The sequence below is a fragment of the Sabethes cyaneus genome, chromosome 1, assembly GCF_943734655.1.
Source record: "Sabethes cyaneus chromosome 1, idSabCyanKW18_F2, whole genome shotgun sequence".
In the NCBI taxonomy this organism is placed as follows: Eukaryota; Metazoa; Arthropoda; class Insecta; order Diptera; family Culicidae; genus Sabethes; species Sabethes cyaneus.
Window position 1 is genome coordinate 14,055,940 of NC_071353.1, and position 144,179 is coordinate 14,200,118.

General features: G+C 41.2%; 6 protein-coding genes across 11 annotated transcripts; 4 read left to right on the forward strand and 2 right to left on the reverse strand.

The window, feature by feature from the left end:
- Positions 1–7,185: 7,185 nt before the first annotated feature.
- LOC128737044 (atlastin) lies at positions 7,186–49,034 on the reverse strand. Of its 4 annotated transcripts, none has more exons than XM_053831595.1 (8): positions 48,906–49,034; positions 18,700–19,091; positions 18,486–18,635; positions 11,507–11,662; positions 10,822–11,451; positions 10,474–10,754; positions 10,341–10,407; positions 7,186–8,974 (listed from the first exon to the last, which is right to left on the reverse strand). In XM_053831595.1, exons 2-8 carry the CDS (start codon positions 18,892–18,894, stop codon positions 8,804–8,806), a joined length of 1,650 nt encoding a protein of 549 aa, XP_053687570.1. In that variant the 5' UTR covers positions 18,895–19,091; positions 48,906–49,034; the 3' UTR covers positions 7,186–8,803. The 4 variants fall into 4 exon arrangements, with proteins under 4 accessions (XP_053687570.1, XP_053687593.1, XP_053687586.1 ...); XM_053831618.1 differs by lacking the exon at positions 48,906–49,034 and adding an exon at positions 48,340–48,799; XM_053831611.1 differs by lacking the exon at positions 48,906–49,034 and adding an exon at positions 48,260–48,799.
- Positions 49,035–53,332: 4,298 nt separating this feature from the next.
- On the forward strand, positions 53,333–67,731 carry LOC128737373 (uncharacterized). 2 transcript variants are annotated; one of them, XM_053832001.1, is made up of 15 exons: positions 53,333–53,425; positions 53,481–53,861; positions 53,931–54,116; positions 54,183–54,548; positions 54,612–54,788; positions 54,851–54,889; positions 54,946–54,972; positions 55,033–55,284; positions 59,488–59,811; positions 59,877–60,197; positions 65,444–65,722; positions 65,784–65,972; positions 66,038–66,238; positions 66,308–66,760; positions 66,820–67,731. In XM_053832001.1, the coding sequence occupies exons 1-15, from the start codon at positions 53,416–53,418 to the stop codon at positions 67,599–67,601; spliced, it is 3,987 nt and encodes a 1,328-aa protein (XP_053687976.1). In that variant the 5' UTR covers positions 53,333–53,415; the 3' UTR covers positions 67,602–67,731. The 2 variants fall into 2 exon arrangements, with proteins under 2 accessions (XP_053687976.1, XP_053687984.1); XM_053832009.1 differs by having other exon boundaries at positions 53,340–53,425; positions 53,484–53,861.
- A 6,869-nt stretch (positions 67,732–74,600) lies between these two features.
- Positions 74,601–98,871, reverse strand: LOC128743793 (uncharacterized). Of its 2 annotated transcripts, XM_053840470.1 has the most exons (8): positions 98,422–98,871; positions 97,014–98,360; positions 77,162–77,431; positions 76,935–77,102; positions 75,344–76,873; positions 75,008–75,271; positions 74,721–74,946; positions 74,601–74,651 (listed from the first exon to the last, which is right to left on the reverse strand). In XM_053840470.1, exons 1-7 carry the CDS (start codon positions 98,717–98,719, stop codon positions 74,753–74,755), a joined length of 4,071 nt encoding a protein of 1,356 aa, XP_053696445.1. In that variant the 5' UTR covers positions 98,720–98,871; the 3' UTR covers positions 74,601–74,651; positions 74,721–74,752. The 2 variants fall into 2 exon arrangements, with proteins under 2 accessions (XP_053696445.1, XP_053696438.1); XM_053840463.1 differs by lacking the exon at positions 74,601–74,651 and having other exon boundaries at positions 74,682–74,946.
- A 10,935-nt stretch (positions 98,872–109,806) lies between these two features.
- On the forward strand, positions 109,807–140,210 carry LOC128733114 (N-acylneuraminate-9-phosphatase-like). Its single transcript, XM_053826731.1, has 3 exons — positions 109,807–110,182; positions 138,338–138,820; positions 139,455–140,210. The coding sequence occupies exons 1-3, from the start codon at positions 109,940–109,942 to the stop codon at positions 139,809–139,811; spliced, it is 1,083 nt and encodes a 360-aa protein (XP_053682706.1). The 5' UTR covers positions 109,807–109,939; the 3' UTR covers positions 139,812–140,210.
- On the forward strand, positions 122,326–123,600 carry LOC128733113 (innexin inx2-like). Its single transcript, XM_053826728.1, has 3 exons — positions 122,326–122,575; positions 122,628–122,819; positions 122,882–123,600. The coding sequence occupies exons 1-3, from the start codon at positions 122,326–122,328 to the stop codon at positions 123,598–123,600; spliced, it is 1,161 nt and encodes a 386-aa protein (XP_053682703.1).
- LOC128733112 (neurochondrin homolog) lies at positions 124,967–127,761 on the forward strand. The gene is made up of 2 exons (XM_053826727.1): positions 124,967–125,085; positions 125,155–127,761. The coding sequence occupies exon 2, from the start codon at positions 125,448–125,450 to the stop codon at positions 127,629–127,631; it is 2,184 nt and encodes a 727-aa protein (XP_053682702.1). The 5' UTR covers positions 124,967–125,085; positions 125,155–125,447; the 3' UTR covers positions 127,632–127,761.
- Positions 140,211–144,179: the final 3,969 nt, after the last annotated feature.

The window sequence follows — 144,179 nt, forward strand, 5'->3', positions numbered from 1 at the left end:
TCTTCACAAATCACTTAACCATACATTTGATTCACACAAACACAATTTACTGGGTTTCCGACAAGAAATATGATGAATTAAAAATTGTTGTCCAAAAACGTACATTTTTCAGCTGCTCTTCAGCAATCGCCACCTCGCTACTAACGAATTCATCAAATTTTCAGCACTGATTACAACCACTCTGAAAGTCAAGCACTCAATTGTCACATACCATATTATTCAGTCTCTTTTTTTCTATTATCTAAGGCTTTGTCACTAGCCAAAAGTTTTATTATTTTCTAACAAAACTGAAAACAAATTCTGAATTTACGGAACCTGTTCACCAGTAGCAGCAGCTGCAGCACAACTGATGAAATATCGTGTTGCCAAGACACTGTTTCGGTTCTGGAAATAAGAATTTTAAGTTTGAAATTAACTGAAACCTCCTATGGTGAAAACGTGGTTCAATACTTTCAAGAGAAATGTATGTTCATAATTAATTTTTCTTTATTAAAAACAACACAAAAGACAGCTTTTTCAATGATTTTCGAAGATTTTCTCAGTGATTTAATAAAGCAACGATGTGTTTCAATGTTATTTGCTTTGACAACACTGTTCGTCGGATCGTTTGTACTGCTATATATGTTTACCTCTTTTGTTCTCCCACCATCCTTATGAACAGCGAGTGAGACGTCAAACTCGCAGTTTCCCATAAGAACACCAGAGAATAAAAGAGACGACGAATACCGTTTGCCGAACGGTGCGGTGAGTGTATGCCCCGATAAACAATTTAGACAGATGGCATTTTACGCATCTATGCCGATACGCTATGCCGATTACGCATCAGATGCCGATTAGTAGGTCGCGGATAGGAACGCGAACTTACTGAATAGGGGGAAAAGTTCGAGGGATTTTTTAACGGGACGTAAAAAAATTCAGATTTCAGGATTGCTTAAAATAGCACCTTACGGGTGAAAATGGGTTCGGTGTGTTCAAAATTAGTTCCGCCGCTCCAACTTTTAAAGCGAAAAATCAAAAGTTTAGCTCAACAATAGTGTCTTCCAATGGTAATAGCTTGAAGAATTAAAGATAGCAAGAAGATTGGCATGCTGATATCCCCCACTTAGTCAACCCATCGCTTGTAATAAGGTAAAACAATCAGTGACCCGCTTAGACTGCTTAAAACTAGTTCTTTACCCTACTCACCATAACATGCGAATCGATATTCCAAGTCACAGTTACAGTACAAGAGTTCGAGCTAATCTAGTCCTCAGAATGCCGAACACGGAGCTGATGTAAGTCTTTCTCTTACTTCGCAATATCACGATACAACACATTGCCTGTCTCAATAAAAAATGAACAAATTCAATGAAAATTCAAAAGAGATGTTAAAACTCACTTGCGGAAAGATTTACGTTACTACATACCATAAACAGCGATCAAAACTCGTGTAACTCAGCATGCATCTCTGGAGAATGGATATGAATCTACCAACCCAGTTCCAACGGATAGAAGTGGCAGTTCAACCGGAACGCAGGCAACGAAGCACTATGAGAGCCCCTGTCCACTCTGACCCAGTCATGACCTTCAGCGGAAATTTGCCCATTCGTGACGATTATAAAGAACCACTACAGCCATATTGCTTGCTGCCAACAACGACGTCCCGGTCCTGAGGTCGGGGTTGAAACAGGAGTCTCTCAGCCTACATTTTTAGGCAAGTATGCGTGATTTTAAGATCTTTCCCTCCCTGAAGTTTTTCAACTTCTACACACTTAAAAAACTCAGCAAAATTTGCCGAGATTTGGACAGCCGAGCGTTCGGCAAAAATTTCAGTTTTGCAATTCGACGTTTACGGATCTTTACTAACGTTTGGCATCATAAAAAATTTTACCGAACGCTCGGCTGTCCAAATCTCGGCAAAATTTTGCTGACTTCGGCACTTTTTTTTAAGTGTGTAGCACTACGTCGAGCTCATCAACCTACTTCGCATCACTGGTGTTTCTCCTTCGTTAAAAAACCTATTGGCTATTGTTTCATTCTCAGGGGCTTTCGTTCTCCTATAATAATAATAAATAATACGTATTGCGACATTTGCCCCTATTTAGACTACCCCGATTTACACGCTTGTCACAGTCGAATCTCGCACACGATTCCGCTCAGGAAAAATGAAGTAAAAAAGAGGGCAAGAAAGAAAAAGAAGTCAAACTCATAAGTTGATTAAACTAAACACCACTCTAGTGTCAGATAAACAGTGTAAAATGCGGTATGTTTCATTAAATGATTATCACAGTGATCTAAATAGTCATAAAAGGGGCATTAAATAATCGCCTCTATTCTACATACCGATCGGACCCGAATCTGATCAAAAATTTCGCTTCGATCAGAGTACAGCGTATGCTTAACACACGTCGATCGGGATGTTTCTGATCGGAACAAGCCCGATCGGAATGTAGAATCGGAGCGAATCGGTAAATTCGCCAGCCAGCAGACGATAACCATCGTTCACGTCAAGGACCCACTGGTAAACCTTGGCAAGGCGAATCGACTCTATTCCTCCCGTTCCGATCAGAAACGTCCCGAACAACGTGTGTTACAGCATAAAGGGTGTCCCACATTGCATCACGGAAGAAACGCTGTAGAAAATTACCTACTGGGTATTTTCTCTTGAAAATTTGGGTAGAAGTAGTTTAGAGTGTATTGTTTACGCTGTATTTTTTATCGCGGTCAGTTTTTCGCAAATTGGACAAAATGGCGTCACCTGAAAAGCAACGTCGCGAATTTATTTTGCGCAGGCACCTGGAAAATTCTCAAATCTTTCAACATGGATAATGAGACTTTGTGGCCTCCCAGCTCCCCGAATCTTAATCCCCTGAACTTTTATGTATGGTCGTACATGCTAGCCAAGCAGAGCGAACATAAAGTGAGCATTATGGACCAATTTAAGAAGCTCATTTCCAAGATCTGGGACGAGATGCTCATGAATCAGGTGCGTGCCGCGTGTGATTCTTTTGAGAAACGTCTCAAGCTCGTCATAAAGCACAAAGGGGGGGGGGGGGGGGGGGTGCTTCCACCAAATCTGTCGTAAAGGTTCTCAATAAACACTGCTTCAATAAAAATTGACTCAGAAAAGAATACCATATATTTTCATTTTTAAAACACATTTTTGAAGTGTATTCGAACTTATTGAACACCCTGTACTTCACCCCCCAGCACAAGTTTGATGTTCTAGAGGCAGTAAGGATGCAGAAACTTTTAATGTTTGCCAAGAAATACATAATTTGGCAAGCGATCTACTCATGCAGCAAACAGAGTGCCACTTCTAGCTTCGTGTCACTATCCAAAGGATGCCCTGGAGTGGCAAAAAAAGGTAAACCATAACACCGTTCAAGTTGATTCTGGCCAACACCACTACAATCATTGCGGGTATTTAAACGACTTTTGCTTAGTCGGCTGGGCCAAGACTGGCTATACGGTGACTGGATATCGATATCCAGGCAAGGATCAATCCCTTATCAAGCAGAACAGTGAAGCATCGCGGTGCACTGAATCGGAGAAAATCAGTAAGGCGGTCGTAACAGATCGGCGGTGACGGAGCAGAGCTCGTTCACCTGAAATTTTGTAGCTGTCATCTGGATTGCGTTGGGGATGATACCTAGAGTAAGAAGAGCAGCAGTAGTTCTTAAGCCAAATAGACGTAAGAAAATTCATACGTTCCGTCTCCTTGTTTTAACAATCGGTATTCTACCATTAAAGTAAATGTCTCCTCATATACCTGCGCGTTTTGTAATCAGTGATAAACTAGTGAAAGAACACTACAGGTGATTTCTCGATACGTAGAGTGGCGTGACATTCGACATACGGGGTTGTCTATGCGCTTCATTTTGGTTAATCGAAACACATGGTAGCCCTCCGGGTGTTGGACCTGCTGAGGATAATAGATGGAAATACTTTTGAAGTGATCGACGAATTTGTTTGCCTTGGTTGACAACAGAGTCTTCTACGGATTACGTAGCCAGCTGAGGTCCCGTAGCCGTATAAAACTTGTGCTCTATAAGACGCTAATTCTTCCGGTGCTATTCTACGGTCACGAAGCGTGGACGTTGAAAAAGAGCAACCGGCGAGCTCTTGATGTTTTTAAACGTAAGATCCTGTGATCAATTCTTGGTGGCATATTAAAAAAAGAAGCGATGCGCAAGCGCTTGAATTATGAGACATACCAAATATACAAAGATGCGGATATTGTGAAGCGACTAAAACACGGCAGGCTACTATGGGCTGATCCCGTAGCATGAATACCGGATGAGAGACCAGCAAAAACAATAGTCAGCAGAGAACCCGACAGCGGCCGACGGCCTCAGATTTTTCCACAGATCCTGGCCCTGCAAGACAAAAAGGGAAGACTGCTTTTGAAAATTTTTCGACCGTGTGATATTTTAAAGAAGCTAAAACCACTCGGAATAAACGAAAGATTCATCTTTCGTGTCATCAAGCTATACGAGGACGCCGGAAGTCATCAAACGAGTAAGAGACCGAATTCGATGGAAACCAGATCAGTCTGGACGTAAAATGGCCAAGGAACTGGGAATTTCGCGGGCAACCATGAAGAATATTTTGAAAAATGAACTTCGCTTGATTTCATACAAAAAATAACGGGTGCATGATTTGACCGAAAACCAAAAGGTTGCAAGAGTCGAAGGATGTCGACAGTGATTGTGGTTTACGTACGATCAACAAAATGACCGGATATATGCAGCACATCTTTCTGATATTCCTCGCGACCAGGATTCTGCCGTGCTATGCAAAAAATCTCAATTCTCGGTGTTTTCCTGGCAAAGCGCAGAAGACGAATCGATTTGCTCTCTCTTATATGTCGGACCTTCTCCGACGCGACGAGTTTTGTTTTGCTTTTGCAGTGCTTTGCTCTGCCGGCAAGTGAGCATCATAAAACCGATGCTCATCTTTCTCTTTCTGCCCGAGCGCTACCGAATGCATGCTCTCAAGGTCACGGAGCAAATCGTTCCAATCCATACAATTGCCTCTCGCATATTCTCTTTGGGAGTTGGGACACGTAGCGAATAGTCTCGTGTCTCTAGGGTGCGCAGAAAATGTTAGTTCTGCTTGTCGTTATGTTTCTTTTGCGCAAGATGAGAGGTCGTAAGAGAAAACAGTATTCAAGTATCGTTCAGGAGGGAGAGGAAACGGTTGAACAGAAAACGAAAGCACTTGATCGTTGTGAGAATCAGATTGCTCTGCCTCTGTATGCAAGAGATGAGCAAAATGAAGCCTGCTCGGGACAAACTGATTGTTTAAAGGTTCCGGAATGTTTCCAGCGTTATGGTATGGGGATGTATCTCCCGAAATTTGAAGGTTCTTTGGTAATATTATAAAGAACCATTTGCTTTCATCAAAAAACACTACAAGAAGGCACCATACTGCTTCCAACTAGATTCTGTACCGTCTCACCAGGCGAAAGCAATCATAGGCTTGACGTGAGGACCACTTTCCTGATTTTATTTCTTTAAAAGAGTGGCTTGCCTCTTCGTCTGATTTGAATCCTCTCGACTTCTATGCAATAGGTTACATGCTAGGCAAACTAGGGAGCACCAAAGGATGGACTGTGGGTACTTTCAAGCAACGCTTAGAGAATATGTATTTGGGATGAAATGCTTCAGGACATCGTGCCTGCCAACTGTAACGCTTTTTAACAACGATTTTGACTGGTAATTAAAGCAAAGGAACAAAGATTTGAATTGGACTAATTGAAGACAAATGTCTTATTTTTGTGACCATTTACCTACCCCGTAACAAAGTGACAGTTATTAACAGTTTCCCATAACACCCGCCAGTGTCAAAAATGTCGCGACGATCGTTTTTACATGCCGTTCAAAATTGACGCACCTTCGATTTCCAAAGGAAATGTTAATTTTTGTTACGTTAAATGTGAACGCAAAAAGCTGTCTGGACAACGATTTGAAAAGTGCGTATTGATTATTTCAGCATTGTTTCATGTTTTCGATAACACTGTTTGAATTCTTGGTGGGTTGTTTGATTGATTTGTTTACAAGATAAAAAGCGGTATTTAGGCCATTGCAAATCAATTTAAAAGTTTTTGTCACCCCCCCTTGAAAATTGGCTTGAAAAATCGGGGGGCAAAAAAATAATTTGTAGGATATGAGTTAAATTTTTTTTTATAAAATCAATTGTCTGTGGGCTCTACAGCCTGAAAAATTTGAAAAATGAGTGTACGAGTTGAGTTAACACTTCTAGCATGAAATAGAAATGGAAATTCAAACAGCGGAATTTCCGAAAATCGGCCAAAAAAATTTTCTTTCGTTTTTGTCTTTTTTTCGTAGATTTTTGCATGGAAATTAACAACGTATATATTAAAAGCAAGAATAGATTTGGTTTTCACGTTTAAACTAAAAATAAAAATGCCTAAAATCCATATTTTTTTGCTTGATTAAAAAATTCACCTTGTTTTTTTTCGCCCCCCCCCCTTCAGTGGTCCAACACCGGAAGGACAAAAACTTTTTAAAATATTTGTAATGGCCTTATTACAAGATTGTCACTCTTGTGTACGAGTTGTCTGCTGTAAAGTATTTAAATATTGCGTGTTTCATTGAAAGTTATCCGCTGCGCAATTCAAAATGAAATGCTCTTTCATGATTGCTGGATCGATTTTGTCGTTAACAGAACAAGTTAAGCAAAATTCAAGAGTAAATCCAAGCAATAGAGAGTTGTACAAAATACACTCTGTTACATTACAGAACCAAATAGAGCATGTTATTATGACAGAAGAACCAGTTATGCTGCTATTGTCATTACCACGGAAACGTTTTGATACTTGACATAATGTTGTCAGTTCGTAAAATACTCTATTGAAATAATAAACCAATTCAGATCTTATATGCACAAGGGATTTTTTGCCAAAACAAATGATAATAAACTCTTTCTTCGATATTTACGCCGCTTTCAAACATCTGTCGTGAACCATGAACCAGCAGTTTTAGGTACGTTTGATTAGTATGGGAGCTGTCACATTGTTACCGGGTTGCCATTTACTTTACTGGCAGTTATTACCTACTCACCCTGTATTACTCAATATCGAAACTGCGAGCAATAATTAATAATATGGTACCGGTGATGTTCCATTGGAAAGTCATCATACCAACCCAAAGATGAACGCAAAAACCATGCAGGTAGCTTTTTGTGTAACTTTAATATAAAAATAATTCACATCTTAACCGTTGTCATATTACACCCCCCGCCCGCCACCCGGCGGTTGAATGCAGTTCAATGTTTTTTTTTCGTCTACCACGTGATCGCCCCCAATCCGTTATCATTATCATATGTATTCCCTCTGGCTGATGACAGGCGATTTGTTCTTTTTTTTCAGTTTGTAAGGTGCGAACGCAGACTTTTTTTCTGCTGCTTTTTCGTCAAATATTATTTGCTATCTTATCGAATCGTTTTGCGTTATCTATAAATTTTAACCTGCTTGCTTGTACACGCATGAGAAGCGACGTAACGATAGAAAGTAGAACACAACGCGGACACAAATAAGGTACGAAAACACATCTATTGAGCACAATACGGAAACATTTTTGCGTCACATTTTTGTATGTTTTTTGTTTTGATGGATGTTCTAAAAGGATTACTAGTACTGGTCGGCTGGGGACCGGTTTTTGTTCGAGAATGAAAGTAAAAACTATCGAAGGTCTGCCTTAGACCGGATAAAGTATTTAACAATGGCCTCTTACTACGATTAATGATTTTTACGAAGAACTCATCTTGTTTTTAGTTACACTAAATCCGCTAATAAATATATTGCATTATAATCTTCTCATCCCTACAAAAAAAAAACATTCCTGTCGCTTGTCTTTCTTTTCTGAAGCATGCTTTTTTTCTCTAGAAATTCGAGTTCGGCTCACAAACAAAAAGGGAAAATTACTCTAGATATCATGTCTGTAATTGTTGTCATTAGCCGCGCAAATTTCACCTTATTTAGTACATATTTACAGTGTTCTTCACATTCTACTTGTGGAGTTTTGCGTTTATTGCTACGGATTTGGGGAAAAAATATCTGAAATCATTCATAACGTTGAACAAAACGAGAATCAAACTGGTACTGTCAGCAAATTTGTCTGTTGTCTGTTGGCAAGAAAAAGCATCGATTAAGCGGGGTTTCCGATTTGGCACATTTTAGAATTGATTCAAGCTAATCGTCAATTTTTTCTCGTACCTTTTAATTTTTACGGCCAAAAAGTACCTATATTTTGATAAAACGCGTGAGTCCGCTTAAATTGTATTTGCTGAAATTCGTAACAACAGCGTTCGGAGCAAGATCTAGTATAGTATATTTTTTTATAAAACAACAAGATTGGTAAACAAGAAAAAATAAACCAAAAATGCAACATAAATGGTTCTGGTTTTATTGCTAGGGTACCTGCCGTCAGTTGTTTGTTGGCAAGCCGTTCTTCAATGCATGCTTTTAAATTTTGTTCGTCGTTCTGCGACTTGCTTTGCCGACTTTCTCAGTGTTGGCGCTAGCGCTAACCTGTATCACACAGCTTGTTCTGCTGTTGTTTTTGTCGGTGTTGTTATTTCGCTTAGTTTTGTTGTTAATAGTATTACTATCTCTAAAACTATCGCTAACGGTACTAAACCTACTGTTGCTGCCATTGCTGTGAGCGTGGTTGGCTGATGATGTCCACCAGCCGGTTCGACTGGCGGACGAGGTTGACGCTGGTTGAGCGCCGAACGACCGCGACCACCATCCTCCACCCGCCGACTGAGCGTTTGCAGTGCCACTAGTGGCGTACTCTCAAGAATATTTTACCTTGCCATTCAGCTGACGCATTCCGCCGGCCGACCGGGACGACGAAAAGCCTGCTGCCGTTCCGCCGGCCGCACCGCCGATGGCGTATTCGGTCGCGTGGCTTGCCACATGCTGGATACCCTTCTCCATGCAGGATTGATAAATCGGTTTCATGATCTAGGAAGAAAAGTGAAGCAAACGAACACCTCATAATAGCGAGCAAAACGAAGGGGCGACGGCGATAGCAGCACCGCGGACTCGTAGATGTCTACTGGGGCCGAGGCCCGGTTAGTAAGAAACATAAAGTGGACACAAACAACACAGGCAGTTATTATGATAATTATTTTAATCACTCTATCATTCTATCACTAGGTAGTTGTTCCTGAAATTTGAAACTCGAAGCTGTCACTCAGTCATTCCGCGTTTTATAAGTCGAGTGTATCTGATTTCACCCAGTTGTTCATTCGAACTGATAAACTTTAACTTTTTCAGTGGGACAGCTCTCGAAATGTCCATCGAGGCAGTAAGAACTGATAGCAAAGCATCTCATTGCCACCACCATTTTAAAACAATCCACTCCACCAAAATAAAACAAATTCATTCGACATTTGCTGGCAGTCTCTAGCTTTCGAGGAGCTGACTCATTCTCAGACTTCAATTTCACTGTTTTTTTTTAGATGTTTGAAATCGGACCAATTGTTCTACAAACGATGCCTTACTGCTGATATTTCAACTGACGAACTGTAGGTACATTGCCAGAATGTAAGTGGACTGCAACTAAGAAGTGAGATCATTTTATGTCTACATACATTCATTCCGGGTAGATGTTTGATAACCCATTTATTATCTATCGATGCATTCAAAGTAACATTAATAGCTATTTCTAGTTGTATTCACCATGCGGCAGTTTATATTACTTTTTATACGGACACTTGTTAGTGCGTTACCAACTGCTTCATCATCAAAATTAATAAAATTCTTACCGGAGGATCTCCCGTTAATAATTTTATATGATTATAGCGCAGACCTCAACTGTTTTCATCTGTTTTTCCGCATTGTGGCACTCGTTCTTACATGGATTTACCACATTGGCAACACAAATAGTTCATTCTTGAAGGCTAAATCCAAATTGGTCACCACTTTTTACATTTCCAGAGACAAATAATATTTATACTTACCTGTTTATTTATCAACAAAAATCGCTAATTGAAATGTTCACTAATGCCTGTGCTACGCTTTTTTTCTTTGTGAATCACGACAAAGTTACATCTTTTTCAGAACAGGACACTGCGTGCCAAATAAAACAAAAACCATAAATAAATCCAAAACCAAAACAAAAACAAACAAACTAAGCAATGAATCACACACAGCACGGTTGTTGGTTTTTCGAAAAAATGTTCGATTCATTATTTAACTATCTTTGTATCAGTGTACGGATTTACAGTAAATTCAACAGCTTAAGATAAAACACGAGCTCGTCCTGGTGCAGGTAGAGTACTATCCCGATACCGGACAAACAGAACAAATAAACAAAGTAACTTACATTTTCCCACAGCAGATTCGCGATGTCATCTAACCGCACGCCGAAATCGCTCAGCTCGCCGCTGTACCTGAAACGGGCATTGCAATCGTAACCAATCAAAAAAGCATTTGTTTTAGCTATCCGTCAATCCTACCTGATGTATGCCCACGTAGCGAGCGTCAGCAGGGCGATACCCATGATGAGGTTGGCGAAGTTGGCGAACGTGTACAAACCGACCAGTCCGAAGATGCCACTGAAAATGTACATTACTACGGCAATCGCGAAGTAGACGGCCGGTGTCCGCGCTGCTTTGAAAATGTTCTTGCTTTCGTTGTGCGCTTTGAAGGTCACATACGATTCATCCAGATCCTGCTCCAGTTTCTCACGGTATTTTTCCGAAAACTCCTCGCCACCCATCTTGCGTTTAGAAGAGAACTGAAACAAATAAATTCAAACGTTAATAATGTGTTTGTTGACTGTATAGAAAAAAAAGCAGACTTACTTGATGCAATGCTTTCTCCTTTATTCGATTGTGCTCGGAGTCCAGATGGGCTGTGCTCAGATATGGCTTGGCTCCGCCGCAGACGTCCTCCATCAATTGCGAATATATGTCTTTAGCCGCCGCTACCGCGGTCAGGTTGTTAGCTTCGGCGGTTGCCACCAGCATGCTTTTCGGTTCCGGTAGTTCATTACCTTTGTAAATTGTCATGTACGATTTGAAGTACTGTACCAGATCGCGCGCCCTGACCTTTTGTCCGTTGATTTCCTTTGCGATTATGTTCTGAGGTGCGAGCAACATCGGCACCAGCTCCTTGAGACTGTTCTTAAACTCGGTGGTGATGTCCGCCAACCGACCGTCGAACGTTTGATTCGTCGCTACAGTGAGACCGGGATGTGGCATCAGGAAGCACGCGATCTCGGTGAAGCACGACGTGATGTGCCTCCGCAGCGATTGCAGCTCCGGGTGTTGCTTGTCCTGAACCTCCAGCCGCCGCTTTAGAATCACCTCTCCTCCCAAGGCACCGTACTCCGCTTCGTATGGGAAGCTCCAGTCGCGCACCAGAAACTGCAACCGCTGGAAGGGCTTTTTACCACTGTCGGCCAGCGCCAACCGACCGTACTCTGTGAATAGCTGTCAACAGAACGGCATGAGATATGGTTGTTTAATTTTAGTTTCTTTCAGTCACCTGTAAATGCTGGAGGTCATCTTCCTGGATGTTCTGGGAAAGATTGTAAATCTGTACGGACGAAAGCATTGTACTGAGCGCGAACACTGTGGCGCAATCCCGAACGGTACTCTGACTGTCGAAGGCACCCTGGGTGTCCATCAGAAGAATTGCCAGCTGCAAAAATTAGAAAACAGAAGAACCGTTGAAGATTATCTCGTAACACGTTAGACAAATTCGCCTAATTTAATTTTATTATTGAATCAAAATATATACGAATTTATTTTTGATTAATTATTAATTATTATTTATTTTTTAATTATCAGGCTCAATTTAGGCCCGACGATTGTCAAGTTCACATATAAATAGTCAAGTGGCGGTGGCAGATAGAAGTCGAATAACTACTACACTTGATTAAAAACCCCCTACAGACCGCCGATAGCACGTTCATGCTGTAATAAGTGCAACCAGGTGGTAATCTCAGTATTGCATTGTTCCGCAGCGATCGTGGTTGAACATTTATGTTAATCTGTCCCAATAGCGCGGAACAGTCAATTCTGCCCTGTAGGTTATCCGCAATAAACAGTACTCTCTAGCAATGCATTTTAAGATCATCATCTGCATGCGAGAGTCGTTGGCCCTTAATGACCAAATTTACGTCGTTGAAATTAAGCAGAAAAATAAGAGCGCCTAGCTGGGTTCCTTAAGATGTCTCATAAGGGTGGATGGCTATCGGACCGATAATCTCCAACGGCAACCACCAACTGTCGATCGGTACCGCTCGGTTACCGCTAACATCCAGTCTTTGTGGTTTGGCAACTGTGATGGCGTGACTGGTGTTTTAGCCTTAGTTTAATCATAATATTCAGCTGTCAAACCGTCAACTGTCATCTGACCTAGAGCTCGGAACGCACACTCACGTCGAGCCTTTACAGTGGTCCCAGTTCCAATTTTACTGTGAACTTCTATGACTCGTCCTCTAGTCACCCGTCCGAGTGTCGTCTACCACCACTACCGAATCTCCAGGCTCTAACGGCTTCACTGGATGGAATACTTCGTACGTATAGTGATCGTAAGAATATACTCCTTTATCCATCTTTCCCAAAACCAATCTATCAGGTATTGCGCCAATTTTCAGCAATCTCGAAGGGTACCCCCTTCATACTCCAAGTGACTTATTAGTTGCTTGATTCCTTGTGATCCGTATAGAAGGAAGTGATTTGGTGTTAGAGCCTCTTGTTGTTCCGTATCCAGGGGAATATAAGTTAGAGGTCTGCTATTGACGATCGATTCCGCTTCCAACGCTACCGTCTCCAAAATTTCGTCACTAGGATGATGCGAATGATCTGCCATTGCCTTCATCGCTGTCTTTACGGATCGCACTAGGCGCTCCCACGAACCTCCCATGTGCGGTGCAGACGGTGGGTTGAAATGCCAAAAAGTTTGAGCATTAGCAAATGTCACCGCACATTCTTCGCCGATTTTCTTCAACTGTGCTTTTAAAATGTTGCTCGCCCCTGCGAAGTTAGTCCTGTTGTCGGACATGAATGACTGAGGAGCAACCCCTTTGGCGAGCAACGAATCTCCTGATAGCAAGGATACAAGAGTGTGTCGACAAACTATAGGCAACTTCCAAATGCACCGCACGTATTGTCAGGCATGTAAATAAGACTATCCAGCGTTTCATCAGGCTGCGCCCTGGTTTGATCAGTATTGGTCCGAAATAGTCAATCCCTGTGTGTGAAAACGGTTTAATGAAGGGCGTAAGCCTTTCTGCAACGGTGCCATCATCGGATACTTAGGCACAGCCTTGTAGACGTGACAGTACTGATAGTTCTGGGAAACTTATTTTATGACGCGCCGCAATGACGAAATTTGGTATTTCTGCCTTATTTCGTTGCACACGGTTCCATTATTGCCATGAAGAAAGTGACGGTGATAGCTGCCGACAAGCAATAACGTACCATAGAGTGGTTTTTCGGTAGTATGATGGGATGGGCAACTCGTAAATGCTTACTTGCTGCAGCTACAACTCTGCTATTCATTTTTATCACCCCATACTCGTCCAAAAAAGGCGACAACTTATACATTGAATTCGATTTCGCCAACTGCAGCGAATTTTCGACTCTGTTTTCCTTATTATGTTTTAATATCCGTAGTTCTTCGTAATATACCTTTACCTGCACTATTTTCCACAATCGATTCACGGCCTGGAAAAGCTCTTCGCTGGGAAGTGGTCCAAACACTGCTTCTTTTCGAAACCGCTTAACTGATCTCAGCAAAAATGCTACAGTACGCAGGAGTCTCTCCCATTTGGAGAACCGATTTAATTGTAAGAGCGGCTGACTGACGACAGAACCAAGCACGTAGAGATGTGTAGGTCGTAGCTCCTCGTCCGTATAGACATTTTGCTTTTGTACGGGCCATTGGCTCTCAGGAAGGAACAAGAATCTTGGTCCTGTGAACCATCAGCTTGTGGGGTCGAAACTAGGGCCACTTCCCCGTTTGGTCGCACCATCGGCAACATTTAGCTTTGAGGGCACGTACCTCCATTCGTCAACGTTTGTCAGAGTCAATATCTCCCCTATTCTACAGGATACATACTGGTGATATCGGCGACTGTCTGACCGAAGCCACGAAAGTACCGTGGAAGAGTCGGACCACAGGTAATGCTGCCGTATAGGCAAGTCATAGCAGAGCGTACCCTTTCTGCTCAGACAACGTGTGACCTGTTCTTGAACCCTTTTATACAACTCTGGATTCTTGCTAAGCTTTCTTTCCAGAGAAACCAATCTTAGAAGTGCCATCGAATAACTATCAGGCACAACGGGATCCTCCTGCCTCCAGAGTAATCCCGTCTCGTACCGGCCGCCAACGTGCTTAGTGGTCGCTTCAAGTACTTTGCGTGCTTTCAATTCGCTTTCCGGCGTAAGATTCCTTGTCACAACGGCTTCTTCAACTAAAAAGAATTGTCGCATCCGCTCATGAAGCTCCCGATTGTTAAGGTCGTCGTGAAATTCTAGTCTTACCGAACACGCACCAACCTAGTCATGTCATCGCTCCAATCAGATCGTGGTCTTTTCCTTCTCGTACCTTCAGCGTCGTTAAAAGACGGGCATGCTCCACACCAATTATCATGGATGGAATCGCGTTTGAATAACTGCGGATGGGGAGGCCTTTCAAGTGCGCATACATATTTGTAAGTACCTCGTACTGTAATGTTTGCGGTGGCAGCTTCAATGCGCTTACTGTGCGTGCGTTATTAAGGGTATACTGTTTCAGCCCCAGCGGTCCCGAAACCGATACACTGATTCGCTTGGAATTTATCTCTTCGCGCGTTACGTCGCCAGTCCAGCTGAGAAGATGTGTGTCGATTGGACCTGTGATTCCTAATTCTGCCACGATGTTATCTTCAATAAGTGTAGCTGAGGAACCACCGTCTAAAAAAGCGAAGATATTAATTTTCCGGTTATTTGCGTGGATGGTAACCGGAAGATATCGATAAGATACGCGATAAGTGTACGAGAGGAAACGCAAAGAGAATCTCTCATTTGCACATTGGACGTTTTGAAATGTTGCTCGTCAAATATGCAAATTTCCAACACGATAGGAATATCCCACTGGAGATGGGCATTCGAAATAAACGGAACAACGGTGTCTCCTCAAAAATATGGAATGTACTTCATCGGGTCCAGGATTGAAGGACGACTCGAGCATTGAGAGGTCACGGCCTTCGAAATCATCTTGATATTGATATCAATGGACCCAGCATGTGACCATATATTGGGACATTGCTGACTGCTGGGGCAAAACGGTCCACGCTCAATACCTCATTGGTGAGAAAATATTTTATAATGCCATTTTAAAAAAATTATTTACATATTGCCATTAGTTTCTATTATAATATGCAAATTGTATTAGATTTATTTAGTTTTATTGTTCCCTGATTTAAATTTTTGAAAGTAATGTGACTGACACTCATCATTAGTGATAGATTACGTCTGTTTGTTCTTATATGCTAGAAGGTTGGTTTCATAATCTCTGCGAATTCAATTCTTCGCCATCCGTTGAAGAATGAAGCACTTCTTTGGCAAGGCTGCTGCAACGCGTGGGCATTCACTATATTTAGTTCAAAAATCTCAAATATCGACCCACAGTGTAGACAGTTATTGTTATCTGCTCTACCGATGATGTGCATTAAGTATCTGTATTCAGTTTTTCTGTTGATTAGCAGATATAGGCCGCTACGGATAACAGAATTAATCCTTTTCGACAAGATACTACTGCATATCGTTGACCACTATGCTGCAAGATCATTTCGCTCTACTTTGGCGATTTCTGTTTCACAAAGAAACGGTGAATTTAATCAGCTGTTGGGTTTTGCTAGTTTTCAAAAGGCAAACGACTGTAACTTTGGATAACTACTTTAGCGCATGGACAGTCAGCAGATGGATTCAACCTTCTGGCCTCGTAGAAAGATTGGTAAAACGGAGTGCTATCAATTTCTTGGGGGTGTCTTTTTTACACAGTGATTTGCGCGCCAATGGCTGCATCGGTACACGAGCTGATAGTAAACCCCTCCAAAGGAAAGTGCCCATCGTTTCTGTTCGTTTACCTTCATGTACGGTGTAAGAGGATAGCATTGCAGACACATAACAGATTTTTTAAGTGATGAACGTGGTTAGCAGCGTCACTTTCTGATGCAGCGTCAATGCGCGCATAGAGTGGAGAAAAACTTGTTGTGCGAACTTGCTCACTAGCGAATCCCAATTTAGGATTGTCAAGAGCCGAAGAGAATTGGTGTATAAAACATTTTAAAGAATTTATTTGATTTTTTTGTCATAAACCAAGGGCATTTCCTCGATGTATTCAACATCAATGGCAACATCAGTTTTTCACATGTTTAATTTCACATCTGACTCTCCTTCAAAGTTCATAAAGATTAGTCGCAATGAACTTGTACATTCGCCTATTTAGTAGCGGATGAGGATTGGGTCCCCCTGTCTAATCGAACATTGGATCGGAAAGCAGGATGCGAGATGTCCATTCACAAGAAGGCAAGATGAAGAGCGACTAGCAATATAGCCGGGCAGTTCAACGAAACGGTCGTTGAAGCTGAGCGAGCATATACGGTGCAAGAAGTCCACTCGCGTTCTATCGAAGGCATGATCCAAATCAAAGAAGATCAACTTCCCCTTTCGTTTTCCGGCAATTCTATCCTCAAGAGAGAGAGTGTAGCCTGGAAGATGTTTTGTTCGGCATTAGAGCATTTTTGATTACTGCTCAAGTGTTAAGTATCTGATGAGTAGTCTTGACTTTCTCTAATCTTGCTTATAGAATTCACGAAAAGATTTTGTATGACGTTTGACTCTCTGCGAATGATGTCGAAAGCCGATTATAGGAATACCACCCGATCCCAGGGATTTTCTCCCACTATTATTGATAACGACAAATATTTTTGTTGTATTTATGTTCTCCATGGAAGCATTGTTGGTTGGGTCATTTTGAGGTATTATCCGGATTGGAACTCTTCGGTTTCCACACTGCGCGATTCTGCTTCTGTATAGAGATTTGAGAAGTATCGGAGCATATGCTCTTTGATCTCTTCAGTGCTGCTAGCGATTATTTCACCTGCTTGATTCTATAACTGCGATATTGTAGTTCATCTTCTTCTTGTTTCGCCCAGTTGAAACATAGAAAGTGCTTCTCTGGCAATGTATGACTCAGTTATTTGAACGAAGATTAGCGAGAAGCGTCTTTGAAGTGCCAACATTTCTCCTTTAATACGATTTACAGTAGGAAGTATTGTGGCGTTACGGTATTATTCGTCATACGGTGCTCTACGGTGCAACGGTGCGTATCCTGAGCAACTTTCCCGTTGTATTCCATTGATGACAGGAGCCCGAACTCTTTGTGTTGCTCTTTCACATAGTTCTAGAAAGACTTCTGGTGATGCATCGTTGAATATTGCTTTATACCGCGAAATATATTGGTAACTGAATCGCCTGTACAAATTATTCATCTTCGCACAATGAAGTTTTAGTAGAGGCATGCGATACTTCGTGAATCGCCTTAAAGCTGATCTTGTGTATGACCTTAGCAGCTGGAAGTTCATTGAAATCCCAGAGGAGATTATCTTCAATATAGACGATCAAAGGAACTCTCTTGGTTGACGGACATGGAGCCGCTGAGCTGAATTGGGCCTTGTCCGGCGAAGTCACGAAACAGAAGGTCTAAGGAACGGTTGTTCTTGTTAATGATAGATATCAGGATCTCATCAAGTGGTGAAGCGGCCCTAATAACTGAGTAAACTGACTGGCAGTGAGCGTCAATTAAATCTCTGTCACGAACACGATCAGGTGCTATGTATAACGCACATAGAACAAGTAAGTGACCACTCAACTTAATGGTCGTCAAAACCTGCTATACGCAGTTCTATGAGTTATGCCTCTCGCTTCCAATCCACGACGCAACTGCTATCACCAGAACACCACCGCCGGTAGTTTTGCGGGTGTTGTTAGGGTTTCGATCACAACGGAAAACGTCGTAATCGGGTTCAAAACCTATAGGTTTGGAAATCGTCCGGTAGTTGAACCACGTTTCGCATAGGATAATGACATCATAGCAGCGGTTCAATACAACTAGTCGGTAGAAAAGTAGACAGATGGAGGCGCATGAATATTTAATGCATTCCATGAGCCCGTTTAAAAATGTTGTAAAAAGAACTACTTAGAAATAATCGACCCGTTAAGAAGGTATATTATGTGGTATGAAAATATTTTTACGGTAGAAAATAAAACAAAATTATGACAAATCATCTCAAACTTAAGATAAACACTTGAATACCGCAATTTTAATTCTTGAGACCAGAAAACGCAACGATACCAAAAGATTTCGGTGTTCATAAATCGTCATTATTCAACAATGCTACGCAGGTTCGAGATCTGTAGCAGTGCATCGTCGCATCGTCACTATAGTCGCATTCCAGCAGCAAACTTACCTTTTCGCCGTTAGCTGTATCATGCAGAAAGATGTCCGACCACATCAGAATACCGGTTGTGTCGCGTTCGCTGCCGCCCCGCCACGAAAAACCGGTCAGCGGTTCGTTTTCGTCTCCCAGCCACTCGGAGGCGTTCTGATGGTGAACGTACTGTAAAAAGATAAATAACAACATTGATTCCATTCCCCCTTGCTGTGCAATGCCAAACACCCACCTTCGAATACATGTAGCGGAGGAAAAAATCCAACAGGAAACTTTTGCCCTTCCGGAACGCGCCGGCAACCGACACGACGCACACGGTTCGATCCCGTACATTCTCCTGCAGCAGAATCTCGTTCAGGGCATCCTCGTTCAGCACGAAGGTGTGGTCCTCTAGGGTTTCGATCACCTGCACCGGTTTGGCCTCCATATTACCACGAGCGTGCCAATCGTGCCACCGGTTCGAATCGTTCGCTGTCACTGTCGCCTTCTATCGGCGTAAGTCCGCAGTCCGAATGTTTCGGGCACGCCGTGCCTCTCTCTCTCGTGTGTAAACGAATTGATGCCTATCACTGCGTATTGTTGTACGGTTTATTTTTCTACCTGTTGCTTTTGACACGCTGCAATCTGTCGAATAGTCCAAAACAAAGAAGAGTAAACGTTAAAATATTTCAAACGAAAATGAAAATTCCTTATTATGATCAGATTGGTATAAAGGTGCGTTGCGGTTTTTGTTTTCTTTGTTTCTCTTTGCTGATTACCCGCCTAATAGCCGACAACATTACGTTATACACCGTATGATGATCGCAAACATTTCTTCACTTTTCCGGCTCAAAAGATGCACACCACACGCTGCTAGCGAGGAAGAGGTGAAGTAGTCCGCTTTATTGCGCCGGCGGGCAGCGGCTGGAAAATGGTTTATCAAGGTCGTTTTGCTTATTGTTTAACTCGACACCATGTGTAAATCATGTGCTTTTTTTCGGGGCCCATCGTCAGTAAACGGACTGTGCGAACCGAACACGGCCGTCGTAGTGGTTCAGTGAATCGAGCAGAAGGTCTCGTGAAAAATTCATCTGCTCCGCTAGCATAAAATAATTCAAACGGTTGCAGGGACTGAATGATCTACTTATGTATGATGTATGAGTTATGTTGTAGTCACATTTTAGCAAGTAGGTATGAGTAAACTTTGCAACGATCATCACAACGGTCTGTATCTTTGATTTATGGTGAGGTATTATATCGACATACTATCCATCTGAATCTACTTAATAAAATTTACTGGCGATCCTTGTAAGAACAAAGTAGAGGTTTCACTGCTTGATCAACGAGAGTTAAAGTGATATAGTTCTAAATGTTATAAATATCTGTTATGGCCCTAAGAAAGGTTAACTTCATTGATTAATAAAATCTAGCAGGTTTTTTATTCCCATTCTGCACATCAACATGTTTTATAATAAAACAGAAAATTAGAACAATTAAATATTAACTATTGATAAATGTATCAACATCAAGTATTGTCACAACTGATGAGTCAACCAATCTCGTGCCAGAATTATTTGATTTTTCATTCGTTTCTATTTCTGAAAAACAGTAGTCGGGTTTCCTCGTCCCAACAGGTCACGAACTACATTCTCTCCCGTCAACCTAAACGAATTTGATATCCTGAAGGTAAAATGTGTTTGTAAAATGTTCAGCCACTTCCTACGTTCGACAATTTTGATCGATATTTTATTAGAATCTAATCAAAATCAATGTCTCGTGCAAAAAAGAAGATAACGAAATATAACATTTCGAGCCTTGAACTGCACTAATCAGTTAAAAATTTATTTACTAAAACACTATTTTAAAAGAAAATTGTGAATAATCTAACTAAACTCTAACACTTCGTTCCTAGTTGATGACTGTACGGGAACTGATTAAAGGTTGTCACTATTGCTGCTGCTGCTGCTGCTGCTGAAGCTAGTTGTTGACACTTTCTGGAATGTGTAATGATGCTTACGTTGGAACACGTACAGATTAATTTGTGAGAGCACAACTGGCGGTCTGAAATGTATGATTGTTTTTGTTTAGGGTACTTGAACTGTCGGTTATGGTGAAGGTCCTCTAACTAATCTTAATAGTTCATCGCGACACAGTTAGTAAGGAATTACATACAAGTTCTAGTAACGGGCTGGTACCGAATGGCCGAATCAGGAATGGCCGAATTCCAACAACAGTCACAGAAGGCCGAATCACGAAAGGCCGAATCGCGAAAGACCGAATCACCAAACACGAATTTTCCCGCAATGCCCAAATAACTATTCAAAAAAACATGAAATGGCAAACAGTTTAATCAAATAACTTTAATCAAACTATAAACAAAATAAGCAACACAACTATCTATACCAATAAAAATGGATTTCTGTCTGTCTGTTTGTCGGGATGTTCCTTATAGAATCGAAAACTACTGAACCAATCGGCGTTAAAATTTGCATGTACTGGTTTTCGGGGCCAGGGAAGGTTCTTATGATGGTTAGAGACCCCTCCCCCCACTAAGAGGGGGGGCTCCCACACAAATGAAGCACAAATTTCTGCATAACTCGAGAACTTATCAAAATGGAGCAAAATTTAGCATGTAGGGGTTTTTGGAGACAAGAATTTTTAGCATGTAGGGGTTTTTGGAGACAAGAATTTTTCTATGGTGAATTGAGACCCCTATTACTTTCCTTCAGTTGAGTCACCCCTGTGAAATGATGCTTTCCACGAAAAGATTTTCCGCGAAATGATACATACCGCGTAAGGTTTTTCGCGAAATGGTATACGGCGAAATGGTTTATAATGATGGCGAATATTCCAATGCTATCCGCTTTATTTTATCAAGCTAAGCAAAAGGGGGGCTCCGTAGCCGTAAGGTTACCGAGTCTGCTTTGACAAGCGAGTGGTCGTGGGTTCGAATCTTAGTAGAATCAAGCAATTCGATGTCAAGTGACTTTAGCATGGGTTTATTCTCAGACCCCCGTCATTTACCCTTCCTTCATACTGAATTCTAAATTTACCCACTGAAGCCTCCTGAAAGTGCAAAAGTCCCTCCTATAGTTAAGTGGACTGGTCAGAGGAACGAATGAGTCCTCGCCAGGGACGGCTGTAATATGGGATAGTACTGGCAGTGCGGAATAAGTGGATAAAGTAGATCAAGCTTTTGAAGGAAGGGTAAGCCCGAAAACACACAAACACGCATGAAATTTAATAAGCATATCGCTCATTCAATAGCGATTACAGCAAAAAGAAATGCAGTGCAGGTCATACAGCCAATACCCAGGCGATATCACAATAGATCAACTATACTGGTCGCAGTGATAAGTCCACACAGGAAAAAAAAAATTCGCAAAAGAGCAAAACGTGTTGAAAATAAGTGGCCTCACATGGTGCGTTTCTTCGCGTGTTCCTCTTTTTTGATTCGCAATATTTTCAACTTATCAACTACTTTGCTGAATACCCCTGCTAATAATTGCAATTGGATGATTTAGCTCTGGATAGACAATTGCTGGAAAAAACATTGCGTCGAAAACCAACTCGGTAATGCATTACTAGTAATCGAACAACTATAACTAAATTGATTTTTTCGACTTTCCAGAGCATGTTCTTCCCCTAAGGGGGCATAGTACTTTTGCAATTTAAAAAAACCGATTTTTTTTTATTGATTATTTCGAAAGATTAACATTTTGACTATATGCGTTTCAAGTCATTTCGATGAATTCCAGAAATTGACAAAGTTACAACTATTTGTATCGCACATGTCTGGAGCGATTACACAGCGAATAAAAAATTCAACGTCGTTTTTCTCGAAACCAGGTTTTGAAAGTCGGTACCATAAATACCTCAAGAACGGCTCAAGCAATTCTCATGATTCTTTTTTTGTTTCATTTCAAAACCAACAAAATTCCCATCCTTTTTTCGATATTACAATTTTTGTATTTTTTAGAAATGTTTAAAATCAATTTTTTCGACTAAAAACCTTCCCTTTATGTTTGAATGTCCGCCATTTTGTTATGCGTTCGAATTAAAAAAAAAGGATGGGTCTAACACGAGATAATTTAATATACTTTCAGGTCGTTTTGGAATTTTTCAATTCGGATAAGCCCCTTAGCGCCAATCCATGGTACCGCAAATCATGTTTTTTTCGAATAATCATGTTCAAGGAGCCGTAGGGGAGGGGGGAAGAGGTTCACATATGCAAACAAAATTGTAAATATTAGTATAAAGTTCAATGTTTAGAATGCAAAAACCCGAATCGATTCTCTTTTCGCGTTTTGGAGAAAAAAAATATTTGAAATAAGGCAAAAAATATGGTGTAAAAAGTACTATGCCCCCTTAACCCTTTATAAGGCCGTGGCAATAAAATTGCCACCAACGAAAAATATTTGTTTTGCGTCTATAATAACATCAATATAATTATAGAAGCAAAATAAAAAATTTTTGTTGGTGGCAATATAGTTGCCACTGCCTTATAAAGGGCTAAAAGATTATCTGCTACAGCTCATCTCGTTTGACAGAATCGTATGCCGCCTTTAAATCCACAAACAGATGCTAAGCTTGTAAGTTGTACTCCCTGGACTTATCTAGGATCTGTCGCAGGATAAATATTTATTCCGCTGTGGAACGACCCTCTTCGAAACCAGCTTTCTATTCGCCGACAAAATATTCCGCCAATGTTCACAACATAAAAACCACGAATGCTGACTCGACCATTCCTACAGTCGAGGCGATTTTTTTTTCTATACTTGTTCAGCCACCCAGATCTTCAGAATGAACCGAAGGATCGCTTCAGATCTCTGTATCTCTTATTACCTTTCACCATCACTACCTCCCTCTCTCCGTCACTCACTCCTTCTCTCACACTCATTCATTCATTCTTTCATACTTCATTCGTACATTCATTCTCACACTCACTCACTCTCACTCGCTCACTCACTCTCACTCATTCATTCATTCACTCGTCATTCGTTTATTCATTCATTTGTTCGCTCACCACCTAATTCGAACACGCACTCACTCACTCGCTCATTCAGCACTCACTCTTGTGGTCGTGAAAGGATGGAAGGATGGAAGGATGGAAGATGCTGAGCTGGATAAGATACCCTGCGAGGGTGGCCGTGAGGAGATGGAAGCCGGTCGCCATCTCTGGATCGGTACACGTCTCGACAAGTGCAATGAAAGAGGAAGGTCTAGTAACATGGAGTAGCATTTAGTATAGAGAAAATCCTGCGAGGATGGCTATGAAGGAATGAACGTTATGATAACCGCCATCTCCGGATCGGTACATGTCTCGATAGGTCTACGGAGCAGTGTACAGACACAGCCTCCCCCAAAGTAATACTTAGGTAGTGGTGGTTTAGGTTAGGCGCCCGTAAGTTTTTTAGAGGGTCACTCACACTGTGCCACGTGATGTAAACATACATCATTAGTGTGCCTAACATCGAGCGTCACCTAAAAAAACTCAGTCATTCGCTCTCACACAATCCCAGATAAATCCATCAACTATGCCCGTCTGTAAAAATGAAATTCTGGAACCATACGGCCCATTTTGTACGCACATAGGGTACCGGAGGGTATTTTCTGCATGCTACTAAATTCAGCCTACAATCCTTTTCTTTTGCTGCGCTTTCTATGCCTCTATAACACAATACTGAAATGAATCCAGCACTCATAGGCTTTAATGTGCTATAATTATTTTCATAAAAATGTAAGTACCCTCTCTCGATGATGGTTTGGAAAACACAAAATTATGTTCACGTTTACTTATTCTAGAAATTAAACGGCTGTTAATACCGTGTCACAGAACAATTCTACTTCTTACTTTTATCAACGAGGAGTGCAAAAATTCCCTTCTCATATGAATATATAAATCAATTTTCGTTCCCTAGCTATAAATTCATCTTGTTGTTAATTACATCCAAAACATACTGAGGTCATCATTTACTTCTAGTACCGTTCTGATTCATACTTAGAACAGTCTCAAACTTCGAACACCTAGAATAAAATGCTCGCTAGTATCGCTAATATGACAAAATATTATGCATAATATATACCACCGGATAGAGGTCATCATTACGAACACGGTGGTATACAATAAGCATAGTATTTTATCATATCAGTGATACTAGCGAGCATTTTATTCTGAGTGTACGAAGTTTGAGACTGTTTTAAGTTTGAATCAGAACGGTATATTGAGTAAAAATTCATACTAAATTAATGGATCATTGAAGATAGCTGATTTCTGAGCGACAACCACTTGGCTCGTACATGGGCGATATACAACGATGTACACTAGCGCCAGAAGCAAGCTGCTGTCACTGCAAAGCCAGCTATCTTCAATGATCCATTATATTGCCGGTATGTAGGCAACACTTGATAAACACTGACACATAAACCATCTAGCTCCCTTTTGGCCTGCTGTTGAAATACAGCAATCCACGGAATGGGCCCTTGGCGATGCTGTTTGTTCATCGCAATTTCTCAGGTTTCTTCTAATAGATATAGCCTTTGATAAGTCTGAACAATCCCCTAAAAAACCACGTTGGGCGCACGCACAGTACCATCCATTGAGTTATTGGCGGAATTGCTTCATATCCCATATAGGCGCGTTCGGCCTGCTGGAAATACAAACTACACAGGCAACACAATAAAGATTGGACTAAAATAGTCGAAGCAACCTTATCATTTCTCGCTACTATAATTTAAATTTAATAGCGTTTTATGAAGATCAAAATGTGCCCAGATATTTAGTAAATGTTATCCAACCGATTGATATGAAAATCTTGTCTCGAATAAATATAGTTTCAACGTAACTCATGAATACTATTCAGGCTACCGCTTAATAGGCTGAAAATACCCACACGAACCCCAATTTAAATTTCCCTAATGTGTCACAGTCTTCTATTAAACATTCAAAGCCATGTGTATAACCATCTTGAGATATTACCCTTCTTTATCAACAGACTCCTTTGGTTATCGGATTATTAGAATACATGACAATTACGAAGCTAGTGCTACGATCCTACTAGCTCTTGCAGCACAACCCAGCCGAGATTCGAATATACGACGACTGGTTTGTTAGACCAGCATCGAACCTGGATTGGAAAAGTCAAAAACACTCACCAAATTGTAAGAAACTATTTACAAAAAACACCAATTTTCAACTGCCATCAACTACAGATTGCGCTGCTCGTAACCATAATGTTTCGGGGTTTAATTACCATCGGGTGCCAGTGCAAATGCAGTGCCAGATATGTTAGTTACACACCAAACGATGATGATAAGCTTTTGCTGTTCCACCTCCTGGCGCTAAGTTTGCTTTTCTCTGCGTTTAATTATACGATTTCATTTGCGGTAATATCGCTTGATGTCCGTCCTTGGCGAGTACCGGTATTGCTAGGAAACCGAGTCCGCTTAAGGCGCCACCGGTAGTTGTGGACTCCAAACCACTGCGAAATGTTCTTTTCAATACCTTTCGTACCAAAGGGTAGTGAATTCGAAAAGCAAATCTTTCATTCTAGATCTGAAAACATTTATAGTTCATAACTGAATACAGGTCAGGCAGTGATTGAAGAGACAATGTGGAAATGGTCTTCCAGTTGATTGCCTCCGTGATTTACTGCACTGTGATGATCTAATAGTTTCAATGGTTTCTTTCTTATTTGCATAATTGAATGCAAAATCTAGTTACAGCAATCCAAGTGCACCGAATTTAAAATAGCTTGGCTTTGAGACCGAATCTTGAATTGCAATTTGATTGCATAAATAAATAAAAAAAATTAAAAGGCAATGGATGGTGATTTCACGCTGTAAGGTACCTACCACTACAAGGAGGGTACGATCGCAGACGCGATCGGCTAAAAATAAATATTAAATAACTGTTCCTGCCTCCTCGAACCGCTCAAACGACGCAAGATTATTGTACGGGCTGCCGTTGGGCCGTGCAGTATTATACTGCCGTTAGAATATGTTCGACAAGAGCATGCTCGGTGGAATAAAACCAGAATAACATCGTACGGGAGGCGGAAATGTGGAACAAGTTCAGCTGCATTTGCTGCTGCTGTGTTCTCGAATATGAAACCAGATTTTCCTAATCCGTTACGATTTTACAGACGATGCAACGCGTTAGAATCAGTGCTATCCGTCGTTCGCCGTGTAAACGGACTGGCTTGGCTAGGATAAATTTACCTACTGGCTAGATTCGTGGACTCAATTGCACGGCTGCATAGCGTTGACCTTCATCGGCGGCATACGCGAAATAAATTGTTCGTGAGGTAATTTTAAACAAAGCCACCTGGCGTTTAAAAGCTAGTCCTAACCGTGATCAGTAAGAGTCACAAGATTGAATTGGGACACGGATCTGTTATTATCTCAAATAGTATCGCGGGCCAAAAACCTAACCTACACATAATTATAACCATAACTTAGTATAACTAATTAAGTTGAATCTTAAAGAAAAACTCATTGGACCTGATGTTCAAATCTTTTGATCAATGTTTTTGATTTTAATTATCAATCAAATTAATAAAACATATACAGTAAACAAATATATAAATAAACAAATTGTGCTTTAGTATGAAACGCATCCGATGGATTGCACAATTAATATTGTTTTGCAGTTTTCAGTTCTCTGCTCAACAAATTTCAGCACAAACAATTTCAGCGAGTAAACGAGAAAAATATGGAAAATATCATTTTTATTAAGCTGTACCTTATGCGACCTTCACAGATACGCGTATTTCGGCTACAACCTGATAATAGTTGAGAATAGTTCGGCTATAACTTGATAATACTACACAGTATATTAGGAGATAGTGGGAAACTGTTCTAGATTACCTTTGACAGCAACGAAAAGCGACTGTCATCCTGAGCTGTTCAACTCAGATTTATGCGCGAGAAAAAACTAATCCACAACCGATTGAGAAAAGATCGTAAGAGGGACTACAATAGTTGACATAACAGATTCAAAGTAAGGCACCGTGCGCTTCGTCTTCAGCATCTTAACAATGAACAAGTCAAGAAATAACAAGGGGAGGCCGTTAATGTTAATGAAACCTTTCACGTAAATTCTGGAGTTCCACAAGGAAGTCACCTTGGAACTTTGTTCTTCATTGTTTTAATGAACGATTTACCTGACTACGTCAATGATGCGTTCATCGTACTAGTGTACACCGATGATGCGAAAATGTTTTCCCGGTGAAGAACAGTATTGACGCTGCAAGCTGCAGGCTGACCGGGATAACTTTAAGACGTTTTGTGAAAGATATGGTTTGATGATTAATACTTCGAAATGTAGCGTTTTGACTTTCTCACACAAGCTAATTAATGTCATACAACACTACCGCATAGATTTCGGTTTACAACGATCGGTCACAATACGCGACCTGGGAGTGATTATGAACAATAAACTGACTTCATCGATGTAGTGATTTCGAAAGCCTTCTCATTTTTCGGTTTAGTAAAACGTTATGCAAAAGATTTTGATGATCCCTATACAATTGTGACACTGTATACAGCTCTGGTACGACCTAGTGTGGAATACGCAGAAATTGTTTGGACACCTCTGTATAGCATCCACAAACAGCAATTGGATCGTGTGAACGTGTAAATTCGCTAGACTGCAAACGCGAAATGAACGATCTGAAGGATCTCTTAACAGACCGTTTCTGCTCCCCATATCTTGAGTCAAGTAACGTTTAATGAAGGAAATACAAATACGAACCACGGCATGAATGAGCAGTAAAAAAATTTTTTTTTAATGTTCCGAATTGCTTTTTATATATATTTTACTAGACCCGACAAACTTCCTATTGCCAAAAATGAAACTGTGCTGTACATAAAACCTGGAGGCTACCCCCGCTTTATGAAAAAGTCTAAAAATTTTCGAATTCGATTAGTTTTTAAGTTACGCAATTTATGTTTCATTTGTGTGAGAGTCCTTATCCTCCTACCACAGGGGTGAGGGGTCTCAAACCATCATTTAAAAAAATCATGCCTCCAAAACCCCCCACATGCCAAATTTGGTTCCATTTGCTTGATTAGTTCTCGAGTTATGAGGAAATTTGTATTTCATTTGTATGGGGGCCCCCCCTCCTAAAAAGGGAGAGGGGCCCTAATGCATCATAGACAAAATTCATGCCTCCAAAAACACCCACATGCCAAATACGGTTTCATTTGATTAATTAGTTTTCGAGTTATGAAGAAATTTGTATTTCATTTGTATTCGAGCCCCCCCCCCCTCCTAAAATGGGGAGGGGTCTCAATTCACCATAGAAAAAATTTTTGTCTCCAAAAACCACATGTAAAATTTTGTTCCATTTGCTTGATTAGTTCTCTAGTTATGCAGAAACTTGTGTTTCATTTGGATGGGAGCCCTCCCTCTTAGTGGGGGAGGGGTCTCTAACCATCATAAGAACCTTCCTCGGCCCCAAAAATCCTACAATGCAAATTTTCACGCCTACATTCAAATTTTCACTCCGATCGGTTCAGTAGTTTTCGATTCTATAAGGAACATACCGACAGACAGAAATCCATTTTGATATGTATAGATAACTTATTAAATATGCGTCCTAGTGACAAACAATCTTCGAAGAAAATTTGTATTTTAACATAGTGAATAACTTTGTAGAACTCTCGAAAGCAATAAAAAAATCGTGTGCAAAATTATTGAGCCTAATTGATTTTCAAGTGCTCTTTTTTAACACATCATTATATTACGAAACCGGTAAGCGATAGATAGTTACTATATTCAGCAAAGTTGCTTATTTTAATGTATTCTGCAACATTTTGAAGAAAACTTTTTGGAAATTATTTAAAAAAAAATAAAAGTTCGGTCATTAGAGTGCAGAAAGATGTGCTATACTAAATAATATTATTAAACTTCTCCGAAGACCCTTGAACCCTTGAAAAATTACGCATTTTTTACCCAACAGCTAATGTCCGCACTTTTTCGAAACCGAAACCGAACCTCTGTATGCTGATGGAAGCGTTACTGTCTTATGTTACATTTTGTCATTTTTGATAGTATGACGTCATAAATCAATATAGGGTAAGGTGGGGCAAGACGGGTCACGGGGTAAGATAGGTCAGTTGCATTAGCATGTAAGTTTTAGCTGAATCCAAGCCAACGATTTTTTCATATAGTACCTGAAGTAATGTTCTCTTATAATCATCATAATTCGTAACTTATCTTTTACTCGTTTTCGATAGAAATATTTGAATGTAAAATCGCTTCATTTCTTACGCGATACATGAAACGATACAAAACGAGGCAGATCCAATATTTCTTCAGCAGAAAAAAAAGCAATATGTTTTCTGTGTGCTTTTATCATTTCTAAAACAACATAGTATAACAAAATTTGTTAGATACTACAAAAGTTTTAAATAAACTTATATTTTGTTCTACCAGCTCAATAGGGGCAAGATGGGTCACATTGATAAAGACTTGTGTGGCACCCTATGTTTGTCCATATATCTATATTTTTGAGTTTCTTTATTGTTGTTATTAAATAAGTGACTAGTTTTTAGCAGGCCCGGCATATATTTTATCCTCAAAACAGTTAATGCGGCAAAAGGTTAGTTTTCCGACATTTCACTTTTTGTTTGATATAATTATTTTGTTTTCCTTAATTTATTTTTGTCGCCAATTTTGAAATATATAAGCCGTTTTTCTGTAGCAACAATGAATAACGGGTTTCGATAAAAAAATTCGCTTTTTGTTATGTGACCTATTTTGCCCCGCCTTTTTGACCGTCTTGCCCCATACTTTTTAAGAACTTAAAACAAAAATAACATAGACTAATCTCAAGTTTTTAGTCTTGACCTTGAAATGCGGTCATACATATATATTAATATTTTTTTGAAACGATGGTTCTACAATTGATGCAGGGACGGTAGGGGAAAGAAAATGAAAATTTTTTGGTGAAGGAAGCGGAAGGGAAGGGAAGAGCGGAAAGGAAGGGGGGGGGGTATTGGTAGCTATGCTTGACAAGTAGTCATTTTGACTCCTACCTTTTGTCCAATGCTGGTAGGTGCATGAGTCGAACCAAGCTGTAATCTGAGATTACAACCGGATTCGAACCCACAACACCCTCCAGGGCATGTGGTTCGCTGGTACTTGTACCTTTGAACCATAGAGGCGCTGGACAAAAGGAGACCGCAAAATCCACTTCTCAAGGATAGCTACGCGTGTTGGTTGTGTTATCGACACATATTGTGCCGCTTCCTGCATCAATTGCAGATTACCACCGAGCGAGAAGTTTTAATCTAACTACTATTTACTTTTGGGACGACGACACTGTGCCGGCCCTTACGACTTGCAAGGTACTGCACGTGACGTTGTTCGTCTGTCAGCGTGTGTTAGCCGCGTTTCTCGGCGCGGGTTTCCGAAGGAAGGCTCCGTTCCTATGTAATAGACTAATCTCAAGTTTTTAGTCTTGACCTTGAAATGCGGTTAAAATGCGGTAAAATTGAATTCGTAGAAAAACGCACCGGGTACTTTCCTTAGGTGACCCGTCTTGCCCCACCAGGCCCTATATTTTAAAAATGTGAAATTAAAAAATTGTGTTTATATGAGGGTTGCACCGAATAGTAAAATTTAACGGGTGAATACAATTATTGCATTATTTGGTGAAACTAATATTCGTCTTAATATTCGGTCAAAAAAAAGGTTGAACTTTCATATTTCAAATTTTTTAACCTAACGTATGTTGGGTATGAATTATTTTAAATAGCATAGCATAGCATAGTTTGATCGCCCGTGAGTTGCCCGCGATTGATCTAGATCAGCTAAAATTGCACAAAGAACCAGAATGATGCTTGGGAGTAGCAGATCATTTTCAGTGTGCATTTTCTGGTGATCTAATTCTTTGTGATGATCAATAGCAAAGCTGGCCACGCCCATGCAGGTCAATTTGGGAGGGAAAGGAATGTTAGTCCGACACTTGCTGCTACTAGAGACTGAGGAATCCTCTGCATCATCCACAAGTGTCACAGGAAGGAGTTGTTGTTAGTAGAAACGAATTGATCTGGATCCACCGAGGCAGGGATCACTGTCATTCGAGCTGGCGTACGATTTGAGGACGTTTTTGGTTACGTGGCCCTAAAGAAACAGGTAGTGGAGATCTGACATACCGATATAGGAAAAAACTATGAGAAATCAGTTTACCGCACCGAAAGTTATGTGCTATCAACATATTCGATTCGTTCGAAATCGCGCGCGGTCAGTTATTAAATACCGATACACATTTGTTGCTATGCACGAAAGCTGCCCTGAGACAAACGGGTTTATTTTGGCAATTAAATCGAAAACATTGACTGCGCGAGATACCTCTTGGCATCCTTCGATCATAGAACTTGCTTAAGAAATAACGCGCGATGTTCCTAGGTAACCGATTTCACGATTAAAATGCAAGTTTATAAGATTTCAAAAAAGGTTGCGGTTTGTAAACTCACCATTGCTAAGTGTGCTCAAATGAATTCAAAATGACGTTCTAAAACAACCGCTGTCGGAAAAATGCAACGAGCGAGACACGATAGCAAACGATGCTAAATTACCATACGAAAAGATTCTCAGTATGTAAGCACCGATTGTATGAGACCAACCTGGATATTCGGAAATTTTTGTGTAAAGCCAGTAATTAAGAAAATTAAGATCAAAAATACAACTTTTTTATAAATGAAATATAATGGTAATGGTACTACATAATGAACCATAGTTTGAAAATTTATATCGAGAAATATTATGCACATGCGAGATTTACGGTGGCTTGATAACCTCGTGACAAACTTTAATTTATTATACCTAACCTGTAATTAAAAATCAGGCACAATGAAGTGTGATAAGCATTTCCTCCTATCAACACTAAAATGCAGAGATATAGCGCTCTGCACGCGTCTGTTAGAACCTTTTTTGTCAACCTCCCTGCACTGATTCTTTTATGCCAAAATACATGTGTATGACAAACAACGTTTAATGAAGAACAGTCCAAAAGTGCCGGAGTTATGACGAAACATACATTCATACTAACTTTCTTCGTCCCCCTACCTGACGATTCTTTCCCAGTCAACTCCCTCTTCTGGAATATTTGGTGCAATCCTTTTATACTAGAAAAACTCAAAAAACATTTGAAGACACTTTGCACCACCAGTAGTGTGTTTTTAAATATTTTCGCAAAAAGTAACAAATAGTAATATCAAAACTAAATAATTTTAGTAAAATCAGTTTTGAACTTTGAATATGATTTTCTCTTTTTCGGTTTTTGTATTTATGCTTCCAGCGACAGCTTAGCCAACCAGCCAATATCAACATCATCATCTTCAACGTAAACATACCGTCTAAGGTAAACCCAATATTATTCATTTAGGCACACACTCAGTGAGACGTGTACCGAATCGAAGAACCATCGACTCTCATGACCAATGCCTCGTCAGCCGTCACCGCCATCCTCGAAGATTTTCACGCTTAGTTGCCGACAATATTACAATTGTTCTGATTTCACCAAGTTCAAACATTCTTTCTCTGAAGTCGTCAGATTTGTTTCTATCTTTAGTCCTCTACGTAGGTTACCGAAAGCTTTTAAACTTTTGATAAACAACGATGCGTTGTAATCATCCTGCATCTTGGTACGCGAATATCAGATGCTCGCCTTGGGTTATAAGAATGCACGTCTCAACCGTATGATCTCACGTTTTCCGTTAGGCAGTTGGCGTCAGACCATTGTTTATTTTGAAAACCACGCACGTACAAGCCTACAGGATCTCCGATCAATTGCTCACCATTACATACACTGCCTCATGTTACTCGATCAAAGCCAAGAATAGGTCACATTGCCTTGTTTTGAATGAATTGAAATTGACTGAAAGAATTTTCTGCTGGTCTTTTACCAAAAATATAACTGACGCACAATATTTAAAATGAAGATCTATTATTGTTTACGGTGGTTAGATTACTATGAACTCGACAAAGTGCACACCTAACCATGAATTTCGTTTTTTACATTCAACATTCTTTTATGTCTGTTCTCGCCAACTCAAGGAGTATGCTTCTTGAATTCTGTCAGCAATAAAGAACATCACTGTATCATCCATAAACAGGTTCACGTCGGCAACAGTTGTCGTTTCTTTTATGTCGTTTAAATACAATATAAACAATAAATGGTCCTAGCACAGTGCCTTACGGAACACCAAACTTAAAACCGACTGGCTCAGACACCATCCCATTGCATGTTATCAACTGGCGTTAGGAACTTTTCAAATCTGCTTAGAACCATAGCTCCTATTCCAAATTTGCTTAACATTCTTATCAGTTTCACTCTTTCAATAGTCTCAAAAGCTTGCTGTTCGTCGAGGAGTTCATCTATTTTTTCCATCTTTTTTTCTGCGAACTTTTCGAATTAGAAACTTTGAGAAGTGGAACAATTAGTAATGTTTTCCACGCATTAGGAAATTCCCATTGTTCTAGTGATTTATTTACTATTGACAGCAACGGCTTTTTACGACTTCAAAGACATCCTATATTGCACGTGTGTTCACATACCCAACGCCGCCTCACTTAACTTTTTATATGCAGCAAATCATAATACACCTAATACAGTAATGACCCGATTTTGTCACCCCCAGGATAAATTTAGGGGTGACAAAAACGGGACAGTGACAAAATCGGGAATTTTTTCAATTTTTTTTTTGCAGATAACTTAGAACGAACTACATATATTTCTTTCTGATCACTTTTAGGACATTTCGCACTTCCATCTACCTCTCACATTTGGACATTTGTCACCTGTTCACAGCAGTCCCACAGGTATGAAAACACGCGTTTTTTAATTGCGCCGAAATGGTTGATTATACTGGTTAACTATGTTCATAGAAATTTCATAACGTGAAAAGCTCTTTCTTATGGTATGAACCATTCTTTGATTAATCCTCCTAAAAGTAAGATAGAAAATTTATTTTTCAAGCAGTAAGAGATAGAGCAAAACAATGTTCTACAAAATTTTTGAGAAGATTATTATAAAGAACTTTGCCAAAGAAAGTGACCTTCTAGCTATTATAGTTGTGGAGATAAGAAACAACTTTTGTGAAAACTCCACGATAATCAACACAGCTCTTTTCACAGTGTCTTAACACATTTGACATGTTTCAAAATGATTTTCAAACTAAGCTTTTGATAAACCAAAAGCGTGACAAAATCGGGTAAAAAACGTGACAAAATCGGGGGTGACAAAATCGGGTCAAAAACGTGACAAAATCGGGGGTGACAAAATCGGGGAGTGACAAAATCGGAGAGTGACAAAATCGGGTTACCACTGTATATTCATTTGAGAGAAGCCTAAAGACACCCGGATGCACTATTATTTGAATGGGCATTAGATTAGAGTAGCGCCAAACGGAGTAACACATGACAATGGGGGCAACCAGTTTGTACTTCAACAAGTATAATGCTGTTTGTATCTTTCTTTTCATCCACGTATGAACGTATTGAACTGCAGACACCAGCACGTTGATGCAAAGTCATGCTGATGACAAACTCTCACCTTATCTGCCGTCCGATACCTGGGTAATCTGAATCGCCTTTTCCTTTTATGGATATATCTACGTCATACGAAGTATACGTATGTATGTCTGAGTCTCAGAAAAACTAATTTAAAGTATAAAATTAAAATTATAATAACTACTCTTTCAAACAATCAAGTTCTCTTATTCCATTTTACATAAAATATTTTAAAAACTAATGGAGATCTCATTAGACTATGGGTAATGAAATGCTCACAAAAGTGTGAATCGACCACTTTAGTGAAACACAACTTAACGAACAAGCTAGAAGTAAACCATGCAAGAAATGGAATAATCTGTTTCCAATCATAAATAAAGAGGAACATATACCAATTCCGATCGGTTGATACAGCTGGTGACAAACCGCATATCACATCCCACTTACTGCTTCATTGCATTGAAATACATACAGACAGCCTGTCGTTCGTACGAATCGACACCGAATACAAGCAGCAACACTAACAGTGATCTTTTCCGTCAAGGTAAAAGAAAGTTTTGTGATAATTATAGAGTTATGCCTTTAAGCGTCGGTGATTGACATCACAGGAAGTCCGACGGAAAATGACAAAAATAATCCAAATCGGTTCGTTTTTTAACACAAAACACCCACGTGTACATCCGGATATTGGGACACAATTGAAGACTTTTGCTTAGATTGCAGCTATGAAATTGACGCTGCTGAACAAAGGTAATCCATCATCAATTACCAGCAAATATGACTTGATCAGACGATTCATTCATTTTTTCGGTCAACTCACGCCAGTGGCTAATAGCAAGGTGATGACGACAATACTACACACAGCAACGGTAGGTGCTCACAAATACGACCTCTACGCGGTGCTCAATTTCATTTGAATCCTCACTGAACGTTTGTACTGTGAGCCCGCTGTTTGCAATCAATGTTTGAACCAAAGCAACTAGGTCTCTTAGGTATAGGCTTGTGTAGGAGGCAATTCTACAGCTTGTTACCATTCTATTGCCATAACATGGTAATTACATTTTTACACTGCGCTTGACCGGTTTCTAATGAACATTTCTAATCTATTGTTTCAGCACCTGTTTTATTTTTTATTTGCTATCGCAAATCAACGCCTAATCGATTTTTGATACCTGTTGCCGCTGGCGTCGAGTACAGGTTCCAATTCGCACAAAACCCCGGCCGCCAATAATAAATAATCGCGTTTAATCTAACCAGCTACCAACTGACCATCAGCATATGCACCCTCAAAAAATCGACTTATCACTCCGGTTCGATAAGACACTGACTGCGCTTGTACTGTCATGTTATGACCGTCACGTTTTGTACAGCAATTTCAATCATGTATTCAACCTCAACGCGCAAGACACTTGTCATTCAATTCAGGCCGCTTTCGGTCGAACAAAGTATCATAACCATTATAGCAGCCATAGATTCGACGATCAATAATCGTTTGATATTGATTCGATCAATCGACAACACTCGAAAAGGAAGGTCGAAATAGAAACCACCACTTGAAACCATGGATCGAACTCACCCCGGAATGGAAGCCCTTGAAGCACGATCCTCGGCCCCGTGAAAAATGACTATTTTCGTACGAGCAGCATCACTGCACTACCACTTGTAAACGACATCGATATGAACGAGCACACGTAGAGCCGACTTAGAAGGATCACAACGCGATCGAACCGAACCTCAGCCCTGCTTAGAGCCGAGTAGTAGAGAGTACAACCTTGACTGGCTGCGAGGGCACCGACTCTGAACCTGGGACTGGTATATAAACGTGTATATTGCAATTGGTTTAACGTATCGGCACGAAAGCCGGACGGTGGCGATCACCGGAACAGACTAACGGGCAGCGTCCGTGTGAAGAGGAACGAAATGCGACAAAACACGATTGACATTTCGAATCTATTTGCAGTAAAAGCTTGAGCCAAGTGTAATCTGGTTTTATCTTTGATTTTGTGCCAAATAAAAATCACATTCGATCTGGAGACGCCATTGCGGACGGTTGTGCTGAGCGCTAGTTGCGGCTTACTTATCGAGTTTTTTTTCGGTTTATATAAAAACGTTCTCAATAGTCTTGAAAGTTGTCTTTTGTTAAATAGTGCATTTTTTAAAACCCATTAGTGATAGAACACGCCACAAAGAAAAGTAATTGAGTGTCCTCAAAATGGCGTCAGGTGGCGGGGGACCGGAGCCCCCCGACGAAAACGCTAGAAACGCAGAAAACAAAATGGACGACGAACACGAAACATACCTGTACACGAAAAATGATGAAGGCCCCTATAGGATTTATATAGAAATACTTAACAAAGCAAAGCCCATTAACAAGTTCTCGCTAGGAGCATTGCTGAGGAAAATTCCGGCATATCGAAATTCCATAGATGATATGAAGTACCTTGGAAGATCCAAAATTATTCTATTTTTCCGTTCTTGGATACAAGCAAATTCTCTCATTAAAGAAAAATCTCTCAACGAAAAAGGCTATATCGCATACATACCGCGCCATCTTGTCTGCATAACCGGAGTGATAAATGGAGTAGATTCTGACATCGACATAGAATACATCAAGCAGGAAATCGAAAGCAACGTTCAGGTGGAAAATGTATACAGACTAAATCGATGGGATCGAGAAAAAAATAAGAAGGAAGCCACAAATCGTGTAAGTGTGACGTTCAGAGCGCGAAACCTACCGGAGAAGATAAAGCTATTTGGAATCACGGCTAAGGTTCAACCGTTTGTGCGTAAAGCAGAATTGTGCTTTAACTGTCACCGTTATGGACACAAATCTGCAAATTGCAAGTCGAAGAAGAGATGTGAGAGATGCTCCCGAGTACATGACGAGAATTCCAGTCAGTGTCAGAACGACGTGAAATGTTTGCATTGCCGTAATTCCAACCATCGAAGCATAGATGAAGAATGCCCAGCACGAGAGCGTGAAGCTGGAATAAAGAAACTGATGGCTAGACAAAACCTTACATACGTGGAAGCAAGAGAGCTGGTAGCACCCGCTCTATCAAGCAACAGATACGAACTTTTGACATATGCTGATGACTATCCCACAATTTCGGAAAGTTTTGCCAAAATGACAGCGGGAAAGTATGGGTATAAGCAAATCGATAACAGCAACAAGACGAAGATTCAGAATAATACAACACAAGAACAAAATCACAACGCTGGAAAAAGGAAGAAGATTGATGAAGAAAATACAAAACTTGACAGCGCAGTTCCATCTACCTCCACAGTAACGACATCAACCACAAAGAAACAGACCGACGCGGCCCGCGGAACCGGTCTAGCTAACCCACATGCCACTACCTATACAGAGAGATTACAAGCGATGTATGAAAAAGGAAAGACGCATGCTCAAGAAGCTGCCTTTCGTAGCGTGCGAGGAGAACTCATGAACTTCTATACAGATCTGCTACAAATGCCTGAGGTTACTGAGGGAGTTAAAGAACAAATCAAAGCTTGCACAAGAAAACATTTTAAATTTGATTCTGTCATATTTTAGGTCTGCATATAAAATGGATGCCCACTTAGTAAAGTTTAACTCTAGTCTACTCGTGTTCTAAAAATGGCTCATTACAAACTGCTACAGTGTAACATTCAAAGCCTAACGAAAAATAAAGAAGAATTACAACGCGTTCTAACGGTGGGCGACTATTCAGCAGCCATAGTTTCAGAGACATGGACGAACGTGGAATTAGAAAACACTAGTAAGTATAATATTACTCGATACCAAAAATTTGTAAGATCTAGATCAGATAATTATGGTGGATGTGCCATCTTTTTAAAAAACAATTTTGGATATTCTGCAGTCAATCTACCAATAACATCTGAGCTCATGCAAACAATAGCAATTAAGGTTTATACATGGAATATGGTTCTAGTTTCAGTTTATATTAGTCCCTCAATTACCAAAACCGACTTAGAATTGGATATGAATAATCTATTATGTTATTTGAGACAATTCGATAGAGTTCTTATCGCGGGAGACTTCAACTCTCATCACATAGCATGGGGTAATGACTTCAACGACGTAAAGGGCAAAATAATCATGAACTTAATAAATGATCATAACATTATATTACTTAATGATGGATCAAAAACCTTTGTGCCGATCCAATTTAACAAAAAAAATACAGCAATAGACCTTACACTTTGTACACCAAACTTGTTCAATGAGTTTACGTGGAAAACTCTGAATGATAGTATTGGGAGCCATCACTTGTTAATAGAAATAGAATTTACTAAAACGGTAGCAGAAAGACCCCAATTTACGTATAATTACAAAAAAATCAAAGAGGATTTAAATCAGTTAGATGCGGGAGACATTACAGATATCGAGAATTTTCAAAAACAAGTTTCTGATATTCACCATAAAAACAGGATAAAAAACAGGCGCACCCCTAAGCATTGGTGGTCGGAAGAGCTCTCCAAAGCGTGGGATGAAAAGAAAAAGCTCGTAGTACCTTTAACAAATGTTCATCGATAGAAAATCTTATCGTATTCAAGAAAAAACAAGCAATATTTAATAAAATTAAAAAAGAAGCAAAAAGTAATAGTTTCCAAACTTTTGTACAAGAAATTAACCCTCTTATGAGCTCCAATGAATTGTGGCTCAAAATTGGAAAGTTGACTGGCAAACGAAAAAGAATTCAAACTAACAATCTCTTACAAGAGGATCCGGACTTGGCTGAAACCTTCCTCGCTAAGCATTTCGGTCCACATGAACCGTACTACAACTCCGCGTCGCGTTTTAGAATAAATTACGACCTATTAAATTTTGAAAAATTTAATAGCATAATTTGTAGGAAAAAGAAAAACAGTGCCCCTGGTAATGATAAGATCTCATATACATTACTCAAAGAATTAAAACCTGAAATCAAAGTCGGAATAATAAAACTATTGAATATAATATGGAAGGAATGCCACCTCCCATTGTCTCTAAAAACGATCAAAGTAGTTGCGTTACCGAAACCGAATAAAGATCAAGCTTCTATTGACGGTAAAAGACCTGTGTCATTAGTTCCTACACTAACTAAAATAATGAATTCAGCAGTATTAGACAAACTAACACAACATTTAAATGACCATAATTTGATACCGGACACATCTTTTGGCTTTCGTAAGGGTAGCTCAACTATCTCATGTACAAATTTCGTCATAAACGCAATTAAAATTAATAAAAGAGAAAAAATGTTAACAGCAATACTCTTCCTAGATCTCTCTAACGCTTTCAATGCCGTTAGAACAGATATACTAGAATGGGTTTTACACCATGCCCGGGTTCCTGAGGAAATTACACTGTGGATCGTTCAATTTCTTAGAAATAGAAAAATAATATTTGAAACCAATGATAATACCTTGTCGCGTTTGGTATCAAACGGTTTGCCACAAGGGGATGTATTATCTCCAACTTTATTCAATATGTATACAGCCACTCTGCATAAGATTTCAAGTGATGATACTATACTAGTACAGTATGCAGATGACTTCGGCCTCATAGTTAAAGCAAAAACGCTTGAAGCATTAAATCGAAAGCTTCAAGAAAAAGCAGACATTTTGACAAACGAGCTCACCGAACTGAACTTCAGTGTTAACCCCCAAAAAACAAAGATAATCTTGTTCCAAAACAGCAATAACATTCTATCGGTTAAAGTTAACGGTGAAGACATAGAAACAGTAAAATGTCATATGTATTTAGGCATAATCCTAGACCGATTCCTAAGTTTCGGTATCAACATTAAAAACATAAAACAGAAAATAATAGATCGATTAAACATGATAAAAGTCATAAGTGGCGTAAAACTCGGCGCTCACCCGGAGACTTTGATAAAAATATACTTAGCAATATTCCGAAGTGTAATAGAATATGGGTCACCGATTTACAACAATGCATCTAAAACCAATAAACAAATACTTAAAACGATAAATAATCAATGCTTACGTAAAATTACAGGATGTACTAAGACTACGCCAATCAATTCATTGTTAGCAATAGCAGCAACAGAACCGCTAGAAATTAGACACCACTTCGTTGCTTGTAAAGAAATAGCCAGGTACATATGTAACCAAAATATAATAGCTAAACAGTTGATAACGATTAGAGAACAAAATGTCACAGACCAGGTCACGTACTTAGAGTCCGTGTACTTAGAAGAGATCTCCACTTTTGATAAGATTTCGCCGTTAGTTGAAATGGGCAAAAACTCCTGCCAAGTTGAAATTAAAACACAATTACCAAATGTGACTACGTCGAAAAACAACACAAATCCAGTTGAATTGAGGCAGGCAGCTTTAGGACTAATACGTGGTAAATACTACAACCGACCAGCAGTGTTTACAGATGCGTCTAAAGACACTAATGGTTGTGGAATAGGAATATTCAATGCTTATAATAAGCAGAGATATTCATACAAACTAGATAACGAAACGTGTATTACTACAGCAGAAATAATCGCAATAGATACAGCCCTCCAATTACTAGAACTAAGCCAAATCTCAAATGCCGTGATTTATACGGATTCAAAATCGGCCTGTCAGATTTTAAAAACCGGTTTACAAAGTAATCTAATTCCAATGTTAATCAAACAAATAATCACAAAGGCTTGTGTTTTGAAAACAACTATTCAATGGGTACCAAGTCATGTCAATATTTTAGGGAACGAAGTTGCAGACAAACTAGCTAAACTTGGTGTAACTGAAACTAGAACCATATCAAACAGCATTTTATTATACGATGCTTACGATATATTCAAACGAAAAATGTATGACAAAACAAATGACTGGTATCGAGAATATTCCGCGACAAAGGGACAGACCTTCTATAAATTTCAAAATACTATAGAAAAAGAATCATGGTTTTTCCACAAAAATTTAAATAATCAACAAACTAGGTTGTTGAACAGGTTGCTCACCGGGCACGACTGGTCAAAATACTGGAAAGCCAAAATGCGTATTACCGACGATGAAAACTGTGAAACCTGCAATGAACCGGAAAACGGCGAACACATAGTGCTGCACTGTAGCAGATTCGGGCCGATTCGCGCTAAGTATACATTTGATTGCAGATTTAAAACCTTAACTGAACTTTTTAACACAAAAAATTTGAACTACTTCACGGAAATCTGTGAGTTTTTAAACGAAACTAAGATGGACATCTAAATCGAAGTTTAAATACTATAAAGGATTAACTTTAGCTCTCTCAAATAAAACCTCATCAGGTAGTAAGCAAACTGCTCAAAGTATCGGGTGTTAAACAAGGTACTCAACATCAATGGTTTATTAATGCTCCCGCAAAACGAAAAATGCTCCGTAAGAATAGAAAACCACAGGGCTATATAGTCATCGTTACTGAGCCCTACCGGAGCTGTCAAAAACGCAGTTCCACGCAGAGAAAGAAGAAGAAGAAGAAATAAAAATCAACAAAATATCGTTCGACCTTGATTTTTTCCTCACGGCCGCAAAATGAGACAACGCTCGTTCATAAGCTTGTGCTGCTGACTGACCACAATTGAATCCCCGTAGATTTCTGTGCCCATTTGTCAACCCACCTGCGCTGATTCCCTTGTCTCAAGGAACATACATTTTAAGTTTAATGAGAAGCCGTTCAGACGTTCCGGAGGTATGGCGGAACGTACATCGTCAAGTTTGCTTTTATTTATTTGAAAAGATAGACAGACTTAAGTAGCGATTCTACTAAATCTACCGAACCTTTCGAGCCAATTCTGACTAGATCTAATAAGGTTACTCTGGTTAGAGATTTTGTATACGTTTACTGAATCGATTCTGATTAAGGAGAACATGACTTGGTGCGTTGGATAAATTCCCGAACGAGTTTCTTCTGACTTGTCGGTGTGTCTGCGAGATACATGATAATGTTTTACCCGAAAATTAGAATCAATCATCACCAATGTGGAGATAATGTTGTAAAAAATTCCAAATCCACTTCAAAAAATAATTCTGAAAGTCACTAAAAATCTGACAATCTGTGAATAATTGTACAGACCTATTTCCAGACTATTAAGCGGCAATCTGAACAATATTTATAAATTATGTTAGAACACTGTTTGTTCGATACAACCCCTGCTTTCATTTCGATTCTTTATGAGCTTTTAGTGGCTTTTGCACTCGGAGTTATACATCTTTTTGACTTATTACATCCTCTAACTGCCATCACTTTTTGTTCTGTCCAGCGTTTACGTTCCATTTTTATTGTGCAATTTGATATTCCGCAAATTTGGCGGAATACAAACAGATAGCGGAGAGTGGCGTAGGCGTACGAACCATGAGTTACAGGCTACTACTCCTTGGAAAGATTCCCATCGTACACCTGGTGAAAGTTGGGAGACTACGGTGGGCCGGCCACGTCGCAAGGGTGGCAAACGACTGTGAAGTGAAATCCGTTCTCTTCAAGAACCCCACCGGCACCAGGAATAGAAGGGTCTAATGTGTTAGATGGCTCGATCAGGTTGAAGCCGACTTGCGCATGTCGAGACGTTCAACGAATTGGCGACGAGCAGCACAGAACCGAGTACAGTGGAGAGAAATAGCAATGTCCACGTTTCGTGCCCGTAGAGGACAACCGGTCTTATTAGCGTTTTGTACAGTGTGCATTTTGGACGGGGGCTCAGATTGTTCGACCGCAAGTGTTTGTGGTGTCCGTAGTAGGCCCGACTTCCGTTGAAAATATGCCTTTTAATCTCACGGCTGGTATTGTTGTCCTCTGTTGCCAGTGAGCCAAGGTGTACGAACTCGTTGACTACCTCGAACTCATCCCCGTCGATTACCCGCCTCAAATCCTCTGCCAACAGCATCACCGTCGTCAGCAAAGCAGATAAATTGACTGAATTTATTCAAAATGGTGCCCCGCATCGCGGCGATCGATCTCATCTTATAACACCTTCAAGCGCAATGTTGAATAGCAGGCAGGAAAGACCATCTCCTTGTCGAAGTCCCCTGCGAGATTCGAATGGACCCGAGATTCTCACACAGCACTGGATCCCATCCATCGTAGCCATGATAAGTCTCGTTAGCTTACCCGGAAAGCCGTATTCGTCCAAATTTTTCCATAGCTCTTGTCGGTTTACGCTATCATATGCGGCTTTAAAATCGATGAACAGGTGATGCGTGGGGACTCGAAATTCGCGGCACTTCTGGAGCATCTGCGGCAGGGTAAAGATTTGGTCCGTTGTAGACCGACCCTCCATGAAGCCGGCCTGGTAACTTCCCACAAATCTATTGGCTATTGGCGATAGTCGATGGAAGATGATTTGGGACAGCACTTTGTAGGCGGCATTCCGGATAGTGATCGCTCGGGAGTTCTCACAATCTAGCTTATCGCCTTTCTTGTAGATAGGGCAGATAACCCCGGTTTTCCACTCCTCCGGTAGTCGTTCCGTATCCCAAATCTTGACAATCAGTTGATAGACAGCCGACCAACTTGTCCGAGCCAATTTTAATAAGTTCCGCTCCAATGCCATCCTTTCCCGCCGGTTTCTTGTTCTTCAGCCACTGGATGGCTTCTTTAACTTCCCTTACCGATGGGGATGGTACATCTTCGTTGCTTGCTGCACCAATGTGGTCACTTCCTCCGCTATCATGGTCTTCCGTCTGCACGCCATTCAGGTATTAGTAGTTCTGCTTCCACCTTTCGATCACCGCACGGTCGTCAGTCAAGATACCTCCAGTACAGTTACAGCAGCGGTACAGCTGCTCGAGTTCTATGCGCTCCTTCTTCTCTTGGTGGCGCTTCTTCTCTTTGAAGAGTAGAGTTTGCTGTCTCCGCATCTGTTTGTATAGCTTAACATGTTCTGACGGGTGGCTCTACGCAGCATTTGTACCCGCGCTGCGTTCTTCTTAGCCAATATCCTGCTGGCATTTTTCGTCAAACCAATCGTGACGTCGATTCGGTGCCACACGGCCTAGGACGTTCTCCGCTACGCTGTTGATAGCTGTTTTCACGGCATTCTAACAGTCCTCAAGAGGGGTTTTGGGCAACATCCGGTTGCTTCAATCGCGCTATATTATACCGTGGCGGGTGCCGGTATCGTATGTTGTTCACAACAGATAGTTTTTGACGTATCCTTACCATCACTAGGCAGTGATCCGAATCAATGTTAACGCCCGGATGGGTTCTGACGTCGATGATGTTTGAAAGGTGCCGACCATCTATCAGAACGTGCTCAATTTGTGATTGTCTGGTCTATTGGACTCTGAGAGAAATTCCGTACAATTTGATAATTAAGATTACCTGTGATGATGTGTGATTTTTATAAGGGTTTTCTGTAATCTTGCAAATATTAGTGTATTGTTGGTTTCGCATGTTAGCATCAAAGAATTTCTCCAAGATTTCCTTTCCTTTTTTCCTTTTTTTCGGGTTATCCAACTGGTCGCTTAATAGCGTATAAAACTCTGCGCTGGGTTCTTTTGTGATGTCAACAAAGTGTCAGGGAGACCTCAAACATTAAATCTACATGACGAGACAGGCAATGTCGCCCACTAAAACACAGGTAGAGCCCCAAGCATAGCCGTAACGCCTATACCCGCAGGCGGAGGCGTTCCGGCCCTGCGCGGACTCCACGAACTGACTCTAAGATCTTTGTGCCAAAGGCCGGAATGTCATATTTTCAATATAATATGATGATATATAATGATGATGATGATGATGATAATGAGAAGAAAAATGATAGGTCGAATTCGTAAATGTGCTTTGGACTTTTTGTACCACTTGAGTTGCAATATGTGGTATAGTGAAGAAGCGGAGGATTCGTCAGCCCCGCCTGACACCGGTCTTCAACCGCGCGCCCGCTTTCAATTTTCCAACACAAACAACCACAAATGAACCAATAGGCAAGACAAATTTCGGAGCATTAGTGGTTATCAACTTATCAGGGCAAATTTAATCTTTCATCCCCTTAGCATTCATGTACTGTCCCACGATACAAAGTAAATTGAGTGCAGCACAAGCTGGACGTTCGCGGTAGTCGACAGAACCTTCAAAATATAGAGACTCACCCGCCTTCCAACCCTCGAGACCAAAGAGCTAGTGCTGTAAAGCTCTGGGCTTCAACGTCTCTCCAAGACTCGACCCCGCGGGCGGGCATCAGAGCACAGGACAGCCACAGAACCAATATGTTTCTGCATTTTTCACAGATACCGCCAGGAGATCGAGGAAATGAAACTGGTGCAACCAATTTTCTAGTTTGTTAGAAAGTATATTTTAAGAGCTTCCTAAATTTTACGATTTCACTGACATCTGACCGAATATCGAAGCGGTACGGTAATTACCAATCGTACACCTCTAATGCGACGTCATAGCCACTGTACACATGCGCCCGCAGCTCGCGTGCGGCTTCTCGTTCGTGTATTCAAGCGAGTCAACCAACAAGGCAAGTTGTTTGGCATTTCTTCTTTCAGTTCGACAAAGTAAATGAAGAGGGTATCATTATAAACACCTTTCGTGATAGGTGCTCGCTAATAACACATTTAGAGTCGGAGCTCAGTGCGATTAGTCCGTTCCGATGCGCACTAGATGGTAGTAAATAACAGGAAATCAATTTGCCCTTTTGCGCTTGTAACTACTTTATCGAGAACAAGAACATGATCGAGAGAAATCTAACTCTTAGAGAAAGACCGACAGATAAAGACTAAAACTACATGTTAAAAAGTAAAAACACATTGTACAGTTAATCATTTTTACTAGCTGTCCGACGCAATTGAGATCTCCAGCAGGAAACACAAGTTCTATATGTACATTTTTAGCCCTCACTGTCCCAAGAGTGTTTGGGTGGTTTACCGTTTTTGGTCATCTGAAAAAGCTATCAATAAGCAATTCGTCAAATCGTTCATTTTTTCCACCTGTTCACCTGTGCTATTATGGGACGGAGAGGGATAAAAGAATTTTAAAGAATTTTTTGCAAATGATATTGTCAGCAATTTCTAATGTTTATGTTAGTAAGACTTGTTTCACGTTAATATCGTTACAATGAATATAATAAATCCATTCTTCAAATGATTAGGTACCTTTCGAAAACAATTCGATAAGTTTCACATAAAGTCAAGCAAATAAAGTCGTTACAAATATTATTGTTCTTCCGATGTTGATCAATCCGCCTTGCAGTCTCCATTTTTCTCAGATTTTGAAAAAAAAAATCACGTTTAAATACCTCTAAACTTAATTGCCCACATACTTTCATAGATTTTTAGACACACAATCTTATCATGTTGTCAGTTTAATTTTGTTTTTCTATTCTTTTTTAATTTAGAACAAAAAATGCGAATATATCAAATAATCCATAAAATTTTATTTGAGTAAATGAATACGAAAAAACAAGCGAAGTGATTTAGTCAAAGCAAAGCAAAGCCTAGAGGAGCTTCATTCCGTTTTTGAAACTTGACCTGCTCTCAGCAGACTTTGCAGCCAGCTATTAGGGTACAGGACAATTGCGGGGCTACATGCTACGATCCTTTTGACTCTAAAAGGCTCTCCAGGCTTAGATTCGAACATACGACGACCAGCTTTTTAGACCAGCATCGTAGCTCGAAACCAAGCAGGAGGCTGTCTTGGTCATTGTCTTGGAGAGAGAAAAATGGAAACTAGCTAATTTAAGAAAAGTCATAAAATCGGAACAACGCAGCAGTTTGCTTTGATAAAAGTTCACATTAGGCCGTATGGATAAAAGAGTTAGAGCAAATGCTCCCATACGATTTAAACGGTAAAAGCAAAGCAACCTGTTTTATTCATACGGCCCATTGGGTAAAGCCTAATTTCTTTTCTATTTGCCATTGACGTCTACTTACTTCAATATATTTTATAAACAATCCTTAGTGAATAGTGACATAAAAACTTGTTAGAAGTTTGATTCAGAGACCCGAAAAGACGGATAAGAGAACTAGTATCAGAATTCAGAATCAGTGTCTTTATCTTTGGTATGTTAGAAGGGTTTCAATTACCTAATCACTGTTTCCCAACTTAATACCATTGCACTAGTATGTTGAGCCTGTGACTTGTATAGTTTGCACTTACGTTCAACATAACTGCTATCAAAACTAAACGATCCAATCATTACGAATTCGGTGCCCGAAAAGTCTTTGTTTGCTGTGTTTCACAATAAGAGTCCAATGAAAATCCAAACACAATAAATCAACGTAAGTGATAGGTCCCTTTTGATTGCAGGAGTTTGCGCAATGTTACCATAACAAAACTTCCCAAAAATAGTAAATACCCATTCTGCTTACTTACGGTTGTTTCGAGCTCTGTATTTAATTGGTGATTAGTTTTTTTTAATTTACATGCAATTCAGTAAAAATACACACTGCCACCTTGGTTAGACACCGTGCTAAGTACGATTTCTGCTGGATGACGCGTCAGCACATCACTTCACATCACATCACAGAAACTCTTATTCTGGGTTGCTTTGATAGGTAGTGCCTCTCTGCTACCTCTCACCACCGTGGGTTACATTCTGTTATCTCACTAGTTGATAATAGCTAAGGATAAAAGCAGTACAATGATTGCTATCAGCACAGTGACCTTTGGATTTGAGTCAAAAACAGATTCTCCACCAAAATCCGCACGAACAAATTGATGTCACTTATAATAAACGCGTTGACCCGAGCTACTACGTAACCAGCTTGGATTGAATACCGAAAGACATTAGAGCTCGCTCACTGAAGGAACATTATGTTCGACAAAACTGCACATCGCACACACTCCTTATTTTGCACGATCGCTCTCACACGGTTGCTTTGATGAGGTGTTGCAATCCGAGCCAGGGCGAAAAAATGAACCTCCTTTTTCACCTAGCTTTACACCAAGCGAACATTTTGCTCGAACACAAATGACTGCTATCTATATCAGCTAATAACCACACCTTGGAAATAATTACCGTAATTTTTTTGAAGAGCTTCTGATTTCAATCGCGACAAACAGAATAATCCGCAGCTTCGTCTCACACAAAAAAAAAAATAAAATTATGATCTTACAGATGGCGATGACGACGAGAACACTGATTGAATTGAATGTTTCTGCGACGAGGCAAGCAAGGCAACGACAACGACGCAAAAGTTGCTGTCATGTCATCCGCGGCCATCAGGCGCAACCGTTTGTGCCAACTTTTATGCGTTTGCACATGTGACGACCGAGTGACGCTTCAACGCCACAAACTATACAGACAACACGCGCGTGGAATGAACTTTTCCCTTTTTTCCACTATTTTGCTGTTGCAGTTGAAAACTGTAATAATCGACGTGCGACATTGGATTAATTCTTAAGGCCCCCATACACGTACGTACATGTTGACCGAAAATGTTGGTGAATTCATGTTCGTCCAACGCGCTCGCCGGTGTGTGAGTGCCACGAACCAAACTGACAAAACAAAATGAGTCGACCGGAATGACCCTCCAACATTTTGTTCATTTCCAACCCAACATATGCGTACGTGTATTATTCTATGTGTGGCAACTACGTCGCACGGGGTGCGCTGTATAGCGAATCAATGTGCGATCACAGCGCACCACGTTTGACTTCTTTTTCCTTCTTCCCCTTCTTTTTCGTATCTGTTGCGAATAAATATCAAATAGTGGAATTTAGTCGGTAAAAGTTTTTTCGTTTTTTTTAGTTTCAGAGTTCGTATTCCACGAAGAGGCTTCAAAAACTTCAGACACTTGACATGTTTCTCACTTTTCTTGAATTTCAATGCAAATTTAAAAAATGCAAATTGTCATCACATACACACACATATATACATACTTACATACATTCATACATACATACATACATACATGCATACATACCTACATACATACATACATACATACATACATACACACATACATCACACACATTGAATACAATCAACATTTGATTGATATGTTTTGATTTCACACGTTTTAACGGTTTAATATACGTTGCTTAAGTGTTAAAGTTTGAATAACTTTTGAATGAACCGTCCGATTTTAAATAACTCGGTTTCGTTTGATAGATCTCAGCAGCAGTTTTCAAATAATAATCAAATGTGTGATGTTTTTCATTGAATTAATGCTTATATGTTACAAAAATATGTTTTAAATACAATTTTTTCACATTTCTTTATGTAACTTTCAAACTACAAGTCGAATCGTCATGAAATTTGGAAGTTAAGGGTTTGCAAGGCTCCTCCTTCATATGCAATCAATTTTGTTCAAATCGGTTAAGGAACCTATGAGATAATGAAGTCCCATATTTTTCGTATTTTTATACATAACTTTTTAACTAAAAGTCCGATCAGAATGAAATTCAATAGCGACCTATGGGACACCTAGACCTTTCATTTGACACTAAGAACATTAAAATTGGTCCAGCCATCTCCGAGAAAAGTGAGTGAGATTGAAAGCGTTACACACACACACACACACACACACCCACACCCACACACACACACACACACACACACACACACATACACACACACACATACACACACACACATACACACACACATACACACACACACATACACACACACACACATACACACACATACACACACACACATACACACACACACATACACACACACACACACAGAAAATGCTCAGTTTCCGAAACTGAGTCGAATGGTATATGACATTCGGCCCGCAGGACCTTCTTTCCATTTCCGGTTTTCCAAGTGATTTCTATACCTTTATACTATATATTTATATATGGCATTTTGTCGAATTTTCGAAAACCGCTACGTAACAATTTAGGCACAGAGAACAGACATTTATGTTCATATTAAATTTCATTCAAATGATGTGTAAAACTTTTAACAATACACTAGCGACATCTCTCTTAGGGTGCGCCAAATAAACGACATCCATGCTGCCATAATCAATATATAATTCTACAATATTTTACATGTTCGAGTTACTGGGAACTGCAATGCCAGTTACCGTAGCGACTCGATTTTGTTTATTGATTTCCAATAAATAATATTCAACGATGGTTGAAAACGTTCGATCCTAAATCCTAAAAATTTCTTGGCAAGGAGTGGCGTGTTATATGGTTATTCTGTCGAGGTATGTACTGAATTATATTTTGAAATAGAAAATAGAAAAATCTATCAAGCAGTACTATCAAGTACTCTTTCTACAAACATACAGGCAGTACATACGGCGGACTGATGCATCTTTGTCAACCGCACGCCGAGGAGAGCCAAATTCCGCAATTTCATCGGACCAACAAGGATAACAGAGTGTTTATTAATGGAAACGGTATCGAAGTTGAGTGAATGCTTCCCAATTTTTACCGATAAATGTAAAAGTTTTGAACAGTGCGGTATTTCGAGTTTTTATTTTTTCTGTAGTCATCCTTTTTGCATTTCACCGTCAATCGATCTATCATTTAGTTAAACATCGCAGATCAGTAGTGGCGGCACCAGAACTAACTACAGGGATACCTCGATATAAAACAATGTATAATTTCTAAAAGTTGTCTTATATCGAAATTGTCTTATATCGAAACATGATTTTTTCAAAAAAAAATTGCATTAGCGGTCGCCAGTTTTGCATTGTGTTATGTGTTTACGGTTTTTGAACTATACTTATAATTGTTTGAACTATTAGTTTTTTACTATTTTTGGGATTATTTTGAAATAATGAAAATTTTCATGGCACCGATTTCAGAATGGAAAATCAGCTCTGGTATCGTTACCAGCTATGTCAAAGGGATTTGTTTCGATATAAGACAAAATTGTTTTATATCGAATTATCTTATATCGAGGTTGTTTTATAACGAGGCTGTCTTATATCGAGGTATCCCTGTATTTTGGCTTCGAGTATTCTATAATCATCTTCTTGTAGATATTCGATTGTTTTTGTTTTATGTTTGATAGAAGCAGATGGCGTAAACAACATGCAGGTTTCTGTGGCAACTGTGAAATGTTTTAGTGAAAATGCGTCGATTGCTTTGACATACATTGATAACGGTAGCTAAGCAAAACAATTTCACTCTTAGTGATGTGAGCGCCACGTAACAGGTGGATTACCACTTACTTGCAAAATGGCGGTTTCAGATTTTACACATCGCGCGAAACTAAGATGAATGTCTGTTCTCTGTGATTTAGGTATTGACCTAAAGCTTCAAAATCATCCTTGAAACCCGTTCTGCGATGCTCCGTTGGTTCCCGGCACGTACAGCCAGCAAGGAACTATTTTCTAGAGGGCATTCACGCGCCCACCTGCCACCAGCATAATAATTACTATTCTGGTATCCAAAAAATACAAAATATATCTTCAAATATACCTTAACCAATAACTAAAATACCCCAACACTTAACTATAATTCTAGCATCTGAAAAAAATGTACGAAAATCTATTATTTTTCGGTCTTCCAGAGTAGGGTCCCCCCTTAAAGGTGTTAGGAGCCGTGCAAATATTACGTAACACCAAAAACGCCATTTTCACAAGCCCCCCCATTCCCTTGCAACAATTTGTGACAATTGTTTCTTAAACCCATACCCATGCCCATAACGCGTAACTTTTACAACTGCATGTATGCTCGATCGCTCTGCCGATGATTGCGATACAGTAGCTTATAGTAATTTAGCCACCCCATAGGCAGGCAACCATGTTTTCGCTGCCAACATCTCGTGTGTGCGAAAATGAGATAGCATCCCAGGTAACCAATAAGCATTAAAATAAGCAGTAAATCAGTCGTTTATTAGCATCCCTGGCGTTTTATACTGCAGGTTGTTGTTTATCAGCTTTTTAACTGCATAACTGTTGTAAATTGGCATGCACAATTCTATTTAAATTCTTCTTGTTGGTAACTAGCTGCAAATAAGCATTTTCAGCACTATAAGAGGGCTAGCAGTAAAGTAGCCGCATATTTTGCCAAAATAGCATTTAAGGCAACTTAAATGCTTATTGGCTTGCTTTTAAATTGCATTGGAAATGCTTATTGGTTACCTGGGATGTCAGCACTGCGTTTCACTCAACTCCCAGCAGTCTGATTTGGGCCCGCTGTCAAATTTTGAGCCCAGGACATGCTGTCGCTGACGTTCACTGCAGCTCGTTATAGAGATGTCAATGGGGTGAATTTAGCTCACAAATCTCGGGTAATTACACGACCCAGGCACAATAAAAAACTCTTAAAATAAAAAAGTATTATTTACTCAATTTGGTGCAAAAATCCGAGAGCGTGTATAAATTTAATTTGTTTTCGCCTGGCCGTTTTCGTCATTTTCTCGGTCATTTTCAGCAAATTTTCACTTTTCAGTGTTTGCGTGATTGATGATAGCGGTTGTCAATAATTGACATTTTTGTTGCATTTGAATACCTTTCGAGTTTCGCATTCGCAATTTAGCATAGTCCGTAAGCTCAGTAAAATAATTACTTTTTTCGCTAATTTGTGATATTTTTTTTGATTTCCTAGCAATGTCAAAGTGTAAGTATCACCTATTAGATGAATAATTCCCCATTGTTTAATATGCTTTATCCAGTAGTTATCACCGAGGATGATGTTGCTATTGGGTATTCATCAGAACAAGATGACGATTCAGACGCGGAGCTAGAACCAAAAAGCATTGTGTCTGTCAAGGATCCCACTGAGATCTATATCGGCAACACCGGAAAGGTTTCTCCGGGTAAATTTTTCAATCTCTTCCTACAGTACGGAGTTGTACGTAGTATGACTATTTGGCGCACACACAACCATTTGTATCATGCTCGATTAAACTATCATAAACCTTCTTGTGCTAAGAAAGCCGCCGAAGAGCAAAATAATAAACTCTATAATGGGAAGCGACTTCGCGTATCGCTGCTAACGGAGAAAACCGTACTACAATTTCCAGCGGCGTTTCGGATTGATGATCTCTGTACCGGTAAGTTGAAACTATTGGTTGTACTTAGATGCCTATTTTATGCAAGACTTCTTGTATTTTCCACGGCAGAATGTACCGAAGAAGACATATACGATCATTTTGCACAATGTGGAACAATTGTTTTCGTTGTTAAGACGGGATTCTCTGCTTACATACAAATGAGTTGCACTCGGGATGCTATCCTTGCAACAGAACTAGAGATGATTTTGAACGGCGATCCGTACACTTTAAGTAGAATTTTCGTTGATGATCGTGGTAAGTATTTACTTACTAATAATAATCACAAAGTAAGTTTCTAAAGAAAACTTCCCTTTACTTTAGAGGACCATGTTCAGGTGCTAGAAGACATGAAGCGAATTAGGCATCGTAAGCCGTTCTTGATAGTCGAGAACTTCCCCGCGCTGGAGAAGGGAACCTCATTGAGTCAGTACAAAGCCTTCTTCGACGCGGTGGCAAGAATTCAACATTTTAAAATTGCTCCAACTGGCAACGAAACGGTTACGCTGGCACTTTGTGTTGCAAAATCCGAGGACCGTCATTTGCTGCTCGACAAATTCGACGGATTGCTGCACAAAGATAAGAAACTCAAACTCTATTCCACGGGAGCGCGCGCTACAATGAGCATTGACCATGCGATGCAGTTTGCCAGCAATAAAAGTTCGATTGTGGTGACCGGTATTCCGCCCTGTAAGTTTCAACAGCTTTGCGCAGTTTAAGCGACTCAAATCCTGAATTTTTTTTTCCTTCTAGACTACAAAGATTATGACGTCTTTAAGCTGTTTTGGAAATGCGGGGAAATCAATTTTCTTGAAAAATTTAATGAAAAGTGGCTCATTTGTTTCGAGAATGCTTCCGCGGTTTCGCTGAGTAACTTTTATCAGTTTATCATAAATAAGAAACGTTTACTAGTTGAAAGTCTTACACCAGGTTAGTTAGTTGGGCGTATTTTGGGGTGGTTATAACTGTATTAATTAATGAAACAATTTTAGCCACTATTCCCGCACAAACGACGATTAAACTGGAAAAATGTAGGTTGATCAGTGACCATTTATATATACTTTACCTAATTCTTTTCCTATTTTAGGCGAAGAGGAGCAACCTAAACCTAAAGGTTAAAATACCAGTTTCAGTTTTTGAGAAGTAAAATTAACAATATAATTTTTTCCCATAGAGCCGAGACCTGTTTACCGTTTTGGTCGAGTCGATGAGTTTATAATAAAAAAGATGCAATCTATTGACCAAGTTATCAAACAGAACACTTCAGAAACGGTGCATCCCGTAAGTGCTAGTCAATCAATCGAAAGTGTCAAATACCCAGTTCCCGCCCCGAAACATTCCATTGTGAAGCCGAATGTTTCCCGCGTGGTGCCTTCATTCGCACCGGCTATTGACGAAACCGAGGAGGAGTGTGATACCGACGATGGTAAGTTAGCGCTCAACTTCCGAGCTGAGCAAATTTCGGGAGTCGTTCACCAACTACTAATACGTTTTTATCGATATTTTTTCACTTATCGCGACATTCATATTTAGCTATGCCGCACCGCGAAAATACTTTTCGCGTTGATTATTCCCAGTTTCCGAATGTTCTCTCCTATGATGAGATCCATGAATTCAGTGCGAAAGAACCCGGTCTGACGCGAGAAAATGTGATAAAACTTCAGCCTAGGTCAATAGCCTTGAGCTGACCGAGAAGGTAGGGGAAAAACACGACGGCAAACACGAGTTTACGTTCGATGGGAAACCCCTCAAGCTACGGATTACTATGGAAGACAGAGCGGTGGAAGTAAAAATATTTGAATTTCCCGAAGATATCAGCAACGACCAGATTGCCGACTTTCTAGCCGAATACGCCGAAGTTATCAGTGTTCGTGATTTATTGTGGGATGACCGCTACAGTGATTTTGGTGCTGTTAAAACTGGAGTTCGTATTGCTCGAATGATACTGGCAAAGAACATGCCCTCCCTCGTGACAATCACAAAACACAAGGGGCAGCGGCAAACTTGCTTGCACTGCCACGAATTTGCACACATCGATGTACCGTGTGTGCAAAATAAAAAACTGCTGGTGCAAAAATGCGAAGCAGATCTGTCGTACGCAAGCGTAGCGAAGAGAAAACTGATCAAACCATCCAGTTCATTGACCAAACTAGCAGGTTTATCCAAACCAGCATTAAATCCGGTTGCACGAATTGCTCAGAGTCAGCATGCGGTTATAAATTTAACATCGGGTATGAATTTAACTTATACTACACTCCAAAAAAACACAATGCTGCCTCCCGCGGTACTTTCGACAGCAAAACTTCAGACAGTCCCCGCTGTCGCTTAACTTTTGCCGGCATCAATCTCGATCGGCAACATATTATCCCATCGTAGGACTGATGGTCATGAAACCGACAGCTCCCAAGCTTCACAAGTTTCGATCGGCACTCGTCGTTCACGCGGACACCCGCCAGGCAAGAAAATGAGAAACGCTGGAGAAGACACCGCCACTACTGAACAAGAACACGACAGAGTTTCTGATGTAGATATGCAGCATCAAATGGATCTCGTGAGCTGTAATACCGGAACACTCAATGTAACTCAATCACCAACCAAACCAAGCTAAGCGCCCTTCGAACGTTCCTTCGCTAGATATTCGTTCCGCGGAGCTAGATATTGTATTATAAGAAGTTAAGAACGAATAGCTTTCCTTGCCAGGCTACAGCATTGTCTGCAATGTCGACCAGTCGAGAAGAGGAACGGCAATTGCTTTAAAAGAGCACATAAAATTCACTCACGTCGAGAAAAGCCTAGACGGGAGATTGCTGGCTGTGCGTGTTCACAATACCACGCTATGTAAAGTATATGCCCCATCAGGCTCTGCACTTCGTGTCGAGCGCGAGCATTTCTTCAACAACACCATTGCCTAGTATCTCCGACAACACACCGCCAATATCATTCTCGGAGGCGAATTCAATTGCGTTATTCGACAAAGCGATGCCACAGGACAAAGTTTTAGTCCAGCCCTCCAAACTGTCGTCCAACAGTTACAAATGCATGATACGTGGCAGCAGCTTCGCCCACGTGACATCGGCTATACACACATCACACACAACTCTTCCTCTAGGCTCGACCGACTCTATGTAAGCGCCGGTCTCCGAGAACAGCTGAGATCAACTGCTATCCATATATGTTATTTCTCTGATCACAATGCCGTCACTGTGAGAATATGCCACCCTCTTCCCGATAGAGAACATGGACGTGGCTAGTGGTCCCTTCGTGCACATCTCTTGACTACGGAATATATTGACGAGTTCTAAGAAAAGTGGCAATATTTGACTCACCAACGCCGCAAGCTACTCGTCGTGGATGGAATGGTGGCTTTCGTATGCGAAACCAAAAATTACATCATTCTTTCGATGGAAGTCCAAAGTCGCTTTTGATAATTTTCATCGCGAACAGCAACGTCACTACGGGCTGCTACGAATTGCGTACGACAGCTATCAAAACAACCGCACCATGCTGGCTACTATCAACCGTCTAAAGACAGAAATGCTCGCGCATCAACGAGATTTCTCTGCAATGTTCGTGCGGATAAATGAAACCTACGCTGCTGGTGAGCCGTTGTCAACTTTCCAACTGGGCGAAAGAAGCCGCCGGAGAACTACATACTATAAATCAGCTGAGAAATGAGAGGAACGAGATCGCCGATGATTCTGCTGCGATACAGGATCATAGGGTGCAATATTTTACCAATCTATACGCTCGCGGTCATGTGGATGACGAAGCAGAAAACAGCCCATTTCGCTGCGAGAGAGTTATTCCCGAAGACGATGATGAAAACAGAGCCTGCATGAATTTCTCCATGCCATCCGTACAAGCGCACCAGGCTTTGGCTTACCAAAAGAATTTTTTCTGCGTACGTTTGACATTAGCCGCCGTGAATAGAACCTGATCTTGAACGAAGCACTCAGTTCAAATTTTCCGCCCCAGTTTGTCGGGAGTGATTGTTTTGGTTAAAAAATGCGGCACTGGGGAAACTGCACGTTCGTACAGACCAATCGGTTTGATAAATGTGGATTATAAAATTCTCCACCGCATTCTCAAACAACACCTAGAAAATGTGTTACGGGCGGATGGTGTCTTGACCGACTCGCAAAAATGTTCTAACGCTAGACGAAACATTTTTGAGGCTATGCTGGCTATCAAAGACAAAATTGCACAACTCAAAGCGACTAAACGAAAGGGCAAACTAACGTGCAATGAGCCACCAATAAGGATCTCAAATAATTTCGAGCCGGCGCAAAGCGATGTGATTCCGCGGTAATTGGCAATATCGTTTTTGTTTCCCTTTTTGAGCACATGAAAGATATAGGATTTTTTCCAGCATACTGGAAATGTTTGCTGAAGAAGCGATTGGTTAATAATAAACTGTAGAGGTTTCGAAAGAGTAGATGCACAATTTTTCAGTATAATCGACGGTATTCCATCCGGCCCGGGAGACACCGATGATTTCAACTGCTTCAAGGCAGCTTCAGCTTTATGTTGCGTAAAACTAGTTATGTTTATATCGCACACGTTTGCAGGAACGAACAAGGGCTGAAGCACTTCTACTGGCGAATACATTAGAGAATTGCTGAGCAAGAAGATTACAGATGTCTTCAGGATTGCTGGCAGATAGATCACCTAGTGACATTTGGGCAGGAAGTCCAGCTTCCTTGCGCTTCTCGTTAACGAATGACCAAAAACGTCTGGGATTTAGTTTAAGATGTTGCTGCTTTTGCAAGACATATCTCGAGTAAAGATGGCCGTTATGGGTTCTGTATCGACGACTGGCTCTAACAAACTCTTGTTTGGTGATCGAGTTCCGTAAACAGGACTACTTCTTCAGCGCTGCAGATCTCTTACGTTTCAAACGACTAAGCCACGAATTTGACCAGGGTGGTTTCCGCTTAGGCCTGGGTCGAGGGACGAAGTCGCGAAAGAATGATAAGAGCAGTTGGTTAAAAAGGGATACAGCCATATTCACATCAACCCCATTCAGGAACGACCAATCCGTTGAATGCAAAGCTTCGTTCAGGCCAGAAAAATCGGTGCGATAGAAATCAAACTCTCGTTCGTCAAGTACCTCTTCGTATCGAATGAGAGGTGGACAGCTAACCACGGCAATCGACGTCGGGCTGCGACCATGCGAAACCATCTCTTTCGTGGAGCATATGCGAAGGTACCGATGCAGCAGCTGACGCGCAGTAAAGTAAACGGCGGGCTTAACCTGCACTTACCTGCGCTTCAATGCAAGGCACTACTAATAAACCGGCATCTGCATGAGATAGATTCTATGACTTACTACAGATCCTTGCTAAATCAAACAAATCCCCCCCAAGCAAATCCCATCCCAGACCTTCCCTGACTGGAGAGCATTTCCGTATTTGAACGAACACTGTTCTTGAAAGTTTTGTTCGTATATATCATTCATTGACATATGTAATCAACCTATAGATACAGACGAACTAAAATTTGAATTTGAAATTGGAATTTAAATAACATATATTAATGTTTTACAAAAATCAAGATAAATAAACGTACTTATACAAAAAAAATGCAATATGTGTATAAACAAATGATTTTCTTCCCGTCCTATTTCTAGATTACAATGAAACAGATGGAATTTTGACACCACAAGACGAAAGAACAGTGTACATCGGCAATTTGCCGAAAGGCGTCACCGAAAACGATCTTCGCGAGTTGTTCAAGGGCAAACGCATTCAATCTCTGACGTTATCGTGCAACAGGGACTCATTTTATCCAACGGCTTCAGCGAGCATCACCTTCAGTACCAGGGAAGAGGCCGCCCAAGCTATTGCCCACAATCACGATTGCTATCGCAACAAACGCGTGATGATCGTACCTGCACGAGGGGCAGGAACTTACAGTTGTAAACGATCAGTTATGGTGAAGAACTTGACGACGAGTAATATTAATTTAATTTATCCAATCAGAGCAGAAAAGCATCATTTTTCTACTATTACTTTACAGGGATTAACGAAGAAGGTTTACTGGTAGAAATTGATAAGGTGTTCGGTCGTGATAGCGTTGTAGATTTGGTCAAACCTGCCCATTACTACGCATACGTTGAGCTCAACATAACTTCGAATGTGTATGGAAAGGTCGAACAATTGCGAGAAGTCTTCACTCTGCACCAAATAGACGTATATCCGTTGCACGCTTCAGTTCCAAAACATTGCATGACACCCAAGTTGATGCCTTTTGAAGTAGTACGAACCCGGAATGGTTTGAAACCCGCAAGTGAAAACGATCACAACGACCGTCACTTTGGGCCACACAATGCACATAAATGTAAGTATGCTTCTCTTCGCCCTATTAATTTGTCAAAGCTATGAAATTGTAATAGTAACATCCGTAAACGAACTACTACACTGGTTAGTGGATAAAACTGAAGTGAAGAAAATTTATTCTATATAATTTTACATAGGTTGCTAAGTTTATAGATGATCTGACTGGCTATACTACTTCTAACACTTCCCCTCAGACAGCTTCAGATAAACTCCTATACTCCTACGCAGAGTTTCTAGCTCGACCCGCTGTAGTGGGTTTGTGAGTATATCAGCAAGCTTCAGTAGACCAGTACTGGATATTTAAAACACCTTTTTCATTCAAATCCCGAACAAAGTAAGACCTTGTGTCGATATGCTTGCTTCTTCTTTCTATTCGGTCACTCTCCACCATCTTTATGCAGCTCTGATTATCTTCATACACCGTTGTTGGATCGATTAGCACTTCTCCTACTTCTTTCAACCAATCGTCTCAACCAGATGAGCTCCTGACATCCTTCAGCAAGTGCGATAAACTCAGCTTCTGTTGAACTTAAGGCAACACAAATTTGTTTATGCGAGCCCCATATAAATTACATCTCCGCCGTACAAAATGCGATATCCTGAGATTGGTTTCCTGTTACGACAATCGGTTGCCCAATCCGCATCGACGAACATCTATCACTTTTTGCACCTAGCTGAAATTGGTGTTCACATGTAGCATACGGGTAACGTAGAATCCTGTTCGGCTCATTCCAATCACATTGATTCGGATAGCTCGATTTTTGCGTCAAGATTGACGTACTTACTGCAATATCTAGTTTCGTGTGAACCGCTATCATACAGAAGACCACCTATCAAACTTAAATCGTCTTGGTTATTCGGTAAAAGCGATATCTCCTTCTTCGGCTGTAGGTAGCTTGGATCGATCGGTATCCTTGAAGGTGTGGCGTTTTCAAGACAGACACGTTTCACTAGTTTCCGGATGTATGCAGCTTGACTCAACTTAAATCCATTCTTGCTTCTTTCCACGTTCATACCAAGAAAACTATGAATGTCTCCAAGATTCGTGATGGTTAAATTTCTCTGCCGGTGTTTATATATGTATGCAAATTCATTTTCCGACTGGGTTACAATAACCATATCATCTACATAAATTAATATATATGCAAATACATCTTTGATTCGTCGTACATATAAACATGGATCATTTTTCATAGGTTGAAATGCCATAACTTTGAATATAGTATCTATTGTGTCATTCCATATTCGTGCTGATTATTTCAGCCCATATAAACTCCTCCTTAAACGGCATACGGACCGTTCATCACCCTCAGGTTGCCTCATATAAATAGTTTCTTCAAGTACACCATTCAAAAATGCACTCTCCACATCGACGTGTTTTACAATGGAATTCCTGCGGCTGGCTATGGTTAGTAGTAAACGAAAAGTTGCTTGCTTTGCAACTGGCGCAAAAACTTCATCGTTGTCAAAGCCATATTTTTGTGAAAAACCTTGCGCTACTTTTCGCGCTTTATAATCAATCACATTTCCCTTATCATCGTGCTTGGTTTTAAATAGCCATTTGCAACCAACAGCTCTCTGGTCAGCAGGAAGTTGCACTAATTCGCACGTATTATTATTTCATAGTGCTCGATACACTTCGTCCATTGCAATTTTCACCTGATAAGCTTCCTCACGCCGCAACGCTCCTGCTGGTGTTCGAGCATCACACGATTGGATGGATATCTGTCTGCTAACTTTTAAACCTTGCAAAAACCTTTTTGACTCGTAGATGCTGCATCTTGCGACAAATCATCTGAAGAACAGTGAAACGGATAGTCTTTATTCGATAAAATAAAGTCACGGTGCTTGCCTGGAATCACGCGCTCCCTTTCGCTGCGCCTCAACACCGGTGACCCTCATGGATATGAAGATTATTGCGACGGGAGCGCCATAACAGTCATACATCGCCAGCTGTTTCTTCGGAACTTTCTCCTGTACTTGTTTCTGCATGCGAAAAGAGTTCACTTTCGGACTCCGATGACTCACTTGTCGCAATTTCAGGTGCTCCAGTTGCCGCTGGTATACCCAAAGGCGTTGATGTATCCGTCCTTTCCGTGTTGACCTCGTTAAAAGCTAAGTGTACATAAGTTCGCGTTCGTAACGATTTTGCTTCTGACGACTGGGATTCTGATGTTGCAGATTCACTCATGAAAATTACGTCTCGACTCTTGAATACGCTATTTTTCACAAGATCATACAGGCGATAAGCTTTATTATGCTCGTCAAAGCCTACTAAAATAGACTGTTGATTTCATATCCCACTTCTTTCGTTTTGGTTTGGGAATGTGCGCCATTGCCTTTGTTCCAAAAAATTGAATGTTGGACAAATCTGGTCTGATCCCAGTCCATGCTTCTTCAGGTGTTAAATTGTGCCCTTTTGTTGGTGAATGATTAATAACGTATGTAGCAGCTGTCACCGCTTCCGGCAAGAATGACTTTGGTAACTTCGCCTCAAACAACATGCATCGTGCTCTTTCAACGACTGTTCGATTGACGCGCTCCGCTAGTCCTTTTTGTTCTGGTGTGTATACTCGGTAGACGTTTTCTGTACTATTCCCAACTCTGCCAAATAATGCTGGAAGGATTTATTCTTAAACTCCTTACCATTTTCGCTACGAAGAATCTTTATTTTGCAACCAGTTTGTCTCTCGGCTAAAGCATGAAAGCTTTTAAATGCACCTAGAACTTCCGCTTCAGATTTCGTCTTCAGAAAGTAGATGAAAATCCTCCTTGTTTTATCATCTGTAAATGACACATAATATCGATTTCCACCGAGCGATTCTTCTTCCATCGGGCCGCATATAGGTATCCGTGTGCACCAACTCCAAGATATCCTTTGCCCTACGTCCTTTTTTCGGAAAAAGGTAGCCGGGTCTGTTTTCCCATAGCACAAGTAACACAATCACCAACGGTTGGCTCATGTATTCCATTTGCTAAACCGTTCTTAAGAAGTTTCAAGTTACGAACATTGGCATGTCCCATTCTTCCGTGCCACAAGTCTTTTTTTTTATTTTTTTTTTACGAGTTGGGAAATCTGCTGAGCACCTTAGAAGATACGGTACTATCAGACACCTGAAAAGATACCTCAGGGAGTGGGGTTTAGGTATCCCGACCCCCCTAATGGGGCGTGAGGATCCCGACCCACTAAAACCCTACTCGAGTCTCCAGCCTCAATCCCCCCTGGCACCACCTTATCGGTATTACTTCAGGGAGGGGCTATTGTGCTTAATGCACTCGCTTAGATAACTACTGGACTATGGTAGTTAGGCTGTTTATTCGCCGTTGATCGGCTCTCCAGTGGTTTTGTAGCTCGAGTACAATCTGGGTAGCAGCCGCATTGACCGCTCCCCAGATGTCCGAGCTGGAACACATCTTTTGGACTAGGTTATCCGGGGTAGTGTCCTGTCCGCTCACTGCCATCATGCTGCTTCTCGCGCCCGCGAAACGAGGGCATATGAAGAAAGCATGTTCTGCCGTTTCCTCAACATCCACGCATTCGGGACACGCGGGGGACTCCGCATGCCCAAACTTATGCAGATACTGTCTGAAGCAACCATGCCCTGACAGAATCTGTGTCAGGTGGAAGTTGACTTCGCCGTGACGCCTGTTGACCCACCCAGATAGTTCCGGGATAAGTCGATGTGTCCACCGACCTTTTGTGGAATTAGACCATGCCCGCTGCCATGTGGTCATCGAGGCCGATCTTGTGGTACTCCGTATGCCTCTAGTTCCACGTTGGTTGAAGCACTCTACGTCTTCGCTGATGATAATGCCAATAGGCATCATACCTGCTAAGACGCAGATTGCGTCATGTGAAACTGTGCGATACGCACTCGCCACTCTCAAGCACATGAGACGATAGGTGCTTTCCAGCTTGGCTAGATAGCTTTTGGTACCTAACGCCGATGACCACACCGGTCCGCCATACCTAAGTATAGACTGGACCACGTTGGCTAATAGCCTTCGCTTGCTGCCATATACCGCAGAGCTATTAGACATCATACGAGACAATGCCGAAATAGCTGTGGAAGCCTTCTTGCAGGCATAGTCGACGTGGCTCCCGAACTTGAGCTTGTCGTCGACCATGCCACAAGTCTAGCTTCGGTGCAACCGTAGTTAGAGATAATGCTAAATGCTCATTATTCTCTTCAAAACGAAACAATCTATTTTCGACATCATGCCAGCCAGTAGTGATTAACTCACCGAATTGATTAGTAACTTGAATGCCTTTACTGTTAAATTTAACTTCGTGGCCGCGACGAACAATTTGGCTCACTGATTGCAAATTATTGTGATCAATTTAACAATTTGACTAACCTTAAATGGAAGCACCCGAACCAAATATTCATCCGTTGCTATCGAAACTGTTCTTAGTTACGCTTACATTTTGGACCTTTCGGAAAATCAGCTGCCCTATTTTCGGCTACGCTTTGCTTCTGCCTTGGCTTAAACAGTTTTCTGCCTAAGAATGCATTTTTCTCCATTAACGATTGTGATCCGCCTTGAACTTCTTGAAGCAATTTAGTTTTAATACTATCGTCGGTAATCGGAATACCTGAAGTTTCTAACGCCATAATTATAGGCTTGCACTCTTCCGGTAGTCCTGCCAGCAGTAAGGAACAAATCCATACTTCGGAAATTTCGAGTCCTGCGCCCCGTAGCTGATGGGCAGTAAATATAACTTCCCTTACGTAATTCTCAACCGAATTACACGAAGTTAGGCTTGTGGTGATCAATTTTCGAAGGAGTCCCACTCGTCGAGTTAATTCCGTGTCTTCGAATGCTGCGCCGAGTTTCGCCCAGACTTCTCTAGCCGTATTCGCCTCTTTGACATGCACGTAATTCACAGGATCCAAAAGTAGTATAATCTTAGCTCGTGCTTTTCGGCACTTCCGCTCGTAGACTGCTGGCTGCGTTCCATCTGCATTTTGAATTGGCTTCACAACTTCCCAGAGTTCTTCTAACTCCAAAATAGTTTCAACGACAAAGTTCTAAACTTTGCTGAACAGCTTGAACATTTCCACCTCCATTGGCCATTTTTGGTAATGGGCCTATAGCCTAATAGTAACAGCCGTAAACGAACTACACTGGTTAAAACTGAAGTGAAGAATATTTATTCTATATAGTTTTACATAGTTACTAAGTTTGTACATAGATGATCTGACTGGCTACTGCTTTTAACAAATTGTTCTTTATCGACAACAGTGTTTGTTGGCAATATACCACGGGATGCAACGGCCGAGGATGTCATCGACTATTTCAACAATTTTGGCAAAGTGGTCGATTACGCACCAATCGAGAAAAAAAGTTGCTATTTGCGAAAATCAGCAATATTAAGTTTCATCAATAGCAACCACGCGCAAAATGCCTACCAACTGAACCACTTTTTCGAAGGTTCCCTGCTGGAGCTGCATCCGATGGATAGCCCCCCTTGGGACTACCTGCCAGATGTGGGAATAATAACCGTAAAGTCGCACAGTCCGTGTAAGTTCTGTACCATAAACACTTTCGATGTTCGTTTTACAGAGTGCATTTTTGTTTTTAGTTTTAACCAATGACGAAGTACGGCAAGCTTTTCGCAAACGCGTGCGTTCGGCTCAGTTCCGCTTTCTACGGTTTGATGCATTCGATGACCGAGCCAACTTAATAGTAAAGTACACACGATCCAACAGGAACGTATTTGATGTCCTTGCCAGTATAAACACGATTAGTGATGAGGCAGTGTTAATTGTTGGTAAGCACATTGGTTTTTCATCAATATCAATATTGCTTGAATCGCTTGAATTATCTTCCCATCAGATGGTTTGGATCTGTCACATCCAACTGGGGCAGAAGCGCCGGAAAGTAGAAAAATTTCGAAATCCCGTAGCCGTCGGAACAAAGAAAAATTTCTTAGCTATGTCGTATACAAGGAGAATCTCAAAGAAGACATGGAAATGAAAACTAAATCAATCAGCGAGGAAGCCGCTCCGATCAAGCGATTCTACAACGACAAAGCGAGTAAGTTTTCCCTATCTTTTTTTTTACTAAAAATAAAGTCTAGCATTCAAATACCTGCTAACATTGCAGTACAAATCAATAACGTACCCATGGATGCCACCGTGCAGGACCTGCGCAATCTATTCGCGAAATGCGGCGATATTACGGATTACGAAGCTATAGTTCTGCGCGAAGATCGAAGTAAAATCTGCTTTGTAACGTTCGATGTCGATCTCGGTGCCGACTTAGCGTGCACGTATAATCAGCGTTCGCTCCACGGAAAGCGATTACTGATACACCTGGCAAAAGAAACCATCCGAGTGGAACGGAACAATTCGATACTGATTGAACAGCTCAACCAGGAAACATCGAACGAGCATATCTACAATGCTCTAAGCGGCCTCGGAGGGATAAAGTACATACAAAAGATGTCACCTTATACGGCGATTGTCTGCTTTACGGATAAGGACACTGCCACGGAGTCTCTGAAAATTCGTTCGATCGAAGATTCCAACAGACTGATCATAAATCTATGCTATGCCGGTAGGTTGAAAAAAAATCCCACCAAATTACAGTACTATAAACATAGATTTTAATTCCAGAGTATGACGCCCGATTCTTCCAAAATTTTACGTTAGCAAAGGAAAATATTTCCGAGGACGTTCTGCGAAAAGCCCTAACACCTCGGATAAGACCGGAATACCATCAATCGATGATTGAGCGCCAAACGCTTGACGAGCTTTCAGACAGTGACCGATTGCAGCTTTCCAATGCAATTTTGCTAGCCCAACAGAACATCCCTGGGTTCCAAAATATGTCCATTCCCGAGCAGATTAACGCACTGAATGCAGTTTCCAACGCTTTCCCGCACAGACAAAGCTACGTTAATTTAAATCAACATCAAAAGGAAAACTTACTCAAAATCACAAGGTCACTTCAACCTCAACCTGCTCTGAACGTTAACCAAACGGTGGGCGTGCCCCCGCCAGCCAAGCAAATCCGACTAAATCCACCACCTAATCTATTTCCTGCAATCCAACCCTCTGCTTCACCTTCCGGCATGGCAATGAACGCCCGACACGTAGCGCAAATACTTCCGTCTTCTGGGCTACTGATGCAAAGTGGACCGCTGCAGGCACCCGCACTAGCAAGCGTTCTTCCATCATGTCCTCCCCCAATGGTTCCGCCCGTAATGGTACCTCCCGTAGTGGTTCCTCCCGTTTACCAGCGTATGCCAGCACCAGCACCAGCAGCAGCACAGATGGGAAATCAACCTTTTCGCGGACCGCGTCCCAGTGCCCAGTGGGTTCAACAGGTTGCTTCGATGGCATACAATGCGACGATACCGCCAGGCCCGATGATTCGAAAACCGTATCCTGGTTAGAAGGCTCGTATTCTCTGTATGGACTGAGTTGTGATGTGAATCGAATTAGCCGATAGGACAATGTATTATGCAGACTTCGTCTCTGTTCTTAGGCTAATGAGAGAAAAAATAAAAGCGATGAGAGATTTTCTACCGATTTTAGGTGAGCTTTATTTTGTTAATTTATACTGAGAACCCATCTAGTTTGCTAAATAAGTTTGTGACAAAATTCAAGCCAAACTTCAACTTGGATTTTAGCCCGCACCTTGATATAAAGCTGGACTTTTTGCCACAAGCAACATGCTGGTAACATCCATCGAAGTAGCCGCGCCTGCGGTTACAAGTAAACAAATGGGAAAATTCATGAATCGATTCATTCCTGTTTCACAGAATGGCTGGAAATCATGACATCCGCAAGCTTATTCTCCAGCAGATGGTGAAACAAAACGCTCATTTCATGACCATGATGGATCGCGTCAATAACCAAGAGGCACTGGCCCGGCCAGCGTGCAGCCCCGAAATCACCATCGAATCGTTGGCATCCAATATCCGTGAGTTTTGCTACGGGCCCGAGAATGGTTGTGTGTTCGTCCGATAGTTCCAGAAACACGAAAACCTTTTCCTGAAGGACGGCGCTAAACTGGACCAGGCAGTTAAGGTCCGTCTCCTATTACAAAGGCTCAGTATGACGGGGCACGACGTAAGTACGTAAATGTTGTTTTGCCGACGCATCGTCGCGAGTTTTCTTTCGATACCGTGAAGAACTGGAAGCAGCGTTTCAGAATGAGCACCACCTTGTGTAGCAACCGGTGCCAGTGTTTCCAACTTTCGAAGCACTCTGAGGAGAACTACGTAACGTACGTAAAGGAGCTGTCTTCTGGACCAGACTACTTGCCAAGCTTGAATCTGAAGAAGACGCGCTGGTGTTTGCAGTCACGAAGTTCCACTGGATGAATATGGGTCGAAGGTTCACGCTGTAAACCGACAACCAACCCTTGATGAGAATCTTTGTTTCGAAGAAAGGTATCCCGCCGCATACAGCAAACCGCTTACAACGTTGTAGCGGTGGGCTCTAATGTTATTATGCTATGATTTCGAAACCAAATACATCTTCACTACCCAATTTGGTTATACGCCTGACCGACAGTCACACGAACTGAAGTTTTTTGGAGCGTCTCAGTAGGCGTCTTAATTTTAAGTCACACGAAACCCGATCCAGGGAAACATCGAAGTTCTACTGAATACAGCTGTCAGATTGTTACCAGTCACTTTCAACGTGGTCCAAAAAGCTACGCTCTAGTGTCCAGTCCTAAAGCAAGTGATCCAGTACAACCAGCAAGAATGGCCTTCCTTCGCAAGCAGCATCAATTCCTTTCTTACCGTGAAGCCATTGCTTTCGTACTGCCTGATGACGTTTGGACCGGTTGATGATTGCAAACAATCTTCGCCATTATATTCTGAAGCAATTCCATCGAGGTCATCCCGGAATCGAGATAATGAAAGCTGTCGCTCACAGTAACGATTTCTGGCCAAAAATCGACTATGCCATCGAAGCTTTTGTCATGAAGTCCAACAACTGCGTGCCACCCATTCGAAGACTCACCGAAGGTTTTACTGCAGTCATGACCACCAAACAACCAAACCGTGGCAGCGAATCCAGACAGATTTCGCCGGACCGTTCTTTGACCAATTTTTTCAAACTCGTTAAACCTCCAATCGCAATAGCAGTCACTGAATTTCTGTATAAACTATCTTCCCGATTTGGAGATCCAGAAACGATACCATCGGACAACGGTTTGCGGTTCACTTCGGATCATATTGCCGCATTCTAGAAGCAACATGAAATCCAGCATCGGCGAATAGTACCATATCACTCACAGTCCAGCGGCCAAGCAGAAAGATTCGTCGATACGCTGAAACGTTTGCTGCTGAAAATAAACGAACGGGAGAAGATTGTCAAGACGCTACAAGTATTCCTTCAAACGTACCATCCAACATTGCAAGGAAAATCGCCAGCAGAAATGATGCTAGGCCAAAAAACGCGGTCAATCCTCAGCCTACTTCAACCAATGCAATATCAGCCATGAATTCAACAGGAAACAGGGAATAGTTACCCGTTCGTTTCAAGCTGGAGACAAGGTATGCACTGCCAAGAAGTGGATCTGGTCCGCACGAGAAGTTTGAAAGCTATTGGCAACGTCAATTACAACGTACTGCTGGAATGTGCAAACTGATACGGTCGCATGCAAATCAGCTCAAGCACCGGGAAGCACATAGCAATCCGCCGGAATCGAAAGGTCTGCTGAGCAGTCTAGTGGACATGTTCGGATTTCATCCTGTCTGTACCGGCAGTAACTATACCTGACACAACAGTTCGACTACCTGTTCTTCCGGACGTTCTCTAAGGTCTACACCAAGGTGAGTTAAAATAGGTGATCTAGTTTTCACAGTTTGTAGGACAGAAGTGCGCGGAACGATTGGTTAGCAACCATCGACGTTGTTTATACATTCAATAGTTTCCGCATTGAAAATTTCGGTGATCGTCAAGGGTAACCCAGCGGGGGTGAAAAACAAATTTGAACATCAGAAAACCTCTCTTGACTAACCTTGGTCTACACCATTTTTAACACCCGAAGTTTCGATAATGGAATGTAGCACCTAGACACCGCTTTTATTTATTTATTATTTATTTCATTTTGGTGGCTTGCCGTCCTAAGACAAAGCCTGTTGAACAAAGTTTCTCCATGTAATTCGGTTGAGAGCTTCCGCTCTCCAATTCCTCGGACACCGAGTACTCTCCGCCAGATCTCGCTTCACCTGGTCTAACCACCTTGCTCGCTGCGCTCCTGGTCGTCTTGTTCCTACCGGATTTGAAGCGAACACCTTCTTTGCAGGGTATTTGTCCGGCATTCTTGCAACATGCCCTGCCCATCGTATTAGTCTAGCTTTGGCCACCTTCTGGATACTGGGTTCGCCATAGAGCTTTGCGAGTTCATGGTTCATCCTCCGCCTCCATACTCCGTTCTCCTGTACGCCGCCGAAGATCGTTCTTAGCACTCGTCGTTCGAAAACTGCGAGCACTCGCAGGTCCTCCTCGAGCATTGTTTATGTTTCATGCCGGTACAGAACAACCGGTCTAATAAGCGTCTTGTACAGGTTGCACTTTGTACGGGGACTTAGTCTGCTCGACCGCAATTGCTTGTGAAGCTTGTAAGCACGACTTCCGCTGATAATACGCCTCTGAATCTCTCAGCTGGTATCATTGTCCGCCGTTACCTGTGAGCCAAGGTAGACAAGTTCGTCGACTACCTCAAACTCATCACCTTCGATCAATATACTACTGCCCAAGCGGTGTCGTTCGGCCTCGGTTCCGCTGGCCAGCATGTACTTTGTGTTAGACGTATTTACCTTTAACCCAATCTTTTCTGCTTCGCGCTTTAGTCTGGTGTACTGTTCAGCCACCGCCACAGGTGTTCTGCCGATAATATCCATGTCATCGGCAAAGCAGACGAATTGACTAGATTTGATGAATATCGTGCCCCGCGTGTTGATATCCGCTCAGTTCATAATACCTTGTAGCGCTATGTTGAAAAGCAGGCATGAAAGACCATCACCTTGACGAAGCCCTCTGTATGATTCGAATGAACTTGACAATCCTCCCGAAATCCGAACACAGCACTGTGTACCATCCATCGTAGATTTAATCAGTTTGATGAGCTTCTTGGGGAAGCTGATCTCGTCCATAATTTTCCATAGCTCATTCCGGTCGATGCTATCATATGCGGCTTTGAAGCCAACGAACAAATGATGCGTGGGAACTCTGTATTCACGGCCCTTTTGGAGGATTTGACGCAGTGTAAATATTTGATCCGTTGTAGACCGACCTTCGACGAAGCCGGCTTGATAAGTTCCCACAAATCTGTTCGCAGTTGGTGATAGTCGACGGAAAATGATTCGGGACAGCACTTTATAGGCGGCATTGAGAACGGTGATCGCTCGATAGTTCTCACAGTCCAACTTGTCGCCGTTTTCATAGATCGGGCAGATAACCCCATCTTTCCACTCCTCCGGTAGCTGTTCCGTATCCCAAATTCTAACAATTAGTCGGTGCATACAAACGGTCAGCTTTTCTGGTCCCATTTTAATAAGCTTCGCTCCGATGCCATCTTTCCCAGCTGACTTGTTGTTCTTTAGCTGCCTGATGGCCTCTTCAACTTCGCCTTTCGCTGGGGCTGGCACCTCTTCCCCGTTTGTTGCACCGTCGAAATCGCTTTCCTCGCCGCCATGGTTCTCCGCCTGGACGCCATTCAGGTGTTCGTCGAAGTGCTGCTTCCACCTATCGGTCACCTCACGATCGTCCGTCAGAATACTGCCAGTCTTACCCCGACACATTTCGGCTCGCGGCACAAAGCCTTTGCGGGATAGCAGGATCCGTTCAGTTTCTGGCAGAACTTTCGCGTTTCCTGAGAACGATGCAGCCGCTCCAACTCTGCATATTCCTGCTCTTCCAGGTAGCGCTTTTTCTCCCGAAAGATTTGGTTTCGCTGCATCTTCTTCTGTTTGTGTCTTTCCACGTTCGTGGAAAGTGGCACGACGTGTGGCACTGCGCATATTGGCCGCCCGCGCAGCGTTCTCCTCATCCATCACCCTCCTACATTCATCATCAAACGGTCATGTTCTTGGAGGCGGCAAAGTCGATAAGTCTTATACCCATTTCGTTGGTCCGCTGGTGTGCGCTCAACCTTTTAATCACCGGTTTGTATTCCTCCTCTTGACCGACCTGAGCATTGAAATCCCCGATAACGATCTTGATATCATGTTTTAGGCAACGGTCGTATTCATTCTCCAACTGCGCCTAGAATTCATCCTTGTCGTCATCAGTACTTCTGAGGTGAGGGCTGCGCACGTTGATGATGCTTATATTGAAGAATTGGCCCTTGATTCTCAACCTGCACATTCGAGGATTGATTGGCCACCACCCAATCACCCGTTTCCGCATCTCACCCATCACTATGAAAGCTGTACCCAGCTCGTGTGTGTTGCAGCAGCTCTGGTAGATGGTGTCCATCGCTGAGCGTACGTACCGTTGAGTTTTTCCAGCACACCTCTTGCAGCGCTACGACGTCGAACGTGCGGCTCTTCAATACGTCGGAGAGCACTCGAGTGCTCCCTTGGAAGTTGAGAGATCGTCAGTTCCACGTCCGATGGATGGATTTTCCAATCCATAGTCCTTTTTCGTCGCGTGGGTCTATTCCGATTGTTCCAGTAAGAATTTATTTGTTCTTCGTTCCGTGCTTTAGTATTTTTCGTGGTGACAGCTTGCAAAGCCTGCTACACTAACCCCCTGTTTCGCCGGAGGGCCAACGAACCTCGAAAGAGCCCTCCTTTCCTGTCAGCATACGACCTTGGCTTCCACCGGGGTTGGTTACCAGATCTCCACCAAAGTTGCTCGTATCCCGGCTGGTACCACGAGGCGGTAGGAATAGGAGTTGCTGAATAAGAGGCTATGAACCACTGTAGGGTCTATTTAATGCCTACACGTGCACATGGCACCGACGGTACGCATTATTCAGCCGTTTACCAGCCAAATGCGGTAGGACTGTTCAGTTCATATTTTGTAAATAAGCAGCAAACAGCTGAAAGCCCGAACAATATGCCAAAAATCAGCTTTATTGTTAATTGAGCAACTAGGAAATTACAGTGAGCGCACGCGCAGCTCCACCCATTGAGCTATTCGAGGGATTGCTTTATAAACGTATGGTTTGTATCGTACAGGCGCGCGACCCTGATGGATGTAGAAACCATACAGCATCAACCTCATCATTCATCGCAACTATAACTTAAATTTAACAGCATTTAATTAATACTACTCGGATATTCAGTTCAGTGTTATCCAACTTCGAATAAACAGAGTTTCACCATGAATACAATTTAGGCTACCGCTTAACAGGCTGGAAATGCCCTCCCGTGCCATAGCTTCCTTGGTGATAGTCATGGCAGTTCGCTAGCTGAAAAATGCACTCTCTTGGCTGAAAACCTTCAACTTACATTCCATGAAACTACTGCCTCGAGCGCTGAAGTTGATAGTACGCTACGCAACTTACCTGGCAATGTTATCAATGCCAACCTGACTGAAATCACGAATCGTCACGTTGAAGCTGGTAATCTATAAGTTAACATTTTCCTTTTCTGCTGATCCCGAATGGGATTCCATCATGTGTGTGCTGAAAACATGTGCTGCTGTATTCATGCGTCCGTTATGCTTACTATTTAATCTATCGCTCAAGTTCCCATAGTTGGAAGCTTTCGTTATGTTTCCAGTATCTTCTCAATTACAGAGGTATTACAGCACTTTGTGCGTGCTCGAAGAGTTTTCTATCTCAAAGGTTCGACAACCTGATCACCTGACACTGATATGAAAGGGATTTTGGACCGAATTGATCACGGAATTCATTTAGTAACACTCGAAACACTACGAATCTTACCTGCTCTTATAGAATAGTTCCGATCTTATCTGATGAAACGCACTATTGGTGTGAAAATCGGATTGCAGTTTTCAGTTTACGAATATCTCAAGAGTGCCGCAAGGTAGTAACTTGGGACCACTACTCCTTACATTGTTTGTTTGTTTATAATATATCGTTGCTACTTCTGGATGGTTGCCGAAAACTCTATGCAGATAGAAACCTTCAAAGTCGTTCGAAACAGTCTGGATTGCGGGGAGCTTCAGCCGCTCGTTGACCTAATTGGTATTTGCAAAACTTTCTGACCGTCATTTTTCCTGTATATAACGCAACGTATGGCCACCACCTATAGACTGCATGAACCGATTTACTTCATGTTATCAAGCTTCAACTCTATTGCGCATCTGTTCGATTTTAATTTTAATACCAGTTGGTACTGCTTTTAAAGAGCGACTTCGGCGTAGATAACTTTCTTCTAATGGTATTACTATTTTTTATCCATTAAGACCATAGAATAGGTCAGAAGGAATTCTTAAACAATAAACAATAGTGTTGCATCGGGGACATGTCGTGAACTTTCGGCTGTTCTGAATGTTTCTAAAATTAACTGCATTCAAATGAATCGATTTTAATCCTCTTACCTCAATGATGGTATGACAAAATAGAACATACTTACAATTATGTTTACTCGAGCAACACAGACACAGCTTAATGTTCAGTATCGATATATTCACGTACGATGATCGGTATTCCGTTGCGTAGTTCACGAACACCTAAAGCCAGCAGCATGGATTCCGGCTTCTCGAAGGTAATGGTTGCCATTGTGAAGCCCTCGTAATGCCATATGAATTCAATTTCGCCACATGCATCGAATCGCGCATAGAGATCTCGCTCAGGAACAGCTAAAAAAAAAGAATGTAAATGTAACACAAGTATTCTTATTGATATGCTGGTAATGCGTACGTTCCGGCAATTCTACGATTACACTATATCCTTCTCGGTTGCACGGTTTACGACAGTTCAGCGCGACACGAAGTCGCTTGCCCCAAATCTTAACACGATTCATCTCCAGTGCTTTAAATGCATCTTCTCGTTGATGATACTCCACGTAGATTTCGCCGTACTTTTCACGTAAACTGGTATCAAAATCTACAACCCGTCCGTAGCGATCGAAGGTACCCTTCAACTCATTGGTCTTGATTGTATCTGCGATGTTACCGACGTACACTGGAAAATAAAGTATAGAGACATGCTTAAAATTACGCATTCAAAAAGTCATTTTTACACCGCAAAACCTACCGCAATGATCGTGCTTCGATTCCTGACGACGCCCCAATTGTCTCATCTCTCGCATAAGAGATTCTGCATTACGCTTAGACAATTGGTCGGAACGATCATAACGACTGCTGAAACTGTCTCCCGAAGCTGATCGACGGCCTCGTTCGAAGGAATGTGATCGGCTGCGGCGAGTGCCATACACTCGCTCCCCACGGCGGTTGATTTTTTCGCGGCTGCCGGAGCGACGTGCTCCACGGGATGAACTGCGACTGCTTCGTCGGAACCGTTCCCGAGAGCGACTAAAACTACGGTCCCGGTTATAGCTAGGGCTTCGGTCACGCCTGCGATTAGGACTGCGACTGCGACTTCTACTCCGCCTGCTGTTTCTCTGCTCTGCCTCCTGCTGGTGGCGTTCAGAAGAGAGCGAACGTTCACGCTCAGCTAGCCAGAGCTTTTTGGCGTCCAGCTGCCGTTTGATTTCCATGTCTTCTTTGTCCAAACTGGACTGCTTCTCTGCAAGCGAAGTAAATCGTGGATTGGTTCTATAGTTTGGTAGTCTGAGCATTTCAGACATCTGTCGGGTTATTTCTATCTTTTCCTTTCGAATTGATTCGATGCGCTGGTGAGCTTTACGATCTGTTGGAGAGACAGAACGAGAGCCACGCGGTTCCCGCGATTTCCTGCTGGTTAAAATATCTTTATCCAGCTGTTCTAAACGGCGCTTGATATCACGCTCCTTGTTGCGAATGTACGTTTCAAGCAGGTCTACTTCCTTGGATGTAGAACTTGGTTTGGCGGAACTGGCCTCATCCGGTTGGTGGTCAACTGCTTCAACAGGGTCGTATATCTCGCGTGGTCGAATGTTTCGTTTCTCCGCGAGATACTGGCGCAGATCACCTTCCTGAGGAACCGGATGTTGAGCGGCGACAAGAGGCGGCCCGGCAGGGTTCATGAATGGTGCACCGAGAACTCCGCATCCCGGCGGTGTAGGTAGGGAGATGCGTTCCGGCATGAAAACAGTTCTCGTAACGGGAGGCGGAACCATGGCTGGGGGCCGATGCATGGGACCACCGAATGCCCACCCCGGTTGGAAATCCCTCGGTGGTAATGCCAGCAGCATCCCACTGGGTGCTGGCGGATTCGCGAATGCAAGATCGTCGACACGTTCCAACGGAGGACGCTGGTTACCGGGAATAAATGGCTGGTGGTTGTTACGATTCCAGTTAGGTGCGACGTTGCCCATCCCAAAAGCATTTCGGTTGGGTAATCTGGAATTATTAAGGACATGATCGTCATCCTGTTCCCATTCATTCAAGCTACGATTCGTGGCATGTTGACTGCCACGGTGCTGCTCCCACGATGTCTGACTCTCTGCTGAAGGTTTTTGCAGTGACAGAATATCGGCCAATGAAATTGGAGGTTTCGAGTGTAGCGGTTGACCTTTGGCAAACTGGGCCAGACCCTGGTGTTGAACAGACATGTTCTGTGACTCTAGTGAAGTATCGAGAGAGTCAACGAGAGCATTTTGTCTGTTGATAACATCGCGATACGCTGAAAAATAAGCTTACGCTCTTTATTTAGCTTCTTTAAGAAGAGGGACGACCTGACTTACCTGCTATTTTACAAGGAGGTTTAGCTAACCAGTTATAGCTAACCAGTTTTTTGGCTGTTTTCGATTCACGACAAACGGCAATAAACTTGTTGTGATCCACCTTATCCACAAAAGCCATTGCTCCGTGACTTATCAGATGGGAATGCATTTTGCTTACGGAAATATCGCCTGCAAAAAGTGAGTTACGTAAAACATTTTAGGATAAAAACACATTTGCAATGCATTACCTTGTTCGCATTCAATCAATATAGACTCCTGTGAATCCAGTTTTGGTTTCTCTGTCGCTAAATGCTTGTATATCGGAAACGTTGCCAGTAACCCTTTCAGTCGTACAGCATTAAACGCTTCAATGAACGTAGGAAAGCTAGCGAATACTTTCCAGGTGTTCTTATCGTACATGCTCTGCTCGTAGCGCATGTTGGACACAAAGGCTACGTTGATAAAATGGTGCCGTAGGTCTTTCAGTGTGATTCGCGCCGGACAGTTGTAGATGACCACTGCGAAATAGGACAGTACAGTTGTAGTACCGATTGTTGGTTTGTTGGATGCCTACGGAGTGTATGTTGGCACCGAAAGCGAACTCGCATTCAGCAGCAACATACCGTTAAAGGGCAAATTTCCAGCGATGAATTTCGCATCAGTACAATAGAGCCGCTACGAAACAACGTACCTACATTCCGTACCATCCGTACCAAACACGTGTAGTTTCGTTACAGTCTAATACCATCTTCATGCATTCTGGATTTGTTCTTTTCTCAATATAGTTGATATCATGCCTTACAATTAATACTTATATATTATCATACTGGATTACAAACAACATATATGTTTAAAAATTTCCTGCAAAACCTTATTACGGTTAAATATTCACTAAATACCCACTTTCTCTTTTTCTTTGAAAGTTGAAAACAATTGCATAAATTTCAGTTATAAGTAAATAAAACTTAAATCATGCTTTACTGTTGCTTCTAACTACGTTAATGGTCCACCAATGTCATGTCTCATCTACTAAAGCTTTCTAGTACAACTACACTTCTGCGAATACATAGTGTTTTTAAATTAGGCTTTCCTCTTTGGCGATTTCGGGTATGCTTTTATAGTCTCATTTTTAATATTTAAATTATTACAACTGTTATTATTTTGATATCGACTTAATACTGATCAAGATATTTTATACTTCTTATGAGGAAGTAAATGTGCTTTTAGTGAAGTTTTCACAGTTTGCATATCGTTTTTTCTCAATTCTTCCAATGTTCGTTCTTCACAAAAAAACACATTTACTCACTCATAAGAAGTGTTAATTTTTATTTATGGTTTTTATCCGAATATATTCCAAAACACGAGAAAGGGGTTTGATTCCCAAAAGTATAAGAACAATATTTCTCTGTTAGGTCTTATTATTGTTTCTCGTCGGAAAATATCTCATCCTTTGGGCCTCTGCTAGTGCAAAATGTTAACCGAGCGCCAGTGTTGCTATTCATTGATAAAAGTACTGATCCGGTTTGAAACACTCTTTTATTTCATGAGAGTGAGAGAAACCCAAATTAAAACTCACACTTTTTCATGCATGAATTGATTGCAAGTGATGCACTCCAACACGAACAGCCTTCATTTTGAATCATCGCGATGAGTTTTGATGAATTAACAATTTTAAGAAATAAGCAAATGCACTATCGAACAAAACTTATAGGACTGATGTTACTATTCTAGTTCGACTGTTAGCACCTGAGATACTTTGAATATTACACTACGTTTGCATTTCATTAAAACTAGATCCTGTCCGTGTTAGATGTTTGTCCGTGTGCCGCTTGAAATTACTGGTTATGTCTGGCGTCGCAGGTATATGTCGACGTTTGACAACTGCATAATTACCATATGTGACTCGAATATCGTTTTATATTTGAACAAACAATAACTTTTTTTAATGATTTGGCAAAAAATATGCTTGTTTAAGTTTGATCGCAAAAAAAAACATTCTCGGCTTTTTGACAGCGATGAACAATGAGCGTGAGACAGAGATACCGAGCGAGTATTTGCGAGCGTAATCAAATCATATTTTTATCGCCAGTTCTGGCGGCGGCGATTTATCGCGAACGAATAGGATAAAAGAGTTACCGATTGTACAAATTCAAATGAGCTGATGATTTGGCGATGAGCCATCATCGCGATGAAAATTAACAACAGAAATGCATGCATGCAACCAAATTTTCATATATGCGGTTTGAGGGTCAATTTTTCATTATCTTATATACTCTGCACAATTGCAGGTTTATAATCGATAGTGTGTGCACATTTACGTGCGAACAAACCCTATAATTAATAGTACTTAACTGCCCATAAATGCATAACAGTCCTATCTGACTTTTCACTACTTTTGAGATAAACCTGGGAATCATCTTTAAATTAACTGTTCTTTCAATATTTCAAACAAAAAAGTTATGTTTGTTCCCAAGATGTTGAAAAAAATATCAAACTATGTCAGTCCCATATTACAAATAAACGCATAGCAGTCACAGTAGTAAAAATATATCAATAAGCATCTGTTTTTGGGAAATGCTTGGACCGATTCGCCTGTAGCAACTACCAAACGGAAGATTTTATGACCTAGAAGAACACTATTGAGGAGAATTGGGATCGAATGTACGGTTCCGAAGTTACAGTGGGAACAAGTTCCGGAATATATGGGACTTGAGCATAGAAGCACCTTGAATCACAACAAACCCATCATGTGACACCTATAAATACACGGATTTGCAAATCTAGACTATTGGTAGTCGTATAAAGTGTTCAAGACGTCATTGGCCACATCTAAACCTGTCCGTGAATGTTCCAGATACCTCTACGGGGATCAGTTTCTGAATTTAACTAAAATACAACATGTGACATCTCTAAGTCGATACTCGAAATTGCAAAACTAGTTTGAAATAGTTCATTTGTTGTCACATATAGTGTCCAGGTTCACATTGGTCATACTCAGACACGTTCTGGGAGTGTACCGGATACACAGGAAAGCGGCCAGCTTCTGAGTTAAACAAACCCCATCATGCGACCTCGCTATAAACTCAAGATAACAAACTACAATAAAAAGGAGAAAAGGCCAGGAAGAGATTTGAGTCAAAAAGGACATTTTGACCAATCGAATTGAACGAGAACGTGAATTATCAAAACAACGACACGTGGTCTTGAAAATACTGCCGAATCACCGACAATGCAAGGATCAAGGCATGCTGTGCCTGACTGTTATGCGTTTATTCTTGCTTATTTAAGCACAAATAAACGCATATCAGTAACTTCGGCAGTTTTTCTAAGTTTTGGAAAAAATTTTAGGTCACTTATGAACAAATTGTTTGTAAAAGTATTGTGTTATGTACATTCAAGTGATTTTATGACGATTTGGACGATTTGTTTCCAAAATCGATTGAATATTAAAAGAAAAATGGTCGTGGCTTCAACAGCGTTTTTCGTAGTTGCACGATTTTGCAGATGTGACTGTCTTCCATTTATGGGCAGTTAACTACCCTAAAAGGAATTATTTTTTCATTTTACAGTACATTAGTATGAAATAGAGAGAAAAAATATTCAACTAAGCTTCTAGTTGACTGAAACCGAATTCCTTTAACTCTTGTACAGCCACATCGCATTGGCCTATTTCGCAATGACAATCAAATCCAGCTTAATCAGCAGGGATCAATCAGAATTTCTTCCAGACACCCGTTCACGTAAACTTTCTGGTTGAAGGTTGCAATAGAAATTTCGCTTTTCAAGCCACAGGCACAGGATACGATATGTCAGACGTAAAGACTTCTTCCGCTCCGTTATTGGAATAGAAAGCCTCCATCCTACCACAAACTGTAGTACCTAGAATCTGTGGTACCTATTTTGCACGTCGAAACACTCGAAAGCATACCTGGAAACACCCCAACGGAGAGGTCTGCTCACAGATCGATCACGTTCTGGTTAATGGCCGGCGCTTTGTGAAATCCTGAACAAGCGATCAGTCGCGAGAAGTGTTGGGTACTACTGCTGCAGCCACTTCCAGTGAGTGGTTCGACGCAGAGTGACTGATATATTGACTGCAATTGTGACACGCCAGAGAGTGAGAGAGATACCGAGAGGTTAGAGCTGCTGAAAAGAGACTTCACCGTCGTCGCGAGAAACGCCAACACTGGGATCGGGTTCTTCTGGAGACGGAGGATTGCTTCGAGAGGCACGATACGCAAACGATCAACGGAATCAAGAACCGGACCGTGCCAACTCCTGCTATGTGCAATATCCTGTTATGGGGAACCTGCCAAACGATCGGAGGTAGCCAGAGGCATTACGAAGCATTACGAAGTAGCGTATATTGCTACATCGTCGTAATTGCCTATTCCCGTCCTATCCAACACAAATTATTAAAAATATCAGCATTTTTATGACACACAATACAAAACTAGTTATTCCCTAATATTTTAGTTAGTTGTCTATTATACGCGATCAATCAAAGTGAGCCGAGATCTATTTAAATGCTTTTTACTATTACAGAAGACCTACCAGCCAAATTTCCAACGTTTTTTCATGCGACGAAGAAGACAATGTCGACTAATCGTTTTAATTTCCGTCATTCATAAATGAAAATAACTCACACAAGGCATTGTCGTTATTCTACAACCAGGAAAACTTGCCTGATCTGCACTGCCGGTGGAAGCATAACTGTCCCATGTTACATTTTGTCATTTTCGACATTTTGTTGTCTAACGTTATAATTATATATGTATTTTTATAATATGAATCGAAAACATGGTGTTTATACTAGAAAAACTCGAAAAAATTTGAGGCCAATTTGTCCCACTGGAAAAATGGACGCAAATTTGCCTCGCTGCATACACCTTTTCATATAAAATGTTTTCAAGTTGTATACAAAATTTAGTGAAGTTTTTCAACATTATCTAAGAGGGACAAATAATTACGTCAAAACTAAGTAATTTTAGAAAAATCAGTTTTTCAACTTTGGGTGCGATTTTCTCGTTTTCGTGTTTTGTAACATGGGACAGATATGCTTCCAGCAGCCACGTAGCCAGAAGGGGGGCCCGGGGGCCCAATTTTGATTTTAACCAGGGTTGGTGATCCGCGAGAAAACTGTGAGTGGCATTCAACTTTTTCTCGGTATATGAAACGACATCGTCTATCAATGTATTGCTATATTCATCGTACGATGCTGCTCCGTGTGTGAGCACAATCGGCAATCCTGTGAGTTAATTCTCTCTGTATTGTATCCTAAACGTATACGCGCCATGGGGAATACGATTCACTCTCTCGTGATTCGCTCTGTGTGTAAATATCACGGAAAAGGATCGCCAGGCGATAATTTTCGCAGATGAGAAAGGATTGCGATCATTGGATGATTATCGTTCTTTTTTCGCTTGGAAAAAAATGTAAGATTTTTCGGTTATGGATATTTTTGTTGCAATTGTGTTGGCGAATGGAGGATATAGTGATGTCTGATATTGTTTTAATATAAATACAAGGCAGCAATTTGCTGTTCATTAAAATGTTTGCAAAAAATATTATGGCTGAATTAAACAGATGTTCAGCAAGGTTTGAAATTTAAGAACGAGGTAGCGCGTGGAAAGCAAAGATTTGAATGGCCCTGCACGTTTATAAAACCGCTTTGCGTACTCAGTTGCGTTGATACACTGTTATTCTGGTTATCTATATCACCACCTCTGTGGATTTGGGGCCATTATATAGTGGGATTTCACATTTGGCATAGTTCAATTTTGGCGTGCCTCGATTTTAGTACACTCAAATCTCGTTTTACGTCCACTATTGGGGGGACGTAAATCAAATCGGTCGTAAAAAAAGTGGACGTTAATTCAAATTTCGGACGTAAAACGAGAGGACGTTAATTCAAATTTTGGACGTAAAACGAGAGGACGTTAATTCAAGTTTTGGACGTAAAAAAAGTGGACGAATTGACATAATTGGTTCCAACATGGAATAACTCGTGATCCTGACCGTATAGCACGTTGGTGTCTTCGACAAAGTTGTTTAGCAGATCAAGGGCTTTTCGTCGGATTGTATGGATTATAGAATTGTCTCACTACGTGGCGCTAGTGTATATGTAGTACTCTTATGCAGGCCATATCTTGCGCTGCTGACTATCTAGAATGTTGCGGTCTTCGGGAAGTTTACTCAAATGACTGACACCTTCAAGATGGTATGGAAAATAATGCATAATTCGCTCATTACGTGGCGCTAGCGTATATGTAGCATTCTTATACAAGCTGTATCTTGCGCTGCTGACTGTTTAGAAAGTTGCGGTCTTCGGGAAGGTTACTCAAATGACTGCCACCTTCAAGATAGTATGGAAAATAGCGCAGAATTGACTCACTACGTGGCGCTAGCGTATATGTAGCATTTTTATACAAGCTCTATCTGGCGTTGCTGACTATTTAGAAAGTTACGGTCTTCGGGAAGGTTTCTCAAATGACTGCCGCCTTCAATATGGTATGGAAAATAGCGCAGAATTGACTTACTACGTAGCGCTAGCGTATATGTAGCATTCTTATACAAGCTCTATCTGGCGTTGCTGACTATTTAGAAAGTTACGGTCTTCGGGAAGGTTTCTCAAATGACTGCCGCCTTCAATATGGTATGGAAAATAGCGCAGAATTGACTTACTACGTAGCGCTAGCGTATATGTAGCATTCTTATACAAGCTATGCCTTGCTCTGCTGGCTATCTAGAAAGTTACGGTCTTCAGGAAGTTTCGGAAAAATTTCTGTTTTATTTGTATGAGAGTCCTTATCCTCGTACCACAGGGGTAAGGGGTCTCAAAGCATCGTAAAATAAATTCATGTCTCCAAAAACATCCGCAAGCCAAATTTGGTTCCATTTGCTTGATAAGTTCTCGAGTTATGAGGATACTTATATTTCATTTGTATGGGATCCCCCTTCTTAAAGAAGGCAAAGGCCTAAATTCACTATAGAAAAAAATCTTGCCTCCAAAACCCCTTACATGCCAAATTTGGTTCCTTTTGCTTGATTAGTTCTAGAGTTATGAGTAAATTTGAATTTCATTTGTATGGGAGCCCCCCCTCCAAAAGAGGGAAGGGGTCTCAATTTATAATAGAAAAAATTCTTGGCTTCTGAAACCTTTATATGCCAAATTTGGTTCCATTTGCTTGATTAGTTCTCGAGTTTTGAGGAAATTTGTGTTGCATTTGTATAGGAGCTCCCCCTCTTACGCCCTTCTTAAAATTGCTCTTTCATCCACCCTTAAAATTGCTGGTCATTTCATCTATCCAACGACATATAAATTGTTCAGTTTCGTTCAGTAGTTTAGTAGTTATTCGCATTTGAAATCTTTCATTCAAACGTTACACTTCTATTTTCGTTTTCACAAAGTGGTACCCAGTTCCAGTATAGTAAACAAAGACGTAGTCCTACGTCAAAATATTTTAAATGTTTGAGCAGTCAATGAAAACCTTGAGCTTTAACTCCATATTTGGTACCAAAATAATAAAAATCAATTCAGTGGTTCAAAAGTGATAAATTATTAAAGAAGGAAAACTTGGCAAAAGTTGGGATTAGGGACCACTCTTTCTCAAAACGGGGCTCCCTAAGTGCCAATTGAAAAAATACGGGTGTAAATTTTGTAGAATTTTTATGGACGGTTGACCAAGCGGGAAAGCGAGGGATAAAAAATACACAATCATCCAACATAATTCAACTGTTAGTTGACGCTTTACAATTTATTCCATATAACTTGGACTGACATTTAAATATAAAGAATGACAAAACCATTTATTTGGTAGTAAAATCATTAAAATCGATTTGGTTGTCCCAAAGTTATTTGAAAATTGATTTTTAGGAGAGGGCCTCAGAAAAAGCCAACCTAAACGCCAAACGAAAAAAATACAAATCTAAAATTGTTTTAAAAACCAAAAAGGTTTACTAAATTTGAACATGATTAAAGCACTTCTGAGTTTTGATAGATCCTTTTTACAATAAATTGCTGAGTATGTATAGGTAAGTTGTATTTAGTTACGTCCTTTTAAAGTTTTAAAGGGTAGATTGCTCATATAAAGTAAATAAAAATCATCAATTACACTTCCGCAATGAACATAAATCGCAGCCTGTATTGTAATTGTTTTGCGAAATATGAGAAGTTTCGAGCCGGATTAAGTTGCCGTCGAGGGAATGACTACTTTACGACCTAAACCGAATCACATCATCCGTGATCTCAAATCACACTAGAAATATTCAAAATTTTACAATTGTTATCTCTTCCTCTTTTGCATCCGCCAACGCGGTTCGATACAAATCCACCTGCAAAGTCAAATCACACGTTAAGATAGCAATTTCAAACCTAGTAAAATATTTTAAAATGAAGTCTATTATGTTAAAAGACGTAGCCCTACGTCAAAATTATCAAGCTCATTTTTATGTAATAACGGCCATCTTAGTGTTTACACAGCTGTGCTAGTGGTATACGGCTTCTATTTGCCAATATCAATTCAAAATTATGCGTAGGTACCCGCCGCTCGTGGATTCCTGTGTTTGCTGCTTGCGATAAAATTTTCTTCCGATCGCTGTACTGCATTATCGCCAAGTAGCATTGGGCGATACTGTATCTGTATCGAAAAAATCGATACTTTTGAGCCGATACATCGATATTTTGGATCGATACTGAGCGTCCCGATACCGGCCAGTATCGATGCTAAAACGACGATATTTGTATCGATACCTTTATAGTAAATGCTAGAGAAACTAAAATACTTTACTTATCCTAATGGGATGTCCATTAGGATTTCACCTGCATAACAATGTTCCGCCAACAAACTCGATCCATGGCTGTCCGCCTCCAATTTCTCGAATGTCCCACACTTTCCAGGACTTGCTCCATATGGTCTAAAAGTCAAGCACGCTGCGTACCTCTGCGCCTGGTACCAACCGAATTCGAGGCAAACATCATTTTTACGGGATTGTTTTCCGGCATTCTCACAACATGTCCCGGCCATTGTACTCTTCCCGCCTCAGCAACTTTCTGAATACTGGGTTGGCCGAAAAGCTGCGCCAGCTTGTGGTTCATGTTTTTCCTCCATAGACCGTACTCACATACACCACCAAAGATGATCCTAAGCACACGACGTCCAAAAGTGATCAGTCTCCGTCGAGCATTGTCCACATTTCGTGCCCGTAGACTATCGGTCTTATTTGCGCTTTGTACATGGTACATTTGGTACAGGGATGAAGCTTGCCAGATTTTAGGGTCTTGTAGAATCCGTAGTGAGCACGACTTCCGGCAAGAATACCTCTGCGTATTTCTCTGCTGCAGATGTTATCCGACCACCTCGAACTCGTAGAAATTAAAATAAGAGATGTACCTAATTAATGCGGCAGCTAATTTTTTTTTCGATACATAAACGCTGCAAAAATAGATGCATTCCCAGTTCCAGTATTAAATCAAATTTTAATTAAAACTTCAATTTCAATTTGAAATCTAATTTAAAGTCGGATTTCTTGGGTGATGTAAAAAAATCAAATTCAATTTCAAATCCTATTTCAAGTCCAATTATAAGTCCGATTTAACTCCAATTTCTGGCAAAGTTGTTAGTATAATTTCTAGTCAAATTTTACATCCAATTCACTATTAGTTGCTAGTAAAATTTTAAATTCTTTATTATGTCCTATTTCAAGTTCAATTTCATGTCTCATTATAAGTCCTATTTCATGTGTAATTTCAAGTCCAATTTATATATTCTAGTCTGAATTGGTCCAAACTTGAGTTTAACTTCGCGTCCAATTTTAAGTGTGATTTGAAGTCCAAATTCAAGTTCCACTTCAAGTTTAGTTTTAAGTTAAATTGAAAGTCTTACCACAGACTAACAGACGTAACACTTCGAACAAATTTTCTAACAAAACATCGTTTCAGTGACACCCCTAAAACTTAAAAAAAACACTAGCATCATCTGGTACAGTCTTCGCGCTACGCAAAGCAGCTTGCTATAAATTTAGCAATGCTATAAATTTACTTGTATATTATCTGACAACAGCGCCAGCGCAAGCGAGTGGCGTTCTCGCGCAGCGACTGTTGTTTGAGTCTTGGCTTAAGTGATCATTTGAAATGATCGTTTTTATTTGCGATGGAATGAGGCTTCAGTGTTACGTCTGTTAGTCTGTGGTCTTACTTCCAGCTCAATTTAAAGTAAAGATTCAAGTTGAAATTGATTCAAACTGAAGTCCAATATCATTTGAACATCAATATCAATTTGAAGTTCAATTTTAAGCATAATGCCATTGCCATGCTCAATTCTAAGTTAAATTTCAGTTCCCATTTCAAGTTCAATATCAAGTTTAATTTTAGGTTCAATTTTAAGTAAAATTTCAAGTGCAATTCCAGCTCCGATTTTAAAATTAATTTCAAATGCGAACAATTAGACAACTCATAAGTTGCTGAGTGAAGCCACAGAGAACAGATTAACAGGCTCGAAGGAAGTAATCGATTTTTTGTGTGTAAAATCTGTCGGTGGCGCCCTCCAGAAATAGTTTTCCAAACGCATCAAAAAATATCCATGTACCTTTACCAATATTTCTTTGTGCTGGAGTTACATAGCAGCGATGGCAGCGACATCAAGATTTAGTTTGCCACTTACTGCTCGAGGGGTGCTCTATTGAAGAATTACTCGTAGATTACATAAAAACCTTTTACACACTTTTTGTCGATTACCTGGTAGTCTGTTCTCTGTGGTGAAGCTCTGCTTTCCTCAATGGAGGTAGCTGTCTTGGCACTCGAAGATGGATGTGGTTGGATACGCTACTAGACCGTCAATGAAGTTGCAACTGCGTTGTTAAGTGAAGAAACCCTGAGTGCACGAAATAACTTTTGACGGAGATGAACTGGAAGGGGTTGATGAATTCATAAATTAGGGATCTCTGGCAACCGCCGTCAATCATACGAGTAAGCAGATTCAACGACGCATTCTAGCTAAGTCAGGTCTACTTTTCCCTTCGTAAGTCATTTCGATCAAGGAGCATAAACCGTACGCAAAATATAAAAGCACTTGCTAGCGCTTGGCTGAGTGGTCGATTTCTGATCGGCCCGGCCGGTTTTTCACTTGCAAAGCCGGTGACCGATCAATCTGGCAAAAAGTCGGTTTACCAACTTAAAAAAACGGATTTGTACTTTTTGTCCGATTTTTAAAATTTATTTCTCATTCCCATCATTCCACTAGATTTTCTAATAAATTTTGTAGCAATCCTGAGCAATTCGTTGCAGTTTCCGGTCAAAAGAGTTTAAAACCGCAGGCCTGACCAGTCCGACATCAGCTATTATTTCGTTCCTAACGAGATTTCGTATGAGAACGAAAGAGAATCAACAGTAGTAAAAGCATACGCATATAATTTTCTAAAAAATTAAGCTAAATAATAAAGTATGATAATTATAATAGACCGTTGAATTTTTATTAAAAGATGTGGCTTTTCGGTCTCGAGTTTCTTACGAAAACTTTATTTTACGTTCTTCGAAACGTCAGCTGAACGTAAAATAAAGTTTTCGTAAGAAACTCGAGACCGAAAAGCCACATCTTTTAATACTAAATAATAAACACAAGTGTAGTTTTCGTTGCACCCTGTCAGTGTATCGATACCGATATCGATACCACTGGTATCGATACTTGCCGCCCGATATTTCAACGGCATCGATACCTTTACAAAAATTGTATCGATATTCGAATATCGATGCTTTTCGCAGTATCGCCCAATGCTATCGCCAAGTGATTCGATCGGAAGTTCAAGACTCATCACTCACTCGTATCGGGAAACGATAATTATCGCTAAAGAAACTGACTAAAGAAGTGACAGGTAACTCATTTTCGTTTCGTCGTAACCAAGTGCGCATGAATCTCGATGAAACCTTCTGAATCTTTTGCTCGAAAACTTGCGGAGTATCAGTCGATGAACGCGGCAGAAATTAATGATTGCAAGCAAACGGCAACAAATATCATTGTATCACCACGAAATCGATCCGTGCTGCCTAACGAAAACACCAGGCAATCAAATTTGTATCGTACATTTCATAAAATCGCATAAATGTTGAACTCGAAAAAATATTGTTCGAACTTTTCCTAGCAACTTTGAACAGAGTCACGCACAACAATCATCGTTGAGCAAACCAGGTTTAATGATGACAGGAGGCCGCGAGTGACTGAGCTCCAGTGTCTTTTCTTTAGTCAGTTTCTTTATACAATACATTAAATGTATTGTAATGTATTATATTTATAAGCAGTAAGATATGCATGTAACGTATTAGGAGCCAAGATAGGGCTCCTGGCCCCCACCTCTGGCTACGTGGCTGGCTTCCAGCGGCAGTGCAGAAATTTTGCAGAATAACATTTGTCATGCCGTGCTACGCAAATACATGCGCGTTAGTTTTGTAAACTTTGTTGTGATTTTTAGTTCGGCCGATGAAAAATTTTGATGGACGGATTTTAAAACGGTACGACGAATTTTAGAAATAAAGTCAGTTGCGTAATTTCAATAATATGTTTTAATAGTCGCTTTTCAGTGATTTCAAAGTTCACGAATCGGAAGGTAAGTGTGTTTTAGTCAAATCAGCACAAGAACTTTTGGAGTATTCATTAAATCCATCTAACAAATGATGAAAATTAGAATGACTTTACTTATTACGACGGGAATTAGAAAAAAAACCTACTGTTGAATGGTAAATAAGATGGAGCTGTCAACAGAAACAAGATAAGGATTAAGGATAATGGACAAGCAGTAGATCCACAAGAGCTGAAAAACGACAAAACAAATGGAAAGGACGACATTCCTGTCGAACTTTTGAAAGTCCAAAAGGGCGAAAAGCGGAACTTTTTTCCTAGTTTCTTTTGCCTTTATTTTATCATTTATGGTCTACAGCACTTTTGTTCGTATAAATATCCCCCTTAAGGTGAAACGGTACTGAATCCCAACATGGCCGGAAAAATGGCGTCCATGTGAGGACATGGGTGCCATCGATCCGGCAATGTTGGGATTCAGTACCGTTTCACCTTAACCTAAAACTGCCAAAAGTTAGTGTTTGCTCACTATAATGAAAATAAAAAAATAATTTTTTGTGTTAGGAAATATAGACATAGTTTCTTTGGCAATGTTGTAAATAATGTAAAAACAAGCAACTTTGCTGAAGAAATAAAATTTCTATCTTTATCGAGTGCTGAACTCTAGGGCATATTCTTTAAAACTTCTTTAGAGATTGGTACTTAGCTTTTCTTAGTTGCATTTTACACGAATACAATGTTCTAGGCACTCAAAATACACGTTTTTGCAGAAGACCGCAAATCTCCTGCCGAATTCCTTACATTGTAAGGGTCCTAGAACAACCTTCTGCAAAAACATGTGTTTTGGGTCCTTCAATAATCGCCTAGAACCATATACTCCTGTAAAATGCAACCAACATAAGCTAAGTATGAAAAACTAATTTTGTTTAATCTTGCTTGTTTTTACAATTTTTACAACTTTGCCGAAGAAAGTATGTCTATATTTCCTAACATAAAATAGTTTTTTTATTTTCACTATAGTAAGCGATGACTTACTTTTGACAGTTTCAGATTAAGGGGGATATTTATACGTAGAAAAGTGCTGAAGACCCTAAATAAATGAAAGCAAAAGACACTAGGAAAAAAGTTCCATTTTCGCCCTTTTGGATTACTGTGCGGCTGTACTGTGCAACCCATCAAGTTATACTACTGAGGAGGAACTATCTACGAACTGCTTGGTAGGTCTCATATGTCCTATTTATAAAAAAAGGTCATTGACTCAAATGCAGTAGCTATCGAGGCATTACTCTCCTCAATTCTGCTGTTTCATAGACTGAGGCCGTTGCAGGAAACCTTTGTTAGTGAACACAAGTGCGGTTTTCGAGAGTGGCGCTCCACGACGGACCAAATGTTCACCTTGCGACAACTATTCGACGAATGCTGGGAATTCAACTTGCAGACTCACCACTCACCATCTGTTTATAGACTCCAAGGCGGCGTACGATTCAGTTAAACGAAATGAGCTGTGACGGATTATGCTTAAACATGGTTTTCCAACAAAACTGACTAGGCTAACACGTACTATCCTTGATGGCTCCAAATCAAGCGTTAGCGTTAGTGGGTGAGGCATCGGACATTGCATTGGAAGGTAGCGTGCAAGTGTGCAGAAATGCGGAACCATCATCACGATATCTCACATGCTCCTAGGGTTCGCGGATGACATCGATATCATCGGGGTTAACCGTAGAGCTGTGGAAGAGGCGTACACACTTATTAAGAAGGAAGCTGTGAGGATTGGGCTTATCATAAACTTGGCCAAAATGAAGTTTATGGTGGCTGGTAAAGATCGTGGTAGTCCTTCAATTGCTGGAACTGGTGATAGATGGAGATACTTTTGGAATGGTCAACGAGCAAAAAAGGCGGATAGCGGCTGCCAATAGGGCCTTCTACGGATTACGTAGCCAGCTGAGGTTCCGTAGCCGTTAACTCCGTACGAAACTCGCATCACATCAACAGACTTACATGGTCCTAATGATGGTCTAGCTTCTTAAAACTAGTGGTCAAGTGTATAAATAGTAATAAATTCACATAAATATAACTAAACGGACAGACAGGTTTATTGAACCGGCTGAAGAAGCGGTTGAATAGTTCACGAAGAGTTTGGTGCGATAGATGGAAATCGAATATGAATGCTGCTTTGTCAAACATCCTCTGGAGACCGCTGAGGGCCCCATATTTGCTGTAGTTCGTACGGTGGTATGACGTCCTCAGCATAGCAGTATTTCGAAGGGATGTAGACTGCACATTAAGGTCGATTCGCTCTAGAAGTTGAGGGTAATCTATTTTACCTCGCAGAGTATCAGCGACTAGCAGGGCTTCAAATGTATCTCTTCGTGTAGAGAGAGTATCTAGATGGATCAACATACATCGGTTTTCGTAGCTTGGTAAGTGATACGGATTTCGCCAGGGCAGCCGACGAAGGACAAAACGCCCAAAATGGCGTTGGACGGATTCAAGTCGTTCAGAACTGTTGTGATAGTTCGGGTTACAAACCGCAGAACAGTACTCCAGAGTCGATCTGACCAGGGAGCAGTATAATGCTTTTGAGCAGTAGACGTCGGTGAAACTTTTGGCGATTCTAAAAATGAATCCCATGGTCCTAGAGGATTTGTTGACGATATAAGATACATGCTGTCTGAATATTAGCTTTGTATTGAAGATTATACCTAGGTGTTTGAAATGATCGACCCGCTCGATAGCAGCATCTTTTTTACGTGAGAAGGATATTACAGAGCACTTTGAGGGATTTACAACCATTCTGTTTAAGGTACACCAATTAGCGAAGACATCCAGCTGGCGTTGGAGAGCGATGCAGTCTTCAGATGAGCGGATACGGGAGAATATTTTCAGATCATCGGCATATGACAACCTTGGGCCTTCAAGCACGAGGTTCACGTCGTTGAAATAGAGCAAGAATATGAGCGGTCCAAGATGACTACCCTGCGGAATACCTGAGGTGGCGCAGAATGTGCTGGATCTACAATCACCGATGGCAATCATCAACTGACGATCTGTTAGATAAGAACGAAACCGTCGCAGGAAAGCTCCGCCTATCCCAAGCCTTTCGAGTTTAGCGATTGCGATTACGTGATTGAGCTTATCAAAGGCGGCTGATAGGTCGGAATATATGACGTCGGTTTGCGTCATTGCAGACATGTTGTCGACGATGTGCGTAGTAAGGCACAGCAAATTAGTAGTAGTGGATCGACCATGGAGGAATCCATACTAACTGATCCGCGCTCAAATATTACTTGCAATGTGAAAAAAGTGGCCCCAAGACAATTAGCTCGAACAATTTCGAGATGGCACTCAACGATGTAATTCCTCGGTAATTGTCCACATCTCGCTTGTTGCCTTTTTTGTGCACAGGAAACAAATAAGCAGATTTCCAGCATGACGGAAAAATACCGCTGGAGTGGGACTTCTGGAGTACGAGCTGTAGTGGTCTACCCAAACAAGAGATGTGCTTCTTCAGGAGAGCGGAAAGAATTCCATCAGGCCCGGGGTTGAAGGAAGACTTTAGTTGCGTTTATCCCGTTTATCGGTGTTTATTTCGTAGAGCGGCTCTTGTCAGTGATTTGAGTTTTCGCCGTTCACTCGTTTGCCAAGGAGCACGTGATCCGGAACGACTTACTTTTTTCGGGACATGTCTATCAATGTTATACAACAAAACATTTGAGATGATTTGGGCGGCAGTATCTGCGTCATGATCGTTAATCATGTTATCCCAATCCATTGATGATAGGAAGGCTGCGATGATCTGCTCCGTAAAAATCGTACGTAACAGCAGCGGTGGTGGTGTCAAGATTGCTAGTATAGTTGTCTTCCACAGAGATGATTAACGGAGGATGATGAGACTTTAACTAAAGGCAGTGGAGCTGTTGAGAGGAATGGTGCGGCATCTTGTGTTGAAAAGAAACAGGGGTCCAGGCAGCGGTTATGCTCGTTAACGACGTGATTGATTTGTGACAGGGTGACGGCACTGTAACTGTCGAGGATACTGCTAGCACCAGTGTGGAATACAGAAAGAGTTGGGTCGGGATACAGCAAACCGCCTTGCGGTTGGCTCCACGTTATGTCAGGCAGATTGTAGTTCCCCAGTATCATAATCTGGTCGACTGGAGCAGCCCTCTCGGCCACAGCGAAGACAGATTTGCAGTGCGTATTGATAAGAGCGATGTCAGGAGTCCGGTCAGGCGCGATACACACAACGCTTAAAACAAGTTCCGATCATGTAGCGCAACTGAAATCTAGGTCAGCTCCAAATAGTCCCAATCCTTGTTGTCTATAGCAGTCGCTTTTAATCCCTGACGAACGGCTGTTTTGCGGATTTCTGTCACAGCGAAGAACTTCATAGTCGGAGCCGAACACTTGACTAGAAAGTGTACGTGAATTGAGCCAGGTCTCGGTTAAGACGATGAAATCATAGCTCAGATCGAAAACGGTTATACGATAGTCAGTGACACGAGAATTCATGCCGCCTACATTTTGGTAGAAGATCTCACATGCTGTCTTCGGTCTGGTAGCTCGCGGGAGATTACGGTCGTCAAGAAATCGGCAGTTCTGCGTCGTCCCTGGAAGACAGGACAGGAACGTTGGCATCTAACGACCTAGAAACGCAAAGCGGGTCAGTGGTGCGATATGGGCTAGCAAATTTGTACTTGCCCTGAGTGCAATAGCTGGTGGAGTAGTGGTGGAGCTGGTGAAAAGTCGGTAACTGCATGGGTATTTATCTCCAGAAGAATCCTATTAACGTCGGAGTTCGGTAGGCTGGAAGCGTACTGCGGGTCAGTAGTGTGTTGAGAACTATGAAATTGGTACTTGCCTTGAGAGCAATTTCGGAAACCCCGTTCTATAAATGGACCCTTTGTGGTTCGCAATAGGATAACGACCGGGTCCATTATTGCAATTACAGTGTATTTTGTATGGAGAGGATCCACTAATGGCGACATATTTTGCGTTGTTAACCGTATAATAGACCGTCACTTATTGAAAATATCGATTTTAACGCATTAATAATTAAATGCAGCTAAATCTTTATAAACTGTGTGGTATGCTTAGTACTTTCTGTTTAATGTCATAAATCCTCGGAAATAAGAAGTTCAAGCTAATAAACGCCGGAACTGTACCCGAGGTCCATTATAGGTAAAGGGTTCGCTATAGGATAACTCCAATTTTCAAGCGTCATTCATGAATTCTACATGAATAAACGAGACAAAAATGGAAACATTTACTTTTAATGCTAATGTCCGGGTTGCGGGTGCTGTTGGATGTCGGATAGGTTTCCGTAGTAGGCTGAAGCAATAATTGCATGGCAGTTCAAATTCGAGGATAGAATTTCGGCAGGCGGCAGTTGTCTCTCGTCGCTGCGGCAGGTTGTAAACAAATCGTACAATAGATTGGAAACAGCGTTTCAGTTGATCTTTTAGGGATGCCGAGAGTCCAAGATGGGATGAAGATGACCAGGACCACCGTTTTCACCAGCTTACGTCGTATCGGTGAAACGTACTCAGGACGTTGCAGGTTTTCATAACGACGTCCTGATGTCACCTGATGAGCGCAAAACAAACTGCGATTTAGTTTCAGTCCAACGTTCGTTACTCCATTAGACAGCGGCATTATTTCACTACAAAATAAACGAACGGAGTTTTTGTTGTTCTTGCGATTGCCGGATTTGGATTTCCTTCCAATGCTGGACAACTCCAATCTGGATAACTTGGTTGTAGACAACCGTTTCTGGAACAGTTTTATTGCGTTGAGGGTAATAGATTTGGCCACTTTTAACGCCTTCGTTAACTGGGACGTGCGAGTAGTCCAGACTTTCGTGATGCGTAAGCAAAATTCAGATGCGTTGTTTCTGCTAAGACTATAGACTACAGAGACTCTGTATTCTATAGCCTCTGTAGTTGTTCGTCTTGCTTGGACGCTATTTTGATATCTGAAACAAAATAGAGGCACCATTTCACCTACAATAGCAGGGTTCAGGTTTTTCCAACGAACAATTGAAACAAGCTTTTCTAACTGCAACTCAAGGCGTTGCTGCCTGCTCAAAAATACCTTTCCGGCGATTCTGACAAGTTTGAATGTGCTCTATTCAATACTTGAATTTCATCTACCTAGTTATACGATAAATTAATAATTTTTATCATTTCCAGTTTTTGACAACACACCTGACGAATGTCCTCCTTGATCTTCCTCGCATATAATTCGACAAAAAACTTCCTACTGCGTTGACAAAAAAGCTAAATTTTTTCGCGTTCAACTTAAAACTGGGTAACTTTTTATTAACATGTTTCTGGTCGGATCCACTATGTTTGATTCAAATCTCACATATAATACACCAAACTATAAAGTTCGACTAGCATGTTAATATCGATCACTGAACAGATACGGGAGTTTGCTTCATATCATTCAACAAAACCTCGTTGTTAATTATATACACATGTGACTGACCGTGCGAGATTAGTCTAATGGAGCAAACAAATTGTTAAGCGGGATAAATTCATAACGTGAGGACGTTTCAAGATATATTAGCGAACAAAAATGAAATCATCTGAGAAAATAGATAAGCAACACAGGTCAATTTTTGTTGACTAGCATTTAAAAATAACTTAATATGTATGTTTGTCTCTTTGTGCCTAGAGACAATCAGTACAACTTTTACGAAATCTTATCATCTGAGATGATCAAAAATTAATAACGATTCATGGTACTCATTGATTACCGATTTCTTCGGTATCATTCCAGTTTTAGGCCAAGCAAAGCGCTTGTGCCTTCAAAAAGATAATTATAGAGATATTCCGGTTGCAAGAAACTTTGCGCGCGAGGGACAGGTTAGTTCACCAAGATGAATTCGTAGTTATTACGATTTTCACGTTTTAGACAGCCAACACTTGTGGCACCTGTGAAGAGGTAACTCAGTTAACAACAAATTTCGGAGAGTACGCGAAGCAGGCAATACTAGGTTGCGGGCGTCAATGACAATTTAATTTGAACACAACATTCTTAGTAACATCAAAACTTTTGTTTTGTAACAGTAGTTTTTTCCAATAATCCAAGGGAATCGTAGAACGAAGTAATGAAACCAAAGAAGTTTATAGTATTCAAACAGAGTGGGAAAAGAACTAAAAATTCGGTAAGAGAGGGTCATTGTAGCAACGCTTATTAAATTTGTATAACTTTTTTCTTTACCCAAGCTGGGGAATCGGTGGATCGAACTAAACTAGATTCCTATTCTTTTTATATGCCTTTCCTGATTCTCCGCTCTTTCCCCTTCACGCCTTATCCCACTCTGTTAGGACCATCATTATAAAAAATAAAACCTAACCTTATTATAAAGGTCAAGACAACAAAACATGAGGTTGATCTATCATATAAAATAAAAAATTCCGTCGTTCCGCGCTCAACTTAATATTTGACAAAAAAAAAGACGATCGTTGTATTAGCGCTACAAACACTAGCTGAGAAATCACTTGACAATTTGCCTTTGGCTTACCTTCGTATGTGTATAGTGCTGGATTCGGACTACGGTAGCTAGGATTGAACACGGTCCTAAGTATCACACTCTTTACTTTCTCCGTTTGTTCTTTCATTTCGATGTCCATCATTCGAACGTTTTTCAGAGGCTTTTTGGTGTGTGGTGAGCTTGCCTTCTTTAATGTCAAGTATTCCGACGTGAATGTACGGAACGCCTCATGACTAAAAGGCACAACTTGCACCTTATCGCCATCGAGTTTTGTGATTTGCTTAGCACGATCTATAGAAATACTGTGGAGAAAATGAACCACTGTCGGTGTAGTATTTCGGTGAGTTTTCTTTACATAAATGACCACTCCTACTTTAGAGAATGCTTCCACTACGTCTTCATATACAACACTATTGGAAATGTAATCAATGAGCACGGCCTTTCCCGGTACCTCTAGAAGCGTTTCGTCGGGTCGCATTGTGAAAACTGTGCACACGACGCCAGAAAATTCACATTTCCGCATAAAACAGTCAAGAACTCGCTCCGCAGTACTTTCCTCTTCAAAAACGACGGTGTAGATTTTGGTAAAAATACAGCTCTGAGAAAATCCTATTTCGACGCTGATGATCGGCCCGAACTGGTCGAAATATTTTACGACATCCTCATCATACACATCGCGAGGAATGTTTTCAACTCGTACCGCGTTTTTATTCGGTGATGTTATACCGTGCTTTGTGAATTGAACTTCACGGCGTCGAATTTCTTCGGGGGATTCATGTGTTTCCTCTGCAGAGGACGCACCCAAAATATCCCAAGTTGGCGATTTGTTCGATGAAGTCACATTATTTGATTCTTTTTCTGATGTAGTGTTCCAAGTTACCGTAGATGGTGGAGCAAAGAACATGTCCTCTTCTTGTTCTTGGTCAAACAGGGGCTCACGTTTCACTTGGATATCTTTAACTTTGTTGTAAAACTGGTTGGTAACTGGATCGTAAACTCTATTATCCTCATCATCATCGTCATCGTCATCAAGATCGTAAGCATCGTCGTTGTTGCCGAAGCTCATTTTCGGCTGCGTGCTAAGCAGTGCAGCATGTCCTTTAGAAAAGGTATGCTTCATTTTTGCATCCATCAGCTCGTTGTAGACTCGCGGCGTTTTGAAGCTGTCAAAATCTTCCAACCGTACTCTAACGTTCCGGTTCAAGACCTGAACAGTTATTTTAGTCGACCCAAGTATGGTATTGTTTAACCGCTGAGCAGCATTTGCTGCCGATTTGTCTTTGAAGCCCACATATGCAAAGTTATTGGTAGGAATCTGTACCGCTTCTATCATTCCGTATCGGCCAAACGCCTCATACAATTCTTCCTCGTTGATTTCTAAAATCGATTCAAAAATTAACATTTCAATCCTTTGACCATAGCTTAAACCCAGACTTACCAAAAGCGAGATTCCTTACGACGACGGTGTGTCCAGCCCAGAAGTGACGCTCATCGTTGACAAGCGTCACTATCACCCGGTTCCATTGGAATATGGTCTGATCAAAGTTGCATGCCTTCTTGGCTTGCGCTTCGTTTTCAAACAACACGAAACCTACCTTTGTACGGCAATCATTGCGATTTTCTCGCATGAAGGAAACTTTGACAACAGTGCCGACATCTTTGAAAAACTCGGCTAGCTCCAAGTTGGTGGCCTGCTTTGGAATGTTTCCAACATAAACCACTTCATTTGGATTCATCGTAGTGCCAAAAAACTACGAATCGTTCGCCTTCTAAAATCTAAATTCACTAATAAAACGTTTACCATATAAATCGCAGAACCTTCTGAAAATCTTTCCTGTTTTTTTTGTTTTCTCGTTTTTCTGTAGACAAAATGCGCTTTGATTTTCACATTTCCTTCAACTTCGTCAGGATCTTTCAAACCGAGCTGTCAAAGAGCAATGAGTATAAATATTAAAGGTGAAGAAAGATGTTGCTTATCTGGTATCCAGGGATGCCAGGTGGTTTTTTGAAGTTTTCACGAATCAGGAGAAAAGGTCTTCACTACTGTGTTACCTGACTCACTGCGAATATGCGTTGTATTCGCGGGATCGTGTTGGTTCGAAAGGTTTCGAAAAATATCGCCCTTGTATCGAAAATATCGTTAATTTTAATCACTAAAAATAACGTACTTAAACGTTATATTTCATGTGCCAGTAGTACGTAATAATTGTATTGTGAAACTGAATTGTTATTTATGCAACTTTTTACAAATTAAATGCAATAACAAAAGCACAACTTATCCAGCTTTTTACGCGCTATTATGGTGGCCGCTATAAATTGGGTTCGTAATATGTGAACAATCTTTTTGACAACTCTGCATACATCAAATCTGGCACTCTCCTCTTGCAACACTACCGTGCTCTTTCTTTCGTTTACGTCAAAGAAGGAAAGCAAAACTGGTGCGAAATGTAAACAAAACTATTGCCTTCCTTCTTTTGCGTAAACGAAAGAAAGAGCAACACTGCCGTACAGGAGAAGAGTGCCCAGTTTTGATGTATATGCAGAGTTGTCAAAAAGATTGTTCACATATTACGAACACCAAGGGGTCGGACACTCAGCACATTGTGCCCAGGCACTCCAGAGATATCAAGCGGCCTAGCAAGCGGCACACCTCTAAAGCCCTATAAAAATAACATTTATATGGCTTTACACACCTCCGGTTCAATGTTACATATGACATGGGAGCACTTCCAGTTGTCAAAATCATCTCGCACGGTTGCCAGATCTATCAGATTAGAACGAATTTAACAAATCTTGCAGTTCGGCACTTTCGGTACAGCATCGGCACAGTTCGGCTTGTTTCAAGTCGCCTAACATAAAAACGGCTGTGCTGAGTGACCGACCCCTTGACGAACACAATTTATAGCGTCCGCCATTATAGCGCGTAAAAAGCTGGATAGAAAATCGTTTGTTATCGATATTAACTGCATATGCGTTATAAACGAATAAAACGTATGGCTACGTTTTATTTCAATAATACGCATATTCGCAGTGAGTCAGGTAAAACAGTAGTGTCTTCATTTGTCTTCTTCCGGTTTTCCAGAATTTTTTGCCGATTTGAATTGTATGGTGCAGACATATGTCTTCAAGTGAAGACATTTCAAAATAAAAGTCTTCTTTGTATCAAAAATGTCTTCAAAATGAAGACATGTATTCACTACAGAGACTGTAGATTACAGAAGCACCGAGATACTCAAAAGCCGCTAAATTTTGAACGAAAGCGGAGAGCAAGAGCACCCCATTGACATCTCTATAACGAGCTGCAGTGAACGTCAGCGACAGCATGTCCTGGGCTCAAAATTTGACAGCGGGCCCCAATCAGACTGCTGGCAGTTGAGTGAAACGCAGTGCTGACACGCTATCTCATTTTCGCACACACGAGACGTTGGCAGCGAAAACATAGTTGCCTGCCTATGGGGTGGCGGAGAGTTGCCTTTATTTATGATGATATTCGCCGTTTTGTTTCAAAATTTAGCGGATTTTGAGTGTCTCGGCGCCTCTGTAATCTACAGTCTCTGTAGTCTTCCCTTCTGGCATCTCTACTGGTATCATTCAAAGGTTTCACTCTCAAATGATTCTACCTGTAAATAGGTCGGATTTCATCCCATTGGCAAGCAACCATGTTTTTGCTGCCAACATCTCGAGTGTGCGAAAATGAGATAGCATGTCAGCACTGCGTTTCACTCAACTGCCAGCAGTCTTATTTGGGCCCGCTGTCAAATTTTGAGCCCAGGACATGCTGTCGCTGACGTTCACTGCAGCTCGTTATAGAGATGTCGATGGGGTGTCGGATTTAGTTAAAGCTAGGTTGAAACTACTCAAAATGCCCTTAAAGTGTACAAACTCAAACTTTGGGTAAAAATTTCAACCAATTTTGGCTACTTGCTACCGATAATTGAATTATTCTCTATTTCGCAACATGACCACACCGCGGCGCGCGGGTGTTGCTTTGAGTTTTCGATATAAAACCATTCAAATGTACAAAACCCTACAGCATAAAACCCTGCAAACGCAAGCTACTCCGCGACATGCATAACAGAGGGTACTAGTGTGCAAGCAAAATGTGCAGGACGATGGTTTTTAAAGGATTTTCTTTTAAGTGTCATGTCAGTTCGTCAGTGATTCAAGTGTGTACATTAAGGACCAGAGCTGCCATAAATACAGATATTTGAGTAATATTTTGACATACATACTGCACATACTGTTATGGGACTTGACAGCACAAGATCGTATTGAAAAGGTGGAAACTTTCGTAAAATATTCATCAATCCCGGTAAATATATTTAGCACCCGGGTAATGTATATAAATATGCATAAATATATCTAATATTATCAATTTCCCACCCTTTCGTACGCGATGAATTATAACCGTCGCGGGCGAAACCATCGCCGGAATCGTCGAGAGGGCAAATATCGTTTATTTTGTCAAGTAAATCGATAGCTCACGTGCTAGACAAGCATAATATATACTTATAACTTACATACAGCCAAGCAGATTCTTTCTGCGACGATTTCAAGCCATCAAAAAAGTGTGCAGCGCGTTTTCTTACCAAAGAAACGGACAATATATTTATTAAATTTGAAGTGATTCGCCCCGTGTACCGGTACACATTTAAACGATTCGGTAAAATTTACCGAAATCTAAACAGTCGAATGTTTGGTAAAAATTTCGGTAGTGCATATCGACATTTACGGATCATTAGAAGTGATTGGCGCACGGGGCGAATCACTTCAAATTTATTAAATATATTAATGCATATTTACATAGTGTTACCCGGGTGCTAAATATATTTACCGATATTGATGAATATTTTACGAAAGTTTCCACCTTTTCAATACGATTTTGAGCTGTTAAGTGTCAAGTCCCAGTAATTTGCGGTTTCGTCACTAACGAGAATGACATTAGCTGCGGATCGTTTATGTAGGAGTGAGAGGGGAGCAAAGAGTGGAGGAGAGGATCCGGGAGTTTGGAATTTGATGTTCTTGATATTATTCCTACTGCAAACAGCTTCAGCGAGGTCCACAGCTAATGTCAAAAAATCTTTATATGTGGTGGAATACTTCATAACAGTATGTGGCAAGAATTGTTATGATGAGGTGGACACATTTAAATTAGTAACTACCGTGGACCCCCATTTGTTTGACCGTTTTTAATCTGAACACTTTAATTTGAACCCCGTTCAAATGTCATTCTCAATATGACATCATTTGCTTATGCAGACAATGCACATAAACACGATTTGTTTGTACTGATCTAGCGTGTTTAATCTGTTTCAAAATGCGTTTTCCCAACGATTATGGTAGAAATCTGATCGGAGAATGAAATATTCGCTGCTTGCAACTGCCAACTGAATCAAACCACCAAAACAATAACAAAGAACAGGGCAGCCAGCTCACCCAAGCTCCAGCATATTTAGGGTTACCAGTTGTTCAAATTAAAAGCTAACCCCGTTAGTTTGCATGAGGAATCGTTCAAACGAACGGGGGCCCACTGTACTGAAAATAATCTGCACATAACTAATGGTAAATTTCCATATGAAAATCCATATGATTATCATGTGCTACATATAAACAAAATCCGCCCAGAAGTACACATAAAAATTATACGCATATGAATAGTATTGCCCCTTTTATGACTATTTAGACTACTGTGATAATCATTTAATGCAACGTACCGCAATTTTCACTGTTAATCTGACACTAGAGTGGCTTTTAGTTTGATCTACTAATGAGTTGGACTTCTTTTTCCTTTTTTCCCTTCTTTTTCACTTCATTTTCTTTGAGCGAAATCGTGTGCGAGATTCGACTGTGATAATCGTGTAAATCGGTGAAGTCTAAATAGGGGCAAATGTCGCAATATGTGCAAATTTTAATGATAATTGTTAAAAACACATATATGATAACTGTTTGGCACATACATTTCATTTACTGAGCACACTGCAAAAATCTATGGGTGGGACACATAGAAACTATACGAAAAGTTTTCTCAGCGTGTATATTTATCAATATTTATCACATATTGAATATTGTGCTTCGCAGTTGTACCTGGATTAATCCAGATTATTTACTCTAATGCCAATGCATATAACAAAACAAAACAGCAACATTGCAGTTGTCACTCTTTCTCTTTTTCACTCACACACACTTAAACGATACGGTAAAATTTACCGAAATCTAAACAGCTTAACGTTCGGTAAAATTTTTTATTTCACCAAACATTACTAATAATCTGTAAACGTCGATTGGCACCATCGAAATTTTTACCGAACGTTCAGCTGTTTAGATTTCGGTAAAATTTTACCGAGTTCGGTGCTTTTTGTTAAGTGCGCAGCATTCGCATTGTCGCACTTTTTGTGCCAGTCTAAAAGTGCGACTGCGGTGTTCAGTAAGGTGCAAAATGCGGGATATTTATGCAGGAAGTGATTTACCCCGTGACGTCAAGTAAGTTGTGTTGGTAAATTCGCGGAAAAAACTTACTTTCAAGTGAATGTGAGCAATGAAAATAACCGGTGTTTCTATCCACCTTTTCGCGTGCTTAATGGCGGATAGTGGGCGTAACTTTTGGAAAACATTTCAATGCTTTTGGCAACTTTGTTAACGTACGCTTGACAGTTTTGCAAGGGGAAAATGTCAACATGACGTGAGCAGAGTTGCCAAAAGCATGTTATTTTTTCCGTTAGTTGTACCCACAAGCCATAAAGCCCTATAAATGTATATCTTTATAGGGCTTTAACTAGCCGCCATTAGGCACGCGAAAAGGTCGATATCGTTTATTAACAAACTCGGCGATCGTCATGGGTAAAATTTGAAAACTAGAAACTAGAAAGCTTCTCTTGATTAACCGTGCTACCCAAGTAACCAGTGAGCACTTAAAGAAGCAGAAATCAAGCTTTTTATTAGCCTATGGTGCACACCATATCGTGCAGCATAGTTCAATATGCCTATTGTCGCAACATTCTGTTGCGGTGCACCTTCGTCAAGATTACTTTGGTACCGTAATCCGTTGCTAGCGCCAGTGAACCGGTGGGAGAAAACTGAATGGACAAACGTCACTCGGATAAAGTAAACAACTGATAGCATTTTTGTGATCTATCTAAAAATCGAATCTAAAACTAAAACTTGCTTTAAAAGTGTTTCAATTTATATTTGCCTTGCCTCTAAAACTAGTATAAATGTTTTGTGGTGCAAACGATACGTTGATTGAAACAATCGTTGTTTCATAGAGAAAAGAAGCCTACAGTACGGTCTGTGAATGAATAAGTACGGTCAGGATAGATTTAGCTAATAAAGCAGAATTGAGCTAATTACGAATAAGGAAGCTGGAAAAAGACACTAAACGTAAGTTCTATGAAAAGTCATTATTTCATTGTTCTATTATAATGAATTCAAACGTACCAAAACTTAAAATTATTGCACCTTTATAACAACTAATTATTTCTTATGTTATACGATAGGGATTTTTTAATAGCGTCATCAGTGGCTGTTAATAAAGTTACGTTATTAAAGAACCGGAAAACTGTCTTTTTGTTGCGTTCGCAACATTTAAAAAATCCGTTTAATCGCGATCGGGGAAACTTTAAGATGCCGAAGGATAGTGCAAAAGGACCCCAACCGGGTGTGAGTTGTGGTCTGTGCAAAGACCCGGATAATAGTTCAATGGTGAGTTGTGGTGAATGCAGTCGGTGGTTCCATTTTAAGTGTGTGGGTGTCGACGAAGGAATCCAAAATGTAGACTGGAGTTGCTCGTCGTGTGAAACGAAGCGTGCATCTCAGGGCGCATCATCCCGTGTGGCATCTGTACAGGGTGGAGCAGGAAAAAAGTCGGTTGCTGATCAGGAACAGCAAAACGAACAACTTCGACAGTTTCAAAGGTTGATGGACCAAATGCAAGCTAGGTTCGAACAACAAAAGCATACGTATGAAGAGTTGCTGCGTAAGAAGGACCTTGAAATGGAAAATGCAATAAGTGATTTACACCGTCAGTATCTATTAAATCTGGAGATAAAAGAGCAGCAGATACGGGAGGAGTTGAATGTTCCCGCCATTGTACTTCCTAATGCTAATTCAACATCGTTAAGAACTGAAACTCGTGTCGCAGATGGTGTTTGTTCGGCAATTACACGGGTGGAAAAGCAACTGCAGGATATGGCGAAAAAGCAGAATCTAGAAATAAAGCGGTTGGAAGAGCGATTGCAGGTGATGGAAATTGGCATGAGCAAATCTTCTCTTAGTGACGGCTTAAACTTCCGTGCAATCCCTTTCTCCGAAAACCAACGGTCGGGTGAACAGTTTGTGAGCTCTCTTCATGAGCTCAGCAAAAGTCAACTTGCTGCGAGGCAAGCAGTAGCACAAGAACTTCCGATTTTCTCTGGTAATCCGGATGAGTGGCCGCTATTTATTGCCACTTACGAGAGTTCCACTAGAATGTGTGGCTTCAGTGACGAAGAGAATTCACTTCGGCTTCAGCACAGCTTGAAAGGAAAAGCTCTTGAAGCGGTACGAAGTCGATTGCTATTCCCATCCGGTCTCGAAGGTGTTATTAAAACACTGCGCACATTATTTGGCCGACCAGAAGTGATCATCCATTCATTAGTATCGAAGATACGAGAAATGTTAGCACCGAAGACGGAGAAACTTGAAACTTTGATCGATTTCGGTGTTGCAGTGCAGAATATGTGTGCGACTATTGTTGCTTGCGGATTAAATGAACATCTATGTAACGTCGCGCTCCTCCAAGAGCTTGTGGAAAGATTGCCGCCGACTATCAAGCTCGACTGGGCAAGGCATCGGCAAACGCTAAACACGGTTACTCTTTCGGACTTTAGTAGCTGGCTTGAAACGCTGGTTGAAGCCGCATGTGTGGTAACGGTTCCTTCATCATTCGGAGATCATAATGGTAGATCAGATAGGCGAAGTAGGGAAGGAGAAGCGTACGTACACCGTGAATCCAGTTCGGCCTTGTGCTCGTCAATGGCTTCTGGTGCAACATCGAGGAAAAAGTGCTTAATATGCGACGAAGAATGTCGTAATCCCAGTTCATGTACAAGATTTCGAAACATGGATATCGGGGCCCGGTGGACAGCGGTTAAGACTAATAAGTTGTGTCGAAAATGTCTCTCAAAGCATTTCGGAGCATGTGTGGTGAGGGAAGCTTGTGGAAGAAATGGCTGCACTTATATGCATCACAAGTTGTTGCACGATGATTCAAGATACCCACGATACCTAAATTCTCAACCTTCAACGTCACAGGCAGACACTGAATCCCCTTATGGAAGCTGCAATGCTCATGTAAGTAACGTTGGTGGAGCATTGTTCAGATACATTCCGGTGCTGATTCACGGGCGCAAGAGCTCTGTTCGTACCTACGCCTTTTTGGATGAGGGCTCTTCAGTCACACTGATGGAACATGGTCTTTTGAAAGAGTTAGATCTTAGTGGAGAATCATATCCTCTATGCTTAGGATGGACAGCTGACCATCAGCGACAGGAAGTAGAATCAGTAAGACTTCCGTTGGAGATTTCTGGAATACACGACACGAAATCGTATTGGATTCCAAAGGTTCATACTGTTGAAAGTCTCGCTTTACCACGACAGTCTCTTGTGATGGATAAATTAGTAAGCCGGTATAATCATTTGAAAAACTTGTCAGTGAGTTCGTACCGCGATGTTCGGCCCAGATTGCTTATAGGGATAGATAATTGCCACTTAGGGCATCCGTTGTATAGCAGAGAAGGTGCAATACATGAGCCAATTGCTTCTAGAACTCGCCTAGGATGGACAATTTTCGGGCCTTGCTCACAATCTCTTCTGCCAATACCAAACTTCACAGCCCACCACAGCAATGAGCAATGCGGCATAGAGCTGCATAACACAATGAAAACTAACACGTTACACACTAACAGTGTTGGAATAGTGCGTTCGGCCAAACCGCTTCTTTCAAAAGATGATGAGCGAGCAGAACTCACACGTTCCCCGACCGATAAACTACTTAGGAATAAGTTAGCCGAGATTAAACTAACTACAAACGCACGACTATTGACTAAATCGCCCCTAGTTGATGAGTTGTTCTCGTCGCACACTCCGAATTATCGCCTTCTCGGATCTTCAAACGGCTCTAAACCCCCGATCGCGTTCGGCGATAGTAAATATGCATTGAAGTGGACTTGGAAAATGGTGCAGGTCTATGCAAACAGGTTTTGGAAGCGCTGGAGAGGAGAATACTTGCCAATGCTGACTCAGAGGACAAAGTGGTTCGCCTTGGATAAACCAACTATCGAAGGAGTTGCCATAGTGGACGAGATGCTGCCGGGGAATAGCTGGTTAAAAGTAGGAGTAAGTCTTGCGATTCACTCCAAAGACAAGTTCGACGCGCTGTCGAAGTTTCTGAGAGGCCTGCGGTTAAACTCATAGTGTTGGACGTCGGTGCAGGTGTAAGTACGTCGGATCAACGACCTCGAAGTACTGGGGGGAGTGTCGCAACATTCTGTTGCGGTGCACCTTCGTCAAGATTACTTTGGTACCGTAATCCGTTGCTAGCGCCAGTGAACCGGTGGGAGAAAACTGAATGGACAAACGTCACTCGGATAAAGTAAACAACTGATAGCATTTTTGTGATCTATCTAAAAATCGAATCTAAAACTAAAACTTGCTTTAAAAGTGTTTCAATTTATATTTGCCTTGCCTCTAAAACTAGTATAAATGTTTTGTGGTGCAAACGATACGTTGATTGAAACAATCGTTGTTTCATAGAGAAAAGAAGCCTACAGTACGGTCTGTGAATGAATAAGTACGGTCAGGATAGATTTAGCTAATAAAGCAGAATTGAGCTAATTACGAATAAGGAAGCTGGAAAAAGACACTAAACGTAAGTTCTATGAAAAGTCATTATTTCATTGTTCTATTATAATGAATTCAAACGTACCAAAACTTAAAATTATTGCACCTTTATAACAACTAATTATTTCTTATGTTATACGATAGGGATTTTTTAATAGCGTCATCAGTGGCTGTTAATAAAGTTACGTTATTAAAGAACCGGAAAACTGTCTTTTTGTTGCGTTCGCAACACCTATAAAAAGCTGCTAGAAAGCCGGTTTTGGCGAAATATCCGGCTACATTAGTGCTTGGAGCTTTACAAAAGTCATAAAACGTAACGCCTGTTGCGTAACGGTAAAACGTCAAACATAAAAAAAATGCGAAAAATATATTGTACATCCTTTTTTATCTTTTCTCTCTGTTATGCTTATATGGCGTACTTTGTTGACGTTTCAAGATTGCTTTTTGTTATTTTCTTTTTCGGTTAGAATTGAACCGCCAGCCAATCTGTCGATAGGAATGGGAATAGAGGAGTAGGGCAACGCCTTTACCAGTTGATCTGTAAACGGTAGTTGCGAGTCAGCTGCCAATAGCTCTACTTAAATTACCAAAATTCTTAACTCGGATGTTTGATTTGCTTATCAAGGCGGAATGGAGGGAAAGATTTTGTTTTTCACATATCTTTCATAAGTTGCGCTTTGGGAGAATTACCTTTTATTTTCTTTTTATGTGATGGCATACATGTATAGAAATATTTCTTGCATATTATCCGTATGCATATGCCCTATAGATTCGTGTTGATGTTTATTCAATCGGCGGAGCAGGATTTTGCGTAATACAAAAAGAGAGGGAAGCATTTTTTCTGTTATCACGAGTACGTTCGCAAGGAGATTTCCTGCAAGTGTGAGCAGTGTTCAAAATCTCTTTTGATGCCGATAACGGCAATAAAGCTTGCTTAGAGCATCTAATCAGCTTTTCATAGTGCTTCAAGTAAATATTAATTCAGCATTGAGAATGCCATTTTAAAGCTGCTATGCTTTGACAATGCTGAATTATATCTGGCAGCATGTAACTTGCAAATATAGAGCAGCTTTCAAGCTTAATTCAGTGCTTAGCGGTTACCTGGGTATGCATCTTCGTGAAATAAATAAGAAGCCTTTCAAATGTTACGTAACGCCAAAAACGCGATTTTTACAAGCCCTCCATCCCCTTGTAACAATTTGTAGCATTTGTTTCTTACACCTTCACCCACACCCATAACGCATAACTTTTACAGCTGCATGTATGCCCGATCGCTCGGCCGATGATTTTGACCCAGTAGCGTACAGACCCAAACAGAATACATCCGTCAGCGTCAATCTGACAGTAAACCCATGAGAAAACTGTCAGAATAACGCTGACGGACTCGTCGAGGTAGCAATCTGTTTGGCCCTTAAGGCAATTTAGCTGACAAATGTTTTCTAAATAGTTTATTTTTCGATATTTGAATTTATGAAGTTACGCGTAACATTATCGGTCAAAGGCCCCTCCCCCCAAGAAATGCGTAACAATTTCTAACAGAAATTCAACATACTCCCACTCCCTGCTGCGTTATGTAGTATTTGACGGCACCTTAATAAATATAGAGCTTGCTGCTTGCAGTTGTGTTGGTGGTTTGTTTTCCCCCAGTTTGAAAAACGCCATAGAAAAACCAACAGCAGCAGCAACAAATCGCGTGTACGTATACGCGGCATAGTGTGCGTACGGTAGCTGTCAGCAATCTCCATGTACCAACCAGATCTTTTTCTTGCACACCTCTTTACACTCATTGGCTTTGCTTGCAGCTGACCGTGACTTATGGGCTGCGTTATGCGAATGAACAGAATGAATGATGGTCGAATGAATTCATGCGTAAACCTCTTGTTTGTCAAAATCAGAATTCTGTCAGGACAGGATTCCATCAGCGATCAGGATTTGTTGTGGTTGCTCCTTGTTCGTTTTGAAAATTAAAAATATAAATCTCTTTTCATCGTGATTGCATGCTTCCTGTTAAGCACTTCTTTACAAGCATTAATCCATAAAGTTGAAAGTGTTTTAGTATATTGCAACCCACCTTAATTGTTATGGCAAGTGTAGAAAATATCTGTCATGCCCACAACTGTGAAGCATCAGTCGTAGATGGAAGAATAATTGCTTCGCTTGGAGATTCACAAAATAATCAGAATGATGAAATGGGTCTTTCTCAAGGTGATTACCAAAATCATCAGGAAGAGCTTAACTGCAACACTCCGATTACAACTATCTTTTTCGATATGGACAATACGTTGATTCCGACTCGAAAAGGTGATGCTAAGGCCTGTAGCAAGGTAAGAAAAATTATCCGCTTTCTTTTTAAATTATCAAATTGATAACTTCTGAAAATTCCAAATTGGGATTTCCAATTTTCCAACTTGTTTCATAGCTTTTCGTTACTCGCGCCAACTTGGATTTATAGGCGTGCTAAAACGTAACAGAATTCACTCGAATACTAATGCCACTTGGTGAAAAACTTATAAAACTTTTTTCACCGTTTGAAAGATCTTGGTCTGCGTATCAACTTTACTGAAAATAGTAATTTTTGTTGTTGGAATCCCGCGATATAGGTACCGAGATAAAGTTAACGGTTCACAGACGTCCAAAATACAACTGCGAGTAACGGAGGGCTAGTCTTCTAGTTGGCTTTAGATACATATATATTTTATTGATTTAATCTATTACAGCTTAATTCAGATAAAAATAGTTGAAAGATATCAATCTTTTAAAAAAAATGTAAAGCTTTGTCACTTTTCACATATGTATAGGGTAAGGTTTGTTTTGGCCAGGGCGTTAGGCGTATATGTTTTTGGCAACTTCCGTTTGATTTTGCCGTATGTGGCTAAAACCATATACTCTGGTCAAAACATATGCGATACCCTTCTAGGGTACTACGACTATGGTACAATTCGACAATGCTTGACGATTTGAAAATGTTTTCGCGAAAACCTTTTCGCGAGCGTAATGACGACTATAGTGGGTTTCAAACATACCTGAGCGGAGTTCCCAAAAGCAAATAAACATTGTCGAAAAGTGTAGCCACTAGCCGCCGTTAAGCGCGCGAAAAGGTGGATAATAATATGCGCCCTAAAACATTTATATACATTTGTTAGATGAGGCTAACTTTAAATATCTTAAAGGACAGTACTCTATATATCACTTTTATCTGTCCCTTAGAGTTAGTAGTTCCTTTAAGAGTTAAACCATCTTGCCACAATTACACATCTTTTTGGCATGATTGGCGATGATTTCGAATTTCGACAATCTTGCGTGGCCACTTTAACTAACTAGCTTGAAACTGGTATTCAGTTGACGAAGTTAACTTACTTAAAGATCTTGCTTACAACTACGGTTAAAGCTTAAACACTGATTCGCGAACGTCAATTTCCACGAAAATAGTTGATAGCACCATTCATTGTGATAGATTAATTTGAAGCATAATTGTCTTCAAACAGTTAAACAGTCAGTTAAAATATCAATCAGCTAACGTCCTCTGCATCTTACTAGTTCTTTTCCACACTATGCTTTACAGCCATTTGCATACTTGACTTGACAGTAATACAATTAAAATTGTGTAAAGAATTGCAAATAACTAACTGATGTAAAGCAGCAAATGAAATCTTCAAAAATTATTTTCGAATTAGACAGTGGCTAGTGGCTAGACTAGTTTTCCTCGCTCTGTAAATTGGTGCGTCACGTCCCTTCAGCCCTGTTTTAGTGCTGGACAACAATTTAGAATAAATTCTTGTATAGTAAAGCAAAGCAAAGCCTAGATTCTACATTCCGTTATCGAAACTTCTTGTATAGTAGGTATATGGATGCAAACAGGCAAAGGTCGGAGGATAGTCGCTCACTTATTTATGATGGTTCACTTTCAGGACATCACACTTTCAGGACTAGATTGAATGTTTAAAAGATAAATTCGGTTGAAGAAAAGGGGTGGCTTTACACTTTTACAAAGTTGTTTACAATCAGGTATCCTGTTGTTCTAGTTTTGAATAATCTCTGGTGTGTGTATGTTAGACGGGGAGGCTTAATCACTTTTTTCTTAAATCTGTCGTCACGGTCTTGTGAAGCAAAAGCGTGCTTGCATGTGATTGGTTGATTGGTACATTTTTGACAGTGGTTGTTATATATGCATATTCCAATTGTCACTTGCTGAATAGGACCTATTTCCTTTTGGATCAATGCGTAGATTTTTTGATCGATCGGTGTAAAAATATTGTAAATCGACCAGAAAACCGCTGAGCTATTAACGTTCAAAACCTGGCCATATTGATCGATATAGATTTTTTGGAATGGCATCCAACCTTGCCGTTAAACGCAGTCCTACGTCAAAACAAAAACACTATATTTTTGCAGCAAGCAGATATGTTTCATGGGTCAGTCAATAAGACCGTAATGTTAGGCGGTCTAAAACGTCTGGCGAGTTACATAACAGACATGAAATTCGATGTTTATAGCTGGAATCACACAGACCGCCAGCGAATATCAATCGTAACGGAACAGACCATCATGAATTGTCAATCTGCGCATCCACACGAATACCGTGACCTTCCGTGATTGTGACGTTCCGGACGCGTTGAAAATGCATGTGCCCATCACTAACGGTCTATTCCGTTATATCACTGACAAACTGACATGACACTTAGAAGAAAATCCTTTAAAAACTGTTCGGTCGGGAATCAAAATTGGTGGACTGTATTTGGAGGATACTGAGTGTCGGAAAACTTAGCGGCTGAACGTGTAAAAACTTGTTCGTATTCGTAGGTTTAACAAAAACTTTATTTTCTTAATTCGTAACACTGAATGAAAACTGAAACTGAACTGAATGGAATGGTGGTCGTCCTTTTATACATGTCGATTTTCGTTCATCCTTTTCCTGTTCGTCCTTGTCTGGAGTGGGGCACGCATGCGCAATTGGATGTACGTGCGTGAGAATGTGTGTAACACATAAGTACATAATGCAATACGCGCGCTGTTGCCGTCTTGTGCGTGATGGAATATTCCATTCATCGTCCTTCGCTGGTCCTTTTGGATGTCGGAATTTTCCATAACTTGTCGAAACACGTCCGTTTGCGTTGTTCTGTTGAATTTGTAAATTTTCCATAGCGTTCGCGTTTTGGCTAATGCGATGTCGTTTTGTGCGAAGCAAATAAATTTTCTAAGCTTGCGGGGAACGCAACATACTCCGGCCGGGTTGCAACGTTACGTTCAAATCCTTTATACCTCTAAGCAGGTGTTGGTTGTCCTCTATGGGTAAAACTGATAGCTTTGTAATAGGTCGCCTGTAAGTAGTTCCTTCGCTGAAAATATCCACAGCTCGAACGAGCTGATCTGCACCAGGATACACGGCGGTTATTCGGCCAAGCTTCCAAAGTAGCGGTGGTCGATTCTTATCGTGGATGAGTACAATCATGCCGGGTTTCACGTTGTCAGTCGTCGTCCAATTTTTCTTCCGGGGTTGCAGGCTCATCAAGTAATCCCTGGACCATGCTCGCCAAAACTGCTCACGCATAAGCTGGCAATGCTGCCATCGGGATAGTCGGTTGAATTTGGTGTCGTCGTACCGCGCTTCCATTACTGCATTCAATGCACGACCTAATAAGAAGTGTGCTGGAGTGATAACCTCAGGATCAGCTGGATCGTTGGAAATTGCAAACAACGGGCGGGAATTTAGTATGGCTTCGATTTCGCATAACGTAGTCGTGAACTCTTCAAATGTTAATACTGCATTTCCTATTACTCGTTTCAGATGCATCTTTGTAGATTTAACTGCAGCTTCCCAAAGACCTCCGAACTCCGGTGCATCCGGTGGAATGAAATGCCACGTAATTTCCTTCGTTTGGCAAAACTGAACAATGCGATCAACTTCACTTTCCTGACGAAAGAGTTCGTAAAGGCGATGCAGTTCATTCTTGGCACCATGAAAATTGGTCGCGTTGTCTGAATGCATTTCAGATGGAATTCCTCTTCGGCTGACAAATCGATGAAGGGCGGCAATGAAAGCGTCGGTCGTCAGATCTGATACCAGTTCCAAATGGATGGCCTTAGTTGAGAGGCACACGAACACAGCAATATATGCCTTGATTGTCTTCGGTCGGTAGGATCCTTGTTTGACTATTATGGGTCCGGCATAATCTACGCCGGTGATGGTAAACGGTGGTGAAGGAAACACACGTTGTTTTGGCAGCTCACCCATTAGCTGCATTTGGTTGGATGGTTTCGTTTTGAAGCATTGCACGCACGATCTGGTCACATTTCGGATTGTTGACCGCGCGTTGGTCAACCAGAAGCGTTGTCTCATTGCCGCTAACAATCCTGCTGGCCCAACATGAAGCTGTTCAATGTGCATGGTTCGTATGAGCAGCTTCGTAACTGAGCTTGCATGCGGCAAGATGAGTTGATGTTTCGATTCGTCCGGCAGATGCGCGTTGGTGAGTCGTCCGCCAACACGTAAAATATTGTTGGTGAAAATTGGGTTGAGTGATCCAATTTGCTTACATGGCAGGTTGGATTGAAGACGTCGAATTTCATCTCTTAGTTCGGTGTGTTGAATTACTCGTACTATTACCAGCAGTGATTGATGAAGCTCGTTGGTCGTAAGACGTCTGTCGAGTACACGATCGGATTTCTGCTTCCTTGAATTGTTGATGTAGCGTAGCACCCATGCGATGACTCTCTGTAACATTCGGAATGAACTAAACTTTTCAAAAACTGGTAGCTGTTGCTCAATGATAACGCTGGTTGATATTATCGCAGGTTTCAATTCAGGCAATTCACTATCGGGAATCTCCTCGCATGCTTCCATCGTGATGCTTGGCTCGTTAAGAAATTGAGGACCGTCCCACCACATTTTATTTTTGCTGAGTGTGAACGGTAGCTGACCTCTGGAGACGATATCCGCTGGGTTGAGTTGAGAACGAACGTAGCTCCACTCGTAGCCATGAGTGAGCTGCTTTATCTGTGCCGTACGGTTGCGCACAAATACCTCCAGTTGACATGGATGTTTTCGTAGCCAGGCCAGAACAATCTGGCTGTCTGACCACAACGTAATGCGCCTGAAAGCAATGCTAATAGTGGAAATTACCTTGTCGACCAGAATGGCTAGTAACCGAGCGGCACACAATTCCTTGCGTGGGATTGACAAGTCGTGAAGTGGTGCAACTTTGGATTTGCTTGTAAGCAAACGCGATGCCGCTGTGTTATCGGGAAAAATGCTTCTGATGTACAAACACGCTCCATACGCTAGATTTGAAGCATCTGCGAATCCATGAAGTTCGTAATATACCGCTGTATGAAAAGTTACCTGTCGTGGGATCGGTGTTTGTTTTGCTAAGTGAAACGATTGCCGCAGCTCGCTCCACTGAAGAATAGTTTGCTCGTCTATGGGATCATCCCAGTCCAGCTTGCTGCGCCACAGCTGCTGCACCAACAGCTTGGCGAGAACGATGGATGGCGAAAGTAATCCCAGGGGGTCGAACAGTTTGGCTATTTCGGAATAAATTCGTCGCTTAGTCCACGGTTGGTTGGCTGCGTCACCCGGCTCAACAATTCCAGCAAGTAGGAAATTATCTGTCGTTGGATTCCACAATAAACCTAGAACTTTAGTCACGTGATTATCGTTGTTAAATTGTTCTCGTTCATCGGCAGGTATGAGATCTAAAAATGCTGTTGAATTTGAGCACCATTTATGAATTGGAAAACCAGCCCTTTTTAGCAATGTTGTTAGCTGGCGCTGCGCTTCAAGTGCTTCATCCAGTGAATCTTTACCGGACAAAACGTCGTCAACATAAAAATCGTCCTCTATGATTTTCGCTGCTACGGGGAACTGTTCGGCTTCGTCATCGGCAAGTTGAACCAAACTCCGTGTTGCTTGATACGGTGCTGACGCTGTTCCGTAGGTAACCGTTGTTAGTTCCAAAACCTTTAGACTTTCGTTCGGTGATTCTCTCCAGAAAATCCTTTGATAGCGGGTGTCGTCTGGGTGCATTTGTATTTGACGATACATTTTGGTGATGTCCGCCGTAAACACATACCTATGCATTCGAAATCGTAACATGATGGCATACAAATCGCTTTGTACTACTGGTCCCACCAATAGTACGTCGTTGAGTGATAAAATTGCGTCGGATGATTTTGCACTGGCGTCGAATACAACTCGGCACTTTGTTGTTGAGCTGTTCGGTCGGAGTACTGCATGATGAAGCATGTAATATCCTTGTCGGCTGGGGTCATCGTTATTTTCGTTTACTTCTCGGCAGTGACCTAGTCTCTGGTATTCCCGTATAAAATCGACATAGGGCTCTATTCTGTAAGTCACGTCGAGCAACTCGGCTCGACTCAGTCACTGTCGAGTGTCGAGTGCAAGAAGAACGGGCAGCATAGCGGCTCAATGCACGACCAAAACAAAGCTAGCTCAGGCGTCACTTGCTAACCGTTTAGTCACTAGCTTTTTGGCGGTGGACTCAGTCGAGTTACTCGACAAAATCGGGTCGCCTGTGACTTACATAATACCAAAAGTCGACTAGTCAAGCAAAGTGACACTCGACGTGACTTACAGAATAGGGCCCATATTGTTGCTTTAATTCTGCGTTGCGTTGAAGTCGAGTTTCTAGCATGTAAAAACGTCTCAGTGCGAGCGCTCTGCAATTCTGCAAATCGGCTACATTCGTCTTGAACGGAAGTCTAACAACAAATCTTCCGTTAGCGTCGCGAAAGTGAGTTGTTGCAAAATGAGTTTCACACTGTTGTTCTTCGGCTGAAAGGGATGTAGTAGTTGGTACCTCTTCGATTTCCCAAAACTTGTGCATACAATCATTCAAAGTCTGAATTGATGCAACTTGAGAATACTGGCAATCATTGTTCATTGACTGCATTGCGCCTGCAACCAGCCATCCTAAATGCGAATCGTGGAGTTCGGGCAAATTGGTGCCGATCGTTAGGTGATTTGGTTTTATTAACTTGAAGAACGTTGCTGTTCCGATCAGCATATCTATGCTGTCGGCTCGGAAGAATGAAGGGTCAGCCAGTTGAATACCTTCTGGAATTTCCCAGTTCGTGATGTCGATGCTTTTAGAAGGGATAATACCGGTCACCTTTGGCGTAATCAAGCACTCTAAATTGGCGCGGAAGTCACTGCAACGGGAACGAAATTCAATCCATACCTTCTCACAGGCTGTCATGCGCAAATTGTTTATTCCTGCTATCGGTACATTTGCGCGTTGTCGCTCGATGTGTAGAAGCTTGGCCATCCTTTCAGTGATGAAATTTACCTGAGAGCCTGAGTCAAGGAGGGCACGACATGGATGCAGTTGCTTCTGGTTATTTACGATGAACACCAGTGCTGTTTGGAGAAATACTGTTTGAGATAACGGATTACGGTTGCACGAACAAGCAGTAAATGCTGGCTCGTTCGACTGAGTTTGTATTGGAGACGTCACTAGTTGGTTGGTCGGTGCGGGGTCTTCCTTCTGAACAGATGGTACGTTGGGGCGAAGCTCCTCATTTCGTGGTGAATCATCATGCAGTTGAGTATGATGTCGCTTTTGGCATTTTCGGCAGCATTTCGATGACAAACAATTTTTCGATTGGTGTCCTTTCCGCAGGCAATTGAAGCAAACTCCTGCAGTTCGAACCTTTTCCATTCTGTCGCTGTACGAGAGGCTGTTCAACTTGTTGCATTGGTAATTGAGGTGCGTACCACTGCAAAAGTCGCATCTTTCTGTCGCTTTGGTTTCGTTTGATGTAGCTGCATGGACTCGGTAGTTGACAAACTTCGACGTGGGGGGCGATACCTGTTTCGATACGGGAGGAACTTTCGGAGACGACTGCTGCTGACTAGCAGCTTCACATCGCTCCAACACTTGGCAGTGCGATTTAAGGAAATCTACGGTTTTTTTATAGGTCGGTAGCTCACCTGTTTTAAGTGATTGTTCCCACTGCTTACGGGTTGATTTGTCCAGCGCTGCTGTGAGTAGATACACTACGAAGAGCTCCGATACACCAGTCAGGTTTTGTCCAAGGTACTCCAAACTCTGTACGTGTTTATTGCAGCTATCTAGCAGGATTCGTAGCTCTTTGTTCGATTCAGACGTCATCTTTTTTAACGACAGTAGGCCAAAGATGTGCGTTTCCACAATCACTCGCTTGTTTTCGTACCTTTCGGTGAGAATTTCCCAAGCTAGTGCGTAATTACCTTCGTTGATTATTTTTGCGTCTAATATTCCTGCGGCCTCTCCTGTTAAAGCTTTGTCTAAATGGTACAGCTTTACGGCGTCGGAGTCACTGGATTGTGCCATTATATCCATGAAAATAGCCTTGAATTTAGGCCAACTTGTATACTCGCCACTAAAGGAAGGAATGGGTGCCTTGAGAGGCTGCTGTTGCAGGATAACTTGCGACGGTCGGGTGTGATCTTGCTGCGTGATGATAAGCGACTCAACCCGAGCAGATGTCCAGTCGTAAAGGTTTTCGAATCGTACATATGCGGCTTCCTGCTCTACAATTTGTTCGTCTGGCACGATTGCGACAATTTGGCTGTGAAAACCGGAGAATTCTGCATACACGGCTTCCAACTTTTTCGATTCTACCTTTAGTTGAGGTAACGAAAGTTCGGTTTCCTTAACGGCGTCATACATGCGCTTCAGCTTGGACATCACTTGTTCACGTTGACGGGAGAGTGAATGTAGTTGCCTGGTAGTTTGTCTGTCCACAGCTGCCGGTATGTTTTTTTCCGCAGTCGAACTCTCTTCTTCAGGAAATCCTATAAAAAGATCCGATGCATCAGCCTTCCTCAGCTGGGGTGGTGTACGTGCTGTAGCCATTTCGGTTTCTATCGGCGAATGATTTTTTTACACGTCCTCGGAAATTCACTCAGTAGTCGAATCCGGTTCGTTTGGACCAATGTTCGGTCGGGAATCAAAATTGGTGGACTGTATTTGGAGGATACTGAGTGTCGGAAAACTTAGCGGCTGAACGTGTAAAAACTTGTTCGTATTCGTAGGTTTAACAAAAACTTTATTTTCTTAATTCGTAACACTGAATGAAAACTGAAACTGAACTGAATGGAATGGTGGTCGTCCTTTTATACATGTCGATTTTCGTTCATCCTTTTCCTGTTCGTCCTTGTCTGGAGTGGGGCACGCATGCGCAATTGGATGTACGTGCGTGAGAATGTGTGTAACACATAAGTACATAATGCAATACGCGCGCTGTTGCCGTCTTGTGCGTGATGGAATATTCCATTCATCGTCCTTCGCTGGTCCTTTTGGATGTCGGAATTTTCCATAACTTGTCGAAACACGTCCGTTTGCGTTGTTCTGTTGAATTTGTAAATTTTCCATAGCGTTCGCGTTTTGGCTAATGCGATGTCGTTTTGTGCGAAGCAAATAAATTTTCTAAGCTTGCGGGGAACGCAACAAAAACCATCGTCCTTACATTTTGCTTGCACACTAGCACCCTCTGTTATGCATGTTGCGGAGCAGCTTGCATTTGCAGGGTTTTATGCTGTAGGGTTTTGTACATCTGAATGGTTTTATATTGAAAACTCAAAGTAAAACTCGCACGCCGCGGTGTGGCCATGTTGCGAAACATGCTTTTTTGACTAATCTCAAGATTTTAGTCTTGACCTTGGAATGAGGTCATACATATATTAATATTTTTTTGAAACGATGGTTCTACAATTGATGAAGGGACGGTAGGGGAAAGAAATGAAAATTTTTGGTGAAGGAGGGGGAAGAGCGGAAAGGAAGGGGGGGGGGGGTATTGGTAGCTATGCTTGACAAGTAGTCATTTTGACTCCTACCTTTTGTCCAATGCTGGAAGGTGCATGAGTCGAACCAAGCTGTAATCTGAGATTATAACCGGATTCGAACCCACAACACCCTCCAGGGCATGTGGTTCGCTGGTAACAAGTACCAGCGAACCACATGCCCTGGAGGGTGTTGTGGGTTCGAATCCGGTTATAATCTCAGATTACAGCTTGGTTCGACTCATGCACCTTCCAGCATTGGACAAAAGGTAGGAGTCAAAATGACTACTTGTCAAGCATAGCTACCAATACCCCCCCCCCCCTTCCTTTCCGCTCTTCCCCCTCCTTCACCAAAAATTTTCATTTCTTTCCCCTACCGTCCCTTCATCAATTGTAGAACCATCGTTTCAAAAAAAATATGCTTTTTTGAGAAATGAGTGGTTTTTGATTGGACGATGGAATTATCGCGAGTGTCTCGTCTGTTTGTCTGTGGTTATATATTGCCTGTTGCTGAATGCTGACAGTTTGTGCGTGTGATTCAGCTATAGGGTTCAGCTTAATTCTCGCCATATGCCAAGGGGTTTGCTGTGATTACAACGCTTACGTTATTTCGCCAAGGGGGCGGACACTCAGCACATTGTGCCGGGCACTCCAAGAGATATCAAACGGCACACCTCCAAAGCTCTATAAAAATAACATTTATAGGGCTTTACACACCTCCGGTTCAATGTTACATATGAAATGGGAACACTGCCAGTTGTCAAAATCATCTCGCACGGTTGCCAGATCTATCAGATTATAACGAATTTAACAAATCGCAGTTCGGCACTTTCGGTACAGCATCAGCACAGTTCGGCTTGTTTCAAGTCTCCTAACATAAAAACGGCTGTGCCGAGTGACCGACCCCTTGTATTTCGCTTAGTTATTTCTGAGAACCATTATTTACTTGTGTGGAATCTGATCCGTCCCAATAAGAAGAGTTAGAAGGTTTTTCCGTAGAGAATCCATCCAGCACACTGGTCCTTCTGTAAACTAGCTTTTATCTGCCTTACAGAGACTGTAGATTACAGTCGCGACAAGGCACTCAAAACCCGCTAAATTTTGAATAAAATCGGAGTTATCTTTATTTATAATGGTGCTCAATGCTTTGATTCAAAATTTCGTGGTTTTTGAATCTGTAATCTGCCTTACCTTACTACAGTGCTGCAAATAAAAAATATATTGTCGCCGCTCGCCGTAAAAAATATCGTTTTTTTTTGTGCCCTAGTCATGTATCGTTGTAATGTACAGTGGACCCCCGTTCGTTTGAACGATTCCTCATGCAAACTAACGGGGTTACCCAGGTAACCAATAAGCATTAGTATAAGCAGCAAATCAATCGTTTTTAAGCAGCCCTGGCGTTTTATACTGCAGGTTGCTGTTTATCAGCATTTTGACTGCATAACTGTTGTAGATTGGCATCCACAATTCCATTTAAATTCTTTTTGTCGGTAACTAGCTGCAAACAAGCATTGTCAGCACTATAAGAGGGCTAGCAGTAAAGTAGCCGCATATTTTGCCAAAATAGCATTTAAGTAGTATTTAAGGCAACTTAAATGCTTATTGGCTTGCATTTAAATTGATTGGAAATGCTTATTGGTTAGCTAAGCTACCCATTTTTATGCAATCTACGAGTAATCCTTCAATAGTGCACCCCTCGAGCAGTAAGTGGCAAACTAAATCTTGATGTCGCTGCTATGTAACTCCAGCACAAAGAAATATTGATAAAGGTATATGGTTATTTTTTATGCGTTTGGCAAACTATTTCGGGGGGGCGCTACCGACAGATTTTACACACAAAAATTCGATTACTTCCTTCGGGCCTGTTAATCGGTTCTCTGTGATATAAACACACAGAACAGATTAACAGGTAATTACCGAAAAGTGTGTAAAAGATTTTAATGTAATCACCGAGTAATCCTTCGATGGAGCACCCCTCGTGCAGTAAGTGGTAAACTAAAACTTGATGTCGCTGCCATCGCTGCTATGTAACTCCAGCACAAAGTAATATTGATAAAGGTACATGCATATTTTTTTATGCATTTGGCAAACTATTTCTGGAGGGCGCCACCAGCAGATTTTACACACAAAAAATCGATTACTTTCTTCGAGCCTGTTAGTCTGTTCTCTGTGATATAAGTTCTGTTGCAATGTCAATATCAGTCAATTACACGTGTCCTGCCATGCTCTATAGACCATTTACGTGTCAAGAGACATGGTAATTGGTAACTTGCCGGAACTCCCTATGCTGGTCCTATATATGACAAAACGCAGTTGCCCCACCGGAACGCAATATTAATATCAGCAATGCTGTCAGTTTGTAAAATTGTCCTTTGATGTTGTACCGCACCTTAAAGAAAATTTCTTTGAAGTTGATTTGTTTCCAAAATACCTAGCAGCTCTAGTATTGCATCAGGCAACACAATGCTACTGTTTTGTTTTTTTTACTGTAGTTTTTCATCGGTAGCAACATTTGTATAAGTACAATGTCGTAGTCTCGTATAGTCGTTCAACAATGTATACGCGTACGCGTACCTGTTCTATTCTCATTTTCTAACGGTTTTTCGATCGATCCACTACCTAATCTGAACGCGAGATATAAAAATTGTTAATTTACTTAAGAATTGAAAAGTTATTTTTGTAAAAATGATCGGCCTCGTACAGCCACTGCACGAGCTGCTCAAAGTGAAAACTATGGACTCCACCAATATAGTGTGGCGCTTACATAGTCGTGCTACGGTGTACTTACTAGTTTTCTTCACGGTTCTGTTGTCCGCACGTGCTTACTTTGGTGAGCCAATCGATTGCATCACCAGTGCATCCTCCGGGATAAAGCAAAGTATGAATAGTTTCTGCTGGACGTTGGGCACATATATTAGCAACGATTCAAAATTTGGTAAGTTACAGAATGAGGTTATCGTCAGAATTTTAACTGCTTTTTCCCTTAGTTCGTGCCAATTGGAATTTCATCGAGATTGGAGAGAAAATGGGAAAAATTCCCAAAGAAGAACGCGTCTACCAAAAGTACTATCAATGGGTTTCTTTTATACTTGCCATACAAGCATCCCTGTTTTCGCTACCGAAACATCTTTGGAGATTTTTTGAAGGATTTCGTATGGCAACCTTGTGTAGAGGATTGAGTAAGTTTGGTTGGTTTATTTTGAAACATATATTAAATTCGTGAAAATATCACCCAATCTAGCTTCGATCTTGCCGCCGGATGACTGGGATGCCAGGAGAAAATCCAGCACTTTGCACTATTTAACACGGGAGCCTCGTCGGAATCAACTAAAATACGCGTTCATGTTCTATTTTTGCGAGCTGCTAAACTTTCTAATTGTCATCCTAAACATGCTCTTGTTGAATTTCATCTTCGGTGGATTTTGGTACAGCTATCAGCCGGCTGTGCAGGCTCTTTTCATGCTAGACATGGACTCGTGGGTATCACAAAACTCATTAGTTTTTCCGAAGTTAGCAAAATGCGAGTTTTTGACTGTCGGGCCGAGCGGAAGCAAACAAGTTCATGATGCTTTGTGCCTACTCCCTCAGAACATTGTAAACGAAAAGATATTCGCCTTTTTATGGTTATGGTTCATCTGCTTGGCGATTGTCTCCGGATTACAAATTTTCTACAGATTAACTCAACTAGGCTGCCAAAGCGTTCGTGTGCAGCTACTTTACTCTCAGCTAGCCCCCATCAGTCACAGTCGCGTTAAGAGAGTTGTTCGCGAAGCCAACTTTGGGAAGTGGTTTCTGTTGTATCAAATGTCGCGAAACATCAACAGAGATGTAATGAAGGATATTATAATCGATCTGTCCAAAATGGAAATGGAAAAAGTTCTCTCCAAACAGAGTTTGGAGCACCAGATTCAAATCGAAGCCGAAGAAGACGTCCTGGATGACGACGATGTTACTGTTTAAATGATTTATCCAACCATTTGAATAAATAATAATACAGAGATAAGACAGTCATTTATGTAAATCGTACATAAAGTTGATAATAAATATTACTTATTACATGCTCATATGCTTAAAAATTTGTAATTATTAACAACAGACGAAAGCAACGTTAACAACATGGAAAAGATAGCCTTGAGTAATACAGCTGGTTTATTTATAAAATTTCTTCCGTTTCTGAAACTGCTCTCAATATCAACCGTTAGTGCTTCCTTCGGGAGTCACTTAACGGTAATAAATTTGTTAAAAGCGTGGCGTAATCGTAGAAATGAAATGCGTTTATGACGACTGTAACAAGTGCTAACCCTAGTACTCGCCGTTGTAAGCCGCCGAGTTACCTACAATCGGTAAAGTATTTACTAGGATAATGACTTCGGTTGGCTCCCGTTAACTTTTAAGCCGGTGAAGTGTTGGAATAAACGATGCAAAGTAAGAATAAGTTCAAAAAAAGTATTCACAATTATCACAGCGCAATCAAATTGTTCAAAAATCTTTCAAATAAAAAACATATTTGAAATTAAAATACCTAAACGTTCGAAATTGAAAGAAAAAAAAAAACAAATTAACAGCTACCTAGGTAGGTTCCATAATTATAGACATTAATGCCAATTTTTCGAGTTTGTATAGATAAATGAAGTTTATGTAAACTTTCCTTTTCATACGGCTCTTTTTTTTAATGTAAATTGCTTTTTAACCCGAAATATTATAAATAAGTGCTTATTTTTCCAATTATTTCGTTTAATACAGGTGAATGCGAGAAAGTGGCATGTTATGGCCAATGCGAAACGAAGATTTCGTTTCGATTTGTTTGCTCTAGACTAATTTTCTAAATGTTCTTCAATCTTTGTAACATATGTAATGCCAACTTTTTTTATTCTGATTGAATTTTGCACAAAATGATGTACGTTATGTGATACTGATACATAAATATTAGGCAACAAATAGCCAATGTTCAAACTTACAATTTTTTGTTGTTGGTTGACTCTATCATCTATATACTATTTCACCAGGGGCTTGCGATGGGTGCCATGTTTTTGTTGCCAACATCTCAGCACATCTCGACAAGGTTGGCAGCAAATCTACCTGTCAGACGGGCGCTATTTCTTGCATTTCTTGAAATAGCGCCCTTCGTTAAGTCGACTGTCAAACACCGTTCGTTAAGATAGGGATAGCACCCCGCTGTATTTCACTGATGACGCACACGGCAAAAATGAACGCCGGTTGAACCATCATGAATTCGCTGTCGTGAACGAGATGAACATCCACCGAAATATACAAACGTCAAAACAGTCAAAAGACAACAGAAGAAGAAAAAAATTACCGAAGATACGTTTATCACTTCAGCACGTTTATGATTTATCCGGTTTATCTTTATGCAAGAAAAACGAGTTCCTTTATATTGTTCATAAACGTTTAAAAATTCTAAAACTAAAATAATTTCACCGTCAGGTAAGTGCGAAGTTAATATCAAAGCAGATTACCAATTGCAAGAACTAAAGAATTTTTGCTGCCCCACAGGGTCAAAACAGAGTTGGATGTTCCTGCGGGTAAGGCGGTAAAGCACAGGCGCACACTCCTTGGTAGGGAAATTCAATTTTCCGAGCGAGAGTGAGAATCACCGCACATCATCAGCAGCCAGCGGGAATATGCTCCCGGTATGATCGCATCTCGTGTGATCTCGAAGTCAGAGACAGTTGAGATTTGACCGCGGATTCGTTCGGCTGTTAAAGTAGGAGGTGCTCCTACCGTTCTAGTGGAAAGGACTTGAAGCAATAAGTTCACCGAATAGGTACCATAAAAGGAAGTGCAGAATGGCAGACCAAATAAGTGATCCCATACGGAAATGTTCGATTATACTGAAAGGGGCTAAAAACGACACGGAGAAGTTTGCCGCTCTGTTCATGGTTACCAAGCTGATTAAGAGCAAGGATTGTAACAAGGCCGGCAAGCGGTTGCTTTTCGATTCGATCGGATTCGACTTTATTCGCAGACTGCTAGCGAACAAAGATGCGCCGGATGCTTCCGCATACCAGAGTGTGGCTTTGTCGATATTGAGCAGCTTTTGCGACGACGAAGAGTTGGCAACGCACAAGGATATGCTGGAGAGCATTCCGGTTTTTCTCGGAATCGTATCCACCTGTGACGACGAAGAATATGACGATAATCTGATCGTGATTAATGAAGCGTACCATTGCCTTCAGAGTATTGCTGCGCATGAAGCAGGGCGACTAGCTTTAAAGGAACATGGTGTGATCAAAAAAATGGCGGAGGTTTACACCCAGCAGAGCTTTCAGATTGATGAGGCTCTTACACTGATTGTGACGCTAGTTAGCCATTTCGGTCCGGCTTCCTGGGAGGATGACCCAACTTTGTTCCATGCCTTGTTGCAACGAGTTTCATTGGATTTCGAAACGGATCATGCTGAGCGAAAGTTCGAACTGGCGGAAATGATGACGGTTTTGCTGTTCACCTGCAGAAAAGAGTTAATTTCCAGGACGGTTTCCGGGGAAATCTGGCCGGAATGTCTCTACAAGGGCGTTACCGATATTTTGAAGAGCAAAATCGGTAAAGCCCAACGGGATCCGACGCTGAAACTAACGGCGGTCATACTGGATGTGTTGGATATTGAGTGGACACTGAAAGATCAGGATTGTCCTAAGAAATTTTTCTTGCTGCTGTTACAGCTAGCCGCCATTGAAGTGCGCATGCAAATGGATAATAAAAGTTTTAACCAGGTGCTGGTACAAGCGGACTTGATTACTGCTTGTTTCACTATTCTGGAGTTGTCGATCAACTTCATGTCTACCGATCAGATAGATTTGGATCAAAAGGAGAAACAGCAGGTCTACACAGGATTGAAGGGTGCCTTTACGGCTGTGCTGTCTGTATTCACCAAACTTTCCAACGACACCAAAAAGGATAAGCTGCAGAAAAAAGAAAAAGCCTTCGCGTGCGCTATGATTCGAGTTTTAAGCGCCTGGATGGCGCAGGAAACTTCTGCCTTAAAGGCACAGGTGTTCAAGTTAATCCCATTCATTTTTCAACTGGCAAACGAATCTTTTTACGAGTCACGGGACCATCGCGTTAAAGCTCGTACAGAGCCAACGGTGGAACAGGCTCCGGCAGACGTGCTTCGTGTAACACTCCCAGCAATGTGTCATCTTGTGGTGGAGGAGGATGCCCGCAAAATTTTCCTCAAAGAAAAAGAGGAACAGGTTTTGTACGACTGTTTGCTGTTTCACTGGTCTATTGCTCATTACAAAAAACCTCCAGTCCCGCGAGCTGAACGTCTTAAGCGTATGAATGAGCCTGATCCGGAGATGACCCCTCAACAGCTGGAGGAGATGAAGGATTCTAGGACAGCCATCGTTTCGCTTTGTAACATATTCATGAATATCACGGTACTGGAACCGAAACTTGTTGAGGAAAGTACCGTTTTTGCCCAAATGTTACGTTTTATCTTCGATAATCTGCCGGAATTGAAGGATACACCTGACAACCTTGTGCTGCATGGTCATCTTGCCGTTCTCGGACTGCTCCTGCTAAAGCAGCAGGCATCAAAAATTAAAAAGAACGACTTTTCCATTTGTCGTTATATCCAGACGACGATTCGTTTCCTTTGGGATGCCTACAACATCGATGAGTCCAACGATCCCCAAGCCCTGGTCGTCTCGCTGACCTATAAAGAGTACTGGTTCGAGGTGATGGAGCTGTGGTTCCTGGGAATGCAAACCATGAGCGGCATCATCAAGCTGATTCCATGGATTTCCGAGTTTGCCGTTGAATCCGGTTGGGCAGTCGGTATCATAGAAACGCTTCGTAAGGTGAAAATCGGAACGTTGCCACCGAACGTTAAACTGGCATACGAAGACTTCCTATCGCAGCTGGTTGACGCCAATCCGGCCGTCCCAGCCGTACTGAAAAAGGCTGATGCTCTCAAGGTTTGCCGAAACCATCGAATGATGGAACTGGGCAAGAAGCTGTTTGGTGATTAAAATTTAAAAAAAAAAACGTTTTCGAATTTATCGTGCTGATGATTGATACAAATCTTTTGTATGTTTTGTTTGCTCTACTCTGAAAGTATGTGTAAAAGTAATAAAGCAGAAACCTGTAGCGATTTTTATTTGGAACGAATAAATCAACTGTTAGTAATTGAAAAAGCAATTCGAATGCCCCAGAACGGAACGTTCAGTGTGTGTCCAGAGCATTGGAAAATTCCACACGGCACAACGTTGCTGCACAGCTCGACGCGTGTTTCCCGCAGCCAAGCTGCATGTTCTTTCTTTTGTGGGTCGTCGACGGTAGAAACAACAGTGTTCGAGCACGAGGATAAATTTAGAAACTTTCCTTCGTCTTTCCAAACCGTTTACGAACCGGCAAACAAACCGCGCAAGGTCTGGTGACTATAGTTGCGATGTTCGCTTCCCGTTTGTGCCTCGCGCGAGACGAGACAGCGATTTCCATCATTTGCTTACCCGAGTTGTCGGTACGGCCAAATCGGTGTGATTGTGTGTGAGTGTTTCGAAATGTGTTAAACATTTGTTCATTTGATTTTCTTGGAAAGTGGGTAAATGTGATAGGGGGACCCGGGGCAAGCTGGAGCACCCCTCCAATTTCTCAGGTGTGAAACAGTTTTTGCCGAAGCTGTTAAATTGTGCACAATCGAAGTACCCAATATTTGAGTGTTGAACCATTCGCTTGTTAGAAAAATTTCATTGAATTAATTGTGTGTTTTGAGTTAGATCTTTAATAATATTCTGCCACCAGAAAAAAAAAATCCTCAAAGCTGTTCATTTATAAATTTCAACTACTATTTTTCATTCAACAACATGTATTTTTCCCATTGAGCACCATCCCAAGGGCAACCATCGAGGTGATCGGTTCGGTGATGGTTATTAAACAATATAAACAATGTGTACCAATGGAATAATACAAATAAACAATAAGGCCGTTTAAAACCATACACGAAGAAGGGATGATCGATATCCTTGTAACTGAAATATAATCTTATAAAGCAACTCCCTTAGAGGTTTGGCATACGTCCTAGCAAGACAGAACATTCCTCATTCACTTATCAAAACCACGTGATGGTGCTCGTCTTGCTCCGGTAGGCTTTTGCTATTATTTATTTATCACAGTTTTAAAAAAACAACTTTAAATACATCAAATCAAAACTGCGTAATACAAAAGTAAGAAGTATAATCGAGCCACTGTTTAGGAACAGCTAGCTTGAGAAATATCGAGCTTTCCACAGCAAATACTTAAGCTAAATTTAGGGTACTCATCTTGCCCCCGGTTTCCCTACCGTTTATTTTTCTGCTCTTGCAACACAGTTAGTAGCGCAGAGCATGATTAATATTACGCCTTCGCACATCTTGTTTACCCCGGCCAGCTGTCCGGTCAAGGATAATAAATAAGTTTACGGTGCTGGTGGAAATCAAAACAAAAAACGTGAGCTTGATGGTTATTATACGGTGCTTCCTGTTTGAAAAAATTCTCCAATATGTATATTAAATGAATTAATTTCAATATTTTTTGTTCGTATCAGTCATATAGTTTCTTTACTGTTTTGTTTTAGTTCAATTTACTATTTTTAGGTCACAAAACAAATCAGACAAGAGAAACGCTCCCATTTACCCGTTTGAACCGTCCTCCTCCTTGTAAGAGACCGTCACCCTCTTTTGTCAACTCCTTCGCTGATTTTTTATGTCAAGAAACATTTGTTTGACAAACGACGTTTGATAAAGAACCGTCCAGACTTTCCAGAGCTATGGCGGAACATACATTCATACTCACATTCCTCGTCCCTCCCCATGTCGGCTGCTTCTCAGTCAGCTCCCCCTTCTGGTACGTAGCTGATTATGCATCAATTTGTTCTATGAAAATTCCTATAACGAAAATGAAACAATGGTTTGTATTTCATATATCCCTCCTCGGTGGAACCCATTCGATGGACGATAAAAGGGGGTCCCTAACAAGGGATTAGGCCATAACTCCGAAACGCCTGGACGGTTCTTCATCAAACTTGTTCCTTAAGGTGAAGGTCGTCAGAGTTCAGCTGCTTTTTTACTGATTTCAGTCCTTGCTGCCACTATCGTTTTGTTTATGTTATTCATCGCTATATTTTCACTTTTTCGCCGTCGATTTTTCAATAGGTAGCTTTTTTCGGCCGTTCCATTCGTCACATCACTCGCGAAACTTAACTTGAGGCACAGAAAACTTCAATTTACCACCCGAACAGTTATTTAGTAAAGATATTATAATGATTTTGCCCAAATTGTACACTTGAATTGATAGGAAAAACTTCGCCCGGGCAGCGTTCCTCCTATGGCGAAAAATTTCTGCGATCACGCCATGAAAGACGCGCAAAGCACACCGTAGGAATAAGTTCTGTACTGTTTCGATTCTAGCAATCTAAATTTGTGATAAGGACTAGTGTTCGACATCGGAACGAAAATTGAAGTCCGGGTTCCGGTCCAGTCCGGTTAAAAGTCGGCACGAAGATGGCGATGCACTGTGAGACAGGGTCCGGCATCGTCGAAACAAATAAATGAAACTGACTTTCTCTTACCTTCGCTTCATACATGAAGTGACTTGCTTCACTTATTGAACAGAACGTTTCAAGTAAGCTTCAGTTGAAGTTGGTGGCAGTTTCAATTGACGACGACAGAAAGTCAGCCACGATTTGTCGACATTGACAAGGTTAACTTTAATATGCCTTGCATTGTACGAAATGTTACTCAAATTCAATTCATTTGCATTCATAGTTGCTGACCTTCTGAATATTTGATAGAAAAGTACAAATGAAAAGTTGAAACTGATAGTCCTAACGAAGTGAAACCAGTTTCGCTGACGCTGACGCTGACGTCAGCATAAAATGACCGACAGCCAGGTGGCAGGAGAGTTGACAGTTCATTTATAAACAGAGAAAAGAGCAGTGGTTCAAGGTTGCTCCTCTGTGGTACGCCAGGCATGTTGCAGAACAAGTTAGAAAACTCGGACCCGATTTTTACACTCAGGCTACGGTGTGTTAGGAACGATTGTAGCCACTAGCAGTACGGTACGGAAACTACCAACTTCTCAAGCCTCGCAGGGAGGATACCGTAATTCAGCCGATCAAACACTGCTTCAATTGAGACCAGCCGTGTCAGAGCAGTAGTCAATCACCCGGAAGAAGCAGCTGAAAATGGAGGTGAAAGACATCATTCCGGCGAATCGCAATGTCGTGACCATAATGGATTACAAGAGCTACTTGATGCAGGACTGCAACAACTGGCAGGAGACTGAGTACTTTACTTTATGGGAATTTTTTTATTTATTTATTTATTCTATTTAACTTCAACTGAGTGAGTCGTCTTGAAGTGTAGGTATGGGAAAAGCCGATTTGAGATGACAACATTGACGTCATTCTCTAATCGGCACAAAAACCCATCATCTTTTCATTCATAGTACAAACATAAATAGTTACAATAATAAATAATCATTTTTCCTGATTGTATTCTTAAATGTATACGTCGATATGGAAAAGTCAAATTGTTGATATACATCATTAAATAAATGACACATCGCCTGGATTTGTTCCTGTGCGATGAAAGGCTGGTCGAGGACATCCTCGGGATCTAAGCGGCTGTGGCATAACATTTACATCTATCATACCAAAAAGTTCAGGAGCATCGATCTCCCATTTCAAAAGTTGGGCTACGAAGACGGCCCTGGAAACGTTTCTCCTTTTGCTTAAAGTTTCGACATTCGGTAGTTTACAACGGTCTTCATAGGGAGGGAGATTTTGATGGTCCAACCACGGGAGATGTCTTAATGCATATCTGATAAATCTCCGTTGCACTGCTTCGATTCTTGTGGACCAAATATAAGTGAAAGGACTCCATACAATAGAAGCCGTCTCCAGAATGGAGCGTACTAGCGAATAGTAAAGAGCACGCACGAAATCTTTAACCATGCGTATAATAAAACCCAGATTACGATTTGCTTTTGAAATTATATTTGAGTAATGATTGTTGAAGGTCATTCTTGTATCCAACTCGATTCCTAGGTCCCTAGCAACTCTGACCCGTTCAAGACAAGACTCTTCGATTTTATAATTATACACAATGGGTGGTTTGCTTCGAGTAAAAGTGATAACTGTGCATTTGGAAGTACTGATGGTCAGGTTGTTCAAGCGACACCATTTTGTAAATTGCTCAATAAAACCTTGCAAGAGCCTACAGTCCTCAACAGATCGTACAGAGAGAAATATCTTTAGATCATCAGCATATAGTAGCTTGCAGCCCGGTGGGATCACAGAACGAACGTCATTAAAGAATATAATGAACAGTAGTGGTCCTAGGTTACTTCCTTGTGGAATTTCAGACTGATTGCAAAAGCAGTACGACTCAGTGGAACCTAGTTTAACTGAGAGTTGTCGATTTGTCAGGTAAGTTTGAAGCCAGCAGATGAAGCCATTAGAAGCCCCTAAACGGTCCAGTTTCCGAAGCAATATTTGGTGGTCAATACGGTCAAAAGCAGCCTTAAGATCTGTATAGATTGTGTCTACTTGAGCTGCGTCTTCTAACTGGCGAAGGTAAAACGAACAGAATTGAAGCAAGTTTGTATTAATTGACCTTTTGGGAAAAAAGCCATGGTGCTCTGTCGAGATGTAAGACTTAAATTTACTGAACAGCACCTCTCCAACGATAATCTCCAACAGTTTCGATCCTGCACATAAAGAAGTGATACCTCGGTAGTTTGTTATGTCGCGCTTATCCCCTTTTTTATATATTGGAAAAACATAGGAACTTTTCCAGGAGTGTCCAAGCCGCTGCTTTTTCTTCGGGGCTTGCGAGGAACGAAGAGATATGTAGTAAAAAGTGCCTACGGGAAGTTGCCGCCTTCATCAAGAAGTATCACGCGAATTAGCGTGCGGTCTTTTGAATATGGTCTTGGTTCAACATGCTAAGAGGCCACTAAAGAAAATGAACCGGCTAAGGTAAACGTTTTACCGAAAGGCTGTCAACATCCCCTAACTGTGACCAATAGGAAATTTTTGGATAAAGTTCAAATGGAGTTCAAATAATTTTGTAGCCAAAACAGAGAAGCAGTTGATCGCCAAAGCTACATAAGAGTTCCATAACAAGCCAGCGTTTATCTTTTCATCCGCCATGGCGTCAAATAATTTTTTTAGATGGCTTAATAAACGTATAATTTCAGAAGAAAAATGTTGCATTGTAGGATAGATGCTCCAGTAGTTGTGGTAGTACCTATTGTGGTAAAAACCCGAAATATTCCGTTATTTTTGCATATTTTGGTACAAGTTTGACAGTTACCAAATGATACTGGTACTGGTATTTCGATACCTATTGAACTTGTACCAAAGTCTGTAAAGATAACGGAATATTTCGAGTTTCCACCACTATAGGTACTACCACAACTACTGGAGCGTCTACCCTAGTACCTTTTGTAGTTCATTTTTCATCGCCATCTGAAATTAGTTCGCTTTTCAATGCATACGTTAAGTGTAGCGAAGTATTGGATAAGAAGCGAATACAAAAAAAGTAAACTTGAAAGAAACACTGACTTTGGAAACGAGGGGGCGCCAAATTGAATTTCCGCCAAGAGTGCTACAATGTCACGCTACGGCTCTGCTTATCATGGCTACTGTAGACTGTAGACCCATTCGAATCGCGCAGGGGACTCCAATAAGGAGATGATCTTTTCTGCCTACTACACATCAGGAATGCTTTGACAGCAGTTTGTTTTAAATGTTTCCTCTTTCAATGCTAAAAAGTTTGTTACGATTATTTTTGTTTCAAAAAAGTTATAATTGATGGAAGCTGCGAGCCGAAAATTAATTTTGGACACCCTCTTTGACATGATCAAATTCAATCGGCAGGATCATAGCAAGCTTCGAAGTGAAACTATGAATCGTAAGCTGCATAGAGCAAACGCAGAGGCCAGAGCTGTCGAATTATTATGATATCGTCCAGAAATTCAACGCCAACCAAACGACCGTAAGGAGGTTTTGAATACAAATAATTCATATTCGCTCATCTATGTTTAGTCTACTATCTATATCCAGAAGCTATACTTATACAAAGCAAAGCAAAGCCTAGGTGCTACATTCGAAGGATGTACGAAGGATGCATTCTCATGGACGGCAAAATGTACGCGAAGATGGATTATGGGCAGTTCCCCGGATGAAAGTTTTATTAAACCACTGGTGGAGGTCATGTTGCTCCATCGACCCCGATTTACGAAACACTTGAGCAGCTGTGGACAAAAGTCATTCTAGTTGCCGATCGTTGATCTCTTGATCTTACATTCAGTTTGCCGAATCCTGTCGTGTTTGAGACCGTTATCGATGGCAACGATTTAGATTTCCGTGGAACTGATTTTGATGGCTTAGGCACGGGAATTGCGCAGGTCGACTGGCAATCTTTGTTTGGTTCTCTTGATGTTGACACCGCTGTTGATCAATTCATTTGCACTTTGAACAGTTTGATCGCCGATTGTGTCTCCCCCCACGGACCTTCTCGCAAGCAGCTCCATGGGGAAACGCGCATTTCCGTTGGTTGAAACGTGCAAGATCATCTGCTATGCGCGCATTTCAAAGATCACACTGCCAAGCCACTAAGTGATACTTTAACCGTGCCCGTAGCGTTTTTCTGTATAAACAGTAGAGTAGGGCGGGGCATAAGTGCGATGTTTGAAGTTGTCATCAATTTTCGCGAGATATAAAGAAGAACAACAACAAAATATATTTTATAGTGATGCAGCTACTCAATGTCTTTACATTCAACTATAAATCATCTGGAATAATAGTGTTATTGAAAATAAATTCTTCATTCTTCTGATCAAGTGCCGATTCGCACTTTTACCCCACTAGCGGGGCAAAAGTTCGATTACCGCGGGGCAAAAGTGCGAAGCTCGAATCCATGAAATTAGCACAGCAGTAGCTAACAAAACCATATTATCGTCAATCTGCGGTATGTTTCGGTAAGGAATATTCTCAATTTACACCTTTCCTATTTTGCGCTGGTGTATTGCAGCCTCCGACAGATCGAAACTTTCCTAAACGTTTGTTTTTTAGCGGAAAAACATTGTTTTCCTTCGACCAACATCTGTAGAGCACAGTTTTTTGCAGATCTTTCATTTCTAATAATATAGTGCCAAAAGCTGTATATAAGCTATACATTTTTGCCTCGTCCGTGAATCGCACCACCACAAACAGAAATTTCATTTCGTTTCAAACTGATATGTATGATTGAAATGAAAATATTTACATCGAAAACTCAATTTGACAATACTTTACTTTTAATTCAAAACTGCTATTTTCTTGATTCAAATAGAATTTCGTTTTGAAACAAAAATATTTTTAGGTTGTTCTAAAAATTTCGTTTGAAACAAACGAATTTTTTCGCTCCGTGATAGAAACGGAACCTTTCCCCGAACAACCCCGTTGAGAATCGCGACTATAACGACTATAACTATAACGCTGACGGACGAAAAGCGTCGCGCGCAGTACCTTACAAGTCGCAAGGACTTGCATAGTGTCATCGTCCCGTCAGTAAAATGAGTTAGATTCTCGATCCATGAATCGAACTTTTACCCCGTCAATAAATCGAACTTTTGCCCCGCAAGGCGATTGACGGGGTTTGATTAAATTATCGAAAAGCAAAATATATTTTGTAAATTCTTCTCACCACAATTTCAAGAGAAATATCTGAGTGATGTAAAACGCTGCTACAATTTGTCAATAAGTAATATCCTCCTGTTGATATCGTATTTGCCGTACAACGAAATATTACATCAAAACCGTTCTAAAATAACTTTTACCCATAACTCAGCAACTATGATTCGTAAACAACAAATGTTTATGATAAATTTAAGCTGTCAAAGTACTCACCCGTCCATGCCAATGTAGTCAATTTACTCGGAATCCGCACTGATAAATCATTGAATCGCACTTTTACCCCTCCTTACTCTATACTCTACGAATGAAGGATTACTTCGCGGAACTCCGAAGTAGTTCTGGTCATTTGTCAACTCTAAGAAAAACGAAGACGACTTGCCTGTAGATCTGTCTCTCGACGATCGCAAAGTAATCGTTTCTCGTGATAAATGCAACCTCTTTGGTGTAGGTTTTTAATCGTCTTCCTGCTTCGTTGAAAAAAATACCTCTGCTGTTACACACCGGCACAATCAGAGATCTCCACTGCCGACAGCTACCCGCCATGGCTTTTACCATCGCCAGGACAGGTTCTCATCTTCACCCCGGAATCCGTTGGGTAGTCTGCGTCGCTATGAGCCTCTGGGTCTGCTTTTTTCACGCTGACCTTGTGGATTATCGAAGCTGCCATCGGAAAATTGAAACATTCATTAGTGGTCAAACCTGACGGTATTCCATCTCGCATTCTGAAAAAAAATGTTGTACTGTTTTCGGTAGACCTCTTTCAATATTGTTCAATGCTTCAATCCAGCAGTGTAACTCTATGTAAAGGATCAGTAATGTTCCTTGTACACAAGAAAAGAGAGGGATTGCATCGTTATCCTCCGACTCTACAGTACTCGAGATTATCGTGAACAACGCTTTGTTCGCTGTCAATATTACATTTCGTAAGTCTTCACCAATCTCGTCGATTTCGTCTCATTCTGCTTACGCAACGTGAATGAAGCAGTGTAAATTGACGCAGTGTGCACGGATCTGAGACCCTTCTGCATAAAAATGTTCATTTTGGCCATGCCCTTCTTTACTGTGTGGCCGGATGCTCTGACCTCCTGGTCCCAGGCGCGGAACGATGAGGCCGCTTTGCTCTCGGTCTTCCTTTTCAGCTTTTACTGCGCTTTACGGTTGCGCAGCACCGTCGGGTGGCCAAAACCAGGCTTCAGATTGACGCTTTTGCTTCTCCAAAAGAGAGAGAGAGAATGCCTGTCTCCACAAGGTGTGTGTGCCTCACGATGTCCAATTTCTTCGCTCCGGGGTGGAGCTGGCAGTAAGAACAAAGCATCGAACGTAGTTGTTTAACTGTTTTCGCCGCAGCTGCTACATGCAAATCAACTGATAACGCTGTCAAACTTTTGCTACGATTGGCGGTGCATAGGTGGATTCACTATCAGGTAACAGGGTTGTTGGATGAAAAATTGATAAAATCAGTCCATTTTAATGCATATGATATTGCTAATGCCTTACTGATCCTTTCACTAAAAGGGAGCGCCCTTGGCGGGGGCCAGTCTGACCAACCGCACGCTACGGCTGTAACTGTTACATATTTGATAAATTGGTAGGAATGCTAACCTTTAAAAGTCGTTCAGAACTGGTAGAGCTAGTAACGTTCAAAATCTTTCTGCTTTTCGTGGCCCTTGCCTAAATCTAAATTTGAGATTGACATCCTGCGGTAAAACGTAGGTTTATGTAAAAAAAACACATCGCAGTCAGGTGGCAATTATGAAAGTTTATAGGCGAAAATTGGATTGATGAGCTGAATAATTTAGTGGAATTTTAACAACATAAATTGCGAAACTTCAGTTTATTAGTTTTCATGCCAAAGAAAAAAAAACTAAATTTAAAGTAATGACACACCGGTTGTAGAATGTAACGCTTGAATTTTATTTGTCATTAAGTCTAAGCCAGAAATTAATGTCGACTGCACATATTTCGATACCTGGCTGATGATGATGAGGAAAGTGAATGAACTGCAAAAATATTTTGCTACACAAATCTCACATGCGTCACTCATAGGCGGTTTCAAGTGGGCATGGTCACACAAGCACACAAATAAGGATGTAAATCATGAATCTATTTTTGGGGTGTGCTAAGATTTTTTCTATCGTTTTTTTTGCAATTATTTGTTTATTATACCATCAATTCCTAATAATACTTCTGACTCAATTATTTTGAAAGGGTCGTTTTAACCTTTCTTGGATTGCTGATTGCGCAAGCTATTTTGCCGAATATTTTTGAGCTGGAAAAAGGAAAGTGACAAGGGTTTTTTATAACTTTGTTCTAATTAAGAGAAGATAAGTAAATCTTTAGTAGATGAGAAAAAAGAATGAAATTATGCGACATTCGCTGATGATTATGGCGACGACGACGACGTCGTCGTCGTTGCTGTCGTCTTAGCTGCTTTAAGAAGACTTTTCCGCTCATTTTCTTTCTGTTTTGTTTTTCATCGGCTCTGCGGAGTCTAAGAATAACATTTCCCGGTTGTTCGATGTCTGTTTTCCTACTTTTTGTTTTTCTCTGTTGCACTGTTGATGCTTGGGTCTTGTATGTGTATACGCGTGGTGTCACACTTCTGCTATTAAAGTCAAGTGCCGATGATAGGTACTGATGAGAATGATAGAACTAGGCCACCGCAAGATATACAGCTGTATTCGAAGAACTATGTGCATGGTGATTGACAGTTAGACGATCTTTTTTACTATTCAGTAGTTTTAACATGCCGATCAGGTGTAGGTACTTTGCTACCTACCTATTAAGAAATATGACTCAAATAGTTTTTCTATTCAGAGCCTGCTATAACTTGCAATTCTCAAATTAGAGCCGAACGACGCTGTCAAATAAACCCTTAAAAAACTTTGTAGACAAAGTTTCTTTCATGAACAAATTCGATTTTGCTCATCATATTGTGTAAAAAGGTATTTGCCTAGTTTCGAAGTTGAGACCCAGCATTAACATCATTTCTCATGTACCTACGTACCATTGCAGATAGCCGACCTGCTGCAAACGGAACATGGTCTAACTCGCGAGACGGCAACCGATATCGGCAATACCTATCTGACCGCATTTCGTCGGTGCCCGGACAACCCGGACCTGCCGCTGGCCCAGTGGCGTACACAGCTGTGGGAGGATTCGCTGCCAGTTGGCCATAAGCATCTCGCCCACCAGCTGTACACACGATGGCTAGAGTATCGCACCCGCTATCTGGCGCCCGGAGCGGAGGTCATCGCAATGCTTAAATCCCTTCGCCGGAACTACTTACTGGGGATCATCTCCAACGGGCCTTCGGCGGCGCAGTGGGAAAAGATCGACAGGTTGGCTCTGAATCGTTATTTCGATTGTATTCTAATTTCCGCAGATCTGCCGTGGGCCAAGCCAGACCGGAACATCTTTTATGCCGCATGCCATTATTTGGGAGTGCGACCGGACGAATGTGCCATGATTGGTGATAAGCTGGAAACTGACGTTCAGGTGAGTTGTATAGTTAAAGTGTGATCGATGAGCGTGTGCTGTGGTGACCGTACTCATACACTCTGAACATAAGCGAAAGTGGTCGAGTGGATGATTATCTGTTGATTTTCTATGTAAAGTTGTGATTAATTGCAACGCACCTTGATAGTCGAAAGCGACTGCTTTGTTAGGGCTAATATAGGCAAGAGAAATCGGATCCTGCGACCGGAAAGTCGATCGCGATCGCACAGAACTCGTACGGTGGATCCTTATAGCCGACGGTGGTAAGTCAGTGTTGATTTGCTCTTGTGTTGAGAAAGTGTATTTATCCAAAAATAAGAGCAGGATTTGTTTGGAAAATGCACAAACGTAACTGTTGGATTTTCTAGATCATACCATGAAAATCAAAATGAAAAAAGAATCCAAAATAATCTGTGCATCTTCCGAAGAGTTCTCAAGTATTTTTGACAATATTCCAAAGAATCATACTTCTCAACCGTTACCATTTATAATACGCCCCAGTTTTAGAAAGTAGTGATGTTTTAGTAATTCTCGCTCGTTTGTGTCGTTTCTTTCTGTCGCATCGTTTTTATTCAACTCTGCTTCTGTACACCGGCCTGGATACTGCACCCCGCGGCCGCAATTACCTTTAAAGGGTGGCGTCGAATCCAAGTTAGGTGCCACTATCTGGTTACCGCTACCTAAGGATCTGTGCCTGATGCATGACAAAACACTTGCCGACCTGGATGATCACATTCGACCGGATTGTGTTGTCCACAATCTGCTAGATCTGCCGGCCGTTCTGCCGAAACAACCGGACACGTTTTTTAGAGGGCACCAGCAACGGTTGCAGCAACGACCGTTAGAAGGTAGGCGTGGATCTGATTCGTTTATACCAAAGACAACTCGCAACCGCGAGGCTAGCTACAATCGTTTCCTACCGGATGTTCCTGATCTGTTCAGCTGTAGCAGTAATTCATGTGATAGTAATGGCAGCACCGAAAGTAATTAGGCCGCTAGATTGGTTTGCGGATATTCTTCTCTTATCCGAACGTAGTAGAATGGGTCTCTAGTAGTGACGACAAAAGCAAGCGGATAGTAGATCCAAATGCATTGACAAGCGTTAAATATCAGACAAGCAATGGAACAGAACAAACCGGAACCAAACCATACTTCCCTCCTCGAAACGAGTATCGAAGTACCTGAGATTACAAGGCAAACACGCAAGAATTTAGAATACAATATCATGCTAGTTTTGTACTCTGTAAAAAAACCTAATAAGTTCTATCCCACACGATAAGCTGTGGGTGCAGAATCTGGCAGGCCAGACTGTCACCGTAACCGAGCTCAACTAAATAGTGCTAATCAACGGAAAGAAACAACCATTGTGAAGATTTGTTTACATCATTCTCTGAACAACGCTATGTGAATAATAGCTGCATTGATTTAACTGATTGGAACTTCACATTTGTGCCGAAATTAATCCTTTGATCTCAACGGGTAGGTATACATATCCGAAACGACCAAATCACACCAGCTTAATACCTTAAATTAGATAAAAAGTTAATTCAGACACAGATGAGCCTAACCTACACTATAGGATTTGGCGGTATGGTTAACGGAAAGGTTTTTAATTTCATTATTACAAATAGTAGGAACGAACCTGGTTGCTAGTATTAAAAGCTCCCACAATCATACTCTGCATTCGACATTGTGCTGTCATGTGGGGAGATTGACACAACGACACTCTGTTGTTTGATTTTTTTGGCATTTGAATCCTGAACTTTAGAAATCTAGAAAATACCCACAGTTTTGTATGATAATAAGGAGAAAAGACATGAATTGAATTGTACCCGAAATTTTCGACCGCATAAGTAGGATCCTAACCGTTCATCTGCATGACGACTGTGGTCCTTCCCATTGTTCACTGGACAACTAATTGCACGTAACTGAATCGTACGCCGTCTTGACATCCACAAACAGATATTGAATCTGCAGGCTGTGCGATTCGAACTTTTCTTGGATCCGCCGTAGAATAAAGATATGATTCATCTTAAAACCGTCTCGAAAGCCAGCTTGGTTTTCACTGGCGTGCGTACGCTGGAAAACACTGGGGCATGTGCCCCACCTTCTCTTTAAAATTTTATGTAAAACAAGCTAATTTTTATAACCCGAAAGTCCGCAGTTTTAAATGTAAGCTGTCACTATTTTTGCGATAAGTAAATTAATTGTGTAAAATTAATTCCAGTTTATAAATTGAAATTCAAGTTTGAATTCAAGTCAAATTTGTCGCCCGTTAGCTTTATGATACGATGCTGGTCTAACAAGCCACTCGTCGTATGGTCGAATCTCGGCTGGGTGGTGCAGCAAGAGTCAGCAGGGTCGTTCCAGTAGCCCCGTTATTGCCCTGTACTCTCTAATAACCGGCTACGAAGTTTGTCGATAAAGAAGGGTCAAGTTTTTTTGACGTTCCCGCGGATTCCCCAGCTTAGATAAAAGTTTACGGTACACAACTGCTTAAGCGTTGCTTTAATGACTTACGCTTACCTCATCTTCCGTTCTTTCTCCTTCACGCCTGGTTATAAAAAATAATTATATGTCTGACCTCATTTCTAGGTTAAGACAAAACACGAAATTGGTCTAAGGAAATGCAAGTAAAGCTAACCAGGGAGAGGGTGAGAAGAGGTCAAGTGAACCGCTGAAGAAAGGCAGCAGCAAAATATTAAAAATTTTAGTTAATTTTATAAATTCAGAAGCGAGAAAAAAACGTTTCGACGTCTTCACGTTGACATGATTGGTTATTCGACCGTATTACGTAGTTGCAAGCATATATTTATGCAGGCTGCGGGGACAGCGGGGCGCTTGGTAGGTAGTGGTCGGTTTTTGGAGTTTGGCGACGGGTGCCCGTTATGAATAATGCGCACTAGCTGTTTGGTTCGAGGGTTGGGAGGCGGGTGCGACTTTATGGTTTAAAACTTCTGTTGACTACCGCGAACATCCACGTCGTGCTGCGCTCCATTTACTTTGTAGACCTATCTTGGGACAGTGCATAAATGCTAGCGGGAATTTAAATTTGTTCCATGGATCGAGCTCTGATAAGTTGATAAGCACTGAAAAACGGAAAAGAGCACAGAGGAAAACGTGAAAAACATTAAACTTAAAATTAACGGGATAGAAAGATAAAAATCAGAGGGGTTGTGCACAAGACACGACCGCATAGGTGGCGTAGAACTACGTAAGTTTCTTTGTAGCGATAGTAGGATGTATCCATGTATGTAATAATACGATTCTTCATGTATACATGCTACATACGCAAGGTTCATCAAAGTAGTAACATTGTATCCTCAACCAATTTCGGAGTTATTTCCATGAATTGATGAAGCTATTTTAATAAAACGAATCAAAATCACGCTAAACCAAACAGTAAATGGTGTCCCACATCAAATTGCACCACGGAAGAAACGCTGACCCATTGGGCATTTTCTCTTGAAAATTTGAGTAGAAGTAGTTTAGAGTGTATGGTTTACACTCTATTTTTTTATCGTGGTCAGTTTTTCAAAAAATAAAAAAAAACCCGAAAAGCAACGTCGCGAATTTATTTTGCGCAAGCGCCTGGAAAATCCTCAACTATGTCATCATGAATGATGAGACTTACGTCAACGGACTTCCGGGGCAACTGTACTTCACCGCCCAGTCCGAGTTTGAAGTTTCGGAGGAAGTAAAAATGCGGAAACTTTCAAAGTTTGCCAAGAAATACATCATGTAGCAAAGGGAGTGCGCCGTTCGTGACTACCGGGACTGTAGACGGGCAGATCTACCTCAAGGAGTGTCCACAAAAGCATCTACTTCCTCTGTCGAAGCAACCCTAGGGCCCTACGATCTTCTGGCCGCATCTACCTTCATGCCAATATTCAAAGGATGTGTTGAAGTGGTACGAAGCCAACGGAGTCACTTTGGTGAACATGAACGTCTCCAAGGCACCGGAGCTAAGGCCCATTGAAAAATACTAGGCTATTATGAAGCAGGCACTACGGAAGCATCCCAAGGAGGTCAAGTCTAAGGAAGATACAAAGAAAAAGTGGATTTCCATACAGATGAAGCTGCAGCTAGGTTGTGCAAAACTTTTTGAGTGGAGTTAAGCGTAAGATGCGAGTATAAGGTTATGGTATTGAAGTTGAATGAAACAAACATGCCAAAAGCTTACTAATGAGTTATATTTTGTTGTCTGAAAGTATGAAAAGGATCGCTCAATTAGGTAATTTTCTACAGCGTTTCTTCCGTGGTGCAATTTAATGTGGGACACCCTTTAAATAAATTTTCATGATCTGTTTCTTCACTGGTAATCGGTAGACGGTACGCGCGAGTTTTCAAAAACCTGAAGGCACGGCTTGTTGCAACGGACCAACCGGAAAACCTCAGCAACTATGCGATCGACGAAGCCGTTCGTGTATGATCATGAGTCACAATGAAATACCAGTCCAGGTGGCCAGCTGGAAGTGACCTTTTCATTGTCGCGAGCAGCATTTCCTGCCAACTCAAGCACTTCCGCAGCTAATTATTCCATCACGGTAGCCAGCTCCAGCTTCCATAGTTTCCTTTCTTCAGCAGCCGATGAACACGATCGACCGGGAACTGCAGACGTGCACGACTCGAGCGTGACTTTCGCTTGCCCTTGATGCTTCCTCTGCCGCATCCAGACATGCCAATAAGAATGCTGGCAGTAGCTCAGCTAGCGTTTGAATAATGCTGTTCGCCGGCTTACCTCGTGTTATATACCAGAGCAAGCGACAAGAATCGGTTCCGCCTATTTTTCATGGTCCATCATTCCATCATCTACGTTGAACAAACTGGAGCATTTCAATTTCAGTCTGAACAAAAGAGAAAAGTTACCAGTGAGCCGTTCGCCTTTTGCTGCCAAAGAAAACTTACGCTACGTATTACTGTAGCATTTTGGTGATGGATAGATTTGCGTTGCTAAAGAAACCCGAGAGGAAAGCCCTAAGTTTCAAGTTTCATCAATTACCGAAAACCGTTCTTTTAAGAACGAACAAATTCTTATATGAAGATGCAAAAGATGTCACTAAAACTGCTAATACTAATACTGCTTATATGAAGATATAAAAGACTGTTGTTCTCCGCTTATTGGGCCAGCAGTACTTATTAAAACAAAACATTGGATTTAGTTTTAATGCGTTCTCGTGCGCATTTGTTGCGGTGAATTAATGTTTAACTTGGTGTTAACTTGGTTTTAATTGCCACCACTTATTCACGGCAGACAATTTTTCAATGTGACGATTATTGAAATTAAACTACCTGCGGCACCGCTCGTGTTGCCGTTGGTGGTACAGCCCAATAAGTTAAAGAGTTAAAGTTATTTCCA

Excerpts from the sequence above, each read along its gene's own strand:
- LOC128737044 (XM_053831595.1), bottom strand. The coding sequence starts at position 18,894 with ATGGAGGCCAAACCGGTGCAGGTGATCGAAACCCTAGAGGACCACACC. Across the intron at positions 11,452-11,506 it reads ATGACCTCCAGCATTTACAG|CTATTCACAGAGTACGGTCG; the intron begins GTGACTGAAAGA and ends TTCTGTTGACAG. Across the intron at positions 8,975-10,340 it reads CGAATCTGCTGTGGGAAAAT|ATCATGAAACCGATTTATCA; the intron begins GTAAGTTACTTT and ends TTTTCTTCCTAG.
- LOC128737373 (XM_053832001.1), top strand. Across the intron at positions 65,723-65,783 it reads CGTAAAGTCGCACAGTCCGT|TTTTAACCAATGACGAAGTA; the intron begins GTAAGTTCTGTA and ends TTTTGTTTTTAG. Across the intron at positions 66,239-66,307 it reads ATTCTACAACGACAAAGCGA|TACAAATCAATAACGTACCC; the intron begins GTAAGTTTTCCC and ends CTAACATTGCAG.
- LOC128743793 (XM_053840470.1), bottom strand. The coding sequence starts at position 98,719 with ATGAATCCAAATGAAGTGGTTTATGTTGGAAACATTCCAAAGCAGGCC. Across the intron at positions 98,361-98,421 it reads CGTAAGGAATCTCGCTTTTG|AAATCAACGAGGAAGAATTG; the intron begins GTAAGTCTGGGT and ends AATCGATTTTAG. Across the intron at positions 75,272-75,343 it reads ATCGAAGCACGATCATTGCG|TGTACGTCGGTAACATCGCA; the intron begins GTAGGTTTTGCG and ends TTTATTTTCCAG.
- LOC128733114 (XM_053826731.1), top strand. The coding sequence starts at position 109,940 with ATGGCAAGTGTAGAAAATATCTGTCATGCCCACAACTGTGAAGCATCA. Across the intron at positions 110,183-138,337 it reads ATGCTAAGGCCTGTAGCAAG|ATAGCCGACCTGCTGCAAAC; the intron begins GTAAGAAAAATT and ends GTACCATTGCAG. Across the intron at positions 138,821-139,454 it reads AGCTGGAAACTGACGTTCAG|GGTGGCGTCGAATCCAAGTT; the intron begins GTGAGTTGTATA and ends TTACCTTTAAAG.
- LOC128733113 (XM_053826728.1), top strand. The coding sequence starts at position 122,326 with ATGATCGGCCTCGTACAGCCACTGCACGAGCTGCTCAAAGTGAAAACT. Across the intron at positions 122,576-122,627 it reads TAGCAACGATTCAAAATTTG|TTCGTGCCAATTGGAATTTC; the intron begins GTAAGTTACAGA and ends TTTTTCCCTTAG. Across the intron at positions 122,820-122,881 it reads AACCTTGTGTAGAGGATTGA|CTTCGATCTTGCCGCCGGAT; the intron begins GTAAGTTTGGTT and ends CACCCAATCTAG.
- LOC128733112 (XM_053826727.1), top strand. The coding sequence starts at position 125,448 with ATGGCAGACCAAATAAGTGATCCCATACGGAAATGTTCGATTATACTG.